Source organism: Tetrao urogallus, assembly GCF_951394365.1.
Source record: "Tetrao urogallus genome assembly, chromosome: 5".
NCBI lineage: Eukaryota > Metazoa > Chordata > Aves > Galliformes > Phasianidae > Tetrao > Tetrao urogallus.
The window spans coordinates 58,460,042-58,604,220 of NC_136818.1; the positions used below are offsets into that span (position 1 = coordinate 58,460,042).

Here is a 144,179-nt window from a genome sequence, read left to right on the forward strand (position 1 = left end):
AGTAAACAAACATCAGTTAAAACTGACATCAAGAGCTGATTATTGCCCATTTATATAGAAAGATTTTCAGAAACGTGGGGACAGATAAGCCACAAGTTCTCACCTCCTTTTGGAAAACCTCATTGGAAATAGTATCACTGAAACCTACGCTTAAGCATACTCTGTCTGTACTTCTATCAGGTACACGTTTTGCTTTTCATATCAATTGTGCCATAGATTTACTTTAGTGAAAACTCTTAATGCTTTGGGTTGTTTTTTTTTCTCTCTTTTTTTTCTTTTCTCTTGCTATGAATCCCCTTAGCATTGATGTTTTCTCAGGATGTTAATTTTTTTTTGCTGTCCTTCTGGATCATCTCCCAAAGAAAGTTTTCAGGTTACCGAGAATTGTGCTGCTCTTTTAATCTCTTGCTGGACCTGCTGCTATTTTCACACTGTTATGTTATTTGTTGAGCTACATTAAGATGACTTGGAAATTGAGAAAAGGATTAAATCCTTGTTGCTAATCTTTAAAATTGTAACAAAGCCTAATGACAAGTTGGAGGGAATTCAGAGAGACGTAAAAATGACTAAGATGCTTGAGCAGTACATATTTAATTACTTCAGAAAGCAGTGGGTTACAGACAATGGGTGTGACCAACGTTACCAACCTTTGACAAGATTAAGAGAAATACTGAGTCACATTCAGAGTAATGTGAGATAATTGTTACTACAATGCTGAAAGTGTAACAAAATGAAAGGATGAGAAGGAGTATTTATAGGAAACACCAGGAAGTCTTTTAAAATTGTAAATCTTAAAGGCAAGTCAAAACCAAGTTATCAAGATCTGTTATCAAGAGGCATAACAGATGGACAGAAAATAACTTTCTGGTCTTAGAGAGGAGCTTCGCAGTGACCTCTTCAGCTGGTTCAGAAGTGTCCAGCCTTTCCATCTGAACACGTCACACGCCTGCTGCCAGAGCCAGGAGAACGCCATTGGCTGCGCTCTCCTGGCACTCTGCAGCTAGCCATGCAGCACGAGCCAGCTGCTGGAAGATCTGGTTTTACTGCACTTATTGCCCATGGGCCCAGTGCTGCTTTATGTCTGTATTTGTACAGTTTTGAATGGGTTGCAGCAAGGTGAAGTCAGTGTTCACTGCAAATCTTGGACATACTTCACTGCAATTGTGCAAGTTCTTCACTTAACGTCAGTGCTTAAAGAACTGTCTGTAAAAACACAATGTGAGTATTCTTCTATGGCTCCTAAGGAAAGATAATCTCAATGGGAGATAAAGTTCAAAAATGTTACACACCTTTGAAAATGGCAGCCAGAACGAGCAGCGTGCCTCAGAAACAGCCCCTCACTTAGCTCTGTAACAACAAAAGCTGAACAGGACTCAAGCCAACCACTCGTCATTCAGGACAGGGAAGGGAAGGAGACCCAATTCAGGATTTTGTTTTAATCCATCAGAACTCAACTGTCAGACCGCAATGCGATGCTCATTCCTCACACTTTGGGAGAAAGAAAAGCTTAAATGATGGTGGCAAAACCTGTCCTGTTATTGCTTTTGCAATTGTTTTGAAGGTACGCTGTGGACAAACGGAGCAGGGTATTTTGCAGTATCATTCTTTTCCCACTCCCCTTTTACTTATTTATTTTTTTGTTTGTAAGAACAGCCAGGACCAGTGCAGGGGGTGCTTTACTCAGCAGTTCACGAGCAAGACAAAAGGCTGCATACAAAAACTTCTAGAAAATTCTCTTTAGCAGTTATTATTAATTGATGTGAAAGAAAGATCAGATTCCATGAACTCACACACTCTATTTCTTCTTATCAGCGAGTTAATTGCTGCTTCTTTCTCTACCTCAGGAGAGGCCCCAGCCTCAGACAAAACTCGAGTGCCCACCTTTTCAAAGAGACACATCTATGGACCCAGCATTTTCCGTGTGACCTTTCAAAGGTTATTCTGTGCTGCTCCTTACAATGGACATAAGAACTGGGATCTTTCTTTGCTGTCCTTAATTACAAGGGTAATCAAACCCTACATTCACTAACTGTAACAGTTTTAATATTGGCTTCATTGGGATTTGAAGCATTAAGTTATATTTGGCATTCAAAGATGATGTATTTTTCCCAAGGTCACAGTATTAGGACTCTGGAAGAATCTGTAAGCTCTTCAGTTTCTTATGCTCTTGGGTTTACTTGAAATAAGCCTGAGTTGTTTTTCAAAGAGTTTATTTCTGGATATGTTTAACCAGATCCTTGGGAAAATCCTCCTTGTGCTAAAATTAGAATTCAGTGATGCTAAAAGACAAAAGTTACGCTATGGCAAAGTATCATGTGTGAGGTTGCTCTTCAGATTAGTTTAGCAGCCTCCTGTCTTTATCCAACAATACACTGCCATCGTGTGGTTCAACTCACCAAGCACAATACCTATGCAAATACACCCATGCAACGCTCCCAGGACGCATACAAAAATCTTTCATCATTTTAAGTTCTATAAAGTCGATAATATATCAACGTTATATTTTCATGGAAGGTCCATCATTCAGATAAGAAAAAAAGAAAGAAAGAAACAATGTGATCCTTTCTTCAAGTTAAAGAGTTCAATATTTTTATTAACTTTCTTCAAAATGCACTGTATTTTGCTTCCTCGACTGTAATAGTGGATTATTGCTAATTTAAGACACTTCCTCTCTTTTTTTCATCCAAAAGAGATTCTTGGACTCACTATATTCTTATAATCCTGCTGTTCTGCTGGTATCCTTTGCACACCTGACAATACTGAGTTCACCAGTTCTGTTTATCAATACATCATACATTTTGTTGTCTTACTGAAAATAAGGATAACTTAACTGCCCCTTTGGCTGATGACAATCAGCTGTTTTTAACTGCTAATCCAGCTTTAAAAATAATTAATCAGGCTTCGCAGTGCTAGAAAGTCAATGCTGGCCAGGAAATTGAAAAGTCACACGTTGCACTTTATCTAGGGTGATCCTTTTTAAGAAATTGACTCTGACATGGTAGGCTACCACAGGTATAGCCTCACAGCTGTAATTGCACCATGAGAAGCAACAGCTTGTTTTAAAAGACTGGTTTTGTTTTTATTCACAAGGACTGCAGCAGCATCTCTAAACAACACTCCATCTTCTATTTTCAAATAAGGAACAGCTTGCCTACAGAAGACAGAGTTCAAAGATCATACAAGGTATTTGTTACCACATGTAAATGGGAGAAGATCTTCATGAGGCCGTTGTTAGCATACTTACATTATGTTCTGGAATGCAGCAATACAGATCTTTCTAATCTAAATCAAAATAATCAAAAATCCAATCTTTTCTCCTGCTGGCATGTATATACACACACATAGAGAGAGAAATGTATCAAACTCATATGTGTAAGTTTGTATATACATGTACACATTAAAATTTACATTACCTTTAAAACGAAAGGAAACTGTACATTCATAGTGTAGCCCTCACTGTCGTACTGGGAGGACAGATACACTGGAATATCCCACAGCTTGTTCAATATGTTATGGATCACATATTGTATTACACACTTATTACCTTCCATGAAACACGGTTTGTTGAGAAGCCTTTCCCATCCTTCCCATCCCCTGTTGTCTGCCGTTTCCCTTCCCGCACGCCTTTTTGCACACACTGCTTGCAGCTGGTCACAGTAATCCAGACGAGGGCGTGCTATTGCTTTGTATGGTGACCAGCCATCCTGCAGCTGAAGCCGCTCTCTGTGGGGAGGGGTGAAGACCCAGGACGCTGTACAACAGCGTAAGATCAGCAGCACACGTACCACACGCTCGCAAAGAGAGGCAAGTGAGCAAACTATGCCTCATGAGCTCCTGGTGAGGCTGAGTGCTAGCTATAATCCACCAGGACCTGGAACCTGCCTGGTCTCTCACCCTTCCTGTGGCTTGCTCAAGGCCCTGTCCTTTCTCTGCAAACCCACACTTAGTATTGCACCTGAACCAGTTTCTACCAAAGTTTCTACAGCTCCTCTACCCCTCATGGGGAAGGTTGTTCAAAACTGGACACCCTGCAGCCATGTCAACACAAAGAACAGATGCCAAAAGAGAGAAGACGTATCCTGAAATATTACAAACCTTTTGGGACATCAATGAACGTAAAAGCCCTTTGGAGCCCTATAGAAAAAGTCTACAAACTGCACCTTCTAGAAATACTATGATTCACTTAACAAAACGGGAATGAAAGAAAACATCCCTCTGAATAAAAGTTCTCTTTCAATAAGCTTTCAAAAAAACTTCAGTAAGGGCTGGGAGATGGATGCTTGCTTAGAATGTAGAAAAAAAAATTCAAACCATTCAGGGATGAAAATAAAATTTAAAAAAAAAAAACAAACTGTAGGAAAAGTATAATTCAAGAAAATTGCAATTGTATATGAATGTTTCTTTACATATAAAATTTTTGTTATATTATTAACTGCTATACAGCTATGTTAGACAGAAATAAAAGTTAGAGATATTTTTCATATGTAAATTCTATTACATTTCTATTACTTCCTGATAAGAAAAGGAATCCCTAATCTGGAATAGCTACCATGTCTTCTACCTTCTGCTGCTGCCTTATTAAAGGCAAGGGGAGCTTTACAGCTGTGGGCAAAGGGAAGGATCTTAGATCTTCCTGGTAAAAGTCGGGCATTTCGTTGTTAAGCAGCACTGTTGACAACTTCTGGTCAAAATAGTACCTTAGGACAGCTGCCAAATGAGTAGACAATATGATACTCACCACCCTAAAAATACACAACTCCAAATTTTTAAGATTTTTTAAGAACGAATTTCCTGTCCCAGTCATTGAAACATTACTGAGCATTGTTAAACAGTTAAGATATTTCATTCCATGATGTTTCATTCCAGCAGACCTGCATTTCAACACCTATATCTGCAACATAACTTGTAAAGTCCTCCAAGCCCCTTTTCAAATGAATTACACTGCAGATTTAAGACAATCAAGTTGCCATAAAACACATAGCAGAGCCAGCATAGTCAGTTGTATCCGGCCAATGAAAAACCATCGTTTCTTCCACAATATTCAGCAGGTTCTGCAATTGTTCTCTCAACAGGAGACAAAATGTTAGGTTACAGAACCCTTAAAATTCCCTGCTGGATCTCACAGAATCTGCAAGTCCCACCCTGCAGGGAATGCCACTTTCCGGCAGTCTCCACACATTCCCTGAAAGAGTTCAAATTCTTTACACCAATTGAACGCATTTCTCGTCTCGTTTGAATGGCAGACTGAATGGAGACACTTGAGAGTTCTTGGTCGCAGACATTCTAATTGATCTCTTGGCTGCAGTATACTGTAATTTATATGGAAATATGCATTTCTCTGTGTAGGCTGTCCTGCAGTGGACTAAGCATAGTCATGTCACCTAACAAGAGTGCGTTATGAACCATAATTTTCTCTGTTCAAATTATATCTCTCAGCTTATGAGGTACATGAAGAACCTTTCCACATACACACACACAGGAGAGAACCTGTCAAAACATGTAGCTTTGATAACATTGACTCAAAAACTGAATGCTTAACAAGAACTCTCTATGAAATAAATAGGGAAGAGGCAAAAAATCATGTTTTCTTAGACTACAGTGCTTTCCTCACTATCTTAAGACAAATTTAGCTGTGGCATTTGCACTGCAAATCTCATTAGGTAGGCTGGTAAGTTATGCAGGCAGAAACAGACTTCTAAGGATTGTTCTGCAAAGAGGGGGAATTGGCAGCACACAAAGCACTTCCCTTCCCACTCCCTATGCTGTGGGATCTGGTGAATCCCCAGCTGTGCTATAAAGCAGACCTGTCAAGTCTCATGCACTGACTCATTCTTTTGTATTGCACTCTGTCACTGCCAGAGTTGCACATTTTTATACGGCAGTGCCATGGCCCTCTCCCACTTTTGGATCCCACACATCAGATGCAGGTGGTCAGTCTGATCTGTGATTATCTGACCAGCTGCATCTGATGTGTGGGGTCAAGGAGCAAAAGAAAGGTCATGGTACTGGCACTGCAGCTGTGGAATATGTGTTTAGCCCTGCTAGAAGGCATGCTCCCTTCTTAAGGCTAAGTGCTCCAGGACTCAGCTATTTGATGACTACACAGATGCTTATCAGCCAACCTTGGGCAGAAATGAGTGCCCAGCACATGAAATTTCACATCTGAAGATTAGAGACTTAAGAGGTTTGTACTGTAAGTTTTGTTTCTTCATGAGGTTTTTGCATTTTTGCAATAAAATGCAATAGGATGAGAACTTGATCGTGGTCAATATTTCCTCAAGAATGATTTTGTTGACGTTACCTTTCCCCATATGCTATTGGCCAGCTCTTAAAGAAATAAATACCATCACATGAATTCTGGTGTTTTCTCTCTCCTTAGTTTACAGGATCTAAAGGCAATAAGAAGTACTTATGGAGAAGGTAACACGAACTGACATGCCTACTTCTAAGTCTCTCTTCAAAGCAATCAAAAATTTCATTTCATAAATACATGTTTATATGCAACTGCTTAAAATGAAAAGGTGACTGAGGTCTTAAATATTATCCACCCTAAAAAGCACTGTAAATATTTCAGCCACTCTAAGTGGAGAAGGTTGGTGAGTGGCATATTAAAAGCTTCAAGGCTGCAGTTATTTACGAACTCTAATTTTCTAGATTATTCCATATGTTTACTTCCCTTCCTCATCATCATACTCCCCACTGCTTTTCAGTGCAGGCACAATTTTGGTTATTTCTAACATTTCTGTCTCTGGTCTGATTTTTTCATCACCTTTAGAACTACGTTAAGGAAAACTGAGAACCAAGCAATACCTCTATGCAGAGAGCCTCCATACGGTCATGCGTACCATCCATTCCACACTGATGGATGCAGCAAGCTTCCTCAGATGCACGCGATCTTCTGTAGGAGTCCCACGGAATAAGTCTCTATAAACAAAGGGATAATACTTTAGAATTAAAGCACTAATTCATGCCAGAACCTTTTAAACAAAATGCAAGTCTTGCTATCCATCATATAAGGTATTCAGCACTGGCAATGTGTTGCAGAAAAAGAATGAAACACTAAAATTTGAAGTCAAGTAGTATCAGTATCCCACCTGTATGCTAGAAAACTGCATGAGAATTCAGAGAAGTCACCGATGAGCCCCATGTTGATGCTTCTAATGGTAATCCTGCCATTCTGCAGAATGGAACACTTATCTGCTTTCTTTGTGCACTTTCTTCTTTAGGTACAGAAATTTGAGCAAACCCCGTTGACTGCTATTTCTGATCAAAGTGAAATAAACTGTCCCATGCAGAGACACCCCTTCTCTTCGGCATGTGGTCAAATGAACCCAGAAATCCCTAAGTAAAAACAGCTGTTTAAGTTCCACATTAAGTCTGAGCCCCTTGTTATCAGTTTCCATCATACAAGTTGAGCTTTCCTGTTTCTTTAACTCCTTGTTTTTATTTGCCACATTTCACCTCTAATATTTCACTCGCTGCATTTGGAACAACGCAAATATTTTACACTTCACCATCAGCTTGTTTCACTAACCCTTACAGAACTGTAGTCAGTCTTCAAAGTGACTGTACTAGTGCAGCCTCAGGCTGTACTCATCTCCATCAAAACAAACCAGATGGGAACCAGCTTGGCACCTTGGCTGTACCTAACCTTGTACCTTTGGGCGCAAGAAAGGCTTAGGAATCCTTACTGAGATCTCCATAACAAAACCAACTTTCTAAAAAATATTCCCACCTGTTCACTTCTGCTTGCTTCGGTTTTGCTCACAGCTCTACCAATAGTGGATCTTGCACAGACAGGGATGGGATTGACATTTCCAGCTCATCTCAGAGTGATGCATCCACACGTTTCCACTTAGAATGGAATTTTTTTTTCAGAGCAACCAGCTCCTACACTCGTCAATGTTTCGTACAGAAGGTGTGCCTTTTCTGCCCCCTGCTCTATACACTTTAGAACAGAAAACAAAAGCACATCCTCACTTCCCAGTCCTTATCTTCCTTATTCCTACTCAGCATTTCTTGTAAATTAAGCAGCTCTTTCACTCCAGCAAGAGGGAAACCATAAGAAAATCCCATGGATACACTCAGAAGTACATTTCAATGATGTCAACAGAATAACTCTACTCCGTCTTACCTGGAGTCTAGAATTTCAGTCAAAAAAAAGCAGCTGAATTTTATGAAACAAATTATGATCCTCATTACTGTCACATCATTATACAGGATTCAGAGGTTATATTTCTGTCTTTATAACAGAGGATTTATATTATTTATTTTGGATGCATGTGACTTTATTTACTTAATTTCTCTGAGGAAAAAATGAAAAGAAAAAAAAAAGAGAATTTAATTCCTGAAAGCTTCCTGATTTTTCCCCTCCCCAGAATTTATGTGGTTCCATTCTGTTGCTGAACGCAAAACAGCTGGATAAGAGAAGGGGGCAGAGGGTGCTCAATTGGCCAGGATTAATTAATCAAATGCCTCCTAGTGGCAGGTTTGCAAATCTGCATTTTCTTGCAGTTTATCTTGGCAAAATCTATAAACACAGAGAGCGCAGGAAAACAAAAAACAAGAATGCAGAGGCTGTTCTTTGTTTGGGTTTGACTCTAGCTTCCTCTTTCCTCCACTCTTTCAAAATAAGGAAAGACACACACCACGTGACCCAAATTTCTAATTATTTCCATTTTAAAAGAGGATTCACTCCTATTTTTTTTCGTCAATACTGTTAAAGCTGAATACTCAACTGACCCACTGTGATTAGGTTTCCTAAGTGCTTCACAGAGATTTGTTAAAAATATAAAATAACGTATCGAACAAGGAAAGAGCTTGTTTCCCAGCCATTTTTGTTGAAAGCTACTTTGTATATGTTCCTATGCAACAAAAATTAAGTTTATGTGTAGGTGTTCCATGTTTTTACAAACTCCGCACTCCTTGGTTGTTATAAGATTAAAACAATTTTCTCCCTCAGTAAATGCTTCCTTGAAAACCACTGGAAGCACATAATTCATCTGACCATTTATAGCTTCTATTTTCTTCTAGGCGCTGTGAAACTGCTGATTGTGATTGTTGTTTTCCCTTTTAAGAAGCCAATGTTGAACAAGTGACAGATAAGACAATTTAATGTTTCAGCGACCATACAGATCAATTTTTTCATTTATTCTGAAGTTTAAAAGAAAAAAAACAACAACAAAAAAAGACAGGCAACCAAGGTACGATAGCAGGGATTTTGTTTAGCAAATTGTTCTTCTGTATCTAGAAAATTTAACAAGCACTCTCATTAAACCTGCAGGGAGTTTTAAGGTAGTTTTAAGTCCTAATATTTTTCAAAAAATGCATTCAAAGATTTTTTTTCCCAGAATCATTTTCTTCTCCATGGAATCTATCAGAAAGGTTTGGAGATACAGTATAAAGTCTTTAACTGTGAATAATAGAAAAAGAAGAAAGACAGGTATTACCACAAGCCGTAGAAGATCTCAATAAAATAAAAAAAAAAAAGAAGATAGATAAGTGAAAAGGGAACATTGTGTAGCTGCTGTGTTGGATAGAGAAATGGAAAAAACCACACATATTTGGGAAAGTGTTCATATAGAAAAGGTACGGGATTGGTATCACCATCAGCACTCACCCATTCAATACCAGTCACTGCAAAGTGACAGACACCTTGTCCACTCTTTCCACCCGTTTCACTTCTTCCTAGCTTTTCTCTCTGCAGATCTCTGCCTTCTGTCCTGCGGGACCCAACTGTGGCATCTGACGTGCAACCCTATTAAGCAAGCTAACGTTGTAGCACCATATGTGGGCTGCCAAAGTATGTGTACTCAGCCTGCTCACAACTGGGTCCTAGCAACATGATGGCTGTACAGTTCATACTGGTTCAAATATGAAGACGCCGAAAGCTGTACAATCTGCTGAACAGCCAGAGAGCCTTCTGGAGACAGGAGGGGCCTTTAGCTATCTGACCTGGCTGTTCTCAGGAAGATTAAGGCCTAAGCACACCCCATTCAGAATCCCCCTCTTTCCATTAATGCGTACAAACTCAACTTAGATGCCAGGACTGTGCCTACTCCTGCTATCAAATAAGATGGCTTCCAAAGGAAGTTACGTAGTCTTCAGGAAAAATCAACACTGAAAGACAGCTAATCAACAGTGACATCTAAAATGCTACCGGTAATACACAGTGGTTTTAGCTTACTGAATTCAGGCAAGAAATTTAAATCTTATCCTGAGGATTTTACAGTGGCAATCTTGCAATAGCCCAGGAGATACCATGTCAGTTTATATTCAGAAGCCATACTGACTTTGCAGTCTTAAGCATCAAGGAAGCCCTTAAAAAACAGAAGTTCGGATTCATAAATGCACGAAGCGGTCCTAGAGATACACCTGCCCCCTTTCTTTTTTAAAAACCTATCTTTACGTACAACGTGAACGTTATTGAAAATAGAAGAATATTCCTACCTTTGTCAGACAATAGTTTTCTGCCTTGGTTTAAGTCCTGTTCATTTTATTAACGAGAAATAGAATTTTAATCCCCAAGGATAGACATCTATGAGAGTAAATGAGAACATGTGTCTGTATACAGTAGTTTTGCCCAACTATTAATGATAAGATTTTCTTTCACGGGTTGAACTGTTATTCTCCCCTTTAAGAACATTACAGATCTTAAAGCATATTAATGAATGTGTGCCTAAGCAAATTTTGCAATGTAACAGAATTAAATCACGCAGTTCCCTATAAATAACCTTTGCCCCTGCTAAATACTAAAAGCAGACTTTATTGCCTCGTATGCTACTCCTGACCACTTAATTAACTACCACAAAAACTAATTAATTAGACAACACAGTCTCTAATCATTCTGGAATTTGTTCTATTATGTTCAGTTGGAATATCCTCTTCCCTCACAGACCCCCTAAAGTTTAGACAAAGCATGCCAGTATTTTCATTCCCATCTTTCCAGATACTTTGGATCAGAGTGGGAATGTTTTAGACTGATTTTATTACAGATTTTCCTGATTTAACTCTGTCTTTGCTGCCAAAAACTCATTCGTAGGAAGCTGAGAATTCCAGCGACTTCACTGTTACTGACAATTGCTGCCAGCTCAAAGCACGCGTGTCCTACACACAGGTATTTCCCGAAGCAACTTCCCATTTAGAGTCAAAACCAGTGCTGCCAGAATTTTAAATTATCTTGTTGCCAAGATGCAATCAGTCCATAAAGCCAGCCCGTGTATCGTGATGGAACAAAAGCACCAATGAGAAACAAGCTGATGAATTGGTTTGACAAATCATTAAAACCCATCTAGTATAATCGTTTTAGCTGATCTCGTTTAAGTCATTCCGTGAAGCTGCCAAGAGAGTTCAGGGACAGGTCGATCTACTATTCGCATCATGTAAGGATCAGGCAGATAAAATCCGATCAGTTACCTGAGCATTCTTGCATTTATATGTAATTATTCCCCGTTGTTTTAAAGCTTCCATCTGGAGGAAAGAAATCTCTTCTGCTCCTGACCCTTCCAGACCTCATGTCGTTGTATTTAGCTTTAACAGATGGATTCTACCGATTTGATATGAAGACAGAAATAAAAGACTGAAAATACAAAAAGAGTTGAAAAATATAGAGTCATTAAAGCCTTGAATTATCACTAACTGCAGGTCACTGGGTGAATCTTCACTGGATTCATGGGTCATTGACCAAGACTCGCAGCTTGTTCCTGCCCTAAACTGCACATGAATTAAGAAGACTCCATTAAGAAGGTGACTGCTGCTAAGCTCCTCTAACATGCGAGTTGGCGAGGGGAGGAAGGACTGCTGGCACACAGCGTATCTCCAAGGATGTGACTGTTCCTACCAGGCAGCTAGAGTCTAAAATAAGTGTCAGCTCTGAGCACCACCAAGATCTATCTTCTGGAAGCAAGAGTGATTATTCTGAGCAGCGAAGATTTCTGCAGAAGAGCACAACTTCTCCTACTTGTGCATGGACTGTCTTCTTGTTATTGGTCAGACTGAGTAAATAAAAGCTTTCAGATTCACATTTCAGTGAAGGGAATTATTCTTCATCTGTGCAAAAACACATTGATAATTTTAAACAGTAAGAAATAATGAAAGACATTCTTAGAAAAATACGCACATGAACCAATTAGTCATGAAGAAAGGAAACAACTGAATTTCTACAATGTGAATATTCAGCATGGGTGTCCAGTTTAAGCTTAAGGAGCAAACAGATAAAGAAATGTTTCTGAATCTCATGAATGGAGAAGAAATTTGGAGCAAAACCTGATTCTTTCTCCTTGGTTCAATTCATTTTGTCTATTTTAAGAAGATAAGCTGTAAGGCTGCATGCTGCAGTTTAATATAACCCTTGGAGTATCCAACAGGAATTTCTGGGCAGATTCCCAGGACAGCGAAGAGTAGGAGAAATGTGTTTGTAGAGAAGGCCTGTCTTTTCCACATATCCCTCTTAAGATGCATGAATTATACATGTATTGGAGGCTATTGGATGTGCTGCAGTAGGTAAATACAGTAAAACAGGAATAAAGGATAGATTTCAGAAACTTCAGAAAATATCAACATCCTTATTGTGCTCTACATGTTATTACTGTTTTCTTCATTTGAACAACTTCTCACAAGTATTAGCTTTTTAGGAACTGCACTTTAAGACATTAAAAATGTACGTTTGATATAGGTCCTTTCGAACCTTGTGATTCTACAAGTACGTTGCTACAATTTGTATGTTATTACACAAGCAAAGTATTTTTTCCAGGGTGCAACAGAAGCCAATTAATATACATGTATTTTTGAAACCTACTGGAGATCTGTGTATTGTATGGTAGTAGCCATTAAGAAAAACTGCACAAGAAAACAGAAGACAGAATGCAGTAAACTATGATAGAATATTATCAAATTGGTGATAGGTATTTTTAATATCACCAGAGCACATCTGCATAATCACAGTGCTCCCACTGCAGCTATCTGCCAGTGACAGTCTGCCTTCTGTCATTGTTACCAGCTTTCCAAAACCAGTACATTTTTAAAAAGAAGGCTAAAATTATCTTAGAACAAAGGGAATCAGTAATAGGGAAACAGCAAGCATTCTGCTTCATGTTATTTGATTCTGGGTACCAATGAAATACCTCTACATGTATAACAGAAGCATAACTACAAAAAAATCACATCAAAAAGAAGAAGAAAAAATCTTCCCTGGAAATTACCCTGTAGATTGCTATCTAGACAGTAACAGTCTTGCATGCCAAATTCTTCTTGCGCCAGTATAGTGTAAGTTAGATGTACAGTGCAGATCCAGAAAGTAGATCAGACAAGGTGTGGACTAATGTGACTCATCTCATTTTCTATTTAAATATTCTCCTGAAAGAAATGAATTTGCCACAGTTACCTCTGTACCTCATAATAATCTCTTTTGAAAGTCAAGGAGACTGTCTCAAACTGCATAACAAAACTGTTAAGACTCCCAGTTTGGAACATCGTGCTACTGTAACAGTTGTCCTCAATGAAAACAAGTATTGAATAAAATATTGGAATTACACTTCAATTGTTCATGCTCTTAAAGTATAACTGCATGTCAGCTGTCAGTTCTAATTTTATACTGTTTCATAGCTACAATTTCGCCAAATACAACAGAAGCGTATTTGTTTTCCCCAGAACTGAATTTCTTTTTCTTTTTGTAAAAAACAAACAAACAAACAAACAAATCTAACATTACAATATGACTGCAGCTATTCAGCAATTCATAATTTCCCTTATTGTTACCCGCCATTACTCCTGAGCATTATTAAGCAGCTGTCTGTTACCATCCAAGTGCTACTTTTTAACTCAACTGCAGTTTCATTCCATCAAAATCAGAGCAATTCTTGCACAGAGACTTTTACGTGGAATTAGTTCAATTCATCTGTTTAAACTGAGATATCTGAAAACTAGTTATAAGACCTGAAAAAATGAACCTCATCTCAATATCAGATTCCTCCTATACTGAAAAAGGACAGAAATGTAGTAAGTTTTTACCACTTCGATCAGGTCTAATGCTTTTTGCCATAGTCTGGTAAAGAATTTTAAAATCCTGAGTTACTTATACAATGGCCAGCAATGTGTTTACGCTTTATAAATAAAGGGCTATTTTTTCAGTTAACAGAAACTAACACAACTCAGCTGAAGTTAAAGTGTTATTGAGTAAACAAGTGAAGACACACAATTAAAAAAGCCAATCCCCCAATATATTGATGATCTGATTTTACAGTTGTTAGATGTTGAGACACCTAGGACCGGCCAACTATCGAAAGAATGTGGACACAAATATAATCAGTTTGCTACTAAAAGACAGCTGAGGTCAAAGGAAAACCTTATTTACCCCGTTTCTTTTCTTGTCATTTAACAGCAGTGTTTTCTACTGCTCTTACTAGAGTAGTAAAGAAATAAAACCTTAAACATACTATAGGCTTTTTCTATCTGTTTCTTAGGGTGTTTTGATGGACAATGTTATTATACACTAAAAATAAAGAAAAGGAAAGTACCAGAGAAGTAGAAAGGTTTTTATTTACGGAAAGATCTGTTTTTATTCCTTCTTATGTCTTTCTATATTTGGACTACTCAGTGCCTGGTTTACGGAACCAGTCCTGTTTCTGCACCAGTGCCTAAGGTTTATGTGGGGAGGGAAGGGAGAACGACTGCTAATGATCTCCCAGAGATAAATGAAATTGCTGATTTAGTCAAGCTCATTCTTGACCTTGACACAAGACGGGACAGGCAAAGGGAAGAGCTCAAAATAGAGCAAGTGAAAGAAAGGAAGATCAAACGAATGCTCAGGTCTGGCCAAGACCCCCCCTACATTCAGCTAACACCTGGCTGAGTTAGAAAACATGACCAGCCCAACCTTCCTGTTGGAGCCGATTGAAGCTGTCAGCTCCTGGCTTGTCACCCACTGCATCAGGAGGCCCCTGGGCTGCCACAAGAGCCCTAATTAGGCAGAAATGGCACTTCGGCTACTGACCCGCCAGGACCTTTGGCAAAGCATTTAACATCATTAGTTAACATTTTTATTAAAAAAAGTGTGAATGTAAATGAACAGCCAATGCATTTCAATAGGGTTTGTCGGTGGCACTGCACGCCCCCCCCCACTCTCCCAACCACACACACACTTTTTTGCATGAATAGTTCACTTGTTTTCTCTAAAGGGGGATGGGGACGTGGAGAATGTTTTTCCAAGGGAACTAGACGTGTTCAAAGCAGAAGCAAGGTCTTAAACAATCAGACACAAACCTTTGCCTTTTGGGGAGTGTGCTGGTGAGTGAACAAACAACTAAATGCGAGCTTACCTGCAATGTGCCTCAGGAGACATCAGAAAGGAAAGTGTGCATAACCCAGATTGGAATAAAGAGATACACAATCGCATATTCATCTGATTGCTCTGACTGTATTCTTCGTGTACTTGCAGACCTACTGGATTAGGTACCTATATTCTTTTAACAGAAAAAGCAACTCCCTCCCTGCTGGAGCTGTCAAATATTTCAGCAGTATATAAGGATGAATGTCTAAGGGTAAATGTTTCCCTAACATTTCTTCAAATAATTTCATTTTACTTTTGATAGAACATTATCAAAAAATATCACTTGGGCATATTAAAGACCTACCTTAATTGAGTCACTGCTGGCAGCTATGTGCATATGGAAAGTTATTTGTTCATACAGAGGAGATACTTCACACATCTCCTGAACTCAATCTCAGAAGATGGAGCCAAGTTTTGTATGCAAAATGCCACACTGAGGATACACCGAGACAAACTTGTACCCCAGAGTGCAGATACAACCATTGTTAATCCACTGAGTTTCTTTTCAGAAAACATTCCATCCTGTATTTGTGCTGAGTATGAGAAGGGTTGATTGGGACTCCAAGCCCCCTGCACTAATACCATCTATGCACAATAACAAGTTGTACATGAAGAGAAAAAAAATGTTACACAGGTACAAGGTATATATGTGAATATGCTCAGACACACAAAGACCATTTTCAGAATGGTTAAAACTCCCTCCTTTGCAAATTCTTCAAGCTCTAAAGATTATTCCGTACAAGTCCTTAATGTGCCTGTATGTACAGAAGTGCATTCATTCTCCTTTTAAATAAGTATGCGTAGGCCTCTCTAGAAACATTAAAACAACTCAGACTTCTACACACAGATAGTTAAAGCACAAGACCATGTCTAGAAATCCATGGAAGAAGCCTGGCTTCATCCCTGGACTCACCCACAAGATAAAGTCAGTGGCAATTTTGGCTGTACTCAAATCACCGTTTACCAGCCTGTTAATGAAAACAAAATCTGTATCTTCCTTTACAGAGCAGAAATAGGAAAACATCAACATTAAAAAATGCACTTGCTGACAGTAATCAGATGGTGGCTTGCCTGCCCTTATAATGCAGTTGTTTAGAGGCATTAGACTAAAAGCAGAATTTGGCAAAGAGAGTAAATCTCAGGAATGGTTGAGGAAGCTGAATTGTAAAAGGCACAGAAAGTTGGCAACAGTAAGGTGTCTATATCCAACCCCTTTTCCCATCACATGACTATTTTCCAGTCTAGTTCTTCAGTATGGCTTCTCCTCTCCTGCTGAGAACCGGAGGAGTGAGTGAAGAGAGAGAGAGGTGACAGCCTATTGAAAAGCTCGCGCTCCCTGCCTAGTTTTGGCACATTTTCTGCAGGTGCCTCACACTACAGCCACAAAGGGCTCTGAAGAGAGGATTCAGACCTGTCAACAGCTACAGGAGGCAACTCCACAGCTTTGTCTTACATGCTAACTTCATTGTCTGCTGTTCCGAAGCCTGCAGCATAGGCACCCGTTAATGAGATGAGCCTCTTTTTCTTGGCTTATTCCTCCTTCTGTTTCTCTTGCCTTTCTGTAATGATTTAACTTGATCGTATTGGTGCCTTTCTAGCGAGGATTGCTCCAATGATCAGATAAGATAATTGGTTGTAGAATATTGCTCAGCAACAACTATTACTTCCTTGGCTGAAAATGTCAGAGCAATTGAAAGCTCTTAGTGAAGTTCAAGAACAAGGAGGCAAAAAAGCAGCAGCTCCCATATATGGATGCATATAGGCATATAGAGCAAGTTTGGCACGGCCAGCTCTGGTGGATGATTGTGCTTTATGAGGATCACTTTCACATATTTTATGTTTTCATGACTATTTTTAAAGAAGCTAAACAACAAACAAACACCAATCCACATAGGACCTATTTTTTCCCGTTTACATTGAATTAATGCATTATTTCTTTTAGCTTTGAGGGATAACATTCTATAATTGCTTCTTTTACATTTTCCCCAGTTCCTATTCCAGTTCTTAAAACCAGACTAATGTAATTTCTTTTTAACCTTAAAAAGTCGTGCATATGCAGAAGAGCCTCACAGAAAGCCTGGAGTGGCCTGAAGAAGTGGGTTTAGTTACTGAATAGTGAGTTTAATCCCCTTCAAATCAGTCATTTGCTAATAGTGACTTATCAACTAAGACCATATTTCGTGTCGCTCTGCTCCATAGCTTTAGAAAGCAACAGCTTATAAAAATGCCATACTGACACTGATTCTAACAACAATCAAACCAACAGAAAAGTCTTGAGACCATATTTAATTCCTGTCTTCGTTTGAAACATGCATTAACTTATAACAAAAACTCTGTCATGTTATGCACTGATTCAAGAGTGCACCCAAAGGCATTATGATTTTCATCACTTTAGTACGTAGGTTTTAGAGGTTTGGTACAAAATTCAGATCACAATTTATTTGGCTGTCTGTGCAAACAGGCAAAAAAAGTCCACATTTGTAAAACTTAATCAGAACAAAAATCTGAAAAACTGTACAAAATCTCATCTTTTCTCATTTTGAATTCTTTTTTTTTTTTTTTAATCCATCTCTATGTACTGTCATTCATAGCTGTCAAGTTGTTTTTTTTTTGTTTTTAAATCACAAATTCCATAAAGAATAAATAGCTTTTGAAAGCTTCTTAGAGGCTGGGGAAAAGGTCAGAGAACCAGATCATTGTAAGCTATTCATGTGCTGAGTCATCACGGCAGTGAAATTCTTTATTCTCTGGCAGTGCCTTTAACACAGGCAAGCATGGTGGTTGTTTTACATAGCATCACACACCGATCAGCTGAAAGATGATCATAGCGGGAAAGATCCAGATATTTTTTCAAATGCACAGCCCCACAATAGCCACTGAGAGTACAATTTCGATCTGAAATTTAAGCATTACGAACTGACAGAGGAAACTGAGAATAACCGATCTTTCTTTCTGAGGCTGAAGCTAGCAGAGCGACTCTGGAGCCCCTGGCAAAACCTCACACTTCCAGAGAAAAGCTGGAAGTGGTAATTGCTACTGATGCTTGTCCTGAAACAACATGGCCTTTGAATGAACTCCCATCACAGGGCAGGCTGGCGCAGTAGCTTCACAAACGCTTCATGGCAGCCCTGAAAAAATGACTGTTTAGAAGTAGAAAACATAAAAGAAAAACTCTATCTTCTGACAAGTAGCCAGGGAATTTAAGATGTTCCTATGCTCATTTTCTTGCCTGTTACAGTCAATGCTCATAGAATACATAATTAAAAGATACACAATTTTTAATTAAGAGCTATGCTCTTTATTAAGATATTATGCTGCAAGCAGGCAGCAATTATTCTCAAATTAAAACTAAAACTGTTTAATCTTTTAAATCGCATGCAAAAACAGCAGTGCAAAGCTTGGTATACATGGGAGGTCAAGAGTAAATGATCTGATAGTCCATTGTGGATTTAAGCTTCTAAAAATACAAGCGCTAGGATTTCATTTAACTTTAAAATAGAACAGGCTCTTCTCAAAATAACGTCACGGTTACTTATTGAAACAGAGCATGCATTGCCAGAAGTGTTCTAGATTGTGTTATTGAACTGCTATCCCCCTCATGAATGGACCAAGAAACAGAGTATCAATAAACTGGCAAAGGCAAAAAGCAGATGTTTTTCAAACTACTCTGACAAATCCAGTTGTGCAGGTTGGGTATTTCTCTCGGCCTGATGGGCAGATATCAGCACTTAACAACAAACATATCCTCTTTCCTTGCTGCGGAAAGTGGTGGTTTTCATAATGGCTGTTTGGACACATTAGGTGTGCTGATTGCTTTCTGGCTAATATGTTTTCCATACTGTTTTTTTTCATTGTTCTACACACATTTCACAAAATGTGCAATTGCAGTTCTAGAGGGACATCTACCAAACAATTATTTCTATCAGTTTCTCCTCCCATGTTGCTCTTAGTAGCTCTTGTAAGAAATGGAGACTAGAAAACAGAAGAATTGTTAAAAAGTCTTCAAGAGTTAAAGGTACATTCCTATCGATGCTATATGTAATGAATGAGTCTGTAATATTTTCAGTGGCTTACACACAGGTTTTCTGATAAATCCTGATAGAAACCCAGAGCCTGATACTGAATTCTATTCTTAAGCATGTTTCCAGTTATCCTCCATCAAACAATCAAATCCTTACGCTAGCATCACCAAATCTGCCTTTACAATTTCCATGCATGCAACTTACGCAAGAAAGATATGAAGTTACTGGAGTGAGTTCAGCACAGTGCACAAAGATGATCAAAGGACTGGAGCATCCCTCACATTGAGAGAAACTGAGAGCTGGGACTCTTCAGATTGGCAAAGGCCTGGGGTTATCTTATCAGTCCATACAAATAATTGATGGGGGTAGTAAAGAAGAGAAAATCAAACTATTCTCCATGCGATACTGTCTCTACAAGAGTTCCTTCTTTCCCTAAAAGACGACTGCAAAACCACTGAACTGACCTCATGCCCATAGTTCCACCTAATTTCAAGCCATTCTGTAAGAAATGCTACAGATTTATAAGTCTCACTGACTTCTGAGGAGAGTCAAAGGTGTTTGAGCTCACTCCAAATCAGTGCTTTCAGCCAAGCCACACAAGTAGCTCCTAGTGTAATTCTATCAGCACACAGAATTTACCAAAACAATATTTTGTTGATGATGTACACTCAAAACAGGAATGCCTTTCAGTAAATTTATTCTTCAAAAGAAGATGTGCTTCACTGCAGCTGCAGGACATTATTCAGATTTGTAACTGAGTATCTTGCAAGGAACTGTGAATACTGTGTACTTGAGGAGGTATGCTCTCAAAAGCTTTCCAGTTTGCATCCAACTTCTCTTATTGCTATTTTTTCCAAGAGTATGTAGGAACAATATTTCTCGCTTTTTACAGAGCAAGACTCAAACTGAAGTAAACTGTTAAAGGTAACAATGGCATTAACAGAAATAGAAGGAAATAGAGAATTTTAGTGTCACATGAGTACAGCATTTCCCTGGCCTCATGGGAAATATTTAACATTTTGGGGAGTGTGGGGTTTCCCCCACTCACTTTCATCTGAGATCTGAAAATCTGGGGGTTTCGATGGCAAAAAATACCATCAAGAGAGGCAAAAATTGTTAAAAAAATATTTGTACAATTGCACTACTTAGGTATCTCTAATACAAACATGAAGTCAGTTATAAGTTCATACAATCTTGTGGGCTTATCCCAAAATGATAGGTCAAGCTTTTGTTCCAGATGGTGCAATAGTGTTTGTGACATCCACTTTGAACTGCAGTCTAGTTATGTGTCAAGCAGGAGAGTCCATTATTCACAGCATCATTGCTGGAGAAAGAAGGTTAAAAGTTCAAGACATGCCCCAAGTGATTAAGGTTGCAAAAATCAGGAGATATACCATGGGGAAAAAAATGCCATTCTTCCTTTTCTTCCATACTCAGTTTGGTCCCAAAAAATGTGTTGAAGAAAAAAAAATAGAGGACATAGAAAAGCCTCAGTTCTAAACAGTAATGTGAAAATTACCTTTTTATTTGAACTCCTTAAAATCCTCTGCTACCGGCTTCACTTTTCCTAGAAAGAAACAGAACAGATTCTCTTAAAGCCTGTCAGCAAGTTACGGGACTTGAGAATTCAGTTAATGCTATTGCTCATTCATCACAATATTCACACTTCAACTATTACAGGCTCCTACGTAAATGTGATTTAAAACTTTAATTTTCATGGATCGCACAGATAACCTGCACTAGTTCAGCTTCTCAGTCGTAGAAGACTTCGATCTGCAGTCAGGAACAGATTGCCTCCAACCATCCCAAAACTTTCTGTACTTGGAACCACAAGTAATGTTTTTACTATGGTTGAGAAAATGTAGGGGATTTTCAATCCAATATAAAAATATGAGATCCTTAAAAGAAAGGGGAAAACCCAAAGGGTAAAGCTAAAATATAATTCAGATTAAAAATAATTTTGGCAATGCTCTTTGAAAGCAGAAAGATTTATACAAATAAAAACACACACACACACACACACAAAAAAAAAAAAAAAAAAAAAAAAAAAAAAAAAAGCACATCCAAGGAAATAATTCTGACCATAAATAAATAATTTTTAAAAAAATGAAAGAATAAATTCCACTGATTTATGTAAAAGTTTTTTTTTCCCTAGACCTAGAAAACTTAAGTAGATGCTCCTACTTTTTAGCTCTTTGCTCACCTCTGAATTTGATCACAGCTTTGTCTAAGTATCAAATGCAGCATGGCCAGTTTGCCATGTGATCTATGAAATTGTATCAATAACTGATACAAAATAACTAATGCATGAACAGAGACTCCTCATGTCATAAAAAATGTTTGCATATGAGTTTTACAAAGCCCAGTAACACCTTAACTCTGTAAATATTCACAAGAGTACTAACATTTCAGAGTATCCTATTGAAAAAAAACAGACAAAAATCTATAATCCATCGTGTCAACACCCTGGAAATACATAGGCTTCAATAATGTCTTAAAATTCATACTGGGTACTTCAAAATGCATGCACAAAGAAATCACGTAGTGAACTCCTGATGCCATGGAATGAAACTATCAAAGCACTCATCAAGAAGTGGCGCATTACAAAAAAAATAACTTACACAGTAAAAAACAGTTACATCACAGAAATGTGAAGACAATCTTTTGTAAACTGAAAAATCAGCTGAAAGACTTGAGCAGAAGTACCACACGTTCCAAATTACCTTCAGAGCTGGAATGATAAATGAAAGCCAATCAGCTCTCACATTGCAGGCCTGTGGCCTCCTCTGCAGAAGGCCTGGCTCACCCTTGCACAGCATGAGCCACACAGAGCCACAGGAAGAATCCTCCAACTTCAGAAATAAATTAGTACCAAAACCCACTCAACTTGAAGTAACCACTGGAGCGGAGAACAATTACTCAAGGCAAATGAACACTTATATGAGTATTCTGGGAATTAAAATAACAACACCAGAGGAAAAAAAAAGGAAAAAACAAAACACAAGCTAAACTGTTAACACGTATTTCCTCATATCCATCAGATACACTGCAGAAGTTCTTGGGTAACTTTTATCTAGACAGAAAGTCCAACCTAAATGTTATGCGTAGCTGCATCCTATGACCCAAGCCTTGTCTTGATCCTTTATACAACCCTGTATTCAACTTTGTTACTTGTTTGCCCTATACAGAATATCTAGGGGGAAAAAAAAAAAAAAAAAAAAAAAAAAAACCACTAGAATTATTTTTACACGTAAAGAGAAGAACCTTAAAAAGCCTCTTTTTAAGAAATGAGGATGCCTTAAAACCAGTAATATATTTGTGTGAGAGTGTTTGTATTGCCAAGATAAAACGGCAATCCTGATTTCATTGGAAATGTCATGCAGTTTTTGTGCGCTCAGACTTGACTTCAAAGAACCCTGCCAGCAGAATAAGCACACATTACTCCTCTGTGAAATCCTAAAGAAACATAGATGGCAGGGAGACCATGGTCTTAATTGATTTAAGGGGCATATTCATGTCTTTATAGCAATATTTCAGAATGGAAAAAATCACATCCTTTATGCAACACGTAGGCATGTGACACCGTACTTGGGTTTAGCACACCCAACAGTATGCTGATAATCACTGCTACAAGACTCAAGCCAGACATAAAAAAAAAAGCTTGGGAGAAACAAAGTAATGCACAGAATATGGTATCATAAATGAGGAGCAGCTGATGATAGGGTATTTCCTGACAAAGGAGCTACAGCAAAATAAAAGCAGATAAAAATTTACATATGGCTTCTCTGTAAAGGAGTATAAAATCGATTTTTCTGTCTAACCAAAGTTCAATATAACTATAAGCATTTTGAGTAGAAAAATCAGTTAAGAAGACATCACAGTACAGTGTTACCGGACACCCCTAGGAAAGTGGTAATGGCAGCCTTTGTGGTTGGGTACTGTTTAAAAGCACATACAATATAACTGAATCACCTTTGTAATTCAAGACTGAAAAAGAACTACAGCAGGATATCATTTGTACCTGCTCATTTGGCAAGGACAGACCCACACCATGGACCACATGCTTTTCCCTCACGTGCGTGAGTTCCTTAGAGCTTGCTACTTGCACTTTGATTAGTGAGTTTTTAATTACACTTTAGCCTGTTAGCACTATGGGGCCAATAAAACTAAGAGAAATAGAACTAAATTCTTTTCATTCAACACGACTGTTAACTAAACACCAATTAATTACACCCACACAAGCCTAATGAAGATAATGGGGTTGCAGAGAGTTCACCGATGGTATGAAGTGGCTTGCAGCACCCTAACTAATCAGTTAAATACTTCATAATAGGTCGGATCATAGGATAAGCCATCCTCCTACATGCTTACAGCTCCTATTACTGTTAATGGAAATTACACAACTACGCCAATAATTCATGCAACGTTCGCTTCATCATGAGGCAAAAGTGTTAAATACTTGCAATCCTTGGTGCTATTTCAAACGATGAATTTAGACAGAATGCAAGGCTATTGTAGAAAGTGACCACCAACTTGCTTCAATTCCCTGTTCTCCTAAAACTAGCAAGGGAAATTGACAGGTTTCTCTTCCCAGACTGTTGATCAATACCCACACAGCCACAAACAATGCTGTTTCTCCGCATTTTACTCTGAACCCTTTAAAAAGCAGGAGGTGGGAAACAGAGTTCAAGGCAACCAAAATCCAGCAGCAGGCAGCACCCCCAAACCAGTAACTTGATTACCCAGTAATCAAGTACCGGTGCCCCCAAGCACCACACAAGCACCGTTACCTCAAAAACCGCATTCCCACAGGAACATTTAACATTAGAAGGGAATGCTGTGGGCCAAGTCATGTGCCACACAGGTCTGAACCTACTCTTCATATCACACCCAGCTGAGTGACCCCCCCAGGGGTGATTTAGGTTAGATATGAGGTAGTTTTTCCACACAGAGGATGGTGAAGCACTGGAACAGGTTGCCCAAGGAGGCTGTGGATGCCCCATCCCTGGAGGCATTCAAGGCCAGGCTGGATGTGGCTCTGGGCAGCCTGGTCTGGTGGTTGGCGACTCTGCACATAGCAGGGGGTTGAAACCAGATGAGCATTGTGGTCCTTTTCAACCCAGGCCTATGGGTTAGGATGAGACCCCATTCTATGATATAAAGGAGCAGCAGACACCACGCTGAGCTGCTCTGAGCCAGAAAAGCCGCACCACACATTCACTTTTCACTCTCTTTGGGACATGGCTAGTGCCAGCTCTGAAACCTCCCCAGAGGAAAAAGCTGAAAGGAAAAAAAAAAAAAAAAAAAAAAAAAAAGAAAAGGAAAAAAAAAGAAGTAGAAGAAGAGGGTTTAACTCTCTGGAGAAGCACCATGTTATTTCTGAAGGATGTGAAAGGAAAAGAAAATGATTCAGTGGGGATTTTTCTTCATTATCACCCAGCCCAGAGAAGCAAACGTACAATGAGCTGAGGTCCACACGTATTGATTTTAGAGCCGAGGAAGCTGCGGCTAACAGCTTTTTAAGTATCTCCATTTTCAGTTACTTCAACAAAATTACCAATGGGCAGCGTAACAAAGTGAAAGTTTTCGCAGGAAATCGCAGACTAAAAATGATCATTTAGGTTGTGAAACGTTTCTTTTCATCGAAAGTAAAGGGCTTTTAAAGGCAGCTGCGTTTTGCAGCGCTACCCTCACCAGACGTTTCACAGACCGCAATCTGTCTCTCTTTCAGGACGATAATCTTACACAGCTTTGTTGTTCGGAGACTTTTAGAACTAAACAATACCTGCTCATAACCAGTCGGAGAAGGAGGAGCAGGCAGGCAGCCCACGGTTTTAGGCAAAGGAACAACACAACGCCCCGAGAAGCAAATGCAGGACGCACAAAGCTCAGCATCACGGCCAGCCCGCCGCCCGCCTCAGGAGCCCGGCTCGCCGCCGCCCCTCAGGGCTTTCCCGCCTAGGGGTAACGGCCGCGAGGGCGGCCCCGCCAGTCTCGCGAGAGCAGCGGCCCCGCGATGGAGGCTGATAGAGACGAGCGGCTGCGGCGGGAGGCGGCGGAGTACTACCGAGGCCACCGAGTGCCGCAGCGAATGGAGGAGGCGCTCAACACCCTCTTCCCGCTGCGCCCCGCGGACCTCTACGGGGATTTGGTACCGCGGAGCGGGGCGAGGCGCGCAGGCGCTCCCCGTGAGGGGCGGTGGGGCGGGGCTGAGCGCCGCTGCCTGCGGAGGGCGGGGCGGAGCGGAGGGCTGGGCGGTGTGTGTGGAAACGTGACAGTGTTTGCCGTCTGCGAGTGCGCCGCCATCGCCCGTGGGAAATGGAGCTGGCGCTGTTCGGGCTTTACTGGATGTTCGGCCCCTGTTGCTTCCTGGTTCCTCGTGAGCCATAAGCTCTGTCGAAAGGATGAAACTGCCAAGAAAGTCTGTAACAAGCCTCACGTGGCAACGTGATCTTTTATTTAAAGCGACCCTGGTGTTCATGAAATACAAATGAGCCCCAGCTATACTCGCACAGCCCGTGATGTCAGTGCCAAGCCCACTGCAGACCTTGCTGGATAAATAATTCAGAGCGCTCTGCTCGCAGCCTGAAACCCCAGGTTTACAGCGCTGACCTCAGAGCTGCGTCACTTCTGCGGTAACGCAGCACGTCGCACAGCTCTGCCTGCGTTTCTGAGGGTTGTTCTTTTCTGGAATCTTTCCTCTCTCCTGACACATTCCACACTAAGAGATGCACTTTTTTTTCAAGATCTTATCCACAGATAAAATAATTACGGTATATCGACTTGCTGCATGGTGAGAACTTTCCCGTGTGAAGCAGATTTCACAAGTAGCAGGCAAATAACACAACTGTTTTTGTTATATAGCGTAAATCCAGTTAAACCTTGGATAAACACGTTTTCTAGGAGGCTATGGATGTATTTAGTGATACCCATCACTGACTTTGCAAAATAAAACACATTTTCTAACCTGGACGTGGTTTTGGACTTCCAAGGCTGAGATTTGAGTTGGATCTGTTCCCTGGAATGATTCATAAGCAGATACTGCAGACATAAACAGGAGTATGTTTGATATTGGGGTGAATAAATGGATTTGCTCAATGGTGGACATAATTTGCTACACAAAATAAAAACCTGTTTGCGTAGAAACTGCCTTCTAATGAGTTCTTTCTCTTTCATTTAAGGCTAACTACTTCTCTAAATTTTCAAAAGCTCCAGTCGTATGCAAACTAGCTGGAAGAAAAGTTCTTGATGGAGTTGGTCAACCAACATTAGAAGTGGAAATATATTGCACAGTGAAAAACCGTGAGAAGGTGTGAGCTGCTCCTTCCTGATTTATTTAATAAGACACTGTCAGGGAAATGTACTATTCTACTCATATCCTAGTGAGCATTTTATTTTGCAGCTTTAGTGAATGGATTGAATCCCCGTAACTCACCAGTTCAGTAAATAGTGACATTAAAAAAAAAAACAGTTGTACAGTATCCACAAAGAGTCGGTGAAGGAACTTCTTTTCTTTGAGCCAATATGCTGATGTGGGTGATAGTTCAAACACCTGCTGTTAAACTTTGGCTCTTTTCATTCTTGATCCCTAAAGAGGAGACAACGTAAAGAAATTTAGTATAGTTTCAAAAATGTTCACAGTATGCAAAGTTAATACCATTAATGAAGGCAACTCTGTGATATTTGTAAATGATGTCTTTATTAAGTGAGTTTTGTTCATCCTTCTGTGGTACAGAAAGATAGGCTTAAATAAGACAATATATACATGGTCCTGAGCCATGGCATTAAACATAAATGCCAATGAATTGTGGTACAACAGGCTAAAAGCAACTGCAGTAAAAGATGCCATGACCAGAGTGTGATCTTTAGAATTAATCTGTTCTGATAACAAAATGCATATGTAAAGCAGATCTCTCAAAAGTTTTTTTCTTAAGTAGTTATAATTTAGATTGAGAAACTTGAATAAGGTCTGTGATTACCGAGGTGTAAGAGATCAGGAAGGAGGTGCTGGATCAAAAAAAGATCAGCAAAGTGGAGCAGACGGATTTGCAGATGGGTACTTGTAGCATTGATAAGGACATCTACCTCTTAATCTTTAAGAAGACATTTCCAAGTGAGAGTTAGTGTTTTCAGTTTTTCTGTATTATTTTGCAGAGGATTTGTTCTGCTATAATTTCTTCTCATTATCAAATACCTGAGAATGCTTTATCTGAAACAACCGAAGCTGATGAGAAAGAGAGAAATGATTCTGTTACCACTGCTGTGGAATGGGTGAATGAATCTCTAAACACAATGATAAGAGACTGGAAGCCTACTGACCAATGTGAAATTGATAAGATGCTTGGGTAAGCCTTGCATAGAATTTCTACTTTTTTAAGCTGCTGCAGAACAAATCATTCATTTGAAATACTATTAATTCATACTTTAAGTGAAAAGCATATACAATAGTTAATGATTTTTAAAATATTTTTGCATATTATGTACATTATATTATATGCTTGGCATGAGAAGGCCATTCAGATATATTGCAGTGTATGATTTCCTGCTGATTCATAACTTTGATATAAAAATTATGCCATTTCTAATAGGAACTTATGCAAATTAGATTTAGACTACTAAGGTGAATCTGGATATGATTTCACTGCATTGTTTACATTACTGTATGTAGCTTAGATACTCAGTCTGTCTGAATTGGGTGGCTGTGACCATGTATGTGTGCAGTTTCCATTTCATGCAGGCAGTTGAACTCAGCCACTCCGGGATTGCAAGCAGCTGCCTGACGTGCACAGCTGACCTGCTGAATTAGCAACTTAGAACAAGTTGCTACATGTCATAAAGTCATGAAGGGTTTACCACTGTACTTGGTATGGGTCATACCAAGTGAATGGGAATCTTGTACACTAAGATTATCTTCAAGATCGTGTATACAAAGAGCTCACTTTCAAACCAGTGCAGCCTAAAAATCACGTGCTGAAGACTGTTATTCTTGCTTGTGGTTCTTGTTGTTTATTCAGTGTTGCAGATAACTGTCAAAAACAGGAATTTACTGACTTGTCCAGCTTCACACAATCAGGGCAGAATCTCAAACAGACGCTCTTAATCCATCTCCAGCATGTTCTTCAGCCAGTATAGCGTGCCTCCTTTGACATGCATGACAGTGTTTTGAGCCACCAATCTTTGTTCCTTTTCTCAGTGAATACTTTTCAAAAAAGGAAGAAGAAAAAAAAGAAATTGAAGAGGAAGAAGAAGATGACGACACTGTTTCCGTAACTTCTTGTGCTCCATCAGCAGTGGCACAATCTGGGCAAAAAAAGGAAGCAAAAACAGGTTTTTGTTGATTTCCTTGTAATATTTCCTGCTATACCAAAATTGACAAAGATGCTAAAACACTTCCTGCAGTAATCTCAGAGGTGCTAAAGACTAATGTCACCTGTTCAGAGAGTTAGGTTAGTCTGTCCCAAATCTTCTTCTTTCTGCCCTTCTTCCTTCTGATCACAGCAGTTTCTACTTCAGAAATAGAGAGGAAAATACAGTTTTGTCATCATTCGCTTGCATTTATTGAACAGAGTTTCTGCCTTTGTTTTATGGTTGGCTTAGACAGGAGGTTATTACTCTTCAGAATGAGGAATAAGAATGGAGGAGGATGCAAATGAAGAATAAAAATGAAAATGATAAAGAAAGAAAGAATCATAGAACTGAAAAGGAAAATGGAAATAGTTTGAATATAGAAGTTGAAAAGAATTAACAGGGGAAGGAGGAAGGGAAAATTGTGGCTAACACTGACAAAAGGAGGAAATAAAGGTGAGAAGTAAAAGAGAAAAGAGGAAGGGGATGAGATGGGAAAGACAGGCAGGACAGGGTGAAAAAGAAGGAAGGAGATAATGGAACTGAATAAAAAATGGTGCAAGAGTAGAGAAACAGAATTACTATATAGGGGGAAAAAAGAAAAAGAAAAAAGGCTCAATATGTTACCTCCATATGTAGAGTATCCTCAGAAAAAAAAGAAAAAAAAAGATCTCCTGTTTTCATTTACTGGAAGTCCATTTTGGCAAATTATCAGTTGCTTATCAGTTTAGTTTGAACTGTCATAAACTACTTGTAAAACCTCCCAACTCATGTGTTCAACACGTGCACAATAAGTGCACCTTTAACCTGAAATGGAACATCTGCAGCTGTCTGTTTACCAGAGTGTCTCAGTACTGGGTTACTGATGTTCTCTGTGTGTAGCTCTTTATCCTCAATGTAAGAGGTGTAAAAGTTGTATGCAAATGATGTTTAATCTAATCAGCATATCCACATAAGGTCGTGCTGGGCATCTTTTGTTGCCTACCATAGTTGTATGCTGCAGTATTTAAATATTTTATTAAAAACTTCCTCAGAGAAGGAAAATGTGTATATCGTTCTTATTAGGACCAAAGCAGTTGCTTTGGTTGATTCACAAAAAAGTACCCACTGCATATGATTTCAGTTTCACATAGGTGCTTGCTGTACATCTTAGCAGGGAAGGTAATAATAGTGGGAACTGCTGGGCTTCAAGCATTTTGACAAAAGTTATTCTACTGTGTCTGAAAGGGAAATAAGTTCCTTTGAAAATTTAACAAGATTTTAACAAGTCTGTGTGTGTGGAATATTTAAAAGACATGTTCTTTTGTTGGAAAATCCAACTCTAATAGGCCTGCAATTTTTTTCATGCTCATTATTAGAAGGAATCAAGTACGTGTACTCCCAATCAGCTTAGAATGTGATATTCCAAGTCATTTATGCAAAAGCTGAGCACATAAGGAGAGCAATAAATACCAACACCAAAAGCCTAAAAAATGATTTGACAATACGCCATGTAAACATACATAAATTTCAATGGCTGAGAGCTCTGCATTTGAAACACATTTGAAATCAGAGTGAGGACAGGTACTTTACTTGTTTGTAAGGTCATTTCATATACAGCAAGTGACAACATTAAATTAAAAAGCTGTCGTTTTTTGTTTGGTTGGTTGGTTTTGTTTTTGGAATACTGAGTGCACTGCTGAAATGTGAATACTGTATTTGCTTGCATAACCCTGGTACATAAGCACATGTTTTAAGGCAGTAAAATATTTAGCTACTATTCTCTGTCTTTCAGGGAAGAAGTCAAGTATACAGACAACAATCCCACCTGCAGAACCCAGTGAATCAGTGCTGTGTGGCAGCTTAGCCATTGGGGGAACGTCGCTCGCTGTAGCTAAGGCTGGTGCCTCCATTAATGGCATCCCATTGTACTTACACACTGCACTGCTGAAACGCAGTCAGGTACGTGTGACTTCTGTCCTTTTGTTTATTCTCATTGCTACAGTTGTGAAGTTGGGGATCTCTCATGAAACTGGCAGTGGATAGTCCTCATAAAATACTTTCTTAAGTAGCGGGCTTTGAACTGGCCCCTATGCCATACTTAAAACGTACAGTTAATGATTCTCTTTCTAACACTTCTTTCACTTGCCGCTCTGAATTACAGGATTCACCTAAAGAAATGACTTTGCCACTTCCAATGGTTACTCTGTTGAGCTGTGAAAAATTTTCACCTTCAAAACTCAAATTAGTGAAAGAAGTTATGCTCATACCACCAGTTCAGTTATCGCTCAAACAGGTATTGTTTTGTTGGGCTTTTTACTAATATATTCTATTTTTTTAATTAATATATCCATTACATTTCATATATGTGTGAGCAAGTACATAGATCTTTTCAGTAGAAACCTTAGGAAGCACATCTTTCATTTTCTGTTTACTTGTAAGGCCCACGTTTGAACATTTTTTAAATTCTGTGTGTGTTAGGATACCAGAAAAAAAATCAGTGCATTGAAGGAGATACAGAAATCTGTTACAAAACACTTGAGTCTTTTCAAAAATGTGACTTTACATTCCTAGGTTAGAAATAGTACTGGTTATTTGTAGCACATACAAAACAAAAACACCAACAAATTCATAGCAGAGCATACAATCTTTGAGAATAAATTGCTTTAAAAATGAAGTTGTGAAGATAGAAGGGAATACAAAGCAGAATAAAATCTATTCAAGGGGCAGGAAGGATGGATGAGACAGACTGGGTCAGCACCCTCTTTTTGTTTAGCCATATGGTGCATTAAAGAATGTATCTGCACAAGATGCCTACATTAGGGCTGTGATTTCTATTTTGTATGCTGGTGACCTGAACAAATAGCTGAGTTCGATTCTTTCTTCTTCCTTTTCCTTCAACTTTTCAGCACTGTCACACAGAGCTCACAATAAGGTTACCAATTCTGTACTTCCCAAAGACTGAATTCCTCCCAGTGCTCAAGGGAGAGCAGCGGGCTGTTTGCTGCAGCGCAGTAAGCACAGCAGTTCCTCCTGTGCTGATACGTTGTCAGCTGTGACTGACTTCTGCCCCCTTCAGTTTTTCAGCTTTCTTTTACAAGCACAGATAAAGGAAACTTGAAATGTGATTTACAAAGTTGGCATTAAACTCTTCCTAACTCAGCTGAAAACAGTCTTGTGTTAAAAGTAGAGGATTTTATTGGAGTGTTCCTCCATTCCCTAGTTTCAGAAACAAGGACAGCATTTCTTTCCTCACTGTCTGGAGACGTCAGTTTGGTCAGTTTTCAGTTAAGGAGTTTTGGAGAAATGCACAGCTGTGGACACTCCCACTCCTTGGATATTAGGCAGACCAAGATGTTGCTTACTTGTTTCGTCTGGAACGGGTTGGGTTTTTGTCTTTTTTTGTGGAAGAGACCACTTTTTTGCCATCTCATTAAATGGCATGATCAAATATTTCTGATCATTCCACTGCTACTGACTGTTTAGTTCTGGACACTCAAAGGAGGGAGACTGTGCTTAGGATGTCTGTAATATATATATTTTTAAAGACTTTGTATTGAGGTCTGTGTTTAGAAGTGCTCTGATTCAAGCAGTTAGAATGAAGTAATTTATCTTTCTTTTGAAGAATAATGATGTTTAATTTCAGGGCATAGAAAGAGCTCTGGACATTCAAAAAGAAATGATGAGACTGCTGGAGCCTGCAGGGAAAGCGGTACAGTAAAAATGTTGTTAATGTGATGTACTTCATTTGGCCTTTCTATTACTATTGTCTGCTTAACCTTAAACATAGAATATTTCGCATGTTATCGTTCATGTTTAGTCTCACTGCACAGAACAGCTGTGTCTCCCTGACAGATGAATAAAACATTGGGCATTTAATGATCTAACGTTAATGAAGATAGAATAAAACATTGTTTTATGTATAGGAAGACTTTTCTATTTCAGTACATATACCAGGAAAAGTCTGCTAGGGAAGAATAAAATCATGTATTGTTCAAAGTAGTATTATTGCAGTAGTTGAAAGCTCAGTATTTGCTTTTTGCAAAGTCAGGTTGTTAGGTTTCTTCTAATACAGGGTCTGGATTCTCACCTCTTAGAACCTCTGCATTGTTGATAGTCACAGTGAGAATGTTTTGAAAAACAGGTGATGTTTGGGGTGGTGCCTACATAGAAATAAATATGTGAAATGAATTACCACCACAAAATGAGTTAATTGCTTATCGTTTCCTTGTCTTGAATATTATTTCCTAAATTAAATGTATGCAATCTCTTCAAACCAAAATTTGGTCAATGCATTTTTATTTTTTTTAATCTGAGGTCTCTCTGTCGTTTTTGGACCTTTACGTGCCATTGTTTCATTGTTTCTGTCTTCCTTCAATTCCAACAGCCCAGTCCTCACCTAGCAGACAGTAAGAAAGGCAGAGCACGTAATAAAGAGAAGCAAGCTCCGGTAAGAAAGGACATTTTAAGTCTTCAGCAAGATACTAAAAACTGAAGGGAGCCAGAATGTTCTTAAGAAATGAAACATAAATCTGCATTACCAATTTGGAAAGGTCAATGCAAGACTTTTTAATACTCCCAAACCCCTATTTCAAATAATAATTTGGATTCTTCTCACTATACCTTCCCTTCCTGTGGAACAGTAACAGAAAGGGGGAATACTTCCAGAACCTGGGCATTTTTTCTGATACAGAAAACCTATCAAGTCATCCAGCAGAGCATTTTGTAGGCCTGTTGCACTTGCAGTGTACAAGCACCTCTGTTCTTGTAAGCCCAGAACTGCTACCTGTGAGACTTGTGTATCGTGCTGCTTCCTCAACACTGGAAACGGAATTTCCCTCTCAGTCATGCTGCACTGAATTCCCAGTTGCTGCTTGAGGTTATAGATAATGGCAGATAAGAAAAAGCAGCTAAAGGGCAGCACTCACAATAGTAGCAGGGATTATTTGATGTGACTCAAACGATCTTTTGTAGTTCTGTTGTTTCTTTATTTCTACTTCAAAATCCATAGTTTATAGAGGAGTTTTCAAAATAGTGGGATGGAGATGCCATGCTGGCTTTACTTCCCATGGTGAGATGATTAAAATATTACCAGATAAGAACTCCTGCTTTTGTGGAGTGTACGAAACACAGGATGAGAAAAAGTTTTCATACTTTGTAAAACCTCATTCATAGAGCTGTCCTTAAAAATGCTAACGTTGTTTTGGAGAACAGATTTATGCATTGATTATTGAAGGCAGGCTGTAATGACGGTGAATATGAATGTAAGTTTTATATATTTGTAAATAAATTGATTATTTTTGTTTTGCTTTCAGCCACCAGCCTTAAAAAGAGTATCACACTTAGGCTGCCTAATAACGGGATGTGATAATCTAGAGCAACCTCTCCTCCTAATGCAGACAGCTTGCAACAATATAGGTCTGGAGCTGGGAAAAGATTTGTATTTAGCAATTAATTGTGCTGCTCATGAATTAATGGACTACGTAAGTTACTTCTGCTGCTTATTAAAATAGCTACTTGTTAACACTTCACTATTGCAATGCAGACTCGCCCAGAATCTGTTGACTTTGTTTTCCACAAGCAAAGAAGTATCTCTGCCTTTATAAACTCTGTTTGAATCAGTGCTACAAATTCAGCAGATGTGCTATTGGATTGTAAGCAAAAGGGGCAAGCCATGCAGACATCCGTTTTGTTGCCCAGTGCAGAGCTGGCTTGTATTCCTCCTGTGCATACTGACACACCTCGTGTGGAAAAAGGCTCAGTGGAGCAAGGCAGCCTCTCCTTACGCCCTGCATCCTGCCTACAAAAATCTCTGCTGCTTTCACAGTTTAACTTTTATCATATCAAACAAATGGATCATTGTAAGCCGCCCTGTGTCAGTCACATTTATTCCTCTTCTCTGCTTGTTTATTTAGCAACATTTTTCAGATGAGTCTGTGTTAAAGGTAGCAAACTTTCCGTTCAGCAAACCAGCTTCCTGTCACAGAACATCTCAGGTGATTTTGAATTGCAGTAGTAGGCAGCAATACTGTTATGTTCCGTTCACCACGCAGAGTAAATTAAGTAATTATCTCAAATTAATCTTCTATCTATCTTGTCTTTAAGGATGAAGAGCAAGAAATTATTTATGCAAATATACTTCTGTAATCCCTTTGCACCACTTGATGCTTATTTCTCCCTTTTATTACGCTCCATCTCTTGACCTTTTAGTATATTTTTACTACATTACTGCTTACCCGGTAACATTTATCTCACTGTATACAGCATTCACATGCAGTGATTATATTTCAAGTTCTCTATTTGGTGCAGTTTATTCATCTCCAGCTGAAGTCTTAAAGTTGTAAGCCCTTGTTCTGAGATCAGTCAGCTTTTTCTCTGAGCAGAAAAAGAAACTGGCTGCTCTCTGTGATTTAGCACTGTGTGACATTTAGGCTGTCTGGGTACACTGTACTCACAAGATTAGCACAGGATCCTCTCTGTTGCTTTCCTGACACTTTCCAATGAGCAGCATCTTAAAGAATTATGAGTAATTTAACTGCTGCAGTCAATAAAGCAGTGTTTTCTTTCTGGCACAATTTGATAGTGTACTCATAATCCCTTAATAATCCTTCTACTCGTGTGTTATGGTTTATGATTGCCATAAAGATGGGACTGGTTTGAAACGAGCTTTTATTTGGTGGTGCTGGGTTGGCTGTTCTGTGTGTGTGGGGGGGGGTTGTTTGTTTGTTTGTTTTGGTTCTGTGTGCTGGGTTTTTTCCTTGGGGAGGGGTGGTGTTACTTTGTGTTTGTTTGACTGGATTTGTTTCCCTATGTTTTTGTTTTTCATTGATAATTTTTTTTTCCCTCTTTTTATTTTTTAGTTTATTGGAAATGGAAAAGCACCAAGGAAAGGCAGTGTCTTATTTTTGAGTACTGAAGGTGTTCTCCTTTTCTCATAGCAACATTTCCCCTATGCAAATAAGGACTAAGAATTAACTTTCTTTTTTTTTTTTGGAAGTGAAAAGAGATTTTTTCATGCAAGATTTAATAAAAATATCAAATATTGATAACTTTATGACAAAGTTGTGTAAAACTGACAGCGTTGCCTAGGAAATGCTGAAAGAGATCCGCCTTGTTTTGGGAATGGTGTATTTGGCACGAGCTGACTGTTACTTCAGGCAGAGATTTCCATAATAATGTTCACCCAGACGTAGAATAAAGTAAGCAGAGTGAATGTGAGCTTACTGAATCCAGTGCCCCAGTGGAGATATCAGGGTCCTGTGTGCTTATATTAGGACTGGGTCTAATCGAAGAACTGCCATTCTCTTATACTTTATCCTGTACTTTCTAGGTGAAAGGAAAATATGAAATACTTACTGGAACATTCAGAAGCCCTGATGAAATGGTCGACACGTACATGGAACTGGTTAATAAATTTCCTTCTATTATTGCCTTAGTAGATCCCTTAAGGAAAGAGGTAAGAGTTTGTGTGAAACCACTGAACTTTTCATGCTTTTACAAAACGTACCAAAAATGAAGCTTCTATTTTCAGAGAGGCACAGAAACGCCAGTATAAAAAAAAGCATGCATTAATTCATTTGCATATATTTAATTGACTATAATTCAAGATACATTTTATGTTTGAGCTAATTCCTGATAGAAAATAGAAAAAATGACACAAACAGAATATGGGCAGCACAACTACTACGAGAAAATGCTAATTCTTCCCGATTCTTCTTGCTCAAGCACTGTCATATTACATAGTACATTTTCCTTCTTATGAAAACAAGTAATACAAACTGTACTATAAAATCAAATTACAAAATTCACGTGGTACATAAATGATATTAAGTGGAAGAAACTAAAAATTCCTAATAGCTGTACAGCTGTACATTCCTTAGAACCATTCAGAAAACTCACATAGCTGCTCGCTCCCCTGCCCTGTTTCAAACTGATCCCCATATTCCAAAACACTCGGCTATTCCCTGCTCCTGCTGGGGCTGCAGACCTCCTTGCAAATTCTTCTGAGGAAAACAGGAAAATGTGAGGAAGGATTGCTACAGACAGACAGTGCTGTGAAGGAAGATGCCTGTCCTCCTCCCCCCGCAGCACATCCATGAAGCTAACCCAGGCCACGGCTTTGCCACAGATAATGAGGTCCTTGAGGATTACTGTGGTACCAATTCAGCAATCCACCGCCAGGTAGAAGAACACCTCAGTGGTTGAGTTTAAACATTTGGCCACGTGTCAGACCTCCATTTTCAGTTACCTGTGGGCTTGACAGCTTTACGGGAACAGAGTCCTGTGTGTATTGCATACTTGCAGCTGCACATTTCAGTCTGATCCACAGACCAAGAATTATTGGTTTCAGAATTATTAACTTGAAATTATACATGATTTTAATGTGAGAACTTTGCATTCTGTGGACACAAAGAAAACAAACATATTTTTAATTTTTTTTTTTCAAATTATTTATATACTCCTCTCCTCTGTTTATCTTTAAATCTCAGTACCAGGTGGACAGTGCATTCAAATTAACAGAAAGCCTAAAAAACTGGAGCTTTGCTGGAAAGACAGCGTTGTATTCCACAGTTCCCTATGGGTCAGTCTTGTAGGTCTGATCATCCTCTCCTGATATACTTTACTGAATCTATGGCTGTCTCATCCCTTTATATTCAAACAGATATAATGACACTTAAAATATGAACACAAGAATGAGTGCTCTAAATAATAGAAAATTGTTTTGTCATCCATTTAAATTAAATGCACCACAGGAAAGGAAATTAAAATAGCTAAGCCCTACAGTTAGTTTAATTTGTAGTATTTCAAACTGTCCTGCTGTGCAACTATCTTTGATTAATTCCAGGTACCAATTTTTGTTTTCTAGCAAAATCTTAAAAGCCAAGCAAAATTGTTATATTTTCATAGAAAGAGATTCAAAATATAAAATGTATCTTTATATAGAGAGTAGGATGAAATCCAAACAAAACTTTTCCAGTTTTAAATTGTGCCTCCCTCCTGAGTTAGAGTTTTCATTCAGTTTGGTGTTCTAAACTTCAGGTATTTGCTTGCTTGTTTATGCAGGACAGACAGCAATGGAATAACTTGTGTCGTGCTCTTGGTTCCAAATGTTACCTGATTGCTGAAGATGCTGCCACAAATACTTCCAAGCTTAAAACAGACCAGAACATAAACATACCGATGTGCAGTGGTGTTGTCCTAAAATATGTTAATCAAACCAAGGTATCAGACCTCGTCGAACTGACTGCACGTCTGGATGGTGAGTAGAGAGGGGAAAAGGCTTGCCTGCAAGCCCTGCAAGTCAATAAATCATGTTGCAACACCTATAAATATTACATCTTTTGATTTAATCAGCACCATTTCTATTTGAGTTTGCTTTTGTCAGAAGAAACTGAGGCATGTTCTGTTCACAAATCTCTCGTTCAGGAGCCTGGAACGGGGCGCGGGCTGAGCGAGTGCGCTGTGTGTGCTTGGAATGCGGATGCCCCTGGGCACTGCAGATAAGAGTCCTGCAGTTCACTGTCAGAATTAAAATGAAACAAATGATACAGCTGAGGAATTTGAATTTTGCTTAATGTTAATAATCAAGAAATGCAAACTAGTCCAAAACGTTGAAAAGGGTGCTTTGCACATTGCTGAGCCGTTATGCTACAAGTACCAGAAACTTGTGCTTTTTCTTACATAACATTTCTTCGCACCATTTTTTTGTTCTGTTCGTCTTTATCCCCAAGAAATAGATGGACAAATTTTATATAATTTCCTTCTCCTTATTCCCTCAAAAATTCCAGAATCGCTACATCCAAGTGAGTAAATAGCAACTTAAACATTTCATTCAGTCACGAGGGTAAACTCCTTTTCATAGTGAAGAAAAATCATTACTGTAGGAAAAAGCATGTTTAAAGAAATAGAACAGCCCCCTGGTGTGTACCATACATTACCGGACACAGCAGCTAGAGGCAGGTAGGATGGGATGTTAGATACTCCCTTATTCGTGCTGAAAATAAAAGAAAACGTACCATTAATGCCATAATTGTGGCAAACCGGAATCGCTTACATTTTCACGAAATGAGTTTCATTTCATCTTAGCCCAGTGGAAAACAAAACACAAAAAGAATGCAAAATGTAAACAATTTCTGTCAAATTTATAAAATATTTACTAATGAAGGTTGTTCACTGCTGTTACATGTAGGTCAAAGACGTGTTACCATATTAGGAAGTCCAGATGGAGAATCTTCTGATGATAGCCTCGTGGATCTGGTAAGTACTGAAAGCTATTCATTGCAGAATTGCCAAAACACTGCTTTTAACATGAATTATTTTTTAGGAGAAAGCCTGTTCCTGTGTGAGAAAGAAACATTTTACAAAACGGTCTTTTTCTAGGGTTGTTTTTTTCCCCCACAGAAAGTTAATCGTTGAGTGTAAAGAGAAGATGCAGGAAATTTGCCAAAGCAGGGAGTAAATTCACGAGGGCATATGATCTATTTGGTTGCATTCGTTTATAAGAAAGTGAGTGACTTAAAACATTTCTGAATGGTAATAATATTATCTATAAAGTTGTTAAACAGTGATATATTTAGGCTTCTTGTGTTAAGGCTACCTTTGCAAATAAAATTCCTCTTTGTATGCCAGTGAAAATTATTGTTTGCATCCAGCAAATCTCTCATCGAGAGATGTTATTTCTACTTAAAGGAGGTTTATTATCTGTAAAAAGATAAGAAAATTGTTAAGTTGGGAGCAGGGCACCGTGTATAATTACTACGAATGACTTCACTCCCCGAAGCAAATAGGTTTAAAATACGCACTTTCTCGTTTCAAGGCTGTTGGACTGGGTGCCAGGTTTGTCAAGCTGGGAGGTCTTTCCCGCGGAGAAAGGGTGACCAAATACAACCGCCTTCTTGCTATAGAGGAAGAACTGGCCAAGAATAGAACGCTACGTATGAGCTTCTTTCTTACTTTGTTTTCAGCTTGCAATGAATACGGGAACAAAGATTGGAGGGAGAATGATTGAAACCGCACCGCAGGAGGGAAGCGAAATCAAAAGACTATAAATAAGCGCTGACAAAAAAAATCCTAGGATAGCACTTGCCACAATGTACATTGTTGTCCTAATGGATTATCTGTTTACTGAATGTTAAAATAGACCCCTTCTTGAGGAGTAGCCTACATTAAGCCTTTTTCCAGAATTAATTGGTAGGAGTCTTGAAGCCCACAGTGCAAAAGGAACAAAGCAAAAACCAAGCATATAACACTCCAAAAAGCTGCCAGAGTGGAATTTTAGGCCAAATACCCCACATTTCCCCTAAGACCCTAAATATATATTGCTAGCAAAACTTCATTTCACCATCCTTTTGTGTGTTACATGTACAGCAACATGTGTTTGGAAGGCTACGATTGCATGGGTAAGTACTAAATAAATCCAAGAAGAATCCAAGTTGAGGATGCACATTCAGCCTTAGCCACTTGTATGCATCTGCCTGCATTTCTTAATCTACACCTTCTGTTTACACCATTTTATACAGTTAAATAGTTAACTGTTCATTAGAGCCATTTCTTACCTGCTCAGGTATTAATCAAGACAGGATAAAGGCATACAGTCATGGGGGTGGGAGGGCAGAGAAAAGGGGTGGCAGAAAGGAAGGAGAGAGTTTATACAAATTCATTATAGCTAAGTGAAGGAAAATGAAAGAGAACTAAGTCATCTGATCTTGTTTCTATTGTTATTATTGTTTTCTTTATGTTCTATACGTGGAATAGCAATGTTTGACAGGTTTGACAAGTAATTTTTAAAGAAATTACTGAAAATATTTCAAGTTTGGGACATCTTTCACTTGCTCACATATAGTCATCATAAAAGAAAAAAAACAAACATACACAGATTTGTTTTGATGAGTTCCACAGAAGGTGTTTTCAAAACCAAGTCATAATAATTACGAAGAACGATGACCTTTCACTGCCTTAGCAATATTAATATATTCCCTATTCAAATGGATATAGTCTAAACAAAAGAGCTTGAGTTTGACATGTTTAAAACTGTATCTCGTGAAATGAAATAGCAACAATTCCTGAAGCTGTTAATCATTTGGCAGAAATGAAATCCAGTAATTAAATCAACAGCAGGGAAATACTGAAATAGCATGTCTGAGCTGCATACCAAACTCTTCATTTGGCTGGGCTGCAAGCTACAAAATGCACTGGAGGGCTGAGCACGGAGGTCTCAGTAAATGGCTCGTGGATGGAAGGTGACATTGACCCATCAGGAGTCCCCCCAGGACTGACTGAACTGGGCGCACAGCTGGGCCCAGCAGCACTGCAGCTACAGGGAGCCAGGCTCTGCCTGCTGCCTTCCCCTGTCGCTGTCAGGCTCTGGGATTGCACAGAACTCTCCATCTGCTGCAGCCCCAATGCTGATGCTGCATTTCAGCCCCCAGGTACACTCGACAGGCAGACGAGAGCTGCTCAGAAGATGAAATCAGGGATTGGCCAGCTCTTTGCTAGGAACTCAGAGATGTGACCTAGTCAGTGAACGGGCAGGCTTTGTATGCATGGCCAAAAAAAAGAATAATCTGTAGTGAGTGTGATGTGATTGAGGAAAAATAGCAGTAAGGAGAGAGGTTAAGTGTCAGAAGCAACAACTGAACCCGGGCTCATCTGAAGTTGTTAAGAGACTGGGGTTGAGGAGGAAGGAGGCACAGGCAGACAGTGGGAACTTTTGCAAGAACATCAGTGCAGAGGAAGATGGATGCTCAAAGAAAGGGCAGCCAGAGCGAGGGTAGTAAGCAACAGGGAGGTGGTATTTGAAGAAGGAAAAGCAATAAATATCCCAGCTCAGGCTGTTGTGAATCATAGAAGGGTTTGAGGTGAAAGGGACCCAACAGCTCATCCAGTTCCAGCCCTTCTGTGGGCCCAGGCACTCCATCTTCCTGCTCCACGTCCTGACCCTGTAACCGAAGTGCAGGAGCTCTGCTCCTTTGGTTCTTAAGACCAAACCCTTAGTGATGTCTAAAGACTGATGTAAGCACTATCGGGAAGTTTGAAAAGAAAATTTAAGTGCATCAGAGAACATTTCAAGGAACCAGATTTCAGTAAAGATAAGAACAGCCTTCTTCATTCTCTTCTACTGCAGGGTATGATGCAAATTTTGAATTTACTGATTTTGATGAAGAATCACAGCCAGAAAAACAACAGCCTGAAGTCCTTCCTCCCCCACAGCAGGATTCAGTGCCTTCACAGCTCTCTGTGCCAGCCCTGCAGGGTCACAAGGTGCCTCCTCAGCTCCTGGAGAGCAGCACACTGACCTAAGTTGCCCAAAATAACTGTCAGGTAAATTTCTAAAAACTATTTTTGTAAGGAACCCATACACGGACTGTTCTTTAATCCATTTATTTTCCAGCACCTCAGCTAAAATTTTTTAAAAGCATTCAAATATTCATTTCTCTTTCCCCAGGAGACCATTGCTTTCAGCTGAAACCAAGTTAACTGAACACTGACTGCAGTTTGGAAACACCGCAGAATTCTATGCTGTATTTACAAATGGACAAAACAAGTACCTCTGTGTTAACTTCAAAACTAAATGTTTGTTTTGAGACATCTCTCCACACAAAGAGCAAACTATTGACAAACAGTAAAAAAAAAAAGGAACATTTTACAAAAAACAAAGGCCTTGACTGTTATGCTGCTCCATCCCCCCCACACAACCCTCAATGCTGCTCTTAGATCTGGCCTACAAGGGAAATGTTGCTCCAGTTCTAGCCAGCTATCAATACAAGTGCATCAGTGCAAACTCCAAATGTGGGGCACAAAGCTGCAATTTGCATCACTAGGAAGCTCACTTCAGTCTGAAGCAAGGAATAAACAAGTCAACTTCACAAGGTCTGGGAAACTTGTCAGTAGTCTTTTTAATAAGCAACAGTGAAAAGATAAATAAATTATCTTGTAGGTAACAAAGAGTTCACATAAAAGAAGTATTTTTTTTTAACTTCTGTTTCTTTTTTAAATTTGAAAATTTGAACATATATAATACAGCAGTAATAATTCAAGGAAAAATACACATATAAAACATTGCATTTTGTATTCAGTGTAACAGATACGTAAGTGAAAAATTAACCACCAGAACCACCACTACCCTCCAGAAAGCAAAGTATCAAATCAGGAGAGACAAATTTCCCCGGGCTTAGGAATTAAACACAGGTCAGTAATTAGATCAAATCCAAGATTATCTTAGCAAACATGCAAAAACACCAGAAGAGATGTCAAACCACCACACTCGCTACTATCACTTTATTTGGAGAAAAAGCACCAGACAGTTGCATGCAGAGCCAAACTAACAAACTCAGAACAGTCATCCTCCAATACTATCACTGTTTCAAATCATTAAATGAAAAATAACCCAAGTGCATTCAGGTACGTGGCCACGGCATTTCAGTTACACTTCCTTAGGTTTGCATTTGTTCCCTGATTACATTTGTTTGTTCATTATAACAGAATGAAATACCCTGTCGGATTTTAAAAGAAGCTACAGTGGAATGTGAACTGGCAGCGCAGCAAATCAACTCTGCACCCCTCTGCCTACCTTCATAGGAAATCAGGGCTGAGGGAAACTGGGAGCTGTGTTACCAAGTACAGAAACCTAAAGCGTTACCTACAAGAGAACTGAATGCCCCACTCTGTATTAGGACCAAAGCAAAGGATTCTCTGTTGATGCTACAGGGTTTCACCTGGGAGTTCTCTAACTGTTGACTCCAAATGAACTGCAATCCCAGAATGGCTGAATCCCAAATGCAGGAATTCCGAGAAGCCCACGATAACTCATTCCTGCAGCAGCACATGCAGACTTCAGCTACATCTGTACCAAACTGCTACATGAGACTGAAAGAGAAACCAGGAGATAAATCCTCATTTGAAGAGGTGTTCATCCAGAAGAGAGCACCGCTCTCTATCTGCAGGCTTCTGGACTATCATTACCAGAAGGTACCAAAACTGCACACTGTGCTGCCTCCATCTCTGGGCTTGCTGTCCGCTGGGGAAATTTGAACAGAAATGTTACGTTTTGTGCTTTCAGTGTCATCCAAATGGCCTACAAATGGAGGCAGATCTACAGATCTTTTTTTTTTAAAGTAGTCATCAAAATATTTTTAAAGCAACGTGTCTAAAAATTGTTTTGTTTTGTTCTTTATATTATCAAAATACCCCCATAGTAAAGCTGAGGTGAGTGCAGTCACCCGCTCTGTCCCAAAGTCAACAGGGACTCAAGGGGCTTCTGGACCTTTAACAGAGCAGCTTCTCAATAAAGGAATAATTGAAAAAGCCTTTTCAAATGCAGTTTAAAGAAAAGTAAGGTAACCGTCCATATCTAAGGAAATATCAATCATACCTGCAAAACTAAAAAGGGAAAGGGATTTTGAGTGATATGTAATTATTTAACACTAATGCACATAACAAAACTGCATACAAAAGACCATTTCAATCTGTATTACTGAAAACTGTTTGGAATGTTTGGACTGTAGCCCCCAGTACCACACCTAAGCAATCGACACGACTCCCAAAAGTTACAGCCTTTCAGAATGGGGATTAACAGTTAGAACTGTCTGTCTCTCTTATTTTCTCAACGTTACTTTCTTTATGCAGCGACTTGCTTTTTTCTTCCTTTGTTTTGTTCTGATTCAGTGTGTCTGCAGTCATCTGATCTCCACTGGTGGACACGGGATCTAACACTACAACAGATTCTGTCTCTTTTTCACTAGTAGAAGCTTTTCTTGAAAATTCCATATGACTCGGTGATCTAAAGGAACAAGGACAGAGATATGAATAAGATAACAACGCACGTATTTAAGAAAACCACAGAGCAACATGTATGTTATTGCCAGTATTTGTGACCAGGACAGGTCTACCATGCTGATAAACAGATTTGCAGATTACAGCTGTTACACAGAGATAGCAGTACACAACATGCACAGTCACACTACCCCTCCTGAATCGTTTGTTACATAAATGAAGTCAGATACTTCAGCACAAAAATGAACTTACAGAGCACAGAGTCTCACTTTCACGATAAACGTAAGAATTTGTTTTCTTTCTGATCACCTCTGAGCTGCATTTAGGATCCCCTTGTCCAACACAGCAGCTGGACCTAGAGAAAATGTTACCAGTTCCTGTCTTCTGTAGCCCAAAACGTGGCTGCTTCTCCACATCTGCATCCCAGGGCTTTCACTGTACTGCAATTGACTGCACACCAGAAGCTAAGGGCAACAAAGCCAGATTTTCTACTGTGGCTCAGCACCAACAGGCTGGGAGGAAGTGCAAGTGAGATCTGAAAATTCACCCAATGGGTTTGTTGAAATGCAGAGCAGTGTTAGACCTGTGTTCCCTGCTTTAGAAATGGAATTACGCCTGCAATGCTTGCAGTGCAGATTCTTGCAGACGAAAATCCCTCAGAGCAAGGAAAGGTCAGAGTCACCAGGATTACACACTGAGGCTGGCTTAAACACTAATGGCACTTGTGCACATTCAAAAGCTCTGTCCTATTGCTGAGAGCATGCAGGTAAATCCTTAGATTAGCTAGCGTGCACCAGAATAGAACAAGGCCAACAGGAGGACAGCATGACCCGAACTCGTGGCAGGTGGGGATATTTCCTATGCCATCCTCAGGCTGCCCCAAGAGCTGCCCTGCTCTGCAGGCAGACAGCTCATGTGCAAGGGCTCCTTCACCAGCCCTCCAGAGCAGCTGGCTCTGATTCCTGTGGGTACGTAACCAGACGTGCTCAGAGAGAGGTTCTTAGGGCTACACATCTACACCCAGCACATCTTCACACAGGGCCCTACAACACAGGGTGAACACAGTACGGATGACTACATCGCTATAACCACCAAAACGGACAGAAAACCTTAGCAGAGGAAGGCCCTGTGTGCACTGCATTCATTTACTAGTCTAGAGCCACGTTTTTTATATTCATGCTTACTCATAAGGAATGGTCTTCTGTACTGCAAAGGTAACACATTCTTTAAAGGAAAAAGTAGAACCTACTGGAGGCCAAAATCAGGAATTCATCTGGGGGATCCATCTGCTACGAACTGCCCTTTATTTTGATAGTCTTTGTCCTACAGAAAATGACAAAGAAGACAGAGGTCACCTGCTCCACAACCAGAGTGCTGGGCTGGCCATGGCTGGCTCCTGCCCGAGCAGCAGAGTCGGTGTGCAGGTTAAAGGCACAGAATCATAAAATCATAGAATCACAAGGTTGGAAATGACCTACAAGATCATCCAGTCCAACCGTCTCCTCATCACCATTGCCACCACCAGCACTAAACCATATCACACAGCACGTCATCCAGATGCCTCTTGAACACTGCCAGGGACCTTCAGGAGGTTGTAGAATGCAGGGAGGTCTCCCCTGAGCCTCCTCTTCTCCTGACTGAACCATCCCAGCTCCCTCAGCCGCTCCTCATAAGGTCTGTGCTCCAGACCCCTCACCAGTTTCGCTGCCCTTCTCTGGACACGCTCCAGGACCTCAACATCTTTCCTGTAGTGAGGAGCCCAAAACTGAACACATTACTCATAAAACACATAAGTGTTCCCACAGACTGCAGCTGTCACACTCACCATTTCAGAGAGCATTATCTCAGCTCTGGATGTACTGAATGAAATTCCACGTTGAAGCCTTAATTACAAGAGTTGTCTCTAACATCAGAACTTTGGTGTAAGTTAATTAATTCAGAAATTGGTGCTAATAGATGCAGTTTCAGACTCACTTGATTGCTATCGGAAGCTAGTGATATCATAAGCAAAATAATTTTTATTTTATGCAAAAGTTGCCAATCATTCCAGGAAATACACGGTAAAGTATTAAAGCAAATTAAAGTTTTTAAACCAGCGTAACCAGAAGAGGGTTATTTTTAAAAGTGCTACCTCTGAAAAGCTGATTGCCCAACACTATAAAAATGGTCAAAGCCATAAATGCCAAGTTCATTTCTATTTCACTTTGGAGGTAACTATCTTTCAAATCCCAACAGCTGGACTATTTAATACAATCTGGTGAATCAAAGTATAATTCTTCACTGGGCTCACAGTGGGGAGTCTGCATTAGTGTATGGCAGCATTCCAACAACTGATGCACGGCCAAACGCTCTGAAGTCTGTTTCATTTGTAACAAAAATGGATAAAACAGCAATCATATTTACCACCTTCAAAGGTCAGAAAAATGAAAGACGTCGATATAAAGTACTTTAATGGAGAAAACCAGTGATTAAACCAGAGTTTCAAGCATAAAAATAAGAATTACTATTCACACTGTGTTGTGCTAGCATCCCCTTCTTCAAATCCTTTACACTGCTGCAGCACCAGCCTGACAGTGCTGTTGTTAGAGCCGAGGTATTGTTGGAGATCATTAACCCTATTTATTAGGTGTTTGTAGCTCCTGTTCAATAGTTGTCAAGAGCAGAATGCAGGCACAATAAAATTTCAGTGCAAGAATGAACATAATTTTGGTGCCTTCTTTCAAAGAACAGTTTTTGCTATTACAAATAAAGCTTGGAGAAAGCAATTAGTACAGCTGTAGTTAGCCAGCTTTGGATGATGACAGATTTCAGCCAAGGTAGCTCTGCCTGGCCCTATGCAAAGCTCTTCCCTCCCTGAGATTGCTAATATCACTATCAGTATTCTTGCTGTTTGTCCAACTATGGCTGTAAGTCAGAAATGGAGCTCCTCGTTCTATTGTTCAGACATAATTGTTCATAGGTCTGCATACATTTTTACGACTCAATACATAACACCTGTTCATCACATCCTGATTCAAAGGACAAACGCTTTTTAGACAAATGGTATGGGATACAAAGTTCCATGCAGCTTTAAGAAGGACTGCTTGCAATAGGAGATCAAAAGCAATAGAAGGGTTATAACCAAGGGATCATCAGTGAAGCAGAGCTGCTGGGCCTTTTGTAAATCATTTACAGTAAGAATACAAAAGGACAAACTAAGTATCAGACAGTCAACTGAGACTTGGATTTTCTTTGTTTCCTCCAGTTCAGATTATAACCTTACTATGATTTAACCTTCCTTGATGCTCTGTTCATGAAATTATTGAAACATTTTTCTATCAGAAACCAGGATGTTATGTAAATATTGCAAAAAACTTTGGGAAGAAGTCTCATCCAATTTTCTGACAATATGTAAAAGCAAAAGGCTAAATGGACCATTCAACCAAATTAGCAGTCCTTGTCTCTCAGCAAGGTCCCTGCTCTGGAGCACTGAGACACCTGTAGCCCCTCTTCAAATAAAATTGCTCTTAAACTCCAAATCAAACTCAACCAGTGCTACTCCCTACTGCCCAAATGATGAGATTCAAAGCACTAAGCTAACCTGCCTTTTGCTCACCAACACTTCAATCCCCAATGAAGCTTAAAAATCGTGGCGCAGCTTCTCATGCCTGTAAATACCACCCATCTACCTCCCACCATTCCTGTTTTCCTTCAAGACCCCAACACTGAAGACAACCATCGCTCCTGCAGCAGAGCTCATGCGCTCCCAGGGTGACAAAAAACAGTGACAAAACTCATCTCTATCAGCCTTCAATTGGGTCGAGTTGCAGAGAGCAGCATCCCAGGCACTTCTCATTGCACTGCCCCCTCCATACTGCCGCCCTAGGGATCTGCCAGCTGAGACCTGGCTCACTTTTACCTTCCTCAAACCCTTCCCTGCTTACTAAATACTTCACAATTTTTAACACAGCGACAGTGGAACCAAAGGAACCCAACAATAGTAAGAAAGACACCAATTACAAGCCTGAACAAGGCTCCAGTGAAGCATCTGTCCAATGCAAGGGGATGCAGACAGTGACACAAGTCAATTAGTTTGCTGGCTCCTTCCTTTGCTGGTGTCTGGCCAACAGGTGCTCATGAAGAAAGCACCATTCTCCATTTCAGAAGTGCCTCTGCTGCACTCAGCCAAGCAGAAGTGGTCGATGCAGCAGTGAGCAGAATGCGACTGCAGACTGACTGCGACGCAGGATCAAGTCATGGCAAACGTTCCCATTTTAGGCACTGCTTCGAAAACGCTCAAAAAAGATCAGCAAATTAATTTCCATGAGGAGCCTTGAAGAGCTTCTGCCTGCAGCAAGTTAGAGCACAGAGCGTACAGTCTAAGAAAAACACGTGACGGTACCTTTGAAAACAGTTAAAACTACGGAGACCTCAAACTTTCAGAACATCCCATCATTTCCTTCATTTGTTGTTCAGACCAAATTGCCCATGCTCAAGCTGCCCTGGAAAACCTTTGTAGCTCTGCCTCGCTGTGGCTGAGCCGCTTCCTGCAGAGCTGGTGGATGATTCAGGGGTACTAAGATTACAGCCAGGAGAAGGAGGACAAATCCTTTAATTGTATAAAATCATGAGATTAAGACTAACCCTCTCTGCGGTTCCCTGTTAACAGAGGTCTGCGCTGCCCAGAAACAAAATGTTTACCAAATTCTGGGGGGAGGAACAGGAAAAAAAAAAAAAAAAACGGGGCAGAGCCAGGCACACCTTTCCCTTCTGTGTCCCTGCACCACAGGGAGTCACAAAACGCTCTGCAATCCCAAGAGGGCCACATTGTCACCCACTGTCTTCTAAGCAATTGTCACAGAATTACACCCATGCTGGGCTCAACATCTGGGAAATGATTTCCAGAGGAAGTTACCTGAATACCAAGATAAAGCCTCAGTCCCTCTCTAGGACACATTATTTGCATCTCCCCTCACCACCAGCTAAGCTAAACTTCACACATTCCAAACCATCTGCTTCAAGGCAGCACACCTCTGTTCTGGCAATTTCCTGCTCTGAAATTACCCCAACCCTTGTGGTTCATACCCTACATTTTCCTTCAGAATCAATCAAGTTATCATCAATCAGTTTGAATACCAGGAAATCTTGGAGTGAACCACGCTGACTTGCATTACAGCCTTTTTCCTCTATCCCTCTTTTGGCAACCAGTCAGCAGCCCACCCGATTCTGCTGGGGGTGATGCTTGGGAAACACTGAGCTGTAGCAATAACCACGTTATGCTTGGAGCCCTGCTTGAATCAAAGACTGCAATCTCACTGTCTCATCAGCATTTAGGCTGTCACTGAGTCGGTGCTGGTGTGGGAACCAGGACTTCACTCAATGAGCCAACTTCTGTCATTGCTGTTCACAGACATTTTCCACCACGCATCCTTCTTACTCCATGAGAACAGATGCACTTAAAGCGAACAAAGAAATATCTGTAAGTATTACCCTGCCTCTTTCAGACCACAAGTCTTAGTAAAGGGACAGCACAGCAAAGGAAAACAGTTCGCGTACGACCATCTGCAGGGTTTTTCTGCAAGAAGCTGCACATTAAAATCTAGCTGGAAAAAAAAAAAAAAGAGGTAAGTAGTGCAGTGGAAGAGACACCTGGGGATTATGAGACGTGCCATCCTCTGCCTGCTATAAAAGGTTCGCTGCTGCTGCAAACAGCTGAGGGAGGTCACACCTTTGTCAGATTTCAAGGAATCGCAAATGATGAGACAGCTGCACCGATTTACCTCAGGTATGAATGAGAAGGGCCACAATAAGTCTTTTGTGTGCCTTTGTCAGGAAGGGTTCCTGCTGAAAGCCGCACGCCGTTTGTTTAGTTAACGCAGACTGCTTTAGGAACAGCGGTGCAGCAGGGAGAAACTGCCTGTGCTTTGCACCCTGTCCTCACAACACCCTTTGGGGTTACGCACTGAACTAGCTCCTGTGTGGTCCCTGGGCGAGCCACCAAAGGCTGCATCGCATCCCTGACTTTGCTTCACCCTGCAGTGAACCCGGGGATCCGGTTCGTGCACTGAAACCACTGCAGGATGAGCGCCTGAGCACAGCAAAAGGGAACAACAGGGAGATTCCCTTCAGAAATGCACTGTGGTCCAAACTAAACTGCCAGTACAGATGTGCCCAGGGAAGCCTAGAACACTGCAATGCTGCCTGCTTACAGATCCAAGCTGTCAGATGTGTACGACAAATGAACCTCCTTCGGGTATCTGCTTCAAATGAGCCCAGTCTCACAGCAGCACTGCACTCCCTGCAGTCTGGGGGCTGCTTCTGCTCACTTTTGCTACAAGCAGCACCCGGGAGGCAAAGAAAAGTAACTGCACTTCAGCAGCACCTTGGCTGCTTCCACTCCTCCCTGCCAGCCCAGCAGAAGCGCTGGGGGGCCCCGGCACCTTCTCTCTCCCATTGGAAAACCATCCTCAGTGCTGAGCCTTTCCAGGTTTACACCGGTGGGCGCAAAGAAGCCCTGCAGCACTGAGGAATCTGGCCCATCACGTTTGTTTCAATGCTTTAAGCAGATAAATTAAAGTGAAATATGTCTTTTAGGATGTCACTGAATAGGCAAGCTGAGAAATAAATTGAGCTTCACGTATGCTTTTATAACACATAACAACTGTGACTGTCAACACAAGATCCTTTTCACTGTCAATTCACCACGCATTCTACAAGACCTTGGGGCCTGCAATTATTTCATTTCCTTTCTTGCAAATGCAATTTCCACTTAGTTTGGTGGAATAAAAGGTAGACAAAAGGTGGTGGGAGTTGCTGTGTTTTTTGATAAAGGTTATCTGCTCAAAACTGTGGAAATCCACCAACTACAAACACAGGATTTTTCGGGAACAACTTCACCTCTCTGTCAGGGTGAACCATTCCGTCAGTCCAAGAAAATGCAGCAGCATTATGCACATCCAATTACCTGCTGAACAAATCTTCGTCTTTCTGATTAAATTAAAATGAAGATCATCTTTCTTCTAAGAATACTTTAATGAAATAAAAGGGGAAAATACATGAGTGCAAAAAGGGGTCTGCTTTTAAAACTCAGTGTAAATTAAATAAAGCTGAAGGGCACCGAAACGAAAATGGGCTCTTCACCCGTTCAAAAATTAATGATAAAAGTAGCTGCAGGAGAGTGAAGTAAACATCAGATCACAAGAACAGATAGGAGGAGAATTTCCAAGTGCACAGTCCAGCATCACAAGGAGCGTGGTACTGCTACAAAGCCAATCCTCCAGCAGATCTGTCTGAAATAAATACTTCTGAAGCAGATTTGACTCCTTGATACCAAACTGACACCTTGGATCTTCAATCCACTGCGATAAAAGATCCCTCTCTGTCTGTGCAAATACAGTAACAACTGCTTTTTTTTTTTAATATTCCTCTGAAGAACCTTAATCTTGAGGGCGAGTCACAATTTGTATCAAAAAATGTTGAAGAGTAATAGCCTGCATTCATTTCATTCCAACAGGAACCACCCAGCACAACTGCATACAGACCAGTATGACTTCTATGATTCTATCTGAAAATACTGCTACATGGAAAATACAGAGCTCAAAATATCTTAAAAAGAGAGTTACCTATGTAACTAAATGTGCTTTTCAGGATATGGAAGAGCCCTCAACTTTGCTACTCCTCAAAAAATCTTCAGGTCTTTTTTTTGGTGGTAGAGAATTATTTATATTTTTTTAACCAAACAACAATCACAGATTCTGCAGGAAAAGAGCTTCACTGCAGGAAACTCAACTGTCACCACATGAACATGAATTATTTGAGGAGTCACCGGCAAACAGCTGTAGATACTACATTTATCCTGTTGAGCAACACTGAAGTGAAACCACTTTCGAAGTGCATCAGCTAAAGTGATCTGGTACTGAAAGCTATCCAGAAAACTGCATTACTTACTGTAACATAGCTTTGGAATCTGTGACACCTTTCAGCTGACTGGAAACAGGACCTGAATCGGGTACTTTGGAACTGAATTCTGTCTCCAAATCTTTCTTCTTCAATGCTGTTTGTACACCACTGGCTTCTGAACCTAACACAGGCAGAGATTTGGATTCTGACGTGGCCAAGATTCCAGTGGGATCTAAAACCCAAAGAAAGTTTAAAGCTTATGTTAGCCAAGTTGGCAGGTCTAGAGACAAAGCATAAGAATTCAAGTCACCTGCAGAAATCAAAGTGGAATTTTAAAGAGTAATTTTAAAGACATAATGGCTGAAACAGCAATGGTATGGAAGAGAAAGTAAATCTTCAAGAATGTCTCAAGGCAGGAGCAGGAAGAGGTGTATGGAGGAGTCAGGGCACTTACTGCCACTGTCCTGGTCAGTAGTCACTTTCCGACGTCGCAGAACTCGTTCCAGCTCTGTTTCACCACTGTCTGTTTCGAGGGACTTCAAGCTTCGGGAACTAGTGGATTTGTTCAGTGTTTCCTAAAGCAAGAAACAGGCATACAAAGCTCTCTGAGCGTACAACAAACCGCGCCACCCCTCCCACACATGCTATGTGGCAACCTTCTAAGCTTCTGGAAGACAAGTGCAGTTCTAGAGCAGTCAAAAAACTCCCCACAGTTGAACAGAGAGCATCTAAACCCTATCTATGGATTAACCATACCTGCCTACCTTTGAGGGCTGATATCAGGCTTAAGAAATGAGGCTGTGGATCTGCAATAAACAAACTCTGATGCTTGCAGAGAAACACCGTCTTCCTCCCTCTTAAAATTTAAAAGATTTTCAAACACTGCCCAGCACCTCTATTAGCAAGATGCCACAGAGCCACATTCCACTTACCCAGCACAGTGTGCATTCAGTGTGCTTGTATTGTACTCAGCTGTGCACACACCTGGAGAAGTCATTGTGCACTAGCTGCAACATGTTATTATATCACAGAATCTGATTGATGTGGCACAAAAGTGAGCATACTTGCACATACGTGATGGTTTTTCTGACACACAGGATCAGCTCTCAGGTTAAAATAGTGTTTTACACATGCAAAATAGAAATCCACTGCTGTGTTGTCACTGCTTTATGCCAGTGTTAGCATTTTGTTTCAGCTAAGCTGTGACAGCAGCATTTTGCTTCTGGGGAAGAGAAGGCTTTAACTGAAGCCTACAACTTCCCAAAGGTGCCTGCACAAATTTCAATAGGCACATGGAAAATACTGCTTGCCTTTCCCACCTGAGAGGTCAGTAACTTGAACAGCATCCACTTGAATGTAAACTTTCTCCAAAACATTTATCATATAACTGAAAATGTGGCATCCATATGCTGTCTCATTCTCCCTCCAAGTCTTGCCATCCTTGGGAATCTCTAGGATATCTGTTTACCCAGTCTTCCAAAACATGTCAGACTCCTATACATTCTTCCAGAGCATAAATAAAATATTCTTAACAACTTCAGTTGACAAACGTAAGATGAGTGGGAATAGGCAACGACAAAAGGAAGTGTCACCATAAGCTACAAAAGCTGAGCAGCTTTCAGGCTTCCAGCACAATAACTAAATCCTCACCTCCACCACGTCCTGCTCCCAAAATACTTTCTTTGACGCCTATTTGAAATTTACCTGAGAAAATACATGATTTCTGAGCGCTGTGCTGCAGATCTGTATTATCACACATGCACAAAAGCAACCTGAGCAACTGAGTTGCTCAAACTCTGTGCTTTACGGAACATAAATGCTTTGTTTGTAACAATTATATGGAGGTCTACATGAAATGCATAATTAGCATAGTAACAACAAACGTTTACTCCATCACATCCCACCCCCATGTTTGTTGTCTGACTGTGCATAATGACTGGTCTCAAGAGCAGACTGGAATTGGGTTTTATTTAGCATGTCTTACACTGCAAATATCCTTAAGAACCAAAAACAAGTCAGACACTGTAACTATAGATCTCCTTCTGCTTCCTCCAAAGTACATAATCAAGTCTCCCTCGATGTCAGTGATACAGCATCAAAGAAATGAAACAGCTATTAGAAAATGAAAGGGCCTTCAGCAGGGTCATTGAGTCTGCACAAGTGCAAACAGCACACCACAGCAAACAATGCACATACGTATGGAGTTCCATTTAAAGCAACCTACATGTTGCGTTTTATTCCTTTTCTCTTTACCTCCATATTTAATTATGTGCCCCTCTAATTACAGCTTGGCATTAAGGTCTGGTGGCTCTCCAGATTATTTCTTCCTTTCTCCTACTCACAGAATCACCTGGCCTGGGTTGGAAGGGACCTCAAGGATCATGAATCTCCAACCCCCCTGCCACATGCAGGGCCACCAACCTGGCCACCAACCAAAGCTACACCCAACCTGGCCTTGAACACCTCCAGGGATGGACGGGGCATCCACAGCCTCTCTGGGCAGCTGTTCCAGCACCTCACCACTCTCACAGTAAAGAATTTCCCCCTGACATCCAACCTAAATCTTCTCTCCTTCAACTCAAACTCATTTCCCCTTGTCCTGCTGTTATCAACCCTTTCAAAGAGTTGATTCCCCTCCTGTCTGTAGGCTCCTTTTAGGTACTGAAGGCTGCAATGAGGTCACCCCCCAGCCTTCTTTTCTCCAGGCTGAATAAGCCCAGCTCCCTCGGCCTGTCTCCGTAGGGGAGGTGCTGCAGCCCCCTGATCATCTTCGTGGCCCTCCTCTGGACCCTCCAACAGCTGTCTCATTTAATGTGATGGGAAAAGACTCAGTTTAATGTGTTATGATTTTAAGTCAATATTAGCTCTCTGCATTGCAGTGGCTATTCTCTTTGCTGTACTGTCTTGCATCACCCAACACAATATTGAAGTTATTATCTAGGTGCAATTATGGCTGATCAGAAAGTCTTATCTACTGTGGATGTGTTCTGCTTGGACATAGGTAGGATTTTACCATTTTCTACCTTACAAAGGCAAAATTTCACCTGATATGCCAAAGTTCAACTTTAAAAGTTCTGGGATCACAAAAATCAGGGAGAAAGAACTACGGCTGCTCTTGAGTGTTTGATACAATTTTAGCACTTGTGCAAAACAAGCAATGCAATGTATGAATTAAGGACAAAACAAAAGCAAGCTTACGCCCGTTACTTTTAGGAGGACCAAATACAAGCCTAATGTCTTTGTTTATAAATATAAATATAAAAAGACTGGAGAGCTCTCGCTCTATTTAGGCTATGTCTATGCTATCAAGCAATTTCATGCCTTGGGAGACAGCAGTTGATGATAAGAGACCTCCATCCATCCATCACAGAATCAGAGAATGGCCAGAGCTGGAAGGGACCTGGAGGATCACAAATCTCCAGGCAGGACCACCAACCTCCCCATTTAATACTAGACCATCTAGATGTGCAGTTCAGGGGCTTTAGTTTCCCTACCAAAGCATCCCCACTGTGACTATCTGAAAAGTCTCCAAAGATCCTATGGCAGATGCAGAACATAAGAACCCCTCTAGTGGCAGGAAGGTACAAACCTGGAGCACAGTTAACAGGTTAGCTTTCTCCAAAGTAAGTTCTCTCAACAACCACTCTTTCAGTAGCACTGAAGTCAACAGTGGGGATGACTGAGGGATTAACTAGAATACTGCTCTGCTGCTTCAAACCAAAATATTCATACAGAACTTTCAATTACAAGCTTTTATGCACAGAAGGTCACGTCAGCTCCACGAGAAGAAAACAATGAAATATGAATAGCAGATGATCTCACCAGGATCCCTTTTAATTCCTTCATTGCACTTTCAGAGGGCTTTGGTGTTTCTGGCTGTAAATAAACACAACACACATGTTAAAAAAACATATGCTTACTAAACTGGCCCAGATGGAATGGGCTATGACAAACTCAAAGCAAAGCAAAAGAGGAATGCAAGGCAAACGTATTCTTTTGAATCTTCCATAGAAATTTGGTTTTTGTATAAATTACTATGCTCAGATAATACTGCTGCTTTGCTATTTATTCCAAACCTTTGTTTTAGGTCTGCTTGACTGGTTGACTGGTCTGAGATGAACTCCCTTCTTAATTCTGTCCATCATCTCTTCAACAGCTTGTCTCTTCAGATCTGTAACTTCTTCACCTGTTCCAAAATCAAAGAGGATACCACATTCTAAATACGAACTACAGAGGAATAGCAGAAAGAAAACATGTTAAACAGTCTCCTAAACAGCTTGTTTGCCACATCCAGCCCAAACTCAAATATCACGAAAGAAAAAGGCTGATTTTCAAGAGATTCTCTATCATGGCTGCAAGACATTCAGGAGAAACTGGAAGCTATGTGATGAACCTCAGCACAGTACCTGTCAACTTTCCAGAGTTCTGGATACTCCAACAAAAGACAAAAAGGGAAAAAAGACCACTTAAAAGAAACACACGCAGAAATATGGTTGATGCTATTCAAAGCTGCAACGCTGTACCTTACATAATAAGAATTTTAAATAGACTTTTGATCTCTTGCTTGTCAGGGTACTATTGATGATTCATAGAAATGCAGTTTCTGTATTGTAAGCCAATTTAATGTCAGGCTTTAATTTCACAAATAGGCTGTTTCAAATCTAAAGGCTTAATTGGTGGTATGGGATCGAAACCACTCATCCTAAGTCCTTAACGAGGGTCAAAACAAGCCTTGGGTTGGATATAACAACTCTATCAAGAAAGAACTTTTCCCCCTTTTTATTTTTATCTTAAGAACAATTCAACCATTAAGAGAAGCAGCAGCTCACGTGATTGAAGAAAGGTCAGAACTGTTAAAGTTTCCTAGTAAATAATGAAGTAGGATTTGAGAACTCGTTGTAAAGTGTTTCCTGCAATCACTGTTTCTAACTCTCAACAAAAAGATACAATCAAAACATCTGGGATGCTTCACAGAATCACAGAACTGTAGGGGTTGGAAGGGACCTCCAGAGATCATCGAGTCCAACCCCCTGCCAAAGCAGGTTCCCTCCAGCAGGTCGCACAGGTAGGCATCCAGGCAGGTCTTGAACATCTCCAGAGAAGGAGACTCCACCACCTCCCTGGGCAGCCTGTTCCAGTGCTCCGTCACCTCACTGTAAAGAAGTTCTTGCGCATGTTTGTGCGGAACTTCCTATGCTGCAGTTTCCAGCCGTTTCCCCTTGTCCTGTCTCCACTCACCACTGAAAACAGTCTGGCCTCGCCATTCTGCCCCCCACACCTTAGATATTTATAGACCTGGATCGGGTCCCCTCTCAGTCTTCTCTTCTCAAGGCTGAACAGACCCAGTTCACTCAGCCTTTCAGCTTCAAGGTAAGTAAACTTGATAAACGAAGGGAATGTAATTTAACTGCTACTGAAAGGTACGACTGACTCTCCATCAGAGATCTCAGCACAAGGTCATGTCTCACCATTTTACCCACACCAGCAATCTTTTTCTCAGACCGATCACCAGTTCCCAAAGATTCCCCCAGTCCAAGTTCACTCCTCAGTTCCTCCCTTAAAAAACAGGGGTGATAATGCTTCCTTTCCTCTTTCTCTTGTTGGTGCCATCCAGTAATCCAGCCATGCTTGCAATACTGCAACCATCAGCTAGCAGTAATTCTTCTGTAACAGTTTTACCCTATATCCATCATTTCATCCTGGTTCCCTTCTCTAGCCCCCTTCTTTGTTTAAGTGGCACCAAATAAGCTAAGCAATTTGCTACAAACTTCTACTGTTTTATGAGAGAGAAATAATGAGGCAAATCTGTCTTTTTTTTTAACTGGCAACACTTGTCTGACTAGCTCTGCCACTTAAGGCACTCATGATCATCTATGAATATGTACTTAACTCCCATTCTCAACCTACTAAGTTTCCAGCTTCCATTAAACAACAATAAAATGGAATTTCAGCTGTTATTTTGCATTCAGAGCCACCATAGCACATGACTGTTTTGTTTTAGTTTTTTAGTATTATTAAAGGATTAGCAGTATAGTCAACTTCGAGAGGTAATTTCATAAGATATGGATCAAGGGATAAAATCTGCAGCATTTAAACTAGCTCCACGGAAAGGCTCTGGACAGAAGAAGTCACAAAATCGATGCCATTCTAAGCAGGAAGCTTCCCTCTGTTATCCAATGTATCACCTGCACTCTGTTTCATGACTGCTGGCTTGTCCTGCTTCTTCCAGAAGCCTGTGGATGGGTACAGCACTGGCCATGTAACGTGTCTGCTACACACTGGTTGTGTCTCTCAATGCTGCTGTAGTGTAACTGCTGCAGACAGTACCAAACTGCTACGGTGCAACCCAGCGAGCTGCACGGAGCCTAAATGGAACCCAGACATTCTCCCCATCCATTTCACCCAGCACATCTCCATACCCAGCTGAGTGCTCACCTCGCTAGGTCCTTCCTGCAAGTCTGAGATAAACCTGAACACCCATCTCCTCACAGGAGAAAAACAAAAATGAAAGATGAATTTCTCTGTCACATCAGCGAGTGAAATCACTGCACAGATGTCTCTAATAACCACGACACCCAGAAGTAGAAGATAAGATCTTCCTTGTGGCTACAGCAAGTCTTCTCTAAGCTTTATGACTGCTCATACTAAAATCCCTTTGGAAGAAATATACTGGATGTTGATCACAAGCTCAGTTGAAGGGGGATAACTAAAGAGGGCTATGCAAATTTGCTTGGAATCTTGATAGGGTTTACATGTGCAAAGCAACAATGCCAAAGATACCATCTGTCATCTCAGAGCTCATACAACTGGGCTGCAATCACATTTCTGGACTGCAAGGTAGATGAATATGCTGAGACACGGACAGCAATCGTTAATGCTGACAAGTGCAAGCATTTGCATAACAATTGGCACACACAGTTCATTTTCACTAGCTTTGTCTAGTGAACAATGTACATGACTTGTGAAAGATGAGCCATACCTGACTCCTGCTGAGGTGGTTTCTCCTTCTTGCTCACATTGGTGTTGGAGTGAGACCTCTTGCGAATCATTGACATGAGAGACCTTTGAGGAAAACAGAACTGCAGACTATCACTCTGTCCTCTACTGCACCAATGAACTCTGAACATGCCACACCAACAGCTTGCTTACACCTGATTATACAGCTACTTACAACAGACTCATTTAGCAGTTCTTGAATGCAGATGTATGTTCTGAATTACCCCCCACAACGCCTCCCATCAAAATGCACCAGAGAAATTTATTTCTTTTTAACAGACATTAGGCACAAATCAAAACACTTCAGATTTGAATATTAAAGGACAGTGTCTCATTGTGACAAATGACAAATTGAAGCTGTTCCAGCTCTTAAAAAAAAAAAAAAAAAAAAAAAAGGAAGAGCTGTAGATATCAAAGTGAAGTATTATTCTCCAGAGGACACTTAAATATGGTGATCAGTATCTTCTCACCAATTCCAAGTTTGCAATCTTCTTACAGTGTTAAATAATTATCCCTTCACTACAGTCAAAACGTAAAAATCCAGGCAAGGAAATGATTCATTTAAAGCCCAAGCACATGCTCCCAGTCGCATCTAGCATGTCAGGGGGGCTCATCATTCCCCACTGCTCCTTAAGAAGCTGGGAGACCTCCCTGAGACAAAGTGCCAAAGCTCCACTCCAGAATAAAAGGAACACCCAGCACCCAGGTTCTGAAATAGCTTATGCTCACATACACTTTACAATACTTGAAAGAAATGCTCTGCTTTAGCTACCACAAGGCTTAAAGCAGACAGTGCTATCTATCCCAATTAGTAAAGGACTCAAAGAAAAGAAAAAGAATCACTCAAAAGTTAATTTGCACTACATGTTTATGAGAAAGAAGCAGGCAAACCAAAGGAATTAATGAAGATAAAAGGAGTAAAATACCTAACACAACTGATCAGAAAACGTATAGATTTTTAAAAATAGAGCAAGTTGAACAAAGGTCTGAATTTTCCCCACTAATCATTTGTCTTAACATACTGAATCCAGTAGTTACCAAGACATTTGTACGTACTTCCCATTACAGAGGTTAGAAAGTGTTATCCAAGTTCATTTAAAAATAAAACAATTTAAATGGAGGAAAAGAACATCAAAAACAAGTGCTTCTGCAAGGCAAGGAGAGCTCTCAGACTTCCAAGACTTCTTGAAAGTGGTATTTCTAAACCAAATGGAGACTGTTATGGAAGAAAACAGGGTGCCAATATCTATCCCCCTACTTCAACAGTGCACTGCAGTACGTGTTTTATTTCAAGCAAAGATTGAGCCAACATGAACATTAGCTGTGTTCCTAAAATTAAATAAAACACTCTAGGACTCCAGTTATTTGTGGGCAGTGCCCAAAACATGGTATTGGTCCACTTCTTTTATGGTTCTTTGAAAAATTCAATCTGAATTTTATCTGACAGGAAGGGACAACAGTTATAACCCAAGATATCTTCTGGTTCAAAGGGGTATTCCTAGCAGCAGATTCAGACAAGCATTTCACAAGTATATAATTACAGCTATCAGGTAAATAACAGAAAAATCTCCTAAATTTAGAGGAGATAGGTGTCTCTCCTCCTCCAAAGCCACAGTTCAGACTGTGGCTTGGAAAGACAAACACTGTTCACAACTGGTCAGGGTGCAAGACTGTTAGCAGAGAGAGTGTCCAGCTGGCAAAGTGGAAAGAATAAACCTAAGGCAGACAGAAAGAATCTTTCTTATTCAAAGACACTTTTCCTATTCAAATACAAACTCGTGACATATTCTGCATTCTGACTTATTCTGCAGAGAAAAGCACAGACTCTTGATTTAAGCACTTACCTTATGGGGTTAGGAGGAGGAGGAGGAGGCAGAGGAGGTGGTGGTGGTGGTGGAGGAGGAGGTGCCGGATTTTCAGATTGGTGTATTCGTTTTTGAAGTTCATCAACTGCACAGGAGAAAAAAACCTCCAGTGAGATCTCTGCTTCTCACATCTGCTCTAAAAACAACTTTGGCCTCTTAAGCAAAAAAAAAAAGCTACTAATTAACTAAAAAACCACTCAGTTGCTAGGAAGTCCTATTTTTGGCAACATTTTCTACTAACAGCAGTCTCCCAGGTGCACAGAAATCCCACTAAACCATTTACGGCAACCTGGGTTACTTTTGAAACTAAAATGACTCTCCCCCTCAAACAGAATTCTTTCTATAAAATCTCAGCATGGATAAAAGTTCATCACATTCATGCTACTGCAGTCTATGTGGGCCTGTGGGCTCCACATCAGCCTCCTGCATTTCCATGGAAGCTGAACAAGTCCTCACGTACATCAGAATACAGAATGGAATCATATGAAGCCACAAACTAGATAAGAGATGAGAGAAATTAATGAAGATAAGGCAAGAAACTGCTATCATGTCTTCCTGATGGTCTTTGGCTTCTTTTCTCTCACCAAATAGCTCAAGCTGAGGGGGAACGGACTTATCTCACTTTGATACGGTTCTCTTCTGCACATAATTCTTCAGTTCTCATTATGACTAATTCCAATTGAAATTCCAGTCTTTACAATTTAAAGTAAGAAAAATAAATAATGGAGCGACTTTAAACCCCAGGTACAAACTTCATGTTGGCAAATTCCTTCTGAAGGACAAACCAATTTGGAAGGATAAAATCTGCTGTCATGTTTAGATCTTTTCAAAGAGAGCTGAGAAGAACTCTGAAGCCTGCTTAGGTGTATTTTTAAGGCTGGGTAATGTAAAACTCCAACAAAAAACACTGCTAACACGCTTTAAGATAATACTGCTCTTAAGAATATGTTTCAGAAAACTGTGACTCTACATGGAGTCTTATCTAATGATAAGCATTTGGGACTTTGACAGGGGTTCAAGTGTTTTCATGACAAGGCATCATACTTAAAATTAGTACCTGCTTAGGCCTTCAGTTGAATAAAGGACTGAAAGTGAAGACTGTGCCACCAAATTAACAAAGCATAGGCCCACAGTCCTTATAGTAAGGCTGCACACAGCAGGAGCCCTTTTTAAAAGCAAATTTAAATAAAGAGCAATAAATAAACAAACTTCCTCACTCTATGTTGTTTTTTTAAATCTAGGAGAATGACTCCTTCACACAGAAACCCACTCAGATGTACATATCCATCTACAAGATGGAGAGCAATGTAAGAACAGAGTTTTTATGTTACAGAAGTTTTACAATGTTTATCCTTCACGTGCATTCCAGACACGACTGTTCTGAGCTGAAGGCAATTGCTGAACCTCTCGTCACAGGAAATGCACATCTGGATCTTGAGATCCAAATGTGGAGTCCTCAATACAGGAGAGACATGGACCTGCTGGAGAGCATCAGACAAGGGCCACAGAAATGATGCATGGAATTGAACACCTCCCTACGAGGACAGGCTGAGAGAGCCGGGGCTGTTCAGTGTGGGGAAGAGAAGGCTTCAGGGAGATCTGGGTGACCTTTCAGGAGCAAAAGGGGGACTACATGAAAGAAGGGGATAGACACGTTAGCAGGGTCTGCTGGAACTGGAAAAGGGGAAATGGTTTCAAATTAAAAGAGAGGGGATTTAGATTGGATTTAAGAAAAATGTTTGTCATGATAAAGGTACTGAAGCACTGGCACAGGTTGCCCAGAGAGGTGCTGGATGCTCCATTCCTGGAGATGTTCAGTGTCAGGCTGGATGGGGCTCTGAGCACCCGATGAAGCCATAGGTGTCCCTGTCACTGCAGGGAGTTGGACCAGATGGACTTCAAAAGTTCCTCAAACAATTCTATGACTCTCTGATCTCAACTACACAAAAGCTGCTGCTTCTTGGGTCTCAAATCCATCACATGTCATTCCATGAGATGTGTATTATTCACTCAATTATATTTCTAAAAGTAAACTCATTACCTGTATGCTTTAGGTCCCTTGCTTTTTCTTCAGAGTTCTGACACTTAAGCTCCAGTTCCTTTTTATCTTCTTCTAAGAGTTCCAGCTGCTGTTTAAGACGACCAATCTCCTTCTGCAGTGCTTGGTTTTCTAGCTGCTCTTCTAATTCTTTGACCTGCAGTTGGCAAACCGTAGCATTAATTCATTCTTGAATTCAAGAAGCTTTCAAAGATTTCTGCATGAAACGCAAAGTAGTTTTACCTTCTGTTGATGTTGAAGCCTCTCTTCTTCTAACGCATGGGTTAGCTTAGCATTGTCATCTAAAGCCTTCAAAAGCTGCTGATCAGGAGCAGAATTTTGCAGAAGCAGCTGGCTTTGCCTTTTCATCTTGTTTTGTTCAATAAACATCTGGCAAAACAACCCCAGCCCCAAACAAAAACAAGAGTTAAGTAAAGTCTGATGCTATCTTAGAAAAAAAAGAAACAAGAAGAGGCAATTGGAAAGAAAGTAACAAACTTAATATTGAGTTAATACAGTAGGAATAGAGGGGAAGGTGGTGAGAAAGAAGGAAAAAGAAACTCTGAGAGTAAAATTCACAAGAACCCAGCTTATACTGAAAGGAACCAGAACAACCCTCTGCTACACCTCTACTACCTGCACATTGGCAGCATAAGTGATTTAACCGCGTGTCTCATTTATTTCCTGGAAAAATGAACATCCCTGTTCTGGGAGCTCTGGAAAGATTAAAGGGATTCAGGGCGGAGGAAGAAAAGCCTATGAATTCACAAGCTATTTCCTCAACCACATCTGCCAGCCTTGGCATACGGCCACTGACTGCACCATCACCTGGCTATGCACATGACTGAGTGTCTTTGGGAAATGCATTTCAGCCCACATTTGTGTAATCAGTGTATGTACTTGCCTTGGGAAAAAAAAAAAAAAAGCATCTCAGATCCATTTCAGACTTTCACTTCTGAAGTTCACGTTTTCTCTTTTTCAGTTATACTTTAGATTCAGGGAATGGATACATGAGGAAAAAAAATCTATCTGTTTAGAGGCATGACACTGATACAAATATCACACATTTTCCTAGCCTTCATCCACATCAGCATGTAAGATTCCCATAAGAGAGAAAACCTGCTTCTTGCAGTCTGTTCAGGAGCTTGGAGAAGAATTATTATTTCCTGCCCCAAAAAATTCCCTGGTGAATTTCTTCTGCATCCTGACATCTCTCCCAGGTAGATAGGTGCCCACCAGACAGGAGTCTGCACTTTTGCAAAGCTTAGCTGTTTCTGTTCTTACAGCAGAAATAGGGACTGGGTCATGCTGAGCACTCAGCAAAGCGTGCCACTTACAGCAGGAGAGCAGAGAACAGCCAGAGGCTACTTCAGACTGTGAAAACGCTGCTCCACAGCACAGCAAAAGCAAGAAGATATTTAAAAATTGCAGTATTTCAAGCATGAAAGTTCCATGAGATTTTGCCAGGTTTCTACACTGCTTATTACCAGCCAAAATTCCAGGTACTATACGCTGACTGATGGTTTCTTCCTGCTCAGTGCTACTGCACTGCCAGGTGATTTGTATTTTTTTCAGTACAATCGGATTGTAAAGAACCATCAGCTGATGCAGATTTGTAAGCAAGTGCTCTACTCTGCCATTTGCACAGACATTCTGAGCCTCTCTAGAAAGCACCTCTCTTCTGGCAGCGTATGCAGAGTGAGAAGCCTCCTGACCGCCCTGAACTCTGAACTCGTAACGCATCCTGCTTGACTCCACGTGCCAAGAAGAAACAAATGATGCGGCCTTAATACTAATAAAGCCAATAGAGAACACTTCATCGGGCAGTGCTGCGCCACGAGGCAGGCGATAAAGAACTGGAAGCATTCGATGAAGGGGAAACAATGAACGCAGGCCCCAGTACTGTGCTTTGTTTTAAAACAAACCCAAATTTACTGTAACACATACAGAGTGGAGAAAGAGCTTGCCTTCTTCCTGTCTGACCTACTCAATGAAACGGGGTGAACTGCCAATGCTTACTGCAGGTAAGAGCATAACCCTCCCCCTGCCTTCCACACGGTTCACTGCGAGCAGGCCTGGGGCACGGCCATCATCAGAGGCTGTGTGCAGGCAGCAGGAGATCACAGCCAGCCCCTGCTCACTGCACTCAGTGCGTGGCCTCTCTGGAGAGCTGCACGGATGTCATCAGAAGTGAGTTTGCCACATGGAGTAAATATGCTGTACAGGAAGGGAGCTCGCCGTGAACTCTGCGCACTGCTTTGAGCCGAAATGCACGTGGTGGGTTGGTCTCCCATCCCAAAACCAAGACAGTCACATCTGTGGCAAGAACAATTTGAAAGCAAAGGAAGCTGGGAATCAGTGCTACCCACTTCAACCTGTGAAGGTTTACATTTGTACTGAGATTCCTGCATTTGTTTAACCTTTTATCTTCTTAAGAGAAACTGCATCTTGAAAAAGTCATACATCTCTAAATCACAGAATCTTTCAGGGTGGAAAAGACCTTCACGATCACCAAGCCCAACCAGCAACCTGACGTACCAAATCCCACCACTAAGCCACATCCCTTAGCGTCACACTCACATCTCTCCAACGTCTCTTAAATCCCCTCCAGGGATGGAGACTCCACCACTGCCCTGGGCAGCTCCTTCCAATGCAGAACCACCCCAAATTTTTCCCACCATCCAGTTTAAACCTCCCCTGGCACTATGGGAGACCATCGCCTCGCATCCTCTCACTTGTCACCTGAGGAAAGAGAAGTCCTTCATTCCCAATTAGCCTTATTAGTTATTTTCATGACATGGCAAGTATTTTCCTTCTTACAATATACACGAAAGGGTTTTCTCCACCACGAAATAAGTGTTTCTTGCTTTTGACTTAATTCTTGCAACCAGATACATGATAACCAATTTCTCACTGGGAGTCCTGTCTATTCCAGAACTGAGGCCCACTCCTGTAATTTATAGTACCAGCATATTCTGAATGAAAGGCCAAAACCAGACACGATGGTCATGGCAGATAACACAGAAAGGGGCTGGTGATGAACCAGCTGCAAGTTTATGAGAGGCTGCACCGCGTGTTTGACACAGGACAAAAGAGACCTGTAAAACCAATTCTAATTTTAAATTAAAACAATTACTGCTTTAGCGAGGTTGGAACCTGTCTGCCTGCACAACCCTGAATATTAACTAAAGAAACTGCTGAAAGGGCAAAATAGCTACTAACAGGATTATTTGGACCAGGTGGAATTTAACCAATTGATGGATTAGTTCCGACTCTGCCACCTGCTCAACAATTATCTGCTGAGTATCCTCATCCATGCTGGCAACGTCAGTCAGTGCTGGGGGAATCCGTGGAAACTGCAACAAAGGCAGACCACAAAGGACGTACACCTATCCTCCTCTTTGTACAATCTGCAAGTGCTGTACAAACCAGCTGCACATCTTTCCCCTGAGTTTACAAACCGAAGCTCTGAAGTGCAGAAAATCTGTGAGCCACGTCCCATCAAAAGTCTGAACAAAAACTGGGGAGGGAGGCAGGGATGGAAGCGAAATCCTGAAAATAATAAAGGCTTCTCCTCTGACCTCAATGAGGCCACACCTCATTCTCTGACCCCTGCTTTAACCATCACCCTACAGAGCATTCGCTGCAGCTGGTTTCTGTTTACACCAGAGCCACAAAAAATAATTCTTCTTAATTAAAAAAGGTTAGAAAGCAATCCTGTTGGTGTCAAGTCCCTGGGAACTGCAAGTCTAGTTCAAGCAATGCTGAGGGTACGACTCGATGCTTTCCAACTAACTCTTCTCCCAGGAGCAAAATGAGGCCAAAGGAAATGCTTTAATGCCCGTGTGCTGCTACATTTCTATAAAGCTATTACTCATTTGAGTACTCACTACATAAATACTTGTCTTAGCTACAGTTTGAAGGGCAGAATAACATCCAAATACTGCAGCACTGCTATATTAAGGCAGTCACTGGCAGCACAAAGTGAAAGAAAAGTCAAGGGCAAACACTGCAAGTAGAATAAAACTACGTACGTATCAAGGCAGAGACAAAATCTGGAAGCTTAAAGAGAAAAGAGAACAAGATCAGTCAACTGACCAGCTGGCCCTGATCTCAAATCCAGCTCCAGCTCCTCCACACCCTATCAATAAATCAACCTCATGGTGTGGTAAAGCACCCATTTACATATGCCATAATCTACAGGAGCCAATGTCTTTTGCAACACAGATAACCTGAGGCCTTATATTGCTGCCTTCGTATGTGCATTGAGTCTCCAAGAGAGTCAGGATCAAGGTACTTGTATCTCCCCAAGGGAACAAACAGCCTGTATGGAGGATTTTATGTGATGTGGGAGAGAGAGTGATCTTGCCTGATTATAGTTCAATAGAGCACTAAGTGGCTCTAAATTCAGGGGGCACTCTGGATTTGAAACGCAAGACCAAGCGTGTGTTTTAGTTCAATGGCTAATAAGGAAAAATATGTATACATACACACTTCAAACTTCATAACTGCTGAACTGTGCTGTATTATCAAGGACATCTAGGCTCGTGAGCTTCACTGCATACGAATATTACAGCAGGAAACAATGCCTAGTGTTGGGGGGGGGGTTGACAGAAGCGTTGATAAACAGACACACCTCATTAAAGCACATTAAGAAACTCAGCCATAGTTTGGACATTGACCTAGAAATGCTCTTCCTACACTCAGGCTCAATGCTACATATCGAGGAGTGACATTAGCCCAGTGTGAGTTACAAAGGCTGCGTGTTCTAGTGGGTTCATAGGCTTCTGAAGCACTACTCAGGAAAAAAAGCTACAACAAATGAGTGGTTCTGAAGGTAACTTACTTCAGCACATGCTTAGCTTTAAGTGCGCACGTCATTACTCAGATCTGAAAATTCTCTATCAGGCGCTTATATTCCTGCCTTGGATTGGACCTACTCCTATAGAGAATTACCACCCTGAGATGTCAAACAGAAAGACAAGGTTACTAAAACAGCTAATAGGGAGGGCACGGATGGCACACAATGAGATTCTCTTTAACAAAGAACAACATGAGTTATGGGAAACCAGAGCATTTCCAGTAATTGCACAGACTGAGATTTTCAGAATAGCAAACGACTAACCCCAGATTTTCAAACTACCACAGAACCAACCTGACTGTCAATCAGGACCACAGGTTTAAGCAACGCAGAGCAATGGGCAGCCAACAGTCACTACCCTCTTTCCAGATGATCTATAATATTTTATGAAAGAGAAGGAAAACTCTTCATTTTTTCCCCCCAGAGTAAGTGCCTGAACAGTAAAATACAACAACAAAAAATAGGAGGGGGGGGGGAAGAAAATAAAGGAGAGACCACAGAGTTTCCTATACACCTCTGTTAATCTGTCACCATTTCACAAACTTGTTCCTGGGAAAAAGCTTGATGAAACATATTAGTGTCAGATCATGCTTCAAAAGTTCTAACATCCAAGCTTAGGAGAACTGAAGCACTAACCACTCTCTTTAATTATTATTTCCAGTTCAATCAGCTGGACTGCAAATTAATTATCTTCAGACACCAGTTTCTGTCAAAGCATCCTTGGCAACGCAGAGTGCTGTACTTGTAAGCAGAGAGAGTTGCTCTATGAGTGCTGGCTTTGCAGTACCCTCTCACAGATGTAGCACGTTAACACAAAAGTCCTCATGAATTAACCCAAAAGTCACAATTGCATCCAATGAAGAGTTCTTCCAGAGCCTGCACACAAAGCACTGAGATAACTGAACTCATAGCACATAATCAATCCCATGAGTAGTGCACACATCTGTGAAGAAATACAGTAATTTTTCCTGAGTGATATAAAATGACAGCCACCTTTTACCATTCGATTCTGGAAGATTCAATCTCAGATTAAGTAATGCATCAGCTATGCACTGGTACAGGTAAAGGGTAAAGACAGTTTGAGGGGAACAAATTAATGAGTAGTGAGAACTGGAGCAAAGGCAGGGCAAAGATGAACAAGGCGTATTACAGACTCACTTTGTTTTTAATCTATCTGGATGACAGTTCTGAGTGCAACTTCTTGAATCACAAAATACTTTACAGATAACCATAAACATTTGGGAAACCAAAGAGAGTGAGAGGAACCCAACAGATGTGATCAGCAGTTTGACACTCCATTTGTGTTTACCTGAGATGCAGGGTAGAGATAGGAACAGCTCACAGCTAACTGGGAGCATGCTGCCTCTTCTCAGGGAGGCTTCCGAAGTAACTTTAGGTGCAGCTGTCAGCCCTGTGCCAGCATACACAACTGTAATAAACTGTTACCTTTCAAAATATTGTTGCAAGGCTGGGTGTGCGCTTAATCAACCATTTATGCCAGAAATTTTCCCTTAAACCCCTAGGATTTTTACATTGTTAAGACTTTCAATTTACATCTTGCACTGTGTTCCACCCCTTTTGGCTTGCTTTGGCTGGATGTATTGTACTTTGCTCATCTTTGTGGAAGAGTGCTTTTCAGGGCTAGCCTCTATATTATTGCAATGGCCTTCAAGATACTCTCTTCCTTCCTTTGTTTGCTTATAAACTGCTCTACAAAGAGCTGAGAGATCTTAAAGTGTCTCTTAAAACATGACACTAGAATTCTAGTTAAGCCTGCCAAGATTCCTGTGTTAACAACCCTGTTTTATTCAGGTAGGTACAGATTTTTCCATGCCCCCACCCCTTACACACTCTATTTATTTAGTTCTTTTATGCAGATTCCTGCACCTTTCATAGTGGATTGTGACTCACTTCAAACCCTTTTCTTTTTCCTTCCCGCTCTCCACACTATGGCTGACAATATTTACTCAGTTTCTTTAAAATCTCTAAAGAGCATGAATTCTAATGTGTGAAGGTGGATCATTTTTGATTAATTAAATATATATTATGGTGGTGCCAGCAGCATGACTATAATTAAAGCTGCATTGGATTTTTTTTTAATTTTTTTTTTAATCAAAAGCTGATTTTCAAGTGTTCTCTCACTCCCCGGTGCACTTGCTCCCTCTCTGTCTTTTCTCTCACCCCATCTGCATTTGTTTCTGCACACACACTCACTCCCCTTCCCATCCTTTCAGACCAGCAGCCCCAGTTGCTCACATCCTGTGGCAAATCCCCATCTCCTGTCAGAAGCACAGGACAGAAAGGGCATCATTTGGAGCACAGCTGTGGCAGCTGCTCGTGGCCTCCCCTGCTGCAGAGCTCTGCATGTACTACATCCACAGCTAGGCAACTGGAGACATCACAAACTGAAACAACACAGTAAAATATACTACTCTAAAGTCACTGCAGTGATGAGGCATAGACAAGCACACAAGTCTGAGCCTATTTCCCATCTCAAGGTGCTCCAGGGGTGCAAGGGTTCAGGCCACACACCACGCTGTCGGACAGCCACCACAAAGCACCTGGGGGAGCTCTGCACGGCCCGGCCCAGTGCGTGGGGATGGACAACATGACCTTTAAAGGTCCCTTCCGACTCGAAGGATTCTATGATATTTAATTGGTGAATATTTCCATCTTAACATAATGGCATGAAATAAAAAAAACCAAATAACCTGGTTAGCAAATAACCAGAATTTCTTTGGTGTTGTATTTAACAGCTGGAGTGTCCGTTCATTATTCAAAACTCAGAAAATACCTTGATATATCTTCCAAAATGTATGTCTGAATGCCACAGTTATGCATCTGAACAAAAGCAACATTCTAGGCCTGGAGTACCAGATATTATTCTTGAATGACCCAAAAGCCAGCTCAACTATGCAGTTACAAATTACTCACATCTGACAGATGCAAGACCTTTACACACAATCTTCTATTGTCAGTTAATGAACAGAAGCACATAATTGTTCAGAAGATAAAGCAACACTATGAAATGTGAGACAGATCTTGTAATAATGCACGCTAAATGAACATGCTTCATTCTCAGGAATTTGTTTCCTGAAAATATAAATTGTACAGATATCACAGCCAACCAAACTTGCTCATAAAACAAGAATGACTGCACAGCCTCATAAGATTCTTTAAAATTCCTTGTTAATATATTTAGCATAAAATATGGGTAATGAAGTGTTACAGGTTTCCCAAATTTTAGAAATGCTTAGAAGTTACCAGTCTGTGCCTTCTGTGGCACAAACTGATAACAGTCTTAAAAAATCAAAACAAATATTTAATAGGCAACATTTTACTTAAAAACTTATGGCTGCTAATAAATGCTTCTATCTTAAATAATCTCAATGGAATTTGAAGATTTGAAGATGCAGCAAAATTTCAATGTGCAAATGGCACTGAAGCCGTGGCAAAGGGAGGTGGGCAGTTCTGTCCTGCAGAGGAATGTGGGCTCCATCTCACACAGCTCTGTGTAACTGGGCTTTGAAGGATGCTCTATGTCTCTACGACTTCTGAAATTGCTCCTCTTGAGGAATTTTTCTCTAATATCTCTTGATTTTAACAACATCCTAAGTCCAGTCTCACATCACAAATCTGGAAAGGATATTTTATTTCCTAGTAAACTATTTGCATTTTTCTTATTTCTTATTCTTTTGGAGCAAAAAATGTGTTGGCCGCCTTTGCTTTGCCTGAAGTACAGTTACACTTCAGACACATGGCAGAGGTCCTGACAACAGGCAGGAGATGGCAGCTATAGTTTTTCTGAGAGGTCAATATGGTGACCTTGCAAAGGGGAATACGGGAAAGAGGTGCAATGAGGAGAAAGAGGAGCAATACCTTGGCTCAGCTGCTGTGAAGTTCTTCAGCCTTTACACAGCACAGTCAGAGAGAGCACACGTGACAGAGAGATCACGAGCAGTATCTGCTCGACTTCATCACCACTAGTTTCCAGGTTTTCTAATTTGCATACAGTTTTATCTCAATTCCACAAAACATTTTGCTTAAAATGTTCCTATATGATTCTGTTCATACCCCAAAAAATCAAACAGCCAGCACAAAACACAATATTAACAGAACACAATAAGCATATTCAGTGTTCTTCATACAGTTTCAAAATTACTAACATGCCCTCGTTTACCAGCCCTGACTGGATGCATTTAGATCTAGGGCAGTAAAAAAATTATTCCCACCAAAAAAAGAGTGAGGAAAAAAAAGCAGCAGCAAAGTAAAAAAGCGAAAGAACTCTTTATGTGAAGCTGATTTCCTCAAGGCTAAAGATTTGCCTCTAGCAGCCATAGTTTTGAAATCTGAAATCAGATGTTTCCCTTATTTACAGTGTTTCAATAATGACAACGCACAATTCTGATTATAACGGCCTTTAAAAGCAGAGCTCCTGGTAAAACAATTATTTAGGAAGTCCAACTATTACTAAGGAAAATATTGCACACAAGGCACAGGTTAGAAAAGTCTGAAATATAGCCCAAGTGCAGAACTCTCAAAATCCAGAGTGCAAACAGAAAATGCACCTGGGGGAAAAAAAATTATATAGCTTTGGTCTATCAACAGAATGACAGTTTGTCAGTGTTTTCTGGGGCAAACAACACTGCCAGCTGGAAGCCATCTGAGCAATCACTAGCCATTTCATAATGCTACCCAGCACCTCATTTTCCTCTTCAAGAGTTTATATCTTTCATAGCACACAGAAGCAATTTTTCAACTCGAATGTTCCTTGCAGTAGGTAATTGAAAAGGCACGTGTTAAATAGCAGCTAAACTCACATAAACCTCAATTAACGTTCTATTTTATCACTTGGCTGTTTTAAGGTTGTTTTTTTCTTGTGAGTTTAGCTATTTTTCAAGAAAAACACAATGCTTCAATGCCTCTAGAAAAGTGACTATCCTTCCCAGACCCTATCACTACGTGCAACACACTGAAATGCTGCGGCTGACTTAGCCTGCTGTAACTTGAAAGCCTCACATGAAAAAGGAAAGAGGCAAGATTGCATGGATATCACAGGATCACAGAACAGCCTGGGTTGGAAGGGACCTCAAGGATCATGAATCTCCAACCCCCCTGCCACATGCAGGGCCACCAACCTCCACATTTAATGCTAGACCAGGCTGCCCAGGGCCCCATCCAACCTGGCCTTGAACACCTCCAGGGACAGGGCATCCACAGCCCCTCTGGGCAGCTGTTCCAGCACCTCACCACTCTCACAGTAAAGAACTTCCCCCTGACATCCAACCTAAATCTTCCCTCATTCAACTTAAACCCATTTCCCATTGTCCCGCAGTTATCTATCCTTTCAAAGAGTTGATTCCCCTCCTGTCTGTAGGCTCACTTTAGGTACTGGAAGGCTGCAGTGAGGTCACCCCCCAGCCTTCTTTTCTCCAGGCTGAACAAGCCCAGCTCCCTCAGCCTGTCCTTATAGGGGAGGTGCTGCAGCCCCCTGATCATCTTTGTGGCCCTCCTCTGGACCCTCTTCAACAGTTCCCTGTCTTTCTTGTACTGGGAGCTCCAGATCTGGACTCAATACTCCAGATGGGGCCTCACAAGAGCAGAGTAGAGGGGGACAATCGCCTCCCTGTCCCTCTTTTGATGCAGCCAAGGATACCATTTGCCTTCTGAGCCGCAAGGGTACACTGCTGGCTCATGTTAAGTTTTTCATCTGTCAAGACCCCCAGGTCCTTCTCCACAGGGCTGCTGCCAAGAACCACTCCTTCCAGTCTGATAACTGTGGAATGCTTTATAAGTTCTGTAAAATACTAAATCCATTTCACGTATGAAATATATGTTAGTTAAGTGGTACATGGAAATTCAAAGACAGCTGTTGCATGAGCCAGGAATTGACATCAAATGGGCTTGTTGGGCTTTGGCCGACCAAAAGAGATTAAAAGAGATCCCTTTTTCTTGATTACTCACCTCTTGGGCAAATGATTCTGCTTTCTTCCGTAAGTTCTTTTCCAGTTCAAAGTTTACATGAAGCTCTTCGTACTCCTCCACTGCTAGCACGGACACTGTTTACAAGAAAGAAGGAAAATCAGAAGTAAAAGCAGAATGGATAACAAACCACAGTGTGAGAAGAAAATACTGCTTGATTTATGCAGATAGGCTCTGATTCTTCAGTACCGCGACTTTTTGAATGCAGTTGTAAATGAGTTTTTCTTTCCTGTGTACAGCCCACGTTGCAGTGTTTATCCTCTTTGCTCTAAACCTCACTATATATACACAAAAGCTGATCTTCTGAACAGAGTAACACTCCTCCTGTCCTGCACTGCTGAGCAAAGTTACTGCTGCGCTGACATGTGGACTCAAAATCAAAAGGCTGTACCACAAAATCAGGTGTTTGAAAACCTGTTGGAAAGCAGTTTCACCTCTTCTTTCATGACTGTTCCACAAAGAAGCATGCTAGCTTAGTTTAGATAGGTATATTCCAAGTTGCCAAGTTACAGCTCCACAGAAATGACATTACTCATCTTGCAGAGTAAAGTTTGACACCTGGGTGTTATTAAGCTTACAGACTAAATATTATAAGCTACTACCTTAAAAAGCATACAAGAAAATACAAGAAAATACAGCTTACATGTGCAAAACTAAAAACTGAGACTTAAAAAATATACACGCTTTCATGGATACTTCTCACAGAATACTGCTTCTCATCACTGCTCTTTAAATGAAAGAAAAGGATAACAGATTCTCTGTTCTAGGAAATCTTCAAGCAAAGCATCCAGGCAGACACGAAAATTCAATTTGTCTCCCCTTTCCTTCCCTGTTGCTCCAGGGTTGTTAATTCTTTTTAATGAATAAAGACAGAGCACCTTCTGGTGGAACCCAGCCTCAAAACTCCAGTAACAGACACTAAGTACCACAGATCATATTTTGCTTCTGTGTGCGAGAGCAATCAAAGTCTCAGGGGAGCCCTGCTCAAACTACTAAGCATTACTATGCATGTTGGAGGACTGTATTTGCCAGCCTCAGTCGAGTGAGGTTTGGAATTTCCCTTCACAATATGATTTCATGGAGCCAGAATAACAGGCAAACATGAAATAAGGGGTGGTTCTTTTGATTGTACTCAGGAAAAATGAAAACATTTTGGAAATCTTTAATCTGTAACGCCATTGCAACAAAAGCTTCTTCAGGCTAGTCTGTTTAACCAATCTAACCAAAGATTGATGTTTTAAGAGTCTTCAAGTATAGCCTGTCACAGGCTCAAGCAGTGCAGACACATGAGAGACAAGAGAACGCCTGAAAGCTTGCAGAACACGCACTACTAAGCAAATCTCTTCTCCCTGTACCAAAGGGTACCTGCAGAATCCACAGAAGGTAAAATACTGTCCCACTTGGAGTTCATACATTTCTCTGTAATTCAACACTCATTTGTTTCTTTGAAAACACAGACTGTGCATTTTGTATACTTTTTCCAAAGAAAACGAGCATTATTAGCGAAAGGCTACAGCATGATTGGAATCTTCATTACTTCAAACACTGCACTTCTGTGCTTTCACCATGGCTGTGCCCTGCCTGCAGCTGGATGCAAGTCCTCCCGTGCGATACTGGCAGCCTTGGCAATTCCCTTCACTACCTGACAAACATTTCAGAACACAATCAAGTTGCTTTGAGAGCTTTTATCTTCTCGTATACGCAGACAGAACATTACTGCAGAGGAAGAACCTGAAGATAAATTGGAACAATTTTAGGCAATGGGAAGATGGCTGTCTGCCGTTTCTGCCACAGAGAAAAAGTTTTCCTACTCTCCCATTCAACCTGCTATTTATTCTGCATGCTTCCACAAATCAGGAAGTCTAGAACTGTCCATGCATTTATGCAGTGCCTACAGCAATAAGGCCAAACTTCATTTCTAGACTGCAGTCATTGTTCTGCAATACAAGTCTTTATACTATTATACAAAAATTCTGAAATAATATTATAAACTTCTGCAAAGGTTATATTTTAGAGAATCTACTGAAGCAACATACCTCTGTTACATTTTTCCAACAGTTTTTGCTGTTTATTAACTTCTGTTGTCAAAGCAGCCTTTTCTTCTTTCACTTTATTCACCTATAAAATTACAAAGAACAAATGAAAAACAAGGCTGTTTTAGTTAGAGGCATAAGGCACATTACATAATGTAAGCAACATTTTGCTTTCAGTAATTCTGTTCCTTAGTACTGTCTTGATGCTGTGGCTTCCTGTGGGATGGAAAGAATTTTCATTCCAACCTACAGACCCCTATCACAAGCAGGATTAAAGGGGCTTCCATGGCCCATTCTCACAGCACGTATCATCCCCAGCTACAACACATTTTCAACCTTTCTGGATGAGGCACCATAGCACCTGGTTAAAAAATTACTACTTTGCCCTTGACTGCTTGCCTCTTAACACAGACAGGCTGCTGGTTTTTAGTTTTGTTTTTTGGGTTTTTTTTTTCTTTACCCTGAGCTCTGTTCATTGTCCAAGAGCTGTCAGCTGTGTCTTTCTGAATTCAAGTGTTGCACAGACAGGAAGAACCACTAAGTCCTGATTTGCATCAGTACATGGCTTATCCAGTTTTCAAACAGGAATAAAATTCTGCTGGCTCAGAAAGCCAATTTGCTGGTCTAATTACCACGACAGGGCACTGCCAATGGCTAAACTCAAGGACATGTTCAATGAAGTAGCAGCAAAAAGTATTTATTGCACATGCACAGGTTTAAGAAAGAAAAAAGAAAAGTACAACAGCAGGCTGATACATGAGGGGGAATGTCAGGCAGGGGAGGTAAGAATGAAAATACATGCACTGGAACACATAATGAAGAAACATCTGTGAGTAATAGCAGCAAGACTGGACTCTGACGTAGAAAGTCTCTTCTAGATGTGTACTCTAAATGCACCATCATATGGGCAGGCTGGCAGGACTTTCAATTTGACAGTATTCAATTAACTTCACAACTGAGCTTTTTTAGCAAAATTAGATACAAAAAGTACTGACTACACACTAACGTGGTCTCGCCTTCCATGGTACAATACATACTTCTTCAATTACTTCTACAAGTTTGCACCTCAGGTTTTCCAGTTCAATGGCTAAGGTCTTCTTTTCCTCATGAACAGATATGATTTGATCTCGCAGCTCTACAGTTTGAGGAAGGAAATGAAAAATATATTTTTATTTTATTCTTGGGAGAAAACAACAAAAGAAACGTCATATCAGTGTAAGCAAACACAAAACGACCTTGAGCAAAGCACTGGACGTACTCAAGGCACATCTGCAATAATTTAGGAACTTTGTGCAATTGTTAAGTAGTAGATACCTAACTGGGCTCCAGTTCCAGATTTACCCTATTGTGGCACCCCGCCTCGTTCAGTGCTGATTCATTTTGTGCTATAAAAGGACCAATTCTGTCACTGCAAAGCATCCTCAGTCCTACTCGGGAGACTGTCACATCACAGAGGCTCTGGTACTCAGGTAGCAGAAAGCAATTTTTAATAGGCATCCTTTGAAACAAATTAATGCACTTCAGTTCTTTTTGGATCATGAGTTCTTGTCACAAGGGAAATAAAAAAAACAACAGGCAGTTAATACTTGGGAGATTTGCACTGAAGAAATTGTCCTGAACAGCTGCCAATTTTTGGTCTTTGTAACATTATGTGAACAGAGTCAGAATATAACCTTTACTGATGGAAGAGTTAATGCTTGTAATTTTCCCCTCAGAATTTTTGTTCCTGAATTATGAAAATATGAAATAAATTAAATTCACAATGGAACAAACCATTTGATTATAATCACTTCCTAACAGGAGATCAGTTTGCATACATAATATATCACGGTTTAGGTTAACACAAAAACACCACAAAAACACAAATTTATTGATACATATTAGCTTTCAGTAAGTGCTCTCATTTCCCACCTGCTTCCAGTATTTCATGACACTGCTGCTCACCAAACACCAGCCACCAGTTAAGAAAACTGTTGCCAATCAATTGCAAATGATGACAACATACTGGATGTCATTTTTTTTTGTTTCCAATCTTCAAAATGCCAAGTGCCCACAACCCCCCCCTTCCAATTCAAGAGATTTATTTTCCTCTCAATTAATGGCACATGATGTAAAGATGACTGGCTTTTCCCAGAAGATTCTTGAACCAAATCTCCTTTTTTTTCTGTATGCTTTTCAATGAAATTACTGTGAAAAAGTTCTCTCACTGAAATGCATGGTAACTGGATTAGTTCAGGTACATCTATCAACCTCTATATACAGAGAATGAGGCATATTCAAATATATCTTAATCTTCATAAATGCATAAATGTTTATTTTCCCAGACAAGGTACATACTAAGCTGCTTTACCAGCACAGTTAAGTTTTCAGTTCTTGTTACATCTGAAAAGAACAGCTGCAATGACAAAAAAAAAATATGCAAAACCTACAAATGAATTTAAGGAACTGATCCAAGATCACCCTCCATTTCCATCTGGAGCCCTGGCTCTGCCTTCATCTCTACCTAATGGATGAACTGCCTTTCTCTATGTTTTACGTTAGGATCAAAACTTTATTCTTTCAATAAATGAGAATATTCATCAAACCTCAAACTGTGCTTCCTTACTGATACAACTTCTAGAAAAGTAGTGGCAGTGAATCATTGAAAGAAACATCCAGTATTTTGCTGAAAAAGACTTCCAGGATCTCCAACACAATGCTGCTTGAAAGCATGGACATAAACAGAAGAACAGATATCAACTTGGGCAGCACCACAGAACATTCAGGAGAGATCCAAAATCACCTCTCATTGTACGTGATCTTGCACTTTGCAGGTAATCCAAAATGTAACTAGACTTCTTCCTCAATACTAATACCAACCAGTTGGCTTAGCCTGGGGACAGAGCCTTGATATTCCTTTTTGGTACATGCTGTCAGATCACTCTGCTACCCCATGCACACACACCAACTTTCCAGAGTATCTTCTCCTACATCCAATGCTTTCAAAGTACTCAGCACTTGTAAATGTAAAGTCATTGACATTTAATAAGGACAGAGAAAGAAGAAGCCAGGAGTTCTATATATTTTACATTGTTACTTATTTAATTCTTCAGGGAGGCAGAAAGCATACACAGAGCAGGCTTTCTTGGAAATCTCACATTTGGCCTTTTTATCCTCCCAAGCCATCCTCTGATCTGCAGCCAGAATCTTTGCCCACTCTAACAGTATCTTTGACATTTCTTTGCAATATAAGACAGGAGGAACTCCAGAATCTTATTTGTGATTCAGATGGGTTGCATGGTGTGCATCACAACTTCTCTGCCTCCTGTCCTACATCCTCCTGTCCATAGGATGGAAAAATACTTATTATAAGATGTCATTCTACTCTTCTATTTCTTGGGAGGTTTTTTTGTTGATTAAAAAAGAAAACTTTTAAAAACACTATTCTTTTCAGCAATACGTTGTACCCCTTCTTTAAGGCTGCATATATTTGAGACAACAATTAACAAGGTCAAGCTGAAAGTTCAAGACTGCTGTATTCACATAGCATTGTTACAGTAACAGAAAAAAAACAACCAAGACGAGTTTTTGCTTGGTTGCTCTTTTAAAGTGAACAACTAGATAAGTCTCTATCTCAAAATGCATCCTCCTTTCCTGGAGACTGTGATATGACAACACACAGAATTACAAGGACTTCAAACAGAGTTAGAAAAGAATGACAGATTTTGTACATCAAAATACAAATAGCCTGTCAAAAAGGAACCAGAGACTTCTTGTATTAATACAGATTTCTCATAGCAATGAACTTCCCAAACTTCACTGCTTTTCCCAGTACAGCAGTCCCTTTTTAATTTGCTTATTTGGCAGTAACTCTGGAATATACACAAAGTTTGTGTACACAAAGGTACACAACGGAAACATCAGTGGAGGGTCTTGTTTAACAAGCTCTGAAATAGTTACAGTGCAGTTGAATACCAAGGTGACCTTGTCCTCCTGCTTAACTTTTGCTTTGTTAGGGATATAAGGAAATATTTCTTTTACCAGCTCAGTAACATTGAACTCTCTTGGCTGTGTAGATCCCTTTTTCCTATTGCACTGCAGTCTACTTTGCAGGACATATATCTATCATACCCATGATACGGTATCAGTACAGGCCTACCATGTCCTTTACAGTCTTTCCCAGAAATCTTTTGAGGACCACTCTCAGAGGCATAATTTAGAGCCAGATAGATACCTAACCACAGGCCACCCTCTAGACCACTTTTACTATGGTGATGTAGGCCCAGCAACAATGCTTACCTTTTATTTGCTGTTGACAATGCACAGAATTGCATGATCCAGAGTTGGCTTCCGTATCCGTGGATGGATCATCCTCATCAATGTTGATCTCTTCAGTGATAATTTCTGGGCCCAGTTTTGCCATATAAAGCATACTAATTCGTTTCAAGGTCTTATTTTCTTTGTTCAGCTGGAAGTTCAAGAGTGCAAACAGTAAGAAGCTGGTTACTCTTTCTTTAAGCTGCTGTGCAAGAAAAAAAATATTTTTCCCCCGTACTGAAAGGAACAAAGAGCAAGACAAAGTGACATTACTTTAAATGCTCCATTCAATATTAAAATGATCTGAAGATGGGAAGCTTCCCCTCCTTCTGTATGAAGGCTGGAATTCAACACGATACGTCATCTATGCCCTTTTTCCATCATGGAAGTCATTCCTTTCTCGTACTTCCAACTAGTAAACAGCCTGCATAGGCTCAAACCACATCTACTATTAAGCTTTCATAATGCTGTGCTGTCTCTGTAATAGCTGCTTCAGCTCCAGACCGTCAAGCATGTACCAGTACCAACAGCAGCCCCAGCTGAATGACCTCAAGAAAGGGGCTGTGTTCTGAAAGCTTGACTGGTTTTGCCACTTCTATCAACTGGACAAAGAAAACCTCTTACTTTGCTTCTAAACTACAAATAACAAACAATTACTATCTACCAGTGAGGACAGAATTACCACAAAATTCTGAAGAGTCACATATGTGAAATGAAAGCCGTGTCACACACCAACTCTTTATGTATCAGACCGCAAGACGGATACATAGAAGAAACCACTCTGGGCTGGATGCTTAAGCACATGCCTGGTTTATAACACATCTCCCTCTTGACCAAGGTGCCAGGAAAAAATGAATACCAGGGATTACTGCAGAAGTTCACTTTCAAAGCTTCTTTCACTGTTCTACACATAACCACCCCTGCTGGCAGCTCTAAGTTGCTAATCTCAGGAGCAGACAGGTGTGCCATGGGGTGTCTGCCCACTGGCCAAGCACTCCCTGGATTCAGCTCTAAGAACGACACTCAGTTTTCCACTAACGACACACAACACATTCCAGTCAACCTACACTTCAGAAGCCCAACCTCTGCTCTGAAATAAAACATATGCTGAACAGTTAATGCTTACCCTGACCTCCTGCTTGAGCGATCGCTTTTGATTCAAGCCTTTCCTCGGCCCCCTAACTAAAGGAGATTTACTCCAGTACTTCATCTCATTCCCAAAGAACAAAACTGAGAAAGTGGGAAGGGCGTATGGAGCCTTACATGGTTCAGTCAGCTTAAGGCACCAAATCTGCTTCAGCAAAGCAGCCCCAGGGGACAAAGCTAGTCTCAGAACTGCCCCTGTATGCCCATTACAGAAAGAGCACAGAGAAGAAGAAAAGTTACATAAATACATTCATTTTCTTATGTATATGCTGATTGCCTATCTTATGAATTCTAATATAGTGTCATTATGGAAACAATTAAGTAAATACCTCCAGAAAGTACATTGCTAATGCATCTAAATTAAAGTGATTTCTTGCTGGTGTGATTTTTACCATATCTAAAGATGTACTTTGGGCAGGGGATGGGGAGGAGAGGAATGGGGGAAAAAAAGCAGTCAGCATTGCTAATGAAATTTGGTTCAAAATTGCTGTAATCCATTTTCTGATGAAGTGGCTCAGATGCATTTTATACAACCAAAAATATACAACAGAGAGATAAAAACATTCTTTAATAATAATGCACTTCTGATGAGATGGAATATAGAAAATTACACACTTGCTAAATTCATCAGACTAGACGCAATCAACAGAGCAGTGGAGGTCACCTTTCCCCTGCCCTCGCTTTGCTTTCACAAACAATCACCTGAAATGTAATGCAGTGGTTGACTTTTTCCATTTGATTTAGACACTGAAATGCTCATTACTGCTTTATATCTCACACAGGACAGCTCTAAAACTTGTTTTCCATTTAACCTAAATGCATATAAAATGTTGATATCAACAAGTTGGTCTGTGACTTATTCTTCAAAAATAGCAAAAAAAAATTCAAATGAGTATTCTTTTTATCCACAGCCAGGAACTGTATTTTGCATCTCACACACAGCGCTAGCTTTTGCTATTTCAAAACCATTCCACAGATCCACAGAATTATGCAAAAACATATATGGGACATGCACACAATAGCAACTTTAAAAAAAACAAAAAAGAAATCAGGTGAAATAGAAACACTGTACTTCTCACCTTAGAAGCCAAAGCCTCAGCACTTTCACGGCATGTCTTCTCAATTTCAAGATGATTCTGAATACAGTTTACTTCCTCAATAACCATGTGAGAAACTATGGGGAGAATGTGAAAATTAGTCACTGTTTTCCCACATTTGACACACGCATCCCATGATCAGAAGTATTACACCTTTTTAACTTCTATATAAAGATTTCAAAAACTGAGAAGTACATAATTACATAACCCGTATGGATAGATGGATAGGAACTGCTCTGAACACTGAATATTGGAATCACTGCTTTAAGCAACTCCCTCAAGCCATACCTGCAGCACAGACAGGGAACTGAAAAATCTAGAGTGAACTTCAGGAAGCAGAAGGCCAGCAGAAATGCTTCTGCTGATCATCACTATTCACCTGCTTTACTTCATTAACACTGAAGGAATCAGAGTGATATCTTAAGGACTGTCCCTCAATACTGCCATCATTATTTCAATTGAAAATTGAATAATTTAGCCAGAGAGGTTGTGCATGCCCCATCACTGGAGGTGTTCAAGGCCTCCAGTAGAAAGGGGCTCTGGGCAGGCTGGTCTAGTATGAGATACGGAGGTTGATGGCACTGCCTGCGGCAGGGACTTGGAGCTTCATGATCCCTGAGGTCCCTTCCAACCCAAGCCATTCTATGAAAATTTGGCACAGATGCAGATTTTATAAAACGAGAACCTCCATATTTTTAAACTACAAGATTAACCCAGGTGTTACAAATTGATTATTTCCACCTTCCAGTCCTCTGGTTTCAAAAGTACTACAGTAACAGAATAACAGTAATAGCAAATAGTCCTCTTATGAGACTTTTCCCTGGAACCTGAAGAGAAACCCTTAAGTCCCCTTTGACATCCAGAGATCATCTTAATGGCTACAGAACAAGGCTTCAGGACAGGAAACATAGACTGCTGGCAAGTTTCACTTAAGCACTTTTACTGATACTTAGTCAATATTAACTAATGTTGTAGTTAATCATATAGGAAGCCAGCAGTACATTGGAGTACATTGCTGCCAAATCAGAAGCTGCGTGCAATTAACAAGTTCTACAAAATGTGAGCAGTTTTAATGGCATTGCACAGATCATCAGAGTTGAAGGACTGCAGTTCAGTCCTCTGAAGTACTGGCTGTTAACTGCCCTCCAAAGCAGGAAAAAAAGAGAAGGGGGAAACTGGGAAATCTTGGTCCACAAATTGTATTCATAACATCTTCTAATAGCAGAACCACCACATCTTTCTTTGGTTGTCTTTTATTTCCATTTTTTTTTCTGGCTTTGGAGAAGTTCTGTGCTCTAAGTATGCCATTACCAGAGGCTACATTTAATTTGGATGAGGGAAAGCTTCAGGCAATATGCGCCCATCTCTGTTCTGCTTTTATTTCACTTAGCTCTAGAAGTTTGAGGCAATGAAGTGCTCTAGTCAGGATGAGGGGCCCATGGAGATCCAGAGCAGCTCCCATTTCATAGACAGAAATCCAGTGCCCCCAAGTCAAGCTAGCAGAAGTTAGGAAACAAGGATTGGGCTCACATGGTAGCACTAGGGATTACTCTTGGTTCATTTAAACTTAATTAACCTGCAATTATGATTAACTCAGGGAAAAAAAAATCTTTCCAAATTAAATACAAAAATATATTATTTCCTAAATCTTTCCAAAGTTCTTATTATGTCAATATTAAAATTCATAAAGCAGCACTAAGTGGCCTGAAACATCTCTAACCTTGACAGTTTTTTTCAGGGGTAATAATAATCCGCAGCAAATGCAGGCCAACCAAAAACCACTTAACTAATTAGTAGTTGCAGTCACCGAGAAAACATGAATCAACACTGTTATTACAAGTGGCACATTTGAGTGGCATCTAATTATGACTTGATGAGCACGATACTTGCATTATCAACATTACTACTGCATCCCATCAGGGACTAAAAGCTGCTGATGGCATTGACTGCGAGAAACTCCCACTCAATGGTACTACAGCACCCAACAATCTCCTTGGCAGGGGCACCCTCACTAAATGACATGTTAAGCGTAATTACTGGTAGACATTGTAAATAAACAGGATTGGAAGTGAAAATTGTACCAAGTGCATAAGACACAATCTGACACATTGGAAGTGGCAGCCTTAATTGAGAGTTTCTTTGACTGCTCAAGATCATTTCAACTGCATTTCTCGGAGGACAGTGATTATAACTGTGGAGACAGACGGCATAATGGTATCAGCACTGCTGACAGAGCAGTGAATTAAATTGTATCTGCTGTTGTGTGAAAGCCTTGATGAGAGGTACAGATCCTTAGTGGTCTTATCATTATAACACAATGGTCATGTTGTCATCAACCTTGCTGGCTCCAATTGAAAAGAAATGATTGTGTGTTGAAGCTTTCCCCCCCACCACCACCTTCTATCTCTTGTGCTCAATAGAACCAATTTTCAGAGAGCTATGAAATCACGCAATAGGGCCTAAAATGCAGCTGCTTGGCATACAAACGGGGCCCCATTAAACTGGAATCACACACAATATGTGTTTATGCCAGGAGAACAAATAGAAGCTGAGTACAGGCCAAGTTTATTCACAGACACAAAGCCGATGTAGCTCTTCATCAATATAATTGCCTTTTATATTGTCGTTTAAATAATGGGCTCTATTATTGCCTTAAAATCCTAATATTTCTGGCATTTTATCACTATGTTTACAAGGTATGTCCTTTAAAAACGTGAAAGGAAGATAAAAGAAACCTATAAAATTTTACAACATCAAATATTACTTCAAATTTTATGTCTTAACTAGTTGGCATTTTCTGCCACACTCTGGTATTCCTTGTATTGTAACAAAAACAAAACGGGCTTCAATTTTTCCCAGAAGAAACGGGCTTCTTAGAGAACATTCTCGCCTCACAGAATAGTTCCCTACGATCATTTGGGGCAGCAGATGAGTCCTGTTGATCTTACACCATTTTCCACAATTGTATCATGTGAAAAATTATAAAATAGAAGCAAGCAAATTCCTCTATTAACGCAGTCACACAAAAGTACAGACCATGTGATTTCCTTATCCTGCATTAACTTCATCCACGTTTCTAATGCTTCATCCTGCAGTTCACCGTACTGGCACAAAGCAGACACAACAGACCACAATCCCATTGTAACTGTCTGTTCTAAGGAGCTAGTCCACCAGGATACTTCCACTCCCATTAGATGTGCTTTGTTGCTTCCAGACACCGTACAGTTTCAATAGAACCATTATCACAGAAGTGCAGAACTGAATATCAACATTCTCAAGACTAGGCAAGAAAGAACTTGCTTTGAAAGTTATCAAGAGACATCAGATCATCCTAAAAACTTCTGATGTTGTGTCTGTGATTAAAGCAATTTTTTTGCCTTCAAAATAAAAACAGTAGTAGTAGTAGTAGTAGTAGTAGTAGCTTCAACTGCAGGATAAATCCCACTCAATCCAAGCATGTGTTACTCTCAAAGCCACTTGCACAGCCCTGGTAAGACAGAGCCACTATTTTCACCACTTTGTACCTTAAAAACAACTACCTGTGTCAGAACCTGTAAACTCTGTAACAGTAGTTTGTCTGGCAATAATCGAAATCTTATCAATAAGCTCCTTAAAGTAAGAATTTGAAGGAAAAACATCAAGTGGACCTCAATCTCAGCATGCTGAACATCACTCTATAGGCTGCAGAACTATATTCTTCTTCACATCAAACAAATTTCCACTAACACGTCAACTTACTCTTCTGAAACTCCTCCAGTTTTTTGACAGCCTCATCTCGTTCTTGCTTGATTTTGTCACACTAGGAAAAGAGAAAACTGAAATGAAACATTGATCCCATTTATTTAATTAGCAGTCAATCACAACATGCAAAAATAAACAAAGATCACCTACAGGAACAATACTGTTCAGAAGCCTAACAAAGCATAATATCTTTTTACTCTCAGTCATATTAGATTGATGGGAGCTTTAATTTAAAAGTCATCATCCAGAGCATTTCTCTACAGAGTGGCAAGTTGTACTTGATTTTCGACTTCACTTCAGTGCTACTCAAAAAGCTTTAGAAAACCTATGTTATCCAAAACTGATATAAACAGTCATCCAAGTACCACGTGACATGAATGTGCTTTAAGTCCAGTTTCTTTAACACAAACAGATTTAGAAAATATGTCCATTTCTATTCGTACCACATGCAATAAAAATACCCACAGTCAATAACCAGGCACATCCAATTGAGTTTCATAACACTATGAAAAAGGATTCGATATTAAAAAGGGAAGGATACTCATTTTCATACCATCTCACTTCCATTAATTTTCAGGTTAACACCAAAACTACAAAGGGTTGCAATCATCTATCTTACGATGGAAAGATGTCATCAAAGACAAAGAACAAAACAGACATTCAATAGACTTTTCTAATAAAACCCCTTTTAGAAGCAAATGAAAGAAACCACAGAAATGAGTAAACTTCACAAGAGGCACAGTGAGCGATTAACCACACTGAAAAACACATGACCCGGGGGGAAGTATGACTGGCACATAACGCATCTCACACTCATGGTGTACCAACATTCTTCCTCACACGCAGCCGTGCGTATTCAAGATCACAAATCAACTTCTGGAAAAGATCTATGTGACCGAGTTCCTTACAGTGCAACTCCTCCTGCAGTTACAATGACTCCAATCACTGGAACAGAACTGGGAAAAGAAGAAAGCTGAAATGATTTTGCTCGATTTTCAGTTTTTCCACATGAGGACCCACTTTGAGTTCGCCGGGAAAGGAGCCTGCTGTTAAGTAACAAGGAGGAGAGCCTGATTCAAAGGAAGCCAAATTCACAAGAGCCCTTCTCTCAGCCCCTAGGGACTTTGGATGAAGCCCAAAGAAGGACCTGCTCTTGGATAAGGAAAGGCTGTCACCGGTGGCACCATGGGAGCCGTCCCAGTGCTAGTACTGGAAGCTACTGCTGATGGCTGCCTGCAGGAGCTGCACTTGAGCAATCTCTCCTTTTGCTGCTTCGGAGAGATGAGATGAAGGGCAGTTGCTGAGCAGGGATAAGGGTCTGTAAAACAGGGAAGAGCCACAGAAGGAGCAAGCCATGCTGCCAAGCAGTGCCAGAGAAGGACATGCTGTTTCATCTGGCACTGTGGGGGTCAAAGAAGTTAGGAGCATCCTGCATAGGAAAGACGGAAAGGGAAACGTGTGCAAGAATCCTGCCGCTTGCTGCCCTCCCTCTCTCAGCTTCCTCAGCAGAATTTTGTCTTACCTTACCAGCAGCAGCACAGTGTAAGAACAGAAGGCAGTAAGACACAGAAAGGAAGTAGTTCTGACTGCTCCCGCACAGCACAGATGCACTGCAAAGGAGGAGCAGCGTGAGCTGCTGCAGCTGCTGCCTCTTCACATTTTACAACAGAGACACTGTACTATACTGGCATAGTTCACCCACGGAGTTTTCTGCGCTCTGCATGCTTACAGCCCTCTGCACATGAAGCGAGAAAGTGCTTTTTAATGCTCAGTTTAAAATATATATATATACACAAAAATTAGCATTTTAAGGATCTAATCTGTTGCCTGTGGAAGTCAGAAAGATGCTTTCCTGCAGATGGAAACCTTGATGCAGCAAGCATATCGCATCCTCTACCACAGGAGAAAAAATTCCTTTTGAAATCCCCCAGAAACACGCTGCAAAGTGTAACAGCTTTGCCTGCACAGTGAAAAGGGAAGTTAAATGACCCATTCCACTTCACCTTGAGTGCTATTTGCAGAGGGCTCCACTCGGACCACAGCAAACTAGACGATTCTCCTGATAGCTACACGTTTCTTTGCACAATCAGGGTCTGCAGTTTTGGGTCTCTGCAGAGTAATTCCTGCTCCCAGTTACAGCTTTCTGAATATTTTCCTTTGGTGGCTGCTGCGCTTCAGAATAAAAGAGCAGGAAGAAAAGGAGAGCGGCAGATTGTTGCCCTTGCTGAAATGATCAATGGAAAGCAGTTTGCCTTTTGTCTTGCAATCAGACCTGCACAAGCAAAGCCATTACACAGCCCTGCAAAAACAAAAATTAGTTTATCTTCGAACTGGCTAAAAATAAGAGAAAGTTGAGAGTGTCTTTAACTCTTTGTACCATTACAACCTGAAAGTTCTGCAAGCTATTCACACAAAATGATTGAGATTTGTGACAAGAAACACTGATAGGAAATGGAGAAAAATTTCAAATGCAGATATACCAGCTGTTCTTACAAAATGTACAGAAGTCATCAAAATTCAAGACCTCTTCATTTCAAAAAGGCAGCAGAGACATATACAGCAGAATTGTTAATTAACAAGCACACCACTCATCCTAAATGTTAAAAGAGAAGCAGTGTTCTACTGCTGTAAAATGCATTGCTCACTTTTCACATTCAAGTGCATGAACTGATGAAGAAAAGAGCAGTTTTCAAGCATTTATTCCCTTGTCAGAAGTAACCAACAGCTCCAAACTCAAGAATATCCTCAAATGGAATAAAAGCAGCTTACTCCTGGCTTGTCAGCCATTTCTTCTGTTTTGAACTTTATTACGCTAAGAGTTCCAACAAAATAACCATTTATACCACTTTATTTACTATGTTCAATAGCATCATTATCCCAGTATAAACCAGTGCTAATAGGCAACAGACATTTCAGTCCTGAACTAGGTACAGGAGCCAATGCAATAAGAAGTCATTGCATTTGTCCATTTAGAAAGAAGTAACAGCTCCGTTTCCAAAATTCATCTTTTCAATTCCTCAATTCTTCACCTTTAAAGCAGCAGTTGTAGGACCTTTGCCAACGCAGCTCATTACGAGATTTGTCCTTTTGAGGCAAACATTCAGAGACCATCCTTTCCTTTCTAATGCAGAGAGAACAGACTAATATGTCCACTGCTTAGAAGCAAATCACCTACATGGCAAACACTGGTGCTCACACCAAACACTGCATATTCAGTGATGTGAATGATAGTAAACGAACTTGGCCTGCACTGGGAACGAACACAGCAGCAAGAGAGTATCCTGCCAGCACAGGAACCTGATAGGACCAGGCAATGCTGCGCAGTCAGTGCATACAACCACCTGGAAGGCTGTGGTTTGCACACTCACTCTGCTCATCCCATGACTTTTTGCCATTAGTTTCAGGGAGGCAATTGGTGGATTTCTTCTCCGATTTTCATCTAGCAGTCATCTATTTTGCCAACTATTTTTTGCATAAGCTCCTACTGCTTTCAGTAAAAGGCCTTCAAAGGGCAAAAACAAGAAGGAGATTGTTCAGCCCAGATATTAAAATACAAGAAGTTCACATAGCAGCCATATAGTCAATTAAGCCATTGCTAAGCAACACAAGATACATTCTGTCCCTTTTACACAGATTGTACAATTTATGCAGATTTAATTCTTGTTCTAAAATTATTAGTTTGGCGCAGTGTGCAAAAGTATCCCATGACATTTGCTATGCTCCTAGAAAGAATGAGCATGTCATCAAGGCAGAATCCCTTCTCTGTTCCCATTTGGTGACAAAACATATAATCCACTCTGTACACGTGCTTTAACAGAACAAACACCATGAATGATGTATCAGAGATACAGTATTACACCTACTGTTTTGGAAAGCTGTCTTGCTTTTTTTTCCCCTACTGGCAGAATGACAAAACACTGTCAAAACCAGTGTTTGGAGTCATTTCTGGCTGATTAGCAAGTAGTCAAATATTTATTCATGCTCTGACTATGAATATATCAGAACTGCATATTAACTATATTTGTGTGTAAATGAATGTTAGTTACCTTCTATTTTTTGTGAACTAGCATGCATGTTTAGTTGGTTACTTCAATTAAAAGGAAGACCGATGTAATCTGCCAACATCATTTTTGTTCCAGTTTTTGAAAGTATTTAAAAATATAAATTAAAAAAACGCCTGCACCAATTTTGTCAGAGACCCCATCAGACATCTCCAAATTGGCAGTTTAACGAGGGAGTGAGGAAGAAACACAGTGGACCAAAGATCTGATCTTTTACTCCTGAATTGCCAAGGTTAGTAGCATTCTCTTAAGCAGTGTTTTTTTAAACAAAGTAGTACGCATAAAAGACAACTGACTTTCTAATCTTAAAAAGAAAAAAAAATACTGGACAAAGAGCACACATTTTCAAAAAATAAATTACATTTGATGCTGAGTTACACATCTGCAGTGCACTTAGTTCCACTAGGATCTAATATGAAGCAGGATCATTTTTCCATTAGTTAAACTGAGGCAGCTCATGTTGCTGTCATACGTGTGTACTGGTGACTTAGAAAAATAAATTCCACGGAGCGTATCAAAAGCACAGACATAAAGACTAACTTTATGTGGTACTTCCCACAGATCACCTGCAAGTCTTTAAAAAATTCCCTTGCATCTTGGATGCAATTGTGTTGTCCATAATGGATACAGAAGAAGCTTACACCCTGACAGACAGTGGCAGAAATTGGAACAGAATTTACTTGCAGCTTCCAAGAGCCAAAAACACAGACAGCTTGTGTCACAATTCCTCCAGCATCATGTTTGATCCTGCAAAGCACAGACTAGACATACAGTTACAGAGACACAAGCTTGCAGGATTACACAGCCTTACAATAGTTTCTTCCAGTATTGGTGCTGTAAGTAAATACAGCCATGAACTCCTTAACAGTAGATTCTTTCTGTGTACAAGAAATGTACTTACAGCCTCACACTTAACCACGTGAGTCCAAGCACTTCAACAATTAAGCAGAACTGCATACATAAGCTCACCAGTCTGCAGGATGGAAGTTCTCGCACCTCCCATCTTACAGCTGGGCAAATCATTTAAGAATGTGCTGGAGGATTCTCAGCTGTTATCCCAGTATTTTGAGAAACATCATAGCAGGTTTCAGAAGAAGCACACAAGAGTGACTACACACATGCAGTAATAAGACATCTTGTGGAAAAGAGGAACAATAAAGAAAAGCAGAATGTAGCAGTAACCTCAGAACATCACATTTCATCTTTTTTTTTTTTTTTCATTTAAGTTGTCTTTGGGAAAAAAAATTGTTAATAAAAACGCAGTTCAAAGAAACCCTCCTGAACAATAATCCCTGTCTTTTCCTTGACACAAAGAAAACTTTGCTGAAGAAACTCCCAAGGTATTAGGACAAAGTTTCAGGGCAAGGCTGGAGCACTCATTTTCCAGGCATGGGAAAGTCCCATTACGGAACTCCTTGCATGTAACAGAAGCCAATTCACCAACATCAGCTCAAAGGAAGCCTGGACACATGCAATAAAGACAGAGTTGTTGGAGGCAGAATACACAGAAAACACATAGCTCAATATATGGGCTACAGATAGTCTGCAGACTGGAGGAATACTCTGGGGACGTACTGCACATGATCTTACACCCCTCCCTCTCTGCTGCTGGCCTTTGCCAGAGACTGTGTACTGTGCTGGACAGACTCCTTCTCCCATGCACTAGAAGTTAACTGCCACAGTTTTCTCAGTAGTGAATATCAAGGACAGATTTCCTGGGATATCTGGAGCTCTGGCGTAGGACAGCGAATGAGAATGCAGGAATAAGCACAACAGAGATGCTATCATTGGGAAGGAGGGAGTGAAGCAGAATATGCTGAGCTCAGTGGATATATACAGAATCATTGCTGAAACATAATATGAAAAGAAGCTCTGAGGTTTTTTTAATAATGAGAAAGTAGTTGAGGACAAGGTCTCCCCATTACAACTTTGAATTGCAACGTTTATAACAACCAGACTAAAATTGACATTTTAGAAATGACTTCACAGGAAGCACAACTAAACCTTCATGCTCTGGCAGCTAATAATGTTCCCTAGTACTGGAGAAAGGGGAATCTTCTGCTCACCATACAGAGTGGCAGTGCCCTCATTGCCTTCCCCACTATCTAGACCTGATAGGAGGTTTTCACTGATCACAGTTTCTTTTGGCAGATACCTGCTAAAAACTTTTTGCACACTGACATCGTTATGCTGTCTAAATAATTGTCATCAAGCCCCTCTCCAAGTTCTCTCTTCTCGTTGGGGTTTCTCACAGGAGTCCAGGGTGAGGAGAGATACCCTGCCAAACGTGCTGAACCTCACTACTAGGAAGACAGCTTACCATAATTACATTAACAAATCTGGAAAGTGGCCCTTATGTTTGTATCACCAAACTTCAGAACATTAAAAAAATAGAGCCCACAGTAATGCATGATGTCTAGTCTATAAATTCAAAGTCTCTTTTCAAGTTACATAGGTGCACGTATTTCACAACAGGATATGCGATATACGGCAAATCTGTTTTCAGCTGCACTCTGACTGTCGAGGTGAGACATCTCCTATTCAAAGAAATCTTGTGGAGAGAGAGAACTGAGTAACTTCAGAAATCGTACTCCCACATTCTGAATGTGTAGAAGGACTGGTTAGGGCAGGAGTTGTTCTATTTCCTATTCGTTAAGTTTCAGCACACAAATCAAGCTGTAATATAACAATGTTTGGATCCAAAGGAAACAAGTTTTCCTAAGAATATTTAAACACTTGTGTTTGGCCTACACTGACAATATAAACCAGCTATAGAAATAGTCACTTAAATATATATACTCACACGTTTATAGCAACTTTTCTGGTCTAAGACAGCTAGAACAGCTGCTGGGAGTTACTTCCTTTGCTCCTTAACACATATAGGTGCAAGAAGTATTGATTAGTGATGCCATTTTAAATAATCAGTGGAGCTCACAAAAGCAGACAATAACCTCTCAATAAAATATTTTGATATTCAACATTTTAGTATCAAGGAAATTATTCTTCAATACAAACCTCCTCTTTCGTTTTCTTATTTTCTGCTCTAAGCTCTTCATATTCGCCAATAGCTATAAAAGAAAAATAAAGAAAAAAAAAAAGGTTAACATTGCAACATCTCTTTTACTCAGATTAGCTTTCTACTTATTCATTTTAAAGCTCTTCTGGCTATCTACGTAGACTTTGAATAACATGGGTCATAAACTTTATTAATAGCCTATGGATCAACTGGACATCCTTTTAGAATAGAAGTAATTGGAAAGCATCTGAGAAGGATAGTAGCTCTCAAAACAATCAATTGTTGATCAATGGAAAGTTAAACAATCTTATTGACTGAGTTCAAAAATTACAAGGTGAATGCACTGGCTTGTAGACACTAGCTTAAACCCACACTGGCTCAGGTTACAGATTAATGGCAGCAGGCACTGTTAACGCAACACTGTTACGCATAGATACCCACACGTACCTCCAGAAGAGCTGAGCACCCTTCTTATTTCTTTAAATATTTTCTCACAGCAGAAGTCCTACAAGATGCTTTTTTCCTTTACAGTCCATGAGGAAGACATAAGAAGATAGCACGGTTTATACAAGATCGCACAAGAACTCGGCTGCAGGGATCAGCAAGGAGCAGCTCAACCTCCGGGATGCTGAAGATCCCTTGTTTCAAACCAATAAACGATGCACAGAAATAATCCATCAGTCTATGGGATTTTTTTGTGTGTGCCAGGACTGTTTCAGCCTTCAAGAAATTCTACTACTATTATGAAAAAGTGTGAACGCATCTTCAAAGTAGTAAAGAAACTAACTGTGCTAGAAGGGAACTCTGTTCAGTCTTTAAGATGCACGCTATATGAATAAAATGAGACATTATCCTGCCTCTTATTCCAGCCCCTCAATACCCACTTCTTCAAAATGTTCTCACATACAAGAGGAAGTTATACCAGCAGACCAGTGTTATTTTAATCCAGCTTAAGCAGAACTGGATAAAGGTTTTGAATACATAACTTTCAGATGACAGAGATACTGTAGGGTAAGATGGTAAGAGAAACTACATCTGAAGACATGACCGTGTAAAGTCTGGAGCAACCTGAAAACCTGCTATTCCTTTCCAGCTTTAAATACCCCAACACTTTCAAACACAAAGCTCTTAGAAATCAAGTTGTGCTGTGCACTGCTGTGACGTTTCTCTTCTCCCCTAACCCCAGTGTTTCAAAATCTGTTCAAATAAAACAAATTCAACTCACTCCTGAAAGCTACGTCTGAGATTTCACAGTTCTGCTTGTCTTAAGCACATCTGTTACTCACAAGGAAATATATCAAACATAACAAACTCAAATTACTTTATTTTCTCCAAGACCATTTCATTGTAGAGAAATGGGTACAAAGTACAAGGAGTCTGGGAGACAGACTGCAGTTGCAGCTCCTCAGCAAGTCCCTCTAACACAGGGCTCTGGCACGCCCAGACCAGGAATAGGGTCCTGGCAACACCTTGTTGATATGTTAACCTGAAGAGCTTGTGAAGTGAAACAAAACACACTTCTTATCCAGGAATGTAAAAGCTATGTCTCCTGATCACTGCTCTACTGCTAAGCCATTTCTGTGCTCCTTTTAGGAAAACAGAGGCAGGCTTCTAACACCAGAGCTAAGATTCAAGAAAAGGATGAAGTCTGTATCAGCAGATACTGCTTCCTTGTACTTGTAAACTGATAGCATGTGCTCACTTTTAAGGCCAATACACATTTGTTATGCAATGAAAAATGTGAGTGCAGCTCTCATCTGCTCTGTGAACCAACAGTTCTGAAGTCATAAGCACCTCAGGCTGGGACACAGGAACAAGTTCCCACAAAGCCAGGCAGCCAGGAGCTTACACAACACTCCAACAACCCGTGCTAACAGCTCATCTACTTGATTGGGAATTGAACTGTGTGTTGGAGGAAGCCCTTCCTTCTACTACAGCTGTTGGTAGGGCACAACACATTTGTAGTGGAATGAAAACACAAAATCACTGTTGTGGTAGCAATGGTAATGGGAGGATGGTTGGCCTAGATGATCTTGTAGGTCCTTTCCAACCTTGTGATTCCATCATTCTACGCTCAGCTGCTTTGTGCCAAGCTCACACTGCAGTGTCTTTTCACCACAGCCACTCCCTTGCTGGAATTAAGAAAACAATTACTTTTTTCTTGAATATAAGTAGCAGTGTTCTGCTATCTTATTTTGAGACCTTCACGCAAGGTAATTTCTGGATCATCGTGTCTCCATACAGATCTCACTCTTTAGATTTTCAGGTATGGATTTACAAATTGCTAATGAAGAGTCTGCTCTTTTTATCAGGAAAGTCAAATAATAATTAGAAAATGACCACATGTTTTCTGCTGTATATTAGATTCTCTACAAAGACTACAACTCATAAATTACGAAGGGTGAACGGAAAGTTGGTGGATCTTGTAATTTTTAACAACAGAGGTGGTGTGTGTTTTTAATTATATAGAGATTTTATACAAACCTTTTCAAAGTTTAATGCACAACAGAGTTTTGAGGCTGCCCCTGAAAGAGTCACAAGTCCAACTAATGTTCACTGAAGTGCGGAAGTGCACAAATGTAGAAATGATCTCATCACTCTATAGCTGTCCTAGGAAAACCAATACAGCAGCAACTAGATGCCACTTCATGTTGTAAAACTCATATAGAGTTTTTAGCCCTAAAATCATTTTTGGGAGAAAAAGTATCATTATCACTTTTCCCTTGAATGACAAACCACAAGCAAATCCTGGTACAACAGGATCTATCTCCTCTGTAGAAGCCAGAACTATCACTTCTCCTTATTCTACAAAGGCTCCCACACAGTGTACTCCTGACAATGGCATCTCAGCATCTGAAATCTTACATCTCACATTGGCTTATTCAGATTATGCTGCACTTACATTACCCTGCAAATAAAGATTAGCAGTGTGCAAAACAAACAATGAAGATGCTATACTAAAGATGCTACTGAAATTCTAGAGCTCTACATCATTTTCCTCAAAGAATCAGCACTGTAACACACATGAATAGTAAAATTTCTACTCTGTATCCACTCACCTCCCACGAACCCTGAAGAACCCTACTAAATACCTATCACATACCTTGGAATACTGCCACTGCCTGACAGATACCAGTTTATCTTTAACAGATTTATTCCTGATACACAGCAGTGTGATGGAAATAACGCAGCAGGATATAAATTTCTTTGCTGCAGGCTAACTTCTTGCAGACTGAGGTGCAACACTACAAGTTGATTTCAACACCAAGGAAACAAAAATTTTGTGAAGGAAAAAGAACAGAATATTCTTGGCTATAGCTCCCAACCCACGCAAAATGTACTCCCAGCCAGCACTGATCTTATTTTCAACTAGTCTGAATGGGGATTTACTAACAGAAGATGTGTCTCCTCCATTAGTTGATTTATATATTTATATACATGTTATGTTAAAAAGCACTTATTAGTAAAACAAGATCAAAAGAGTTACAATTAGGTTATGATTATAATTTACACTGAACAACAGAAAAGACACCTGCATGTATACACAATGAGATTTCCCAGTCTTTTATTAAAAAAAAAAAAACCTCCTAAAGTTGCATATTAAAAATCACAAATAAGAAAATTCTACACTCATATACTTCAGCATTTATACTGCAAACCAGACTGGCCTTCAAGTAGATGGAGAGCCCTTCCACGTCAAATCAGCCCATAACGCCACTTCAGCATTCCAGACTTACTTAATCAAAGAAATAAGTAGTGCACAAGGAAAGCACAGGTCACTCCACTACCGACCCTTCTGGGCTGCAGGCTGGCATGTATTTACTGGTGCAGACAAGAGCCAAAGCTTGCAGTGCAAAAAGCTATCCTAATGAAATGTGTTGGTAGAAGCAAATTCACACCTGGCCTTTGGCAGCTTTGGACACCATGAGAGGGAGAACCATCCCTGATAGCATGAGCACAAGAGAAGCTCCATCAGGCTGGACCCTTGTGCACCTGGAAAACAGCCAGGCCAAATCTGTTGCTATCTGGGAGGCAGTTTGCGCAACAATCTCCTGACAAGCCAAGTGTGCAGGAGACCTGTGAACTGCTCTCAGGTGTAAAAACACAGGCCAGAAGGACTGGATTTTTCTGTTGTTCCCAATCTTAGGTCAAAGATCCCTTCTGCTATGCCCAGGCAACCTCTCTTCCAGCAGGACATGGCGTGGCATTGGTAGTATCAGCCATGTGCCAACTCTAAGATTCAACTAGCAAACACTTTGCTGTATCCTGCACTGCATCCTGGGAGTCCCCTAGCTGCCTGGAAAACAGAAGGGGAAATTAAACATACCACAGCCTGATAAAGCTTAACCATTAAGCTTATATCAAACAATTTGCCTTCACAACTTTCTGAAAAAAAACAGACAGCATTACACCAAAGAGCTGAAGCAGGAAACACTGTTAAACTCTAACAAATGAAGAAAGCATTTATACACAATGGGTTCTGCTGGGGAAACGATGGCTTCTGCACACAAAAACTCAAAAACACATGTACATGGGAAAAAGTGTGTAGAGCAGATGCCTACGGAAGGAAATGCAAAAGCCAACAGGGCATCCCAACTGATCCCAACTGAATGAAAAAGGCTCTCCGGCCATAAAAATTACCTATCTGTCACGAAGAACAAATCTGTGAAATCACATTAAGAGCTTGTCTATAACACGTACATAGCACTACTCTCAGATTTTCATGCCAGCCTAAAGAGGCTCTAAAGAAGATGCGTTCAAACTTTGTGGTGCTATGTTTTTTTAAAGAGAGTGAGTAGATCTTAAAATAAGAAGAACGTTTGGGATGAGAGACTCAAAATCATCACACTTCATAAAAAATAAAATAGCCAACACAAACATAGATAAGATCTTTAAAATAGATTAAGAAAATCATGTTTAGTACATCTGCAGTTAATGGTGGTCATTAACTACAGTAATTTAGCCAAGTCACCAGGAGTTTGTGATAGTGGCAGGGGATGTGCTTACATAATGTATAACTCCAGATGTTGTGACTGCTGACTGCTGTTTTCAGCTACACAAAGATATCACACAGCTGAAGGTGCTTCTTTCAGAGCAAAATTTCAGCAGCACCAATAAAACCAAAGACAAGCATGGCAATCTTCCATGCTGGCTACCATGCAGCTCTTAGGCTGGTTTGGCGCCCTGGTGAAAACACCACTTTTAGGTAAAAAAGGGGCATTTAGGTAATGCTAATATTCATAGCATACCTGCTTCATCTAATCAAGCCATCTCAGAAAGCTATTCGTAGAATGAAAACTCAAATAATACTTGTAAGGCTTAAGTATCATTGGTACAGAGATCGTGTTTCTCCAAGATATTCACCTTAAACTTGGCAACAGAGCAAGCTGAAGAGCAAGCAGTGTCAAGTATCCAGGCCTAATCCACAGGACCTGGAAAATTCAGCATGGGTGAAAGATAAGCTATCATGCTCACAGACAGTTTCAGTGTCCTTGTCGCTGTGCAGAGCTGTGCCAAACAGCCAAGTGAATTTGTCCAGACACCAGTCAGTGTCACAGCTGCCACTGAGAATCGCACAGCAGCCACCAAATACCTGCCTCAGGTGCAATCTGCTGACCTTGGTAAGGGAAGTAAAAGCAGCACTGAGACGTTTCTGCAATCAACCACGTACACAACTGCTGCCCTCTCCACCTAGCCAGCCAGTGCAGCTACCTGGCATCATATACAGGCTGTTTCTCAACACTGGAAAAACACACCCTGAAAAAGAAACTGAATGCAGGCTACCGAGAGAATGTGCTCGAACTCCTTCAAATCAATGTCTGTAATCCAGAAATCTGACAACAGACCCCAACGCCGCAATAAGTCTGAAGCCATATACCGCTTTGAATGCAATAAACACAGGACTCCTGAACAGTTCACACACCCAGAATCTCAAGCCTTCAGAGACTGCAGGTTGTTCCGTCACCATATACTCTCAGTGTAATATTCTTATCTATACATAGAAGCAGCAAAGAGGAAAATTACTCGGGTTTTCTTCTTCCTCTTTCCAACCATCTCTGGGCACTGTACTCGGGACACTTCAGTCCTATCAGTTAACACCATTTAACTGCAGCAGGTTAGCATAACACACTGGTTTGTATCTAAAACAGTGCAATATCAAAAAGCAAGTATTTTCAATTAGTTTTCCACTGGATAATTCTACTCCCATAAAAATCAGCTTCCCAGCCAGTCATGCAATCACAAAAATATTTGTCAGTCCTACAACAAATTACTAGCACTCCTACATTTGGAGAACATCTATTAAGAACAGCACATTACAGGACAGGATCTGCCTGTTAGTTTCTATTTCAACAGCTTACAAGGATCTAGGGCAGCCAGCACTCAAGTTACAGTGCCTTTCTCTTGAACAAACTCCTGAAGTCCCATAAAGTCTCTCTAGACATTAAAGGACACTCAGTCTACCTGAGCAGAAGACTTTCAGACATCAATACTGAAACCCCAGTTCTTCTGAAGTCAATGAGAAAACTCAAAGCAATTTCAAGATGTTGGGATTTCTGAAGAACAACCCATACTTGCCTCGTTAGCAACTCCGCATTGCCATTTTAACAGCCATTATTTTGGTACAGACTCTTCAGAAGCCAGCAGCACTGGAAGGAAGCAATCAATTGGGAACAAACAGCCTTTTAGCCTTATTTTTTGGACCCACACTATTAAAACTCATATATCATCGTGAATTTTACAACAACTGTAATACTTGTAAGTCAGAATCCAGCTGGGACCACCAAACATCATGAATTTACTACACAGACTGTGCAGGCAAAAGCAAAAAGGAAGTGTCAAAGTGGGTGACCACAAACATTCACCTGAAATTAGTTTCAGAAAAGCTCCTGCTGCACAGCAGAAGTGACCCAATCCAGTTACAGCCTGTAATATGTTTGCTGCATGTAAAGTTGAGAACAGAGGCATTCCGGTCTCCGGAGAGATGCTCACAGAAAACATTCACAACTCAGATGATTGAAAACTAAGCCCAAAGACTGTCATCTGTTTAACCAGCCAAGAAACTTTTATAGACCAGTTCGGTTTGGAAGCAGACTGACTAATGAAGATGCAGGCTACCTTTTGAGCACCCAACTTTTTTCCTTGTCCCTTCTTACCAATAACACAATATGTTCCAATATCTTAGGACCTGAGCATCCGTAAGACTGAAGCACTGAACTTCCCTACAAAAGTACTGAGCAGTGACTCACACAGGGAACCCAATGTGCCCTTCGTTCATTTACACTGGCACTACAAAGGCGGCAAAGAAACTTGTGGCATATCAGGGCTAGCCGTGGGCTGTATCACCGGGAAGTTCATGTGCTGATTAGGAGTAGAACAGAGGATGCTTCATGGGCTGGTTAACACCTCCTGCCACGCACAAAAGAGCAGGGACAGGGAGTTTAGAAACAAGGAGGATCTTCTCATGAAACAGCCTTTGCAGGAAGCCAGGCTTTCACTTCTCCATGCCTCGGCACTCTCGCCGAGTTCCTCTTCCAAAGGGGAAAGGACGGACTGACACCGTGGGAGGCCAGACCGACAGCCAGCTGTCGCTGAGGGTTCCCAGCACACGAGGCAGCAGCACCCAGACACGTGCCGCGCTCCTCGCCCTCAGCCGGCCCCGCGCCATCACTCACTCGACACCCACCTGACAGCACACAAAACCGGCAGCTGTGGAGAGGCGAGGCGGCCGGGACCAAAGAGCCGCAACGTGCCGCCTCCCGTTTCCAAGCCTGCTTTTTTTCCCCCCGCAGGGACCCGAAAGCTAAGCGGGGCCGGGGGCCGCCCAGGCCGCACCGCTAGCCGCCGGCCCCGCGCCGCAGGCCGCGCCCGGCCCGCACAGCCCTCTCACGCCGCCGCCTCGCGCCTCCCCGCGGCCGCGCTCCCACCGCCCGAACCCGCGGCGGCCGAGGGAAGGAAGGAAGGAGAGCCGGTCCGCCCGTAGCCGGCCGGAGGCGCCGCCCGCCCCTACCTCGGTCCTTCAGGCTGACCAGCAGCTCCAGCTGCTTCTCCTCGTCCGAGCTGTTCATCCCGCCCCGCTCCGCCTCACCTCTCCCGGCTACACCTGGCAATGTTTGGGCGGCTCTCGCGGCCCCGGGGCGCGGCGGGCGCGGCGAACGGCCCGGCCCGCTCCGCTCTGCACATGCCCAGACTCCCGCGGCGCCCCAGTGAGCATGTGCGGGGTGCGGCGGCTCCGCGCCCCGGGCTGTGCGCTACACCTCCCTGACGGGCGGCGGCCGGGCGGCCCCTCTGAGGCCGCGCCGCGACCCAAGGGGCTGCGGGGCGAAAGCGAGATCCTGAGGGACGCGAAGGAGGCGGGAAGGTCGCCGGGAGGCGCTCGGGGTGCTGCTCTGGGTGCTGCTCTGGGTGGTGTCCAAAATGCGCACGAGGGGCTTTAATGAGCACTTTGACACCGTTCGTAGAGAGCGGCGTTCCCAAAGGTTCCAGAGAAGCAGCTGCGGGGCGATTCCAGCGTCCAGTGCGGACAAAACGTTGGACGATATCAGAGCGGAGAGCTTTGGTGGAGATCCTGCTCCGTTTGTCTGTGAAGAACACGGTTGTTCTTCCCAGCAATCCCAGAGGGGAAAAGGAGAGGACCTGGCAATGAACACAGAATCACAGAATCGTTTGAGTTGCAAGGGACCTTTAAAGGCCATCTGGTCCAACTGCCTGCAATGAACAGGGACACCTACAGCTCCATCCGGTGCTGAGAGTCCCGTCCAGCCTGACCTTGGGTGTCTCCAGGGATGGGACATCCACCACCTCTCTGGGCAGCCTGTGCCAGCGTTCACTGGCCCTATTGTAAAAAATCTTCTTCCTTACATCCACTCTAAATGTCCCCTCTTTTAGTTAGCAACCATTTCCTGTTGTCCTATCACAACATACCAAAGAGATCTCTCTATGATTCTATCTCTGCGCTAAAGCAGTGACCCTACCCAGCTCTTCTGGAGCCTGGCAATGAACGCATGCAGTCACTGCAGAGTTTGATTCTACCCTATTTTTTTTGCTGAACTTCAGAAACTTTAAAGTCAGAAGTTTGAAGTAAAATTGCTGTCTTTGTTGTTAACTAACCAAATGCTATGAGACTCACAATTCATAATGGACAATACTAGGATAAATCTGAAGTTGAGCTCATTTCCAAAAGCCTCCTGTCAGTCACACTGGAGCTGCTCACAGTAGCGGTCCACTGAACCGCAGCAGTCTCCAGATTCATTCTTTAAGCACTGGCAAAGGCACAGCTTTTCCATCTCCTTCCTTGGCAAGCGCCCGTAGCACACCGTGGCATCCAGTACATGGAACATTGCCCCAGACACGGCAACCTTAGTTAGAAAGATCTGTGAAAGAAAGGGAAGAAACTTCACTGCGAATTGCTGCTCAGACCTCCTGCCTCCTTTTTGTCTGACTGCAACCTGTATTCTTCTTAACCCAGTAAACCTTTAAAAAAAACGATGAGACTTTGTGTTGTTATTCTGTAGTGTTATCTGTCCTAGAGCTGGTTAATAACACATGTAATAGTGCCCTGGAAAGGAGCCAGGAGCCCACGTGAGCTGTACTGGTGCGATATGCTCAGGTACAGCTACCCAGGCCACATGGGAAAGTTCAGAAGCTAGTCGTCTTCTTTGGAACTAGTCAGCATAAAATGCATTTAACTGCTCCAAAAGCAAAGTTATAAATCCACTCTCCTGCAGGCAGCCATACAAAAGAAGGGGAAATTACGCTGGAAAACAAAGGCTCTGTAGTGGCTGTGGGAAGCAGTGTGCAAATAATTACAGACACGCTGCCAGCGAGATGCTGCAGCAGAATGGGATGTTCACTAACTACAGGAGAAAAATTCTCCCATGACATCAACAGGATCTAAATAACGATACTATAATCCAGCTCTTCAAAAGATGGCACAGTCATTTGTAGGAAAAGCAAAATAGGAAAAAAAGTGATCCAAGGCTTGAGGAGAAAGTCTTCAAACTTTTGATCTTTTTAATTGAGAAAACAAATTATTGGATTATGTTAATTTCACGTGAGAAAATCCTTGGTACTTGAGGGCTTTTTGGCTTAGTGGAAAAGACTCAACCAGAATCCGTGTCTGCAACCAGAAGCCAAACATGAAGGCTACAAATAGGATTATACATCAATAAATGCATCCATTTTGAATAACACAGAGATCTTATTTAAGTCTTCAGAGTTCTGGGCTGACCTTGGTTTCAAATAGCCCCCACTTTAAGGCAGCAGTTTTGCCAGTGTTTTGGATTGTAGCATCCTTCCTCGGGCTGCCTGTTGGCTTCCCTTCAGCCACAGGTTTCATTCCAAACTCCCCATCCCTTTGCTTACATCACCCTCTCTACTCCCAAACCAATCTTTCATACAGCGCAATAGTAGGATTTGCAAAAGAACCACTGTATAGAGTTGCACTGTGCCAAGACACCGGACATCTTCATCTTGCAACAATGTTCTGTCTGTTGCATGCTTCCAGAACAGAGCATAAAATCTCTTTGATTTGCAGAAAGACACTAAGTCAATTCTTCCATTATTTTATTTATTTATTCAAATTAAAGTACTATGGGTCAAAACATTTCCCTTCCATAATTTCAGTATTGCAGCTTCAGTATTGTTCTTATTCACTTTGAACTAGGTCAAGTTACAGTACCTTGAAAAGTAAGCGTTTAAAGCATGACGTCTTTGTTGCAGATCCTTTTGGTTGCAATAACAAGTAGGATGAAAGCCACACTGACATTCAAAGGTGTTAATGAATCATTAATTGCCAGACAAGCTTACTTTTTTTTTTTTTCCTCCAAGTTAACAGACAACAGAAAAATTAACTCATGCTGAATTTTCTAATGGATGCCCCTGTGCTCTTTAAGTACCTCACATCTCCAGTAGTGCTTCCACGAATCATGAATTCGGTTCATTGTTTCCAAGTTATTTTAAATAAGAGATAGTCCATAATGCCCATACTATTCTGTGTAATAAGTAATATCTATAATGTGATTTGACAGCAGATGCAGTAAACCATTAAGAACATAAAAAGCTTGCACAGGCAATACAAGCATCCAACATGGGATTTCACAGTGTTGACACAGAGATTAGTTATTGCTTCCTGTATAAAAGAAAGAGAGACTGTACTTTGAGCATAAATAGCCAGCTTGTCATAGCACTTCAATAATATCACTTCTCCTTTGTTAAATTGGGAAGCTATGACTGAATGTGTTCAAAAACTTGTCCAGTTCCCAGACAGTACTAGCACTGAGATGGGGGGAAAATCCAGGATTAGGTCACTTTCTGCTGGAAAACTCATGTAAGTGAATGACATCATAGCTATCCACATCCTTGTGGAGAGGAAAATTCAGATGGATTCACCATTATCTTTAGGTTTTATCCTTTTGTACCTCTACTCCCAAAACCTGAAATAGTTTTATCACAGATTGTACACGGTTTTGAGAACCACAGCTGATAACTGGTAAGGAAAGGCTAGAAGCACTTTAGAAAGTGAGATTAAAATTCAGGTCTTGTTCAAGTGGAGCTGTGATTTAAGCTGGGTATCATTATACACAATTCTATACTATTCTACGCATGAACTATTCTATATATGCAACAGTAAGTGCATCATTTCTGGAAGTTACACTAAATGAAGGCAATATATGGCTGCAAACAAAAGACATTCTGGAATATAAAAACATACATAAGACACATGGTTTCTTCATGCTGTGCTTAGCTCTGGTGGGACATCAGAGAGAACAGCATGTCAGCTTCTAATGGCACGCTTTAAATTGAAGCACAGGCCAGCTGAGGAGCCTTGGCAAGAAAAAATAGGGGTGGATTTGGGGAGATTATTTGTTGCAGATGAAACTGAGGGAAAGGATAATAACATATATGATAGTTAAAGACTAACGTAAAATTGTTACTATCATGAAAAGATGCAGTCCTTCCAGCATTTCACAATTTCCTATCTCCATGCAGATTTACATAGACACAGGAACTGGTGATTGCCTCTAAGTTACAAGAGGGATAGGAGAGATGACAGTACCTCCTCCCTGCTGAATCTCCAAACGTGAAAACCCAAACCAGGTATCTGGAAGGATTTGCAAAGACTGTGTTTTAAGGGATGATTCAGTCTCCATATCTCTGGCTTCCACTCCCTGTTATTCGCAGATGATGATATTCAATAAGTTTCATTGAAAATAACACTGACATTTGTTCAAAGCCCAACTGCTGTACCCCATGAAGCATAACTGCTTTGTTCTTTGTCTGCAGCTCCCCAGGCCACGTATGGGCCATGTGGGCTCACCCACTCCGAAGGGGACACGTGCATAGCTCCACAGCTCCAAAGAACTAAACAAGAGAGTACTGCAGTTGGGTTAAGAAAGAGAAACACAAGTAACAAAGTACTCAGAACTGGAATATATAAGAATCTGGATGGCATCCTCAATTTCACCGTAGCCAACAGCCATATCAAGTAGGGTAACACTAAAGAAAATGGAAAGTAAAGAAAAATACTTAAAAGGTTTCACTTTCTTTTTTGGGGATAGATCTTAGCGAGATGTTGGGCACCTTCCATTGTTTTCACTAATGCTTGGAGATCATAAAAACAAGCAGCTCCCAGCATGCGTATAGTCATACTGTTGTACCTGAGCAAACTCTTACTAATAATTAGCTTGCTTAACATTTTACTTCTTTTTTTCCCCCATTGTTAAATGTATGTTTTAAGCCTGCTCTCCCCTTGGATGGAACTTTGATGAGTATTCAGTCAGGCAGACTTGGCAAGTTGAAAATCTCACTGAATGACAAACTGAAGGAAATGCTAGTGATTTTTCACTTTAAATGCCTTCTAACCCCATAGGGTTTACAGTGAAGGGCATCAGAAACACTTATCTTGTGAATGAATAATTTTGACCCAGAAGGATGTAGACAGCAGATTCTGAATCCTATCTGTTCATCCTTGCAAAATATAATTTTTTCTCATAACTAAGCTATTTAAGAGAGCACTGTACATAACTGTACCTGCAGAAATCGAGTGTGGTAACTTACCAAATAGGCATTACAGTCAGATTTACTGTAGCTATTATCCATGCTAGAACGTGCATATTCCTATTCCTCACTTGGATCACAAGTTACTTGCAACTTTTAATGAACACAAAGATAATCTCACCTCCCATATGCAAATGAAACCTTAGCATCTTCTACAATAAATCATAAAATTACAAAGGTAGGAAAAGACCACTAAGATCATCCAGTCCAACCCCAACCCATCCCCGCTAACCGCATCTCTCAGTGACACATCTCCACAGTTCTTGAATGCCTCCAGGGTCACTGACTCCCCCAGCTTGCCAGGCAGCCTGTGCCGATTTATTACCTTTCTTTCTGAGAAGAAATGTTTCCTAGAATCCAATCTGAACCTCCTTTAGTACAACTTGAGGACATTAGGTCTCATTCTATGAGAAAGAAGGGAGCATGGACCTGCTGTGACTGTCCCTGCATTCTCTCTGTTTCTTCTAGAGCAGTGACATCCATCCAACCTTGCGTAGCCTAAATCAATTCTTGTCATGGCACTGTTGAGGAGAGCTGCCTTGTGGATACCATTGTGGCTACAGGCTGAAGTTACACTCAGGGCATGACTGCAGCCATATGTTTATCGCTTTATAGCAGACATTTCAGGGGAACAGGGAGAGAATAAGGACAAGGAAAAATAAACTAGACAATCACTGCATAGATAAGCAATTATTAATAAACTCCATTAAAAATGAAATGAGAATAGCTATTTGACTACATAATTGACACGATGAATAAGACTAAGCAGATTATCTGCTGAAATAATGTATATTTTTTCATCAAACCAATCAGTGCTGAATAATGGCTGGCATAATATATCTAGGTAAATATAAGAATTTCATGTTCCCCTAAAATGACAACTAACTAATCAGCAGACATTCAAACCAAAGTACAAGTATGATTGCAAATAAAAAACCCAGATAATATGGATTCATTTGAAAAAATTAACCATTTGATTAGAGATAGTGACATGATCTTTCCTAGTTCCTCCCTCCTAGGATGGCAGTCATGTCTATGCACAAAGAAAAGGCACAAACTGATTGGAGGATAAATGAGAAGATTAAGCATTTAGCATGGCATTTTAAAATACTTTAATTGTGTCGTAATTAACAATGCTGCAAATTAAATTTGCAGCTATAAAAGATAACTAGGCAAATTATAGCAACCTGCCCTTCATAGCAGTACACCCTGCTTTGTGTATGCTCACTCCACGTAATTTGGATGAAATAGGTGCTCCCTTTATCTACAAGGACAGACAGGTGGTGATGTTCTCCCACTGAGATGTGAACACCTGCCAACGAGTGCAAAGACACATATTTAGAAAGAGCAAATAGCTCAGAAGTGATTCACTATGCTCCTACCCGCAGAACGAGAGATCTCATTTGCTCCCAGCCTGTCAGGGACAAGTATCACACTCTTGGAAAGCAAGAAAGTGACTCAGTCTCCAGAACTTTCTCCTGAGGTATGGGACCCGGTTTCACCAGTATCACATTGGGGAGGCTGTAATAACCTCCAGCAGTTATTGCAGTGTCTCTTATGCACTTCTCTAAAGTACTTCCCTGGTGTATTCTGTAGCTCTTTGGATAAAATGGGCTATTAGAGCAGAGATTAAGGTTTACATGAGAATATTGTGGCAATAAACTTTTTGTGGTGCTCTACAGCACCACAAATACTCTTTTTGGGTATCATAGAAACATAGAATATCCGAAGTTGGAAGGGACCCACCAGGGTTTACTGAGATCCTGAAGAACGTTCTGAAGTTCAGCAAGGGAAAGTGCAACATTCTGCACCATGGAGGAGCAACCCCGCACACTAGCACCTTCTGGGCACCGTCTAGCTGGAAAGTGGGTCTCTAGAGAAGGAGCTGAGGATCACAGTGAATGCCAAGTTAAATATGAGCACGCAATGTACCCTTGTCACAGAGGAGGCTGATGGTGTCCTGGGCTGAATCAGGAGTGGAGTGCAGAAGTCCCAATTCTGAGACCTCTAAACAATTGCAGTATTTTACTTGACAGGCTGTGCAATGATGATAAATGACAATAGTAAACAAGTTACCTTTCTATCCTGGGAATGAGGTGTGATCTATCAGCTTGGGTGAAAAAAATAAATCTTAGTCACATAATCTTAGCCAAGTACCTCTGTGCCCATACATTGACTGCTGAACAAGGACAGAATCAGATTTCAGCAAGCACAGATGTTTACCATGAGAGAAATCATATGGAAAGAACACACTGAAAGATAATGAAGCGTCACTAAGTAAGAGTTATTCCATACTAAGTTACTCCAGGATTTGATAATGCTGTTTTAGGCCTTGTTCTTTGGTAAACAACTAACATCATGCCAGGCAAAATGAAATCAGTTATTTAGAAACTTACATTACTGTACAACAGTCAAGGTCTCTTGGTACTGATCATAGACATGTTAATAGCCCTTTCATTATGCATAGCTTTTGAACTCAATACCACTGTTGTTTTGCTTACATCCTTATTACAGCGCTCTGTAAAGTTACTTTCATAATTAATTTCTCCAGGAAGAACAATTCATTTCACTTATAAGCAATTTTACAGCTTATGAGAAATAACCCAATGCCCTGCTTCCTCAGTGCACTTTCCATCAAGTATTTATGTGCAACTGGAGCCACTCTGCCTCTCTCTCTCTCCTCCTCTCAGCTGAACTTTACATAGACCTCAACAGTAGTTGATGCTTTTGTTCCCATTGCAGACTTGACCATTTTCTGGTGCCTGCACTACCTCCATTTTCACTAGATAATTAGGGTCAGATTCTAGTTCCGTGAATTAAAGAGTATTTGGGCTCTCCTTCCAACAAGCCCTTCTACTCCCTTCTTGCAAAACAAAGCTGTCACATGCATTCTTTAGGTGGTGTTGGATTACATTACACCACTTGACCTCACTTGCTATGCTAAGATAATTATGCCAGGTATTTTGCTGATAAAAATCACCATGGCTTTAATGTATGCTGTAGAGCTCTATTAATTCATGCCAGTAGAAAATCAGGCACTTTGTAAGAATTTAGGTCCAGAGACAATACTCCAAGTTGACACAAGGGTTTTCACCAAGTTAACTGGCATGTCTGGAAGTCCTTCAACAAGACAGAAATAAAGTAAGCAAGGAACAAACACATTTACTTCCGTAGAGCTATCAGACAAACTTTCTCCCACTTACCCAACTGTTCGTCATCACGTGGAAAAGAAATGTACATCCTTCCCAACAGCACTCATTTTTGCTGACATGCCATAGCACAGGGCAGCTGTTACCATATCCTCAAGCACTGTTACTGGCAATGCTATATACAGAGAGAATTGTATAATGGATCAAATCCATTCTCTTGCACCAGAAGTTCTAAGAAGTTTGTTCTGGCACTGATCCTGGCCCAAACTGTTGGCATATAAGAGGACTCCCTGCTCTTGGCACCTAAGCAGAGCAGCTCATTTCTCCAACCCCTCAGCCATCCAAATGCACCTGTTGCATGGATTGGCTGGAGCCAATGGTTTGCCCTGTAACTTCTCTGTCTTATGTGGCCTTTCCAGATCTGTAGCAAGAGGTTATTGCAAGCTCTTACTTGGAGCCTGAAGCTGCAAACAGAGTGTGAACAGAGGAACCATGGCCCTGTGCAGAGCACTTTAACCAGCGGACCATGACACTGACTGTACCATCACCATTCAACAGAATATAGAAGAACTCCTTAGTGTGAACAGTTGGTGTAAAAACCTTGCTCAGCATGCTAAGATTAGTTTTCATTAACCACCTGGCTTTAAAATTATTAATTTCACTGCCACTTTAACAAAGTGAAGTTTGCTGTATTCCTTGGGTCGTAACATTCCATTTCTATCACCAGAAGTAGTGTGTATCATTTTCTCACTCTGTCAGTGCTTTTGTTTATAGATTCTGCACTACAGCTTATTATTATTATTATTATTAGCTACATCTCTAGCTCTGATAGAAGATTCAGGGGATTAGTTACACTTTTTAAACCAACTTCTTTCATTCTCTTCATATCACTTACATGCTTACTCATGTATAATAAATTACATAGAACTGCACAAAAACAGTATTTTAATGCAAAAATGGAGGAAGACTCAGAAAAAAGCTACATCATACCAAACAAGTGCAATGCAGTAATCTAATAAAGCAGTGTTATCTCAAGGTGAGTTGTTTTGTTTCAGCTGAGTGCTTGAAATGCAATCTAATGTCTCTGTGGAAATGGCTGAAAGAAACAACAGATGTCTCAAATTTTTGCCTTTCATGTCTTATTAAAATCAAGAGAAGATGGAAGGGCAAAAAAGGGGTTAATAATTTTTCTTTCTCTAGAAGTTCCTATGAATACCACCTACAATAATACGTGGCGATAACTGAAAGACAAAAAGCAATTTAGATGATGATAAGCATTAATAAATCAAAAGGTTCCTCAGGAACATTATTCATAAGGATAAAAGGTAGAAAAAAAAGCAGATAAATTCTACTAGCTGTTCATCGGAATAAAGCAGTCCCTGCAGCCTTCAGCATGGCTGCCCTGTATTATTCCCCCCAAAAGCACTCAGCAGAGAAATTCAGAATGAGATGCTTGTGATCTGATTTGCACTGGATACTTTTGACTGTCTCATTCAGACATGCAACCGTGGCCTCCGATCCACATCCCTGATCCGTAGGGATGGGAAAGCTGTTGCCCAAGTAGGGCTTGAGCTACTTCAAGCTTCAAGTTCAGCGTTTGCAGCGGAGCTTCCCGCTACCATCGTCTCAGATGGAGACATTACTTTCATCGACTCACCACATTGTCTTGCAAGTGAACCAGCAACAATTGCCATTGTTGATTGTTTGCTCAACAGGAAATATTTGCTTCACACTGCAATGGCAGCCACTTACACCTCATGCTAGAATGCCAAGCAATCCCCTCATCCCTAATTCTATTATTTCCTCCTTTTGCTGCGTAAGGAAGATGAGAATATGATTTACATTGGCCACAGAAAGTGACTCCTAATAAGATGAAAATGCTTCAAGAAAGTTTACGTGCAAAACGCAACCCTGCACACTGCAGGACGTGCTGCAGGGCCCGCAGTGCCATTCCCACGGTGGCTCCTGCAGGATGCCATTTCATCACTGCTACTGCAACTTATAGGCAAATGGCCAAGCATTAAACTCTGAATCATCACCAGCTGCATACAGAAGTGCTCAATAAAACATTAAGGAAGAGATGCTGTTGGCAGAGATCAGGCCGTTCTGTCATATAAGCCACTTAAAGGTGACGTGCAGAAGTCTGCCTGAGATACTAAATAATCACCCTGCTTCTGCATTCCTGAGCTGAATTTCTGGAGAGGAGTTCACACTAAAGAGCTTAGCTTTGATCTTAAAAACATTATGCTTCAAATAAAGAAACTGAAGAGACAGCACTTCTTTTCCTGGTTGTTTGAAGGCCTAGATCTAAATGTGTAGACATTGATGGGCTACACTGGTGCTAACTGCCTCTGAAAATTAAGGGGGAAAAAAAGAGTCCGTCTTTGCACCATTCAGTGAATGATCTCATAGGTAATGCCAAAGGCTATCGACATCGACAAGGGTTTGGTTGGTGGGCATTGTACTGCAGCCAGACTTCACGGAGGGCCACGTAACTATTTAAAAACCCTGTAATACACTAATTTTTTTGACACTTCCTACAAAGGTACAGCACTGTTTATGTACAAACGTATAGGAATCAAAACATTTGAAACTGCTTTCAGACTAAACAAAAAGCACGTCTCCTTGTGCCATGTGTATATTGTTAGAAGGGCTAGCTTGTTTTGTTTCTAGCATTGCCAAAATATTCAGTGATTTAGGCTGAAGTTATCAGGGGCATGTTCCTATCTAACATCAGATTTTTGCATTTCAGTGTTTATATTACCACTGATTTTAGATAAAGAAAAAATACTGTCACCTGCTTGAGAAGCTCTAGCGTCTTGCCATCATTCTTAAGAGCTAGCCAGGGATACCTTGCCCACAAAGATTGTTTTTTCCAAAGCAGAAGACAGAGAGGGAAGGGCCAGGATGTTCCCATCTGCCCGTCCCTCTTCTCCTAGGTTTTAATATTCTGAAACTTCAGAAGTAGCATCCAGAAATATAACCTCTAGCATTATTCAACTGTGAAAAGCTTGGGAGTTTGTCACCACAATAAGTTTGGCTTGTCTTACCATATGCTATCAAAGACAATCCTCTTTTTCAAGCTAAGATTATTGCTTGTGTTGTCTGAGAGACTTCATATTGTTTGTTGACAGTGTAATTCCATTTTCCACACTGAGTGTAAAGTTTTCTCGAGCACAGGGAGTTAAGATGTAGTTTAAGGACTGAGTTCACAGCACAGAACTTCCTCACAACAGTCAGCAGTTGTACATGTGAATTAAAAGCAAGGATACAAATACATCAGGTATTACATTTTATGGAAGCAACTAGTACTCTTCAAAACAAAGCATACCAGCTCAAGCAATCCCAGATGAAACAAGAAGTGGCCACCTGGCAACTGACAGGAAACTCATCCTGCTGCCTAGCACGCTTCAGAAGAAATACCACAAGGGAGTTCATCCCTACAAGAGCTGCTTGAGCCCGAGTGTAATGCCACACGGCCCCAGCTTAGAAAGAAGGATGAAGAAGATTTGAGCATTAATACCACCTCATTTTCTATGTGGATAGCACCCTGGCTATAGTAGGAAACAGCCCCATCTCCCACAGGTGGCCATGCTGCAGGGCTGCTGTCTGGAAGAGCGCTCAATGCTTTTCTGTACATCTTGACCCACAGCTTCCACTCATTTTCATTCTCCATTTGGATTTTTAGATGCGATACCCTCAGACTTAATAGTCAGGCAGCTAGCATGTCCACTGACTCTGAACCATCCAGGAGATGCAGCCAGAGCCCAGTGTAATGGTCACATCCCCTCGTTTGATGTAATACACATCTGGAGCAGAACATCTGCAAGGCTGTCACTGCAAAGCAGTAATCCCTCTGCAAAAGGTTTGCACAGCTCAGTAACATCGGTAAGCTGCTCTGGTCTCTGCCAGGAAGCATCTAATTAGAGAAAAGCCTGAAGGATTGCGATTTCCAGAAAAAACTGAGCATTTGCCTACCCAAAGTCAGTCAAGGCCTCTAGGTGGTATTCTAAGACAAACACAAAATTATCACCCTTACAAGGAGCTTAACTGAGGCACTCAGCATAGAAAATAAAAGATTTGGGTCAGAGTGCCCTAAACAAAGGATCTAATCTTCACAATTCCTCAGGGGAACAGGAATTTACAGTGGCAGGTGTGGGAGAAAGGAAGTGAAAGGGGAGTGCAGCCAAGGGGGCACTGACCCCTGTTAACCTGAGCTGGTACAGCTTGCATCAGTCTACAGCCACAAGGTTGGGCAGGGGGAGATGCAGAGCTGCTTCATTCTCTGATGTCACTGCAGTCATAAAATGGCTTAGTTTGAAGGGGACCTTTAAGATCATCCAGTTCCAACTCTCCTACCATAATGATTGCCAGCCACTAAATCAAGTGCCCAGAGCTCCAACCTGCCCTTGAATGCCTGCAGGGATGAGGCATCTATAGTCTTTCTGGGCAGCCTGTTCTAACACCTCACTACTGTCTGAGTAAAAAATTCCTTCCTAAACCTATCCTAAACCTCCTAAACCTCCTCTCTTCTATTTTAAAGGCATTCTGCCTTGTTCTGCCACTATCAGACCATATAAAAAGTCAGTCCCACTTCTGCTTGTAAGCTCTCTTTGAGTACCGGAAGGCCTCAATGATGTCTCTCTGGAGCCTTCTCTTCTCTAAGCTAAACAAGCCAGTCAGGCTGTCCCTTCTCATGCACTGCTCACATGAGATACCGGGGCAGGGCATCCTTCTGTACAGCAGCATCCTGAACCAGCTTAGAAGTTTGCAGCCTAACTGTTCAAATAGGCATGGTATAATCTTGCAATAAAAATGTTACACTGACATCCTGGCTCTGGGTCCCATGCTGGATGAACTGACCTACAGTCACAATATCTTCTGCCAAAAAAAAAAAAAAAAAAAAAAAAAGGTAAAAAAGCCCTGCTGTTCCTCCCAGCAAACACACACACGTGCACACGCACACATGGCCGCGAGCCTGCCTGGAGGCAGAACAGCCAAGGACACACAGCCTTCAGTGAGCAGCAGATTTCTTTATAACAAATGCTTGCCAAGAATTATACTTTTATATTTTACTTCCAACAGCACATCAAGAGTAGTGTCTGTTTTACTAACATGCACTTATTAAGCTGGTAAAGGCAGCATTCCAGCATGGTTACTGAAAAATACATGTTTGTGTATTGCATGGATCAGTCCAACTTGACTAGCTGGTCTGAACAGCATGTCCTACACCATCAAAGCATCACTTGGCTTTTAAAGACAAACTAAGTGTATTTTATGGAAGTAAGGACAGATCCTCCAACCAAACCTCCAGGGAATCAGAGTCTGGAAACAGGCAGCTTGCCATGGTCAGAGCTGCTGGTCCCAAAGCACCCCTCCAGCAGACTCTGGTGTAAGCATCACAGCAGGCCCAAAGCCCATCCAGATCTGATAAAGTCCTTGGCATACCCCAATGGCGAGATAGTCTGTATTCTTACTGTTTCTGCTGAAGAATAACACACTACAGTTAAAAGCCACTACAAACTGTTCCACCCACAACTCACATCTAAACTTAGGAGCACTAACACATGCAAATGCCTTTCTCTTTCTAGAATTTTATTTGCTATTGACATTAGCAAATAAACCTTGACCCAGTCTGAGCTGACAGCTGAAAGATGAACAGTATGATATTTGAATTTCCATCTCCTCTTATACCATTGCATCAGAACACATTCCCACACAACCTCAGCTACTAAAAGCCAGCTGCACTTTCAATATAGATTTTCTTATTCGGCTGCTTCTAATGCTCCATGGCCTTTGTTCCTAGGCTGTACAGTTAATATCTGAGTAATGCTTTCAAAACATGTCTTCGCTTATGAGTTCCAGGCTAAGAACAAACTGGCTTTGTCAGACATCAGAAAAATCATCCTCTCATCAATGGCGCAGGAGTCAAATATCTTTGGAACACCCAGTTCCCTCCTGTCCTTCTGTCTAACGCACAGCCATCCATCCTATGCAGGTTGCTACAGGTTCAGAGTGTCCACAGATCATCAAACAGTAGAAGTTAGAAGTGGAACTGATGCAGGGGGAAAAAAAAATTTAAAAAAAAAAAAAAAAAAAAAATCAAATGAAGATCAGATCAGATCACAGGAGTGAGAGTTCAACAAGGCGGACAGTATTGAACAGCTTAATAAGAATCAGCCTTCTAGTGTGTACTTTGTCTCCCCCTGCCTTCCTGCCCTCTTCATTTCTCTCACCTGCTCAGCAGATCAAAAACACGACACTGATCCAGTGGGCTACGCTGCTCGTGATGCCCACCTTTTGGAGCTGGGGCACGGATTCCCCACCTGGAATTGTTTGGGGTTGCATTCAGTAACCAGTGTCTGCTTTACAGTAGCACCTATCCAGCTTCTCGCTAAGCCCTGTGCTCATCATCCTAGCTGTCATAAAAATGCCTGGAGACAGTATGTAGCAATTACGCCTCTCCACCCCCATCCACCTCCAAAAAAGAGGCATCTTCAATAGATAACGAGAATAGAAATCTGTAGAAAGGAAGCACTACCAGTACTGTCATTAGACAACCTCTGTTGCTGTTTTTCATGTCTCCTATTGCCCATCAGCAGCCCTCAGGCTCAAGGCTCTGGGCCTTTTGTTGAGTGTGCCAAAGCAAGGACATGTGGAATTCATCACCCTCATAAGGGTAGCATCTGCTTTTTACTGTGTAGGAATTCTATAACGCATTGTTATCATTGCTCCAAGAGAGGAGAGCTATCAGCATGAATCACTGACGAACTGAAAGAAGATTTTCAGGATTAATAGGCCTGAAATGTTTCTGACAGATCAGTTAAAAGATGCATTAAGGTAGAGTATAACACTCATCAAGCCCAAGAATTGCTTCTCTTTCCTTGACTTCCACCCACTGGAGCAAATCCTGAGCTGCTGAGTCAGCTTCTTGACATACTTGTTCAGGAATAGCTGGAAAACATTAGTAAAAATACAATACTTTATTGTAGAGTTTTCATGAGGCATCTTAACATTATTGGTATTTCCTGCTGTCACTCTTCATAGAGAGTTGCTCAGTACTCTGAGGAGCCAGGAACAGCATACATTTTAGTTTATTCTTACACAAGGTACAAGTGCCTCTCTAGGGCCATCAACTTGGAAAACTACATCCAGGAAATAACAAAAACAAGAAAATCAGCTCAACTTTCTATTGAATTAAAATTAACAAGATAGCTATAATACAGGATGATGATAGAGTGACTGCCATTGAAATATTTGTATTTTAATAACAATGCCTTCCCTCTGTGTTTCAGTACAGTTCAGAAGATAATTTTAAAGCAGAGAGAGGCACTGGACAGCTTGAGAGAACTACCACCAAGCCAGACCCTCCACCAAGATACCAGCCTAGCCAGCAGCAGTGAAGGATCTGTTTCGTCCCCCAGGCACTGCATGGAGTAACAGGGAAAGGTTTGGGCTCTCAGCCCCCATCCCATGAGCTGCTCTTCTGAGCTGTCTGAAGAGACTGGAGAAAAGCAGCCAAGGAAAAGTCTGCTGGGCTGCTAGTGTCTTGCCAGACGGGGGGACTAATTCATTACATAAAGGGTGGACTCTGTACCAAAGCATCCTTAGCTAAGCCACCCCAAAGTGCCTTAATTAAGGTAATTTCATGTGTTCTCTGCTATCAGCAGCTACTCATGTACGAATAGGACTTCATAGCATTTCATCCTCCTTTGCTCACACAGGCTACACAGTCAGGCTTCAGATGGTCAAGCTGCCAGCTCTTCATCTCCCCTAAACAACACCATTTATCCTATGCAGATGAGTTTAGTTTTATGGCATCATGGAATCCCTACACACTTACAAGACTGCATTGACTAATGCTTCAGCCACTATTCCATACATACAATCCAAAGTGAACTACACAACTGATTCACACTGAGGGAGGATGGCCTATTATCCATCCTGGGAACAAAAGTATGTGCTACATGAACGCACTTAGCTGCCAAATACAAACTGGATTATGGTTTTGTTCTTATATAAATAAAACACTGACTCTTCACATAATGGTAAATATGAACAATGTTTAAAGGACCTGAAGTACATGATGAGCAGTCTCAACCATTTTACTAAAGCAGATGTAATAATAGAGGAAGAGAGGGGTCTTAGAAAAATATTGTAATGAAAATGGCATTCAGAAATCCATTAGCAAGTGTGCTTCATCACAGCACTAGGAAAGTATTTTAAATGTAAGCAAAGATCTTTGCTTTTAAAATCCTTAATGAAGGTGTAAAGTATTAAAAGCCACTGGGAAGTCTTAGAAAATGAAAACAAGACCATGCAACAAAGCTAACACCTTGATTCATAATGGATTACAAGTCGATACTGTTGTTCTTGCATACATTACTGCATACTGCCATTATCCAAGTGAATGATACTAGAAAACTCACCTATACTTTTTCCTTGGCCTCCTTATTTCCAGGAAGATTCACTTCATTTGTTGATTTCTCTGATGGGTACTATAGTAATGGATGAAACGTGGCCATTTATTTAAATTGCCTTTTATTAAGATAAACAAAACACATACAGGTAAACTCCCAGAGCACTAAGAAAACAGACACAGGAAAGAAAAAAAAAAAAAGGTAAGGAGAGTACTTTCAGAAGATTAGATTTTGAAAGCTATATATAATCTGCACTTTTGGCAGGAAACTTGATGTAATTTCTAGAGGCAAAACTCCAACCACTTTAAAGGAGAAAATTGGTATTTACTAGGTGCAGAAGCTCCAAGCTGGGAAAAGGGATCCTGTGTCCCACAACATCTGGGGTTCAGGACCTCCCAGCACAGGTAGTGAGGGCACTGTCCCTTAAAGGCTTTTCAAAGCACCTTGCAAAAGAAAGGAGTATTTTCCCTAGAAATGCATAATGCAGGCAGAACCTGTGATTTTTTTTTTTTTTTTATATGGCTGCAGTGTTTTTGACAAGCGCTTACCTTCTGTCATTTTGTTGTCAATATGGCACTGAAGAGCTCTGAGAAATGCAAAGGCAGTGCTTCACTGTGAACAACCATCCAGCAGCACTGCTCACTCTGCCACACCAAGGAAAAAATGATGCCCCAGGAGTTGCAGACCCCTGTAGCTTATACTTTGCCTAGAGATCAAGTGAGGAAAACCAAGCTGAATACTCATTTTTTTAATGCAAGCCACTATTACAGGCATGCTCGGGTCTGCAGCACACAGTTGGGCAAGTTGAAAAAAACAGTTACTCACCCAACAACTAAAAATTAACTGCTTGGTAAGACTTGAGCCCTAGGACCTCTGCAATAGGAAATAAAATCCCTGGAAATAATCAGGTCTAAAAGAGCCCCCAAGGTCTCACCTTTGGCTGTCATTCCATCAGAAGGCCAACATGCCTCTGGCCTCCCAGGTCGCTTTCTGACATAAGCAGCATCTGCTCCTGTTTTACACTTTTTGAGTAGGTATGCAAGGAGCACAGCCTCCCTGCACCTGCTTGCACTGCAAAAAAGGGTAATATTCAGCCCCAGATTGAAGTAATCTGTCTTTGAGCTCTCAATTATCTTAGATACAACTAAGTACACATTTCTAAGGTGAGTGAAGCCAATGTAAGGACACACAGCTGCAGAACGGATGAGTAACTCTCTTCCTTAAGCTTGATCAAAAAGAAAAGCCAGAGACTCAAGTATAACAAAGTTGATGCATTATGGCATTAACGAATTAGGTCTTGCATTTTAATACAACGGACTGCAGCAGACATTCAGGGTTGTGAAAGTACTGCTCCACAGCTTAATGAGTGGTGTAGTAATATATAGGCACTGATTGATTTCATAAGTTAACATAATGATTTCATACACTGTAGCTATTCTAAAGCAATGCACTGTTTTGCTTCTGTCGATGCCCAGCAGTTACTGGTTATTGATTGATCCCTCCCTGCACACGAGGCCAGTTAGCAGAAGACCAGTCTGGGTCTTCTGTAACTAATGTTTAGATAGTGAGTAAGAAGCCCTCAAACGTGCTAATTCAGTTTTAGGAACATTAACATGCATTTCTTTGGAGATGTAATGTCCAGATAGTTTTGTCATTCTGTTTGTTACTCCAGTTAATATAACAGCCCAGATTATGAGGCCAGGACAGGCAGAAAACTCCTTTTCTCACACAAAATCTGTCTGCACACATCCAATCTGACCAGATCCTCTACTGCACAGGAAACTTCAGCTGCAGTAGAGCATCTAGGGTGCCTTGTCCAGCCCTGCACATCATCTCATACCACACCTTTCGTACACTTATCAACCTCCCTTTGGGACCAGGTAGACACTGCTCACACTTACCTGGTTACCAGCCTATGCAGATAACAAGCCAAAGGTTAGATGGAATTTAGCTACCTATTAATTGCACCAACCTTAGCTTATAGCTTAAGCAGCTTTTCTCCCTTAGGGCTTTTTTCCATGCTTCACTTTTCCATTCTTCATCTGATCAGATGAGCAAACAAAGCCATTAGCCTCTCTGAACGATAGGCTCCCTATTCCCCAACCTATTCTAGCCCTTAGCTCACTTGTCCTACTCCCCTTCTCCTTTGCAGCCCGTAAGCAATTGCTTCCTTAGCAGTCACTCAAGCACAGTATCCCATGAGCTCCACATAGGCACTATAACCAGCAAGCAGCTATGTTCCACTAGGATCACAGCTGCACAAAGTATAGAATTTTATCTTCATTCTTACTTTCCAGAAAGGCACTGCTTGTTCAGAACCTAAAGGTTTTTATACAAAAATTACTGAAATGAAATAAGTTAACGCATAAACTAAGGTGCTACAAGCTAGCCCAATAGTCAAGACAGAAGATAAAGAAACGCACACCAGTAATGCGAGGTCAGAAAAAAAACTCACAAGTTGCAAACCTGAAGAATACTCAGAACAAGTTGATATAAACTGAAGGAAAACATCCTCCCCATAGGGATGTTTTAAATACTAGCACTCAGCAGGGCACCCACAGATGCAGTTAGGAGTCAGGGAAGGCTCTTTCTTCCCCAGTAATGGGTAGGTAGTCTCAGCTGGGACAGTCCTGCTCCCATTTAAGAAGTCCCATGCCCATCCATCTAGGAAAACAGCCACCTGAGTGCAGTGGGGGTTCTGCATGCTTCTTTGCAACAGCTGTCAGAGCCTCAGTTCCAGAGCTCCTGTTTTTCACACCTGTATCACACTATTTGCTCCTTTTGGCTTTTTTCCCCCCCTTTTTTAGACTGTTATCGTTCTCTCCACATACTGGACAGGGCTGGTTTTATTGGGGATAGAGTTAGTTTGTCAGCTATTGATGGTTTCTAAAGCTCATAGGAAATGCATTACAATGCAGATATATATTAATAAACAAAAGAGATCCAAGGGAAATCAGTATTATCAGAAAACAAGGGTCTCGTATCTTTGCTGCTTACAGACCTTTTCTTTTTATTTGCAGCAGCCCTACTGCTTTTTGGTGGATGGCAGAAAGAATTCATGGTTTCAAAGCGTATTTATTTGTAAGATTTAATGCTTTTCCCATCATTCTGCCTACTCTTGTGGGCTCTGGTGATACCAAAGCTGTGTTTGTTCCAACTCTGTAGTACCAAAGAACTGGGATTTTTGTGTAAAACCTCGGGCCTGAAAGAATTGTTAGCTCTTGCAAGCCAAGGAAACCACGGTGACATTGGCAGAGCCATTCTGGATGCTGGTGTTGTGGCTCTGGTCAGATATTACCACATCAGCGGAGAATTTGATGTTGCACCCTTGAAGGTCTTCTATATTTTTAGTATTTTCTTTGAAAAAATAAAGCTTTAAAACTGCTAAAATATTGTCAGACTTGTCTTACTGTGTGTAATTTTGAAGCATTTGTTCCAGGCACACTACAATTTTTGCCATTTAGTGATTACCTTTAAATTCTGCGAAGCCTTTTCTCGTGTGCCCTTGTGCAGTGCTTTGGGAGATTGTCTGATGTGAAAAGCACTATTACACATTGAACTGATTATTGTTGTTTGTTGCTGTTAACACAGATAAGAAACCCTCCTGGCAGGGAAACAACTTCTTTGCTAATAAGTATTCATAATTTGTATCTCAGCAAAAGATGTAAACATATATTATCATTAAATAGGCTGTAATTTTAATTGCCTATAAATGTTATTAATTCTGATTGTGATTACTCAATAGGTAATAAAGATAAAGGCTGTCAAAATTAATTAAGTACATATTCATTAAATTCAAGGTAGCTTCAGTTTCTTTATTGCACAAATACAATTAACACTTAATCTGAATCTCAGTAAGTTACATAATCATGTGACTCAAAATAAAGGGAGGATACAACCTTGGCCTTTTACTTTTTACATGGGAAAACATTAATGATGCTGACATTGGAGACAATTAGACAGTGTCGGCCAATTGTTTTTAGTCAGCTTTCTCTCACATCTGTGGTGTCTACAAGCAAGAAGGGCCATTGTTTCTGCAGGCCTCCGTCGCGCTTTGGCTCTTTGTGCTAACCGTCAATCTCTTGCTGAATATCAAAGCTGTGAGGAAATTAGAACAGACCAGCTCTACTGCACCACACTAAAGCTTAGCAGGGTGCATCCACTATGCTACTAATTAGGCAGTGGCCAACAAAATAACCTGTCAATGTGTGCTTGCCATTTCCCACACACCTGCATTTCATACACTAATAAGCGTACAGCCAGAGAGAGAAAGGGATAACTGCTGAAGTGTGAAAAATGAACAAAATATAACAATGTTTCTCTCCCCACCTATACTACTACCAATTACCATTTAACATTAGGTAGAATCAACATGTCGGAAGAAATACAATACAGTATCTGAAACTAAAGAGGGGGTAGGACGGGGCAAAGCCACACATAGAGTGTATTAATGTTTGCTGCAGAACACCACACTGTGGAATCTCTCATTATTTATTTGAGCTGGGAGGCTGAAAATGATCGTGATTAGGGTTTTTCTATTCACGTCAACTGAGGGAAAAATCCATATTTTAGCTACATACCAAAAATGAATGTATAAGCACCATATCAGATGACATCCAGCGCTCTTCTGACGTACCCCATCCTTCACATACATCAGTGCAGCTAAGCCAACACAGGCTGGGCTCATGGTCTCCATCTTATTTGCTTTCTTTCATCGGGTTGCAAGCCTCTCAAAAACTTTGTGCACCATCTTTCCAGAGTGTAATTCCTTCCTTTTAGCCATATCAATCAGGATGTCGGTTCCAGGTTGCCTGGATGACTTCTAACAGTCATGCAATTTTTTCCTGTCATGAATCTTTTCCCTACCAAATGCATGGTTAGAAAACTTCTAGAAATGACTTTTCATTCCGAGAGATAAAAATATGCAAAACTGCACTGCTATTACTGTTATGAAAGGAGGAGGCCGGATGCTTATGTGGTGATGACAAATATTGTATTTGAGAAAGACTCATCCTCAACAAACAGAAATCAGTCTCATTACAATCTTTATAGCACAGTATCGCTTAGAATTCACAAAACTCCCACTTACAAACCTTTGTAAATTACTGGGTCTTGTACAATAGTAATTCACACACCATATATTTCCTTCCCTTTCCCCAGCTTTAATGCCTGATCAGATTGCAAGAGTGATGATTTAGAAGTGATAGGCGCTGAAAACAAAGCGGGGCATGAGTACAGATATTAAGTCAGGTGCAAAATACCCAAGGCCAAACTGCGAAGTCCATTACCTCTACTGAGGATCTGGCTCAGCTGAATTCAACAGTTCAGACTTTGAGCCCTTATTTTTTTTTCCCTTTGCACAAACTGAAGGGGTGGAAATGCAAATTTACTGGTGTAAAACACGGAGATTCCCTTGTAGGTCTCCTTCCCACTCCATCGTGATGTATGTAGTTAAATTTGCTTCTTTTTTATTTTTTTTTCCTATAGGTTTGAGCTTTGGTGGATCGAGTTGATGAATAGCAGAATTCCCCCTAGAAGGCACAGAGATGTATGGATGTCTCACTCCTGAGCAGCTGCCCTGCCGACTGCCTTTAATGTATAGCTGATTTTAAAAGAAGAAATGAAAACTAGAAGGGCCGATGCAACGTGTGGATTTAGCTGTTTTCCTCTACAAGAAAAATCACTCCATCTCAATATGTAGGAGAAATGACTATATTGTTACGCTATCCTTGATGGAAATCATACAATAAAGGCCAATATTCAAATGGTATTTGTTAGATACTTTTGAACACCACTCTGCCTTTCATTAGACTTTATCCAGGAGCAGCATTTTCAATTATAAATAAAAACTTTCTCCGCCTCTTCCCACTTGAGCTCAAGTACAGAAGGCCCCTATTTAAAATGCAGCTCCCGAGCAGGCCACCAGGCCGCCTGTTCAGCTGCCAGTGGCTTTTGTGTACAAAGATGTTAATTGGTCCTAATCCCCTCCTAGAAGCTGTTTTGGTAGCCTGACCTGGCACCCCAAAGGACACCTTGGTGTGAAAAACTAAAGGGCCCATTCAAAAGAGAGTGAAAAGCGGCACTGAGCATTCCAACACATTTTAATTTCAGGAATTAAAAAAAGGGAGGGTGTAGCTAGAGGGCTGTGGCAGCGGGGGGACGGCACACAGCATCCTCCTGGTTCTGAGCCGGGCGTACAAAGCAGGAGGAGCGGTGAAGTAAGCTCAGCAAACATCCCTTCCACACGAAAAGCTGTGGGCTGCGTGCGTGTCAGCCCCACGTTTGGATTTTCCTATGCCATGTTGGCATTGCCAGTGCACGGACTGCATCTGGGAAGGCTGGGGGCTGTGGAAGGAGAAAGCCAAACGCAATGTGAGGGCCCAACGTGGCCTCTCCCATGGCCTGGGGGAGCTGCACAAGGCTAGGCTGAATAAGGGCCCAACATGGCCACTCCTTCACTCACAGGGAGCTGCACAAACCCAGACCGAATACGAGCCCAAAATGGCCTCTCCATAACCCAAGCGGAGCGGCACAAGCCCAGGCCAAAGCATGCTTCCCTCTGCGTACCACTTGCCCTTTCTGGGCCACAAATAAGCATCCAGGGCATGAAGTAGAGAAGACATTGTTATTAGGCACTTTCAGAGCAGCTGGAGGGGGGTGGAGGAAGAGGTGAGGAAGGAAAAATGGAGAAAAAAAAACAGCTATTACTGCAATGTTATAATCAAACCTGCAGAAGAAATGTTAGATGTAAACAATCCCCCTTAGGACGCTGTAAAATGCTATCTGTTCAGCATGCCATTGTACAAAGTGTACATTTACAGCTTGGGTGGTAAATTATGCTAATAGAATGCACAAACCTTAACCGCGAGGTTTTGAATTTTTTGACGCAGTTCACAGATCAACTTCATAGGTCAAAGGAGTTTGCCTCCCACAGCCTGATAAAGTAGAAAGATACGAAGTGCGTGTATTATTATAATCTTGTTGAATGCAACTTTTTAGACAGAATACATTTGGTATATTTTCATATGTGCATTTGTTCATAATGAATCTTTTTCGTTAGACACTGCTCCAGGCAAGGGCAAAACACTTAGGAGAGTCTTTTCATGGAAGTGTTTCAAGGTGTTAAATGTAAAAACCCCGTAATAAAAGCTTCCATAGAACATGAGTGTAAGCAGAAAAGAAACTATAGTAGCAATTCTTGCACCACAGAACAACTACTTTTCTGTGAGCATTTGCAATGCAAGACAAAACTTGAGGCATATAAAATGATAGATCCCTTAACCAGCAAACTTGTTTAAAGAACAAGGACTTGTAGTTAGAAATGGAAGGTAAGACAAAGGTACAACAATTGCACTAATCGTGTCAAACAAACCAACCAAAAATACAAAAATACAATGTGCTGAAGAAATGCTGAGTACCCATTTGGACACAGCAGCAAAAAAGATCTCTGATGTTGAAAGGTCTGCAAATGAGATTGTTGGCATCTTCTGTGCTTGTGTTTTGAAAAATGAATATTTTTTTAATGCCAAATACCGACAAGATAGAAACTAGGGTTTGGTCATTTGTGTTATCTCACAGTGCATTTTCAGAATGAATGACTGATTCACTGCTATCATCTCTGGCTTGGCTTTCTGTGCCAGCTGCTTTAAAATGTTGAGATAAGGAATATTATATTGGGGACAGTGCAGGACCACAAAGGTATCTCAAAAGATAAAAAATTTAAATGATCAGGCTGAATGAATATTTGCTCAGAAGCTGAACAATGAGGTGAATGGAAATGTCAAAAATTAGTTGCCAATGTTGAAGTTCTGTTACCCTTCCTTTGCCCTCAGTATATTTGTCATTGTGAGGCATAGGCACATATGTCTTTGGATGTTCTATGGGATTATTTCTGTTTTAATTGACTTCTTCATGACTCAGACAAAGGCAAGAAGAAGGAATTTGGAGTGACTGTGGAGCAGGATGTTAGTGGGTGCAGCTACCACATGCTGTCCTGTGACATACCTGGGGAGCCGCCTACAAGCACAAGGTATCTGTCTATGGAAAAAGAGGCATATTTGAGACATTCCAACAACAACAAAATAAGTCCTCATTACAAACCAAGCCTGAAGTCAGCAGAACAGGTGGAATGCACTGACTGAGGAATGCTGCTGTGACCCCACCTGTGTCTCCCACAGACCTTGACGGGCTCTTGAGTTGCATGAGATCCAGAGCAGAAGATGAAGCTTAACACAAAGCAAAGGCTTTCCCTGATAAACAGACTGGATAATTAAAAAAAGCAAAAGTCCATATTTTACTTATTTCCAGAGTGAGGAAAAAGTAACTGCTCCAAAGCACCAAGCAGTTCTTGGCTTTCCATGGGCTTTCAGATGAAGCTTGTGGTCTGCTACCAGTCCAAGATATGCAAAGCCATGCTTTCCCCTCGCTATTACTTCACTTAAAAAAAAATAACAGGGAAAGAAGTGGCCTCTGAACACCACTCTGGTGTCCTTGGGGAGGTGAGTGCATAGTGTGTAGGCTGAACTTTTTTTTCCTCCCCATTCCAATCATTTCCCCTCACTCCCCCTCATAGTCACAGCTCCAGTGGTATTTCAATCCAGTTAATGTATGTGTGTTGTAAATGTCACTGGGGTTAATCTCTCCCGAGCTTTTAAGAAAATAAATCAGCATTCTGACTGATTTGATACTTAAAAAAAAAAGTTTCCACCCACTCTTCCTTTCTTCTCTTGACATGGCAGGAGGGGTATTAAACTCAGGGTGAGCCTATAGGGAACTACTGGGTATTTGCTGTTAGCCCTGCCAGGTGGCAAAGACCCACAAGAGTATACAACTCGTTTTTATGGCAGATTAACAAAATAGAAGGATTCTTAGATGAGGGCCTGATCCTTCTGGGTCCTGTCTGTCCCTGCTGATCTCTATTGCAGATAAAAAAAAAAGATGAAGAATTTAAATGAAAGAAAGCAGCGGAGGCAGAGCGTGCTGCAGGATTCCAAAACTTTGAGCTGTGTGCTACAGCTTTTGTCAATTCCTAAATTGCGTTTTCTGCCTTTGGATTTACATTTGTGGCTTTTCTGGAAGGAGGGTTTCCACAGCCATGCCCACACCTGCTCAGATCAGCTTCAAGGTGCTAGGGCTGCCCCCAAATAAGGGGAAGAGTGGGCAGCAGGATGCAGAACAGTCCTTGTTACTTGCTTGTAGGCGTCAGTGAACCCCAAATCAGGCAGTTGTGCTGTGTTTGGGGAGGGGGGCTCACGGTGCACATGATGCCAGCTGCTGCAAAACTGACCTAGGCTTTCCAAAAGGATGCTAAACATTGTGACCGTGGTTTTCTTGACAGATAAGCCTCCAGCGACCAAACAGGTAGATAAAGCAGCTGTGTTCTGCACTCCCCTTATGTGTCAATGAATTTGACTCCCTCACTTCAGAAAACATTAGCACCTATACTTTAGCGATGGGGAGGCTTAATAAGAGGGCTGGCATATGACTGTTGGTGATAATCTGTCACAAAATCAGGAATGGAACGTTACAACTTGGGAGTCTGATTGTGTGTACAGCACACCCAGTGATACTTGCATTGAGCCCCAGGCTGAGAAATCCCATTAAGAGGAGGTGTCACAAAACTCCAGGCTGCTCGAGCTCCCAGATGAGGTACACCATCCCCCAGCTCAGTCGCAGATGATAACAGTGGTATCTGTGAATCAACTAATTCATTCTTGAAACTTTCCATTCACTTTGCTCTTTACCACCTTCTGCAAAATTCTGGCAGTATCAAGACGTGAAGCTTTTCTAAAGCAGATTGAGGATAAAGTGCCAAAAAGAAACCCTAACTTGTTCTCTAAATAACCTACATGCCCAGCAAACTGAATACACAGTGAATACACAATTTAAGGAAAATGAATCTACTTCTGTCCCCAAAAGCACAGCAAAACCTAGGGGATGTAGCTTCGCTTCCTGTATTTGCATTTCCTCCACACAATGAGTGGATCTAGTTACATTTGTTTCACCTTTCAGCTATTTCTCCAATTTTCCTTTCTGAATGGAGGAATTTATCCCTTTTTTTTCTCCCAGAGTCAATGCTGGGGAGGGAAGCAAAGAAGTTATCAAAGGGGGGAGGGTAGGGAGAACAGCCTCGCCAGAGCTAAGGCTGTAATTACTTTAGAAACATAAAGGTCTATTCTCTCATTGCTGAAAAAGGGGAATTACACACATAACTTCCATTAGCATTAATGGGACTCACCTACATAAATCCCTGGTACATCAATGGGTGAATAGATCCCGTATAACTATAGGTACTGTTTACTCAAAGGAAGTGTGTACCAAAGCAGACTGCCTAAATCAGGATAGAGTGGGTGAAAGCTCTACCTTACTCATTTCATTGTCATTTGCTCTTGAAGGGCAATTATCAAGAAATTATTAGGTAGTGGCATCTTAATATCATGCTCTCCTGCCTTTTTACTTCTTGTCTGACAAAGGCAAAAGCTGACAGAATGTGAAATATTTTCCTAATGGGTTTTTTCCTACTTGTTTTCCTGTTACCCAACCAGGTTAGTTTTTCTGCAAACAGGCGTATATCATTTGCATTTGTCCTCCTCCACTGTCTCTGAACATGATTATGAAGGCTGGCATGATTTATAGCCAGTAATGTACTTGAGGACTTTATCTCTTTCTTTTCATGAGTATAAGGGAGAAATAATTTGCTCGGGCTCTTTTTTTGTTTGTTTGTTTGTTTGTTTTCAAATCAGTTTGCTGTTAGAATGGCCAGGTGAATGTCTTGCGTGAGCATCCCTCCAGAGACAGCATACAGCAGGGGTTTAGTGTTTGCCATTTCTGTGACACGTAGTGCAAACTCTCACTGGATGAGTGCAAGCACACAAAAGAAGAAAACTGGCAGCACCAGCTATCCGTGATATGTTGCATTGCTCCTGATTTTAGACCGATAGGGCAAGAACAAAGAATACTTAGAAAGATTTGGGAACTACAAATCCCTGCCTGAAATTTTATGGCTCTAAGAATTACCCTTCAGCTGCCTGCACTGCTGCATGCCTCTCCTTCCTTCCTTGCTCTTCCGTGGTCTGCAGGGAGCTCGCTGCCTGCTTAGATGCTTCTTTGCTGCGTGGATTTGGATGTGAATATCACTGCCTGCTTTACCAAGGATGCTATCTCTCTGTGAGGGATTCTTTAGCCAGTCTGGGGTGCTATGCATTCCATTCAAGCACGGTAGCAGTTATCCTTTGCTCAAAAAGTGACGAATTTCTATTACTAAACATAAGGACAAAAGGAAGAGCAGCAGAAAATAAAATCTAGATCAGTTTGGGCCTGGTGTACACACCAGGGACCAGAGTAGAAGGCAGGCTAGGATTTAAAAGGCAACACAGCTAATGTGAGTGGCACGAGTCAGATCAATATATCATATTTGGAGAGGGAAATCGTTCAGGTCAGTCTTGCAGTTCTTTCAGGCGTCTGCAGAGATCATATCACATCTATTTAAAATGTGAAGCTCCTGGTTCTGCAAGTCAGAGGCAATAATCTCACTGACTTTGATGAGGGCAGGGTTTCACCCACTGTCAAGATGCAGTGTGAAGATGGGAGCTCTCGTGTTGCCTCGTTTCATTCTTTGCAGCTGCCCTTTAGATGATTCCCCTTTGAAACAAAGGTATTACCCTGACTGTACAAGTAACACCTGCACGGGTCAGTAACAGTGTGCCTAAGGACTGCAGAAGTCACCCTGCCTGGTTCCTGGGTGCCATCCTGCAGGCAGCACAGCCAGGAGCAAGGCCAACTCAGAGGGAGAGATTCTGGGAGAACCAAAACCTGCCATGGTTAGAAGCAAGCATCCTGCAAAGGTCTTACAATTCATCTACTTAGCACAGCAAGTAGCCATTTGAAACGTACAGTATCGACTTTGCTTAGAACCTCTTGTATTGGGCAGTTTATTTTTATAGTGAGCTTCTGCATCTCCTGGAAGCTCCTCATAAAGTCACCTGTGCCCAAATTCTGTGTATCTTATCTGTGTATCTATCAGGCAGGAACGATATTTTAGGTACGCTGTGTTTGTCTTCTTAAGCATAGAAAACTGCTGTGTCATCCAAGACTGATCACAATAAGAACCAGATACAAAACAAACTACAGTTAATAGAAAGCAATGCTTTAGCTAGTTCAGCATCACAGAAATACCTTTCCTCATACACAGCAGCTAACAAACCTTATCTTCAAAATATCGTGACACAGTTTGGTCCCCAGATGATGTAGTGCTTTGTGTGTCAGATCCACAAAACCTCCCAGGATGAAGTAACGCAGGTTGGCTTTGTTGGTGACTATAGGTACCACATTTGTGCACAACTGCAGGAGACACTTATCAGACACATAACCCTCATCTCAAAGAGGTCACCTGAATAGACAAGGGTGGGCTGCTACACAGACACAGCTGTGAGAAAGTCCTTCTCTGAGGAGCAGAGCAATGACTAGGAGGTGCTCACAGAGTGTTGTGCCCTAAGGGGGCAGAGGGTCTTTGCTGTCATTGCTGTCAGACAGCTGTACAGCTTGGATTCATACCAGTTCCCTGGCCTTCAGGTCCAGTGCTGCTGTCACAAATCCATCTCCAAGCTACCACATGGAATTAAATGCTTTATAAACCCAAGGATTGAGTAATTAATTACATCCTCCCCCTCCCTTTTATTTTGTCGTGCAGTTACCTCGTTTCAGATCTAAGTTCTGCAGAAAATGACCTGTCAATCTATGAGAAATAGCAAGAGTCAAAAGCAAGTATATGCACTATACGCACTAAAAAGACCTCTTAAAAATACATGTAATTAGTCGGGGGGGAAAAAAAAGCTATTTAATTTTTCACTTATACAGTCATTTCAAAAAAGGATTTAGACCATATGACATATTTTCCCATAATACAAATCCTATTGACAGAAATAAACCGCAAATGTAACCGCTAATAAATCTCTTCTCCTCTGAGAATAGCTCCTGCCACCAGACGTCTCGCTGATACCAGCTTGGGCCTTTTGATTCCTCCTAAAAATGCATGCTTGTGCCCTTTGCACACTACTACCACTCCTTAACATTTCTTCCAAGCAAGCAGAACCACTTCAATTTTGGGGTTTAACTTGTAAAGGCAAATAAAAGCTGCCCCACTTTAGCAATATTCCTCAGCCAACAAAGACTGTGATGCCAGTTGCTGGTCTCAGCCATAATTATTGAACCATTTTTTCCTTTAGAAACACACAATTATTGAATTCATTGTAGATATACTGTATGTACTAACTTAATTTTAGCCGTATAATCTCATAATGGACATCAATGAATAGAGGATTAGTCAAAACCTATTAATAAAGAGATATAACGGGCCCTTCGATATTTTCTTTCAAAAGGCACAGTAAGCTTCAAATTCTGCTTCTGGAGCCAAGTCTAAGTACCCTGCCTGAGTAGTGGGCACCACAGTAGGGGCAAGAGGAAGAAATCACTCCCTTTAAATTGTGGATTAGAAGAAAATTTACCTCGCAGTTCTGCCTGTAGCTTTAATTTTGCAGCAACAGCCTTGTCTTAGCATCTCCCTCCTTCCAAGTCCCCAGAATCTTCCTGGGGGTGATGTGTGAATCACATCCCAAGACGATGGCATGCCTGCAGCAGAGATGAGTAGGTCAACCTGTACCCTGAATGCTGGCAGTAGAGCACAGGTGTCCAAGAGTGCTGAACCTCCAAGGGCAATCTGCTCTACAGTGGAGCACACAGCAAACAGGAAACTTCTTTTATTTGTGTGTGAGCTAACACATACATGTTTAGACCTTAGGATGAATAAAAGCTTCAAGGTAATTCATGCAGCAACTTCTCCTGAAGGTCTGGTTCAGTGCATAAAAAACCTGCTAACCACTGGAATGGGACTGGAGTGTAGGTGAGCTGCATTTAAAATGCTTTATAAAACATATTTGAAATTGGTTTTGAAAATGGGATCCAAGAACAGAGAAGTAGCCACCATCCTTATTTTATACATAATTCATTCATCATCCTTTCCAACATCGAACGACTTCACCATCTTCTGTAGAGAGGATCCCTCTCACCCCTCTAATGCCATTCCAAGAGCAGACCAAGGATTTCTTTGGGAATGTTACACTTCTGTCCTACCCAGCCCATACTCAGCAGTTTCATCCCAGCCTGGAAGAAACTGGAGGTGAAAACCTTAAAAAATATCCTACACCACAAGGCAAGACCAGAAGAGCACATTATTCCCGAGGTTTGATAGCAGCTTCTACATGATGGCAGAGGCAGCCCTGGTTAGCATGTAGAAGCGCTGGCTGGACACTGCAGTACTTAAGAACTGCTGGCAAAGCTGAGGGGCAATAGCTGTCACTTTATTCTGCACACTTAACTCCTATTAGTATTAATAGAGCTGCACACAAGCAGTGAGAGCAGATCATGGCCCGCAGCTATTTATATATTTCTGCCTCATCTCTTGTATTTTATGGCATTGTTCATTGGTGTCACCCATAAGCTTGCAGTCATTGTGTTTCTATTTTGACATACAGAGGAGCAGGCATGCGAAATTAGACAAAGGTAAACAGGAAGCATACATTTTGAACTGAAGTGCAGTCTTCAATGAGAGAAGTGAATTTCCTTAAGTAAATGCTGCTGCTGCTGCTGCACAGCCCCCGCTCCCAATCTCCGTGTGGCCCCAAGAGCTGCTTTTTGTAGGCTGCTGGTGCCCTCACCATCTTGCGCAGAACTTGTTTATTTGTATTGCAGTGGCACTTAGAGCTTCCTGAGGAGTGAGATCCATTGTGCTGTGTGCTGGGCACACAGCTGAATTGGAACGAGCACGGCTTTCTCTGTGAGTGCTCTAGACAGAGAATAGATCATTAAGGTCACTTGTTTTCCTTACAGAGGCCAAGGCAGGATTGATTCCTATGTTATACTCTATCTGTGCATGTATTTTTCCTCCCCAGTTTCAAATAGCCACGGCACCAAGACATTACTGACTTCTCCTAAGAGATTCCTCTCCTACTCAGGCGTCTCATTTGGGCAAAGTTATGCCTGAATTCTTTAAGTCCACTTTTAAAAAAAAAAAATCAGTCTATTATATCCAGACAGGGAAAATTCATGCAGAGCAGGAAGCTTGTTGCAGAGGGAAGGGAAACCTCGGCCCCAGCGAGAGCAAAGAAAAGATTGGAGGAGGCAGCCTGAGTCAACCACCAGAAGGGTCTCACCAGCTCTTTCTACCTCCACCCACTTCTAGACACTCCTGGACGTGTTTGAGACAGAACCATTGAATCCATTCAGCACTACAGCATTGTATCCATTCAGAGAAATGCACTTCAACAGGGCAACCGCCCTTAAAAACAGACCCATTGTTTCTTGTAAAAGCCTCATTGAAGTCTGTGCATATAACTGGCTGCTGTTTTGTGAGTTAGCTATACTTGCATGTTACTGATTTGAAAGTGAATGCTCTTTGGAGGGTTATTTTGCTTGAAATACAGCTCCTCAACAAAATGTTCCTCCTTTCTTCAATAATATCGTTGTGGAGATTCCTTCCTTTGGAAAGATGATCAATACAGCTTTGTGAACCAGGATCTGTTATGAATTTGTGTCAGTTAAGGAACCAGAATGCTGGTTTAAGGAATCTCACAGTTCTTTCTCTTTGCATTTGCACTTTTACTAAAAAGCAGTTTTACCTGACTTGCCCTCCAGAAAAAGATACAATCACACAAGAACACCTACATTCATTAAAAGGCTAGTCCTGCATGCTGTCAATAAACAGTAAAGGTGGCTAGACTAGCAAGAGTTGCTTCCCAAGGAACAAGGAAGAGGAACTCTGCACACTGCATTTTTTGCTACCACAGTCTTGCAGTAGTGGATTTGAAGTTGCAGTGATGCAAACACAGAATAAAAACTACGGCAGAGCCAACAACCAGACTCAATGACACTCATTCCTCCAGGTGACAGTGCAGGGCAGGAGGATAAGACATAGCAGGTCTGTGAAGCATGGGTCATGACTACATTTACCAAAGTTCTAGTTTGTTTCATTAATGATACATAGAATTCTCCCAAATTGTCAAAATTATCAGATGTTTCAAACCCTGCAAATACTTGTCATGTTATATAAAAAGTGTACCAACCTTCACTTGTTTTGATATACCAATAACAGTGATCAGCAGCTTGTACTTAGCTTGCTTGGACCTTAGTCCAAGCTGGTGCTTCTTTCAAGATACAGCTGGAGTCTGGGGGGTAACACACCACATATCTACCCTGCAGTCTCCTAAAAGGGAGTTGCACCTGCAGCCTATGGATCAGACACCTCTGCGTCCTCACTTCATATGGCTCCTACCTCTATAGGGTTTCTTTCTAAAGAGCTATTTCTGCATAGGTTGGAGCCGTGGGCTGAGACTGGCTTCCGAGATGTGTTAGGAAAAGCACATTCAGCTTTCAAATGAAGGGTTAAACAAACCTGTGGCAAATTTGAGTGCTTCACAGAATGTGGTAATGGAGTTGATGCCATGTGGATGGCAGAAAGTGTACACGATATTGGCCAGTTGTTTGATACTGCCACTCTAAAGGCCCCAAGAATTAGACCAATTTCACAGTAGAAGAGGTGCCTGTTTCTCACATTTTCTTTCACAGTTGGAGTCCTGGTCACTTGTTGATCTTCTGTCCTCATAAAATCTTTCCAGTTCATTTAAAAGTTGGCTCTCTTGTGCATTTCCTAAATTCTTTTTGAAGCACAAGGTTTTTGAAATGCTTCCATACTTCTGAGACCTAAAAGGCAAAACTAGAAACCGAGCACCTTGACCCCAAAGGCCTTACGATGCCAAATACAGTCAGACAGAATTTGTTGTAAATGGGGCTGCAGGATCATGCTCCAGTATTTAGCACCAGATAAATGGTAGGTTGTACTCCAAGCTTTCCCTGCACCTTTCTCTAATGCAGTTCTGCAATACAAGTTTTAAGGTCTCCACTGCAGAATTCCTAAACACTTCTTAAAAAAAAAAATTATTCTCCTGTAAAAAAAATAACCAACCATTAAGACTGGCAAATTATTTCCTGCTCAATAAGAGTATTTTTCTTTCTGTGTAATTTTAGAAATATTTACTACTCTTTTTTTCTTTTTTCTTTTCTCCTAGTGTGATCGATGAAAAATAGAGGTGCTGACTGTGCTACTCTTTTTCCCCTCTCTCAATACTTGGAACCATGTTTATTACATAGCAATAGGCAACATTATATTAACTAGTGAACTAAATGATCACATTATAAGTTATATAGAATGCATTGCTCAAAAGCAAATTTTCTTTGACATCCCTTTAAATTGTTAAGTAGACTAAAGCATAACTCCTCAAATGTATTGAATCCCATTGAGTTCTGGACCTGGATCCTTAATGCAGAGGAAAATTTGTCCATTCTCAATAAACATTTCCAACTATGGAAAAATTATAAATGCAAGCCCTATACCCCTTTGCTACACCAGCTCTAGAAAAGTACTTGAGAAAACTTCCAGCAGATGAACACTTACATTAATTGAGACTAAGGATATTTCTTGCTAGTGTTGCAAGATGTATTAAAAGGAATAAACCCCTTTGGTTGGTATTCAAGAGGAGTTAACTGAGTTAACTCTCAAGAGTTAATAGATTTGATATTAACCCATACACAGTTGGGTAATCCCCATGCTTTGCCAACTACAACTGCCTGCCAAATCAAACTCTGCAAGTACAGAAGACCTCCACCTTCTTGATCTGCAGCTGTTAAACAGGAAGCACATCATATACAAGAATTGTATCTTACATAAGCTGAATTAGGTTTTCTCTTTTTTCTGGTATTTGTGACCTCTTGCCTCTAATGCTACAAATCCTCACACATCCAGAACTCTGAAGTAAGTGTGACTTACTTACTGAAGTGTAACTCTGAACTACTTACAGAAGTAAGACATCTAATAATTCTCTATGAAAAGTCAAGAAAATCCTAGCTGAAACTTTTGTTGACTTTGCCTTTGAATCTTAAGCAATGAAGTTTAGGGTAACCAAGGTAAAAATACTCAGCTTTTCACCAGTTGCTGCACCAGAGCCATTTCAGGATCTTGATTGAAAGAGAGCATACTTCCCATCTACATACATTAGGGAGCCATGTAGAGGCAGAAACACTTCCTCAAGGACCCCTCCATGTTGATGCGATTTACAGGAAATAAATTGCTTTATGCTTTTATTCCTTTACTATTACCTTTCTGTCCTGGATTTGTTCTGTTGGAATTCTCACTGCTTTGGCCAGCAGAATTGAACATGGCAAATCTTATTTGTTACTGTAATTCTCCATCTTGCCTTCTGTGTTATCTCCATAAGCATGCCAATTAGTCACGAAGTTTGGGCTGTTTCAAGGACTCTCTTAGCAGAAACATGTTTATGTATAAATGTATCCAGCAAGTTAACTTCTTGGAAGCTCTCAAACAACTGAAATCTTTAAATCTCTTTTTCATTAATACAGTCTCATGGAAATTAACGATTGTATTTAATAGTGGTGTTGTATCCACAGGTAGAAAATGATCATTTATCTTGGTTTTAATATAAACTGGCATTACACTTCATGAAATAGCTTGATGTTGAAGCTATAGTTTTCAGCATTTACTGTATGCTGAAGTATAGAAAAGCAATTTATTGTTGTTATTCATATTAAAGCAGTGCTTACTGACTGGCCTAATTAAGTAAATGCATAGCAGGAAAGAGTTTATACCTGCAAATGGTATAAATGAGCGTGGGAGGAGTACATATAGGGAAAACTAACGGACAAAGTGCTAGAACTGGGGCTTTCTGAATGCCAGCCTAGGCCTGCATGGTCTGGCCTGACCGACTGTCACAGTGCAATATCCCTAGCAGATTCCCAGATCAACTACAGGGCTGGAAAGAGCAGCGGAGGCTTCAGATTGGAGGCCCCGCGCACACGCGGGAACGCGGCCACGCGGCGGGGCGGGCGCTGTCCGCGGTGCTGAGCCCGTGCGGCGCCCGAGGCCCGCGCCTCCACCTCCCCGTGCGCAGGGGAGAAGCTTCGCTGTCACGTTTCTTGCAACCGTGTTTGGTGGAGATGGCCATGGACACGCTGTCGGGTCTCAAGTTAAGAGGTGTCTATGCCTTCATCATGCTCCTTGTGGAGAAAGACAGCTTGCAGTCCAACAGAAGCCTACCGGACACAACCGGGCCTGCTGCACTGCATGGGAGCAGGCTTCTCTCTGAACATGCATAAAGGAGACATTATTGATATCGTTACTAATTTTTTCATAGCATCACTGTTGCTCAGGACGCTTGTACAAAGAGCTTCTGTCTGAAAGTGTGATACCTTTGTCCTCATTGGCTGAGCTAGTTCTCTGAAGAATTGCACTGTGTCTTCCCATTCTAGATTCACATGCCTGACTGTCCTACAGGTGAAAAAGCAGAGATAAAGCTCAAATCTTAGTTTTTATACTAATTATGTCCTGATGGATGCAAGGTTTGACTCACAGAAGTGTTTTCTGTCAGTAATACCATCTTATCATTGAAACAGTATTCACTGTCTATTCACTGTCCCCCAATCCTCACAGTGCACACTTACATACTCAGAACTGACATTAGAGAAAGAGCTTTCTAGGGAAATAGTCTGAAGAGCACAATTTCAGTATCTTCCATTAAGATTATGGCTTTTCTTCATCACTAGATTTGAAGCCGATTTATAACAAACGTTATATACATTGAGATACATGTTGCATGCAGTTCTGGGCTCCACAATAGAAAAGGGATGTTGAAGTCTTTGAAAGCATCCAGAGGAGGGCAACAAGGCTGGTAAAGGGCTGAGGACACTTGAGTTGTGTAGCCTGGAGAAGCGATGGCTGAGAGGCCTGTCGTATTGTATTGCGCTGTGTTGCATTATATTCTGTTCTACCCTATTCTACCCTATTCTATCCTATTCATCTTTTCCCTGTTAATCCAGTCTGCTCAAATAGCTTTCATGCGTTTGTTCTCAGTGTCGAACGTATTTCTTAGGCATTGAAGATGTGCCATAGAGTGCCAAGAGTTTCACTAGCTGATTAGATGGCCAATAGACATTTCTTCACCCATATATGAATCTTAGACCTTACTTCTGTGAAGGTCTGTGTGAACAGTACAAGGATTTTCCCTATAGCAGCTTTGCTGGTAGATCTGGCTGTCATGATTCTGGATAAAAACTTCGTTATCTCCTATTGGAAATCAAATACAGCCTAATGTATACAACTGAAAATACAGCTTATATGGCTGATGCTTTCTCTTTGCAAAGGATAAATTTCACGCTTACAATTTTAAATTAGTTCTACTAGATTTTTACTCACTTGGATCTCCCAATGCACTTTAAAAAGAAAAGTGGTTATAAAAACAAATTGCCTATATTAAGACAGAAGCATTAATGTCATCCGCGTAGATCATCTGCTCATAAAACACTATTTAAATTCTATCTGACAAGGGATCTGATTTCATCAAGTAAATCAATAGGAGAATTGGCAAGTGAGAGAGAAGCAGACAAACACACTGAGTTTCTCAGGATCTCGTACATGCTGAAGGGTAAGTAACTCATTTATCTCACACTATTTTCTGTAAGCCCGCATCAGAACTATGCCAATAGAATAAAGTACTAAGTATGTGCCAGAACATATTTAAGTGGGAGTGTATATCAGCTCTCTTAGTAAATAACAACAATGACAGTAAGGATATCTAAAAAGACACAATGCATTAAGAAAAGATAAGCGTAATCCCTTTTCATTAAAAATGTTTCACTGCATGGGGCCAGTAATCCAAGACCGTTTTCACAAGACTCTGTTGTTTTAACAGCTGTGGCCATGGTGTGAAGTTTCACATTTGTAGCTCGAGCACAATTAAAGTCCTCCTCAACACCTGATGAAATGGGTTCTAATTTACTAATTCATCTCAGTAATCAGGTGATCTTGAGGATGCTTGTAATGCTGTGTCCAGAGAAGTGTAGAGATTATCTTGGAGTGTGCACTCAGAATGGCTGGGATTGCCTGTTTATCCCCAGTTAGCTCTCTGTGGAAACAGACACTTTCTTCTACCTTCTTCTGATTTCCATTTAGGATTAGGGTCACGAAATTTTTCAAAGGCCTCGAGGAGATTATGATCATATAGCAGTGGGCTGTGTTTAGAGGTTTTAAATTAAAAAGAACAGGCATGAAAAGAAAGAAAGGAAGAAAGATCAGGCTAGTATCAGGAAATGGCTGATCATAGTAGTTGTTAAATTTGTTTTGACTAAAACATGGACTGCTTTCCTGTTCTTAATTTCTCGTGTTTCTTCTAGAGCCAGGAAGGACATCCTTCCATGCTTGTGTACATACAGTTCTGTCACTGACCTCTCTCTGACAACATTTGCGCATGCGGGGTAAGGGCCTCTTTTGTTTGACTTTCTGAATGGCAGTCTTCAAATTTTTCCTAGACGTGGTCTCAGTAATCTTCCTGAGTTCTGTCCATTCTAGGTCACTTCCTTCCAACGTCCACTCTAAAGCTCTGAAGCTGCAGCTCCTGACTTGCCAACATGATGCTTCCCAGCATGAGTTTGTTTTTATACGTCTGCATTTTCTGTGCTCTAAAATAAGGCAAACAAAACTAGAGAAGGAAGTTTAAAAATATAAGAATGCCATGAGGTTTCCTTGCAAAATGTTCTGCAGACTCATGGGTGTCACCCAACACAGACAGCCTATTGGAAAGAAAATAGTTGAATCAGAGAATGGCTTGGGTTGGAAGAGACCTTAAAGATCTAGTTCCAATGCTGTTGATTCAGAATCACTGAATATATAAGGAATAACCAATGGCTTAGCTTCATGTGGATTGGGTTGTGTTATTTGTCCTCTGCTACACCTGCTTTGTGGGATAGCTGCTTCAGCTGAAAGTCAGAAATGACATTTCTTTCACTCTGGCAGCTCAGAAGATGTGCCCTGTGATCCAGCCTTCTTGCGTTGGTCGTAACACCATGTGTCAGGCAAAGGTTTGCGTTCAGGGTGAGTCCCTACCGATGAGATGTTTTCATCTTTGCTCACAGCAGGGGGATCAAACAGAAGAATGGGATGCAGAGTTGAAGGAAAAAAAAGGTTCTGGGAATTTATTATTTTTGTGGGATTTTATTCTTTATTTCACAGGGAGAATAAAAAAGACAAGGCAGCCCTCTTGGCAAACAGTTATATTAAGTGCAGTTTGTAAGAATCATGTATGAAAAGAAGTTGAAAGGATTTTGATTGTTCATATAGAAAGACGACGAAGGGGAGATAATGTGTAAAAGAATTAAAAAGGAAGATGTTTCAGAAGGTAGCTTGTGAGATTTACATTGCCTGCTTCTAATGACAGAACAAGGGACCAGTCACACTGTTACAGAGCAGAAGATGGGTACGCAAAATGTAATTTTTCTTCTCCATACGATCAACCAAGCGACTCACTGCCACTAGAAACGTTTAAGACAACATTCAAATTAGAGTCATTCACTCCTATAGATACAAACAACGGCATTAATTGTAACAACAGCGCGCAGAAGCGATAACGCTGAGCTTAAATTCCCTCAATACTTATCAGAAGAAAATTAACGCGGGGATTAAGCTGCATATTGAAGGCTTCTTACCTCTGTGTCAGCGACGTTTCATGTTGGCTCCTTCCAGACAGAGCTCAGGACCACGGCAGCGATGCAGGGTCACGGTTTGTGCTATGGCTGCTGCACAGACAGCATTGCATCGATGGATTTCACTTTCGCTTCCCTGGTAATTTTGTTAAACACTTGCCAGTGACTGCGATTTGATTCTGTTCAAGAGTTATTCTTTTGAAGTGTTTTTCTTTTCTCTAAAGAAATAAAATACTCTGAAGTTAATCAGGGACCTTGTGTGCTTTTTTACATGTCACAAGGTCATGTATCTCGGGCTGATGACAGGGTTGCAAATGGAGACAAAGTGGCCAGGGGCTGCACTAATCCCTGGCATGAGGGAAGTGGAGGAGCAGCAAATAAAGCAGGGCCCATGTTAAGTGGGTGGACAAATGCTTTTGAAAAACCCCTCTAAATAGACTAATTCCTCTTCCCCCTACGTGGACCTGGCAAACACTGTCTTGTGTTCACCCTGGAGCTGATCCTGGGAGTTGTACCCTCCTGAGAGCCACAGGACCTAACACTGTGTGATGCACCTCAGATTCAGCAGAACCAGCTGTGATAACCTGAGCAGCCCTTTCTTTTATTGTTGCTTCATCACCCTAAGTAAGTGCAGCTGCTGCTGAAGTTTGCTGAGGTCTGCCTGCCACAGAAATTCTTCCCCTATTTCCTTCAAAAATCACACTGGAGATAGGTCTATATCTTGTTTACGTGCTTTACTGCTAAATATTCCTCTGTTTAAGTTCAGGTGCAGCAGGGATGGGCACAAACAATGATTCCACATGAGATGCAGCATAACACTTTTAGCAGCAGGTACTTCCAGGAGGGAGGTTTGTGTTCATTGCTCCAGGAGAAAGAAATTCAACACATCAACAGAAGCAGGCAGCATGCCTGGCTCAGAGCAGTGCTGATGCAGGTGGCAAAGAAAGGAAACGGGGCTATCGTTTGTCAGCAGTTTTGGTTCAGACATACAGTACATATGGATGTGTGTGAGCAAGACTTCTAACTTCTCTGTGCAGCAACACAGCCACAGGTGGCATTCCCTCTCTTTTTACAAAAATTAGGTGAATGTACTCTAGTATTTTTCCAGCTAGAAAAAGGGGGGAACCCCATGGATTTGAGGTGTGGGGAGTTTAAATACAAACAAATAATCTCCCTCCCGGGTGGAGTGCAGTGTATGGCACCGGTGCAGTGTATGGCATCTACCTCCAGCCCTGGTGCAGCCTCCGTAAGAAAGCTGGAGCAGGTGGGATTTGGAGTCAAGAAAGAAATAAAAATGTACTAGGGAAAAAGAACTTCTCCAAGTATTTCTTTTACTTGAATGCTTTGACAAGACTCCGTTGCAGCTAAGGGCACATCCTTATTCAGAAATATTTGTAAACAATTAATAATCAAAAATATTTACTTTTCATTTGTACACTGAGGAGGGCTGCAAAGCTGCAAAATAAGGATTGCAGCCACGATGTTGGTGTGGACTACTGAGCTTGACAGTGGCTCAAATGGAGGAGCAGAGAGCTTTCACTGAACATGGCTCCAGCCCTCGGACTGGGGAGGAAAAGGGGCCTCACAGAACCGTATGAGGAGACAGAAACCCCCAGCTGAAAAACATAAGGTAGTGGAGAAATCCCTGCTTGGGCTGAAGGCACACAGGCAGCCCTGGCAAGGCGCACTGCTGCTCATGTCCCCGTGTGGCTGTGGATTTCAGTGAGGAATCAGCCCCCAACAAAGCAGACAGTTCCCTGTGATATGAGGTGAACACATCACACTGATTTGGGGACCCAGGGATGGTGTTCACCTCCTTGGCAAAGGCAGCCAGGGCTGGGCTCCACTGTCTGCATGGGGCTGTGGTGATGCTGCACCAACAACACGGGTGAGGCAGAGCCCAAACACCAGCATCTCCCACAGGCAGCTCTACTTTGCCACACTCCACTCTTATCTTTTTAATGCTGCTTCCCCTTGCACTTTTTCAACCTTGACCAGTAGTTACAGTGTTGCTTCTTCAAAAGATGCCTGTGAAACCCTCCTTTGCCCACATTGCCTTTCCTCAGATTATATTAAAAAAAAAAAAAAAAAAAAAAAGACACAATAATAATAATAATATTAAAAAATAACCACCATGGCCACCACATCATTCCCTCTTCATCCCATCCGGGACAGGCCCCAGAGCATCCCAGCAGTGCACTGCCGGTGGGACACAGGGAAAGGCACATTGATGCCCTACAGCGGCCCTGGAGGAGCCGAGAGCTGGGGGGGCTTTGAGAAACGTGGGTGCTGCCCACCGCCACTGCCCCGCACTGCTCTCAGGGCTGAGCTGCCAAGCGGGATGGAAGCACCAGCTGCTAAGAAAACCCTTCTAAATAACCATCATTCCGCACGCATGTAGACGTGCCTGTGTGCGCGTATGTATTTCTATGCACTTAAATAGAGAGAAATACACTCGCAGTGTGCCCAGGCCCAGCACCGTGGGGCAGGAGCCGCCCGTGGGCCGGGAGCACCGGGAGGAGCGGGGCCGGAGCGGGGCCGGGGCCGCCGGGCGCTGCGGGTGGAGAGCGATGTCCCCATCCGGCCCGGCTGCTCGCGGCTCCCGCATCCGCTTCAAAGAAAAGAAATTAAAAATAAATCAGTAAAAAAAACATATATATATATACACAAAATTAGGGGAGTTCTGTAGGTATAGGATTGTTTGTTTGTTTGTTTGTTTTTCTTGTGGCAGCGCGAGTGTCCGATCGAGGCAGTTCCGGTGCTACGAATATAAGACGAAAATACACCTAATTCCGTCGTCATATAGATATAATATATTTCACTCTCACCACATAAATACAAAACATCCAAATATCCAAAACATTCAGAACAAAAGTTAGTAGCAAGGGCTCAGCGCTCGGTTCGTTCCGTATTTCCCGACTAGTTGCCTAGAGACTTTCGACGTCAATAATTTACAATAAAATTACTATTTTCTTTCTGTCCAGCTCCTTCTGTCCACTTCTGGTCTATTATTAATTCTATGCACTACAGAAACCGTTCCACTCGTTGTCAGTCTGGTTTTTTTTTTGTTGGTTTTTTTTTTTTTTTTTTTGGTTACAGTTTGGTGGCACGCATTTATACAGTTTGTAAACGTCATGTGTTAAAGTTTAGAGAAAGAAACTTCAAACCAAAGCGAAGAAATATTATTATTATTAATATTAATATTAATATTATCCCAAAGAATTAAGTAAATACAGAATCCCTTTTCTGGCAAATTCAAGTACTGAAATCGAACGGGAGATCGATGCGGGATGTGGCCGGTGTGATACACGCGGTGGTGGAGAAAACAGCAGCGGGAAGCGGAGGGGATAAGGCCGCTACAGAGATGTATCTTGAAGTACAAAAATAACAACAAAAGATGCGCTTTGTATATTTTACGTTCGTTTTAATTGAAGTGTGAGCGATAACCGAGAGGGTTATTTAGGAGCAAGACCGCTGACGGCTTTGTGATGCGCTCTGCAGTTGTG

General features: G+C 41.1%; 2 protein-coding genes across 2 annotated transcripts; one reads left to right on the plus strand and one right to left on the minus strand.

The window, feature by feature from the left end:
- Nucleotides 1-25,363: 25,363 nt before the first annotated feature.
- On the plus strand, nt 25,364-41,970 carry ENO4 (enolase 4; the record flags this gene model as incomplete). The annotated part of the gene is made up of 14 exons (XM_079535740.1): nt 25,364-25,498; nt 26,529-26,657; nt 27,502-27,692; nt 28,541-28,674; nt 30,467-30,633; nt 30,836-30,967; nt 32,318-32,383; nt 33,059-33,121; nt 33,987-34,154; nt 36,002-36,127; nt 37,735-37,930; nt 38,861-38,928; nt 39,488-39,605; nt 41,795-41,970. 14 exons carry the CDS (start codon nt 25,364-25,366, stop codon nt 41,968-41,970), a joined length of 1,869 nt encoding a protein of 622 aa, XP_079391866.1.
- A 2,268-nt stretch (nt 41,971-44,238) lies between these two features.
- On the minus strand, nt 44,239-101,518 carry SHTN1 (shootin 1; the record flags this gene model as incomplete). The annotated part of the gene is made up of 17 exons (XM_079535210.1): nt 44,239-44,449; nt 52,369-52,552; nt 52,775-52,895; nt 56,143-56,196; nt 56,397-56,506; nt 59,300-59,382; nt 61,161-61,266; nt 63,223-63,376; nt 63,463-63,609; nt 74,045-74,139; nt 76,099-76,180; nt 77,133-77,230; nt 80,374-80,542; nt 82,617-82,711; nt 86,373-86,433; nt 93,452-93,504; nt 101,461-101,518. The coding sequence occupies 17 exons, from the start codon at nt 101,516-101,518 to the stop codon at nt 44,239-44,241; spliced, it is 1,881 nt and encodes a 626-aa protein (XP_079391336.1).
- Between the last annotated feature and the right edge of the window lie 42,661 nt (nt 101,519-144,179).